Raw genomic sequence first — 144,179 nt, forward strand, 5'->3', positions numbered from 1 at the left:
GCGCAGGGTCATGGAGACAGTGCAGGATCAAGGAGACAGTGCAGGATCATGGAGACAGCGCAGGGTCATGGAGACAGCGCAGGGCCACGGAGACTGTGCAGGACCATGGAGACAGTGCAGGATCATGGAGACAGTGCTGGATCATGGAGACAGTGCAGGATCATGGAGACAGTGCAGGGTCATGGAGACAGTGCAGGGTTATTGGAGACAGTGCAGGGTCATGGAGACAGTGCAGGGTCATGGAGACAGTGTAGGGTCATGGAGACAGTGCAGGGTCATGGAGACAGTGCAGGGTCATGGAGACATTGGAGGACCCCGGAGACAGTGCTAGGCCATGGAGACAGTGCAGGGTCATGGAGACAGTGCAGGATCAAGGAGACAGCGCAGGGTCGTGGAGACAGTGCAGGGCCACGGAGACTGTGCAGGACCATGGGGACAGTGCAGGATCATGGAGACAGTGCAGGATCATGGAGAAAGTGCAGGGTTATTGGAGACAGTGCAGGGTCATTGAGACAGTGCAGGGTCATGGAGATAGTGCAGGATCATGGAGACAGTGTAGGGTCATGGAGAGAGCGCAGGGTCATGGAGACAGTGCAGGATCATGGATACAGTGCAGGATCATGGAGACAGTGCAGGGTCATGAGACAGTGCAGGGTCATGGAGACAATGCAGGGTCATGGAGACAGCGCAGGGTTATTGGAGACATTGCAGGGTCATGGAGACAGTGCAGGGTCATGGAGACAGTGCAGGATCATGGAGACAGTGTAGGGTCATGGAGACAGCGCAGGGTCATGGAGACAGAGCAGGATCATGGATACAGTGCAGGATCATGGAGACAGTGCAGGGTCATGAGACAGTGCAGGATCATGGAGACAGAGATGGGTCATGGAGACAGCGCAGGGTCATGGAGACAGTGCAGCACCACGGAGACAGCGCAGGATCATGGAGACAATGCAGGGTCATGGAGACAGCGCAGGGTCATGGAGACAGTGCAGGGCCACGGAGACAGTGCAGGTTCATGGAGACAGTGCAGGGCCATGGAGACAGTGCAGGACAACAGAGACAGCGCAGGGTCATGGAGACAGCGCAGGATCATGGAGACAGTGCAGGACCACGGAAACAGCGCAGGATCATGGAGACAGTGCAGGGTCATGGAGACAGTGCAGGGTCATGGAGACAGTGCAGTGCCACGGAGACAGCGCAGGGTCATGGAGACAGTGCAGGGTCATGGAAACAGTGCAGGCTCATGGAGACAGTGCAGGGCCACTGAGACAGCGCAGGGTCATGGCGAAAGCGCCAGGTCATGGAGACAGTGCAGGGCCACGGAGACAACGCAGGGTCATGGAGACAGCGCAGGGTCATGGAGACAGTGCAGGGTCATGGAGACAGTGCTGGGTCATGGAGACAGTGCAGGACCACGGAGACAGCGCAGGCTCATGGAGACAGTACAGGATCATGGAGACAGTGCAGTGTCATGGAGACAGTGCAGGGTCATGGAGACAGTGCAGGGCCACGGAGACAGCGCACGGTCATGGAGACAGTGCTGGGCCACGGAGACAGTGCAGGATCATGGAGACAGTGCAGGGTCATGGAGACAGCCCAGATTAATTGAGACAGTCCTGGGCCACGGAGACAGTGCAGGTTCATGGAGACAGTGCAGGGTCATGGAGACAGTGCAGGGTTATTGGAGACAGTGCAGGGTCATGGAGACAGTGTAGGGTCATGGAGACAGCGCAGGGTCATGGAGAGAGTGCAGGATCATGGATACAGTGCAGGATCATGGAGACAGCGCAGGGTCATGGAGACAGTGCAGGGTCATGGAGACAGTGCAGAGTCATGGAGACAGTGCAGGGTCATGGAGACATTGGAGGACGACGGAGACAGTGCTGGGCCATGGAGACAGTGCAGGATCATGGAGACAGTGCAGAATCAAGGAGACAGTGCAGGATCATGGAGACAGTGTAGGGTCATGGAGACAGCGCAGGGTCATGGAGACAGTGCAGGATCATGGATACAGTGCAGGATCATGGAGACAGTGCAGGGTCATGAGACATTGCAGGATCATGGAGACAGAACAGGGTCATGGAGACAGCGCAGGGTCATGGAGACAGTGCAGGACCACGGAGACAGTGCAGGATCATGGAGACAGTGCAGGGTCATGGAGACAATTCAGAAGCACGGAAACAGCGCAGGATCATGGAGACAGTGCAGGGTCATGGAGACAGTGCAGGGTCATGGAGACAGCGCAGGGTCATGGAGACAGTGCAGGACCACGGAAACAGTGCAGGATCATGGAGACAGTGCAGGGTCATGGAGACAGTGCAGGATCATGGAGACAGTGCAGGGTCATGAGACAGTGCAGGATCATGGAGACAGAGATGGGTCATGGAGACAGCGCAGGGTCATGGAGACAGTGCAGCACCACGGAGACAGCGCAGGATCATGGAGACAATGCAGGGTCATGGAGACAGCGCAGGGTCATGGAGACAGTGCAGGGCCACGGAGACAGTGCAGGTTCATGGAGACAGTGCAGGGCCATGGAGACAGTGCAGGACAACAGAGACAGCGCAGGGTCATGGAGACAGCGCAGGATCATGGAGACAGTGCAGGACCACGGAAACAGCGCAGGATCATGGAGACAGTGCAGGGTCATGGAGACAGTGCAGGGTCATGGAGACAGTGCAGTGCCACGGAGACAGCGCAGGGTCATGGAGACAGTGCAGGGTCATGGAAACAGTGCAGGCTCATGGAGACAGTGCAGGGCCACTGAGACAGCGCAGGGTCATGGAGAAAGCGCCAGGTCATGGAGACAGTGCAGGGCCACGGAGACAACGCAGGGTCATGGAGACAGCGCAGGGTCATGGAGACAGTGCAGGGTCATGGAGACAGTGCTGGGTCATGGAGACAGTGCAGGACCACGGAGACAGCGCAGGCTCATGGAGACAGTACAGTATCATGGAGACAGTGCAGTGTCATGGAGACAGTGCAGGGTCATGGAGACAGTGCAGGGCCACGGAGACAGCGCACGGTCATGGAGACAGTGCTGGGCCACGGAGACAGTGCAGGATCATGGAGACAGTGCAGGGTCATGGAGACAGCCCAGATTAATTGAGACAGTGCTGGGCCACGGAGACAGTGCAGGTTCATGGAGACAGTGCAGGGTCATGGAGACAGTGCAGGGTTATTGGAGACAGTGCAGGGTCATGGAGACAGTGCAGGGTCATGGAGACAGTGTAGGGTCATGGAGACAGCGCAGGGTCATGGAGAGAGTGCAGGATCATGGATACAGTGCAGGATCATGGAGACAGCGCAGGGTCATGGAGACAGTGCAGGGTCATGGAGACAGTGCAGAGTCATGGAGACAGTGCAGGGTCATGGAGACATTGGAGGACGACGGAGACAGTGCTCGGCCATGGAGACAGTGCAGGATCATGGAGACAGTGCAGAATCAAGGAGACAGTGCAGGATCATGGAGACAGTGTAGTGTCATGGAGACAGCGCAGGGTCATGGAGACAGTGCAGGATCATGGATACAGTGCAGGATCATGGAGACAGTGCAGGGTCATGAGACATTGCAGGATCATGGAGACAGAACAGGGTCATGGAGACAGCGCAGGGTCATGGAGACAGTGCAGGACCACGGAGACAGTGCAGGATCATGGAGACAGTGCAGGGTCATGGAGACAATTCAGAAGCACGGAAACAGCGCAGGATCATGGAGACAGTGCAGGGTCATGGAGACAGTGCAGGGTCATGGAGACAGCGCAGGGTCATGGAGACAGTGCAGGACCACGGAAACAGTGCAGGATCATGGAGACAGTGCAGGGTCATGGAGACAGTGCAGGACCACAGAGACAGTGCAGGATCATGGAGACAGTGCATTGCCATGGATACAGCGCAGGATCATGGAGACAGTGCAGGATCATGTCGACAGTGCAGGGCCACGGAAACAGCGCAGGATCATGGAGACAGTGCAGGATCATGGAGACAGTGCAGGGTCATGGAGACAGTGCAGGGCCACGGAGACAGCGCAGGGTCATGGAGACAGCGCAGGATCATGGAGACAGTGCAGGGCCACGGAGACAGCGCAGGACCATGGAGACAGCGCAGGGCCATGGAGACAGAGCAGTGTCATGGAGACAGTGCAGTGTCATGGAGACAGTGCAGGATCATGGCGACAGCGCAGGCTCATGGTGACAGTGCAGGATCATGGAGACAGTGCAGGCTCATGGAGACAGTGCAGGGCCACTGAGACAGCGCAGGGTCATGGAGACAGCGCCGGGTCATGGAGACAGTGCACGGCCACGGAGACAGAGCAGGGTCATGGAGACAGCGCAGGGTCATGGAGACAGTGCTGGGTCATGGAGACAGTGCAGGATCCTGGCGACAGCGCAGGATCATGGAGACAGTGCAGGACCATGGAAACAGCACAGGATCATGGAGACAGTGCTGTGTCATGGAGACAGTGCAGGGTCATGGAGACAGCGCAGGATCATGGAGACAGTGCAGGGCCACGGAGACAGCGCACGGTCATGGAGACAGTGCTGGGCCACGGAGACAGTACAGGATCATGGAGACAGCGCAGGGTCATTGTGACAGTGCAGGGTAATGCAGACAGTGCAGGGCCACGGAGACAGCGCAGGGTCATGGAGACAGTGCAGGGTCATGGAGACAGTGCAGAGTCATGGAAACAGTGCAGGACCATGGCGACAGCGCAGGATCATGGAGACAGCGCAGGCTCATGGAGACAGTGCAGGACCACGGAGACAGTGCAGGGTCATGGAGACAGTGCAGGGTCATGGAGACAGTGCAGGGCCATGGAGAAAGCACCGCGTCATGGAGACAGTGCCATGTCACGGAGAAAGTGCAGGGCCACGGAGACAGCGCAGGTTCATGGAGACAGTGCAGGGACATGGAGACAGTGCAGGACAACAGAGACAGCGCAGGGTCATGGAGACAGCGCAGGATCATGGAGACAGTGCAGGACCACGGAAACAGTGCAGGGTCATGGAGACAGTGCAGGGTCATGGAGACAGTGCAGGGTCATGGAGACAGTGCAGGGCCACGGAGACAGCGCAGGGTCATGGAGACAGCGCAGGGTCATGGAGACAGTGCAGGGCCACGGAGACAGCGCAGGCTCATGGAGACAGTGCAGGGTCATGGAAACAGTGCAGGCTCATGGAGACAGTGCAGGGCCAGTGAGACAGCGCAGAGTCATGGAGAAAGCGCCAGGTCATGGAGACAGTGCAGGGCCACGGAGACAGCGCAGGGTCATGGAGACAGCGCAGGATCATGGAGACAGTGCAGGGCCATGGAGACAGCGCAGGACCATGGAGACAGCGCAGGGCCATGGAGACAGAGCAGTGTCATGGAGACAGTGCAGTGTCATGGAGACAGTGCAGGATCATGGCGACAGCGCAGGCTCATGGTGACAGTGCAGGATCATGGAGACAGTGCAGGATCATGGAGACAGTGCAGGGCCACTGAGACAGCGCAGGGTCATGGAGACAGCGCCGGGTCATGGAGACAGTGCACGGCCACGGAGACAGAGCAGGGTCATGGAGACAGCGCAGGGTCATGGAGACAGTGCTGGGTCATGGAGACAGTGCAGGATCCTGGCGACAGCGCAGGATCATGGAGACAGTGAGACAGTGCAGGACCATGGAAACAGCACAGGATCATGGAGACAGTGCTGTGTCATGGAGACAGTGCAGGGTCATGGAGACAGCGCAGGATCATGGAGACAGTGCAGGGCCATGGAGACAGCGCAGGGTCATGGAGACAGTGCAGGGTCATGGAGACAGTGCAGAGTCATGGAAACAGTGCAGGACCATGGCGACAGCGCTGGATCATGGATACAGTGCAGGACCACGGAGACAGTGCAGGGTCATGGAGACAGTGCAGGGTCATGGAGACAGTGCAGGGCCACGGAGAAAGCACCGCGTCATGGAGACAGTGCAGGGTCACGGAGAAAGTGCAGGGCCATGGAGACAGCGCAGGTTCATGGAGACAGTGCAGGGCCATGGAGACAGTGCAGGACAACAGAGACAGCGCAGGGTCATGGAGACAGCGCAGGATCATGGAGACAGTGCAGGACCACGGAAACAGAGCAGGATCATGGAGACAGTGCAGGGTCATGGAGACAGTGCAGGGCCACGGAGACAGCGCAGGGTCATGGAGACAGCGCAGGGTCATGGAGACAGTGCAGGGCCACGGAGACAGCGCAGGCTCATGGAGACAGTGCAGGGTCATGGAAACAGTGCAGGCTCATGGAGACAGTGCAGGGCCACTGAGACAGCGCAGAGTCATGGAGAAAGCGCCAGGTCATGGAGACAGTGCAGGGCCACGGAGACAGCGCAGGGTCATGGAGACAGCGCAAGGTCATGGAGACAGCGAAGGGTCATGGAGACAGTGCTGGGTCATGGAGACAGTGCAGTGTCATGGAGACAGTGCAGGGTCATGGAGACAGTGCAAGGCCACGGAGACAGCGCACGGTCATGGAGACAGTGCTGGGCCACGGAGACAGTGCAGGATCATGGAGACAGTGCAGGGTCATGGAGACAGCCCAGATTAATTGAGACAGTGCTGGGCCACGGAGACAGTGCAGGTTCATGGAGACAGTGCAGGGTCATGGAGACAGTGCAGGACAACGGAGACAGCGCAGGGTCATGGTGACAGTGCTGGATCATGGAGACAGTGCAGGATCATGGAGACAGTGCAGGGTTATTGGAGACAGTGCAGGGTCATGGAGAGAGTGCAGGATCATGGAGACAGAGCAGTGTCATGGAGACAGTGCAGTGTCATGGAGACAGTGCAGGATCATGGCGACAGCGCAGGCTCATGGTGACAGTGCAGGATCATGGAGACAGCGCAGGGTCATGGAGAAAGTGCAGGCTCATGGAGACAGTGCAGGGCCACTGAGACAGCGCAGGGTCATGGAGACAGCGCCGGGTCATGGAGACAGTGCACGGCCACGGAGACAGAGCAGGGTCATGGAGACAGCGCAGGGTCATGGAGACAGTGCTGGGTCATGGAGACAGTGCAGGATCCTGGCGACAGCGCAGGATCATGGAGACAGTGCAGGACCATGGAAACAGCACAGGATCATGGAGACAGTGCTGTGTCATGGAGACAGTGCAGGGTCATGGAGACAGCGCAGGATCATGGAGACAGTGCAGGGCCACGGAGACAGTGCACGGTCATGGAGACAGTGCTGGGCCACGGAGACAGTACAGGATCATGGAGACAGCGCAGGGTCATTGTGACAGTGCAGGGTAATGCAGACAGTGCAGGGCCACGGAGACAGCGCAGGGTCATGGAGACAGTGCAGGGTCATGGAGACAGTGCAGGGTCATGGAAACAGTGCAGGACCATGGCGACAGCGCAGGATCATGGAGACAGCGCAGGACAACAGAGACAGCGCAGGGTCATGGAGACAGTGCAGGATCATGGAGACAGTGCAGGACCACGGAAACAGCGCAGGATCATGGAGACAGTGCAGGGTCATGGAGACAGTGCAGGGTCATGGAGACAGTGCAGGGCCACGGAGACAGCGCAGGGTCATGGAGACAGCGCAGGGTCATGGAGACAGTGCAGGGCCACGGAGACAGCGCAGGCTCATGGAGACAGTGCAGGGTCATGGAAACAGTGCAGGCTCATGGAGACAGTGCAGGGCCACTGAGACAGCGCAGGGTCATGGAGAAAGCGCCAGGTTATGGAGACAGTGCAGGGCCACGGAGACAGCGCAGGGCCATGGAGACAGAGCAGTGTCATGGAGAAAGTGCAGTGTCATGGAGACAGTGCAGAATCATGGCGACAGCGCAGGCTCATGGTGACAGTGCAGGATCATGGAGACAGCGCAGGCTCATGGAGACAGTGCAGGGCCACTGAGACAGCGCAGGGTCATGGAGACAGCGCCGGGTCATGGAGACAGTGCACGGCCACGGAGACAGAGCAGGGTCATGGAGACAGCGCAGGGTCATGGAGACAGTGCTGGGTCATGGAGACAGTGCAGGATCCTGGCGACAGCGCAGGATCATGGAGACAGTGCAGGACCATGGAAACAGCACAGGATCATGGAGACAGTGCTGTGACATGGAGACAGTGCAGGGTCATGGAGACAGCGCAGGATCATGGAGACAGTGCAGGGCCACGGAGACAGTGCACGGTCATGGAGACAGTGCTGGGCCACGGAGACAGTACATGGTCATTGTGACAGTGCAGGGTAATGCAGACAGTGCAGGGCCACGGAGACAGCGCAGGGTCATGGAGACAGTGCAGGGTCATGGAGACAGTGCAGGGTCATGGAAACAGTGCAGGACCATGGCGACAGCGCAGGATCATGGAGACAGCGCAGGACAACAGAGACAGCGCAGGGTCATGGAGACAGCGCAGGATCATGGAGACAGTGCAGGACCACGGAAACAGCGCAGGATCATGGAGACAGTGCAGGGTCATGGAGACAGCGCAGGGTCATGGAGACAGTGCAGGGTCATGGAAACTGTGCAGGCTCATGGAGACAGTGCAGGGCCACTGAGACAGCGCAGGGTCATGGAGAAAGCGCCAGGTTATGGAGACAGTGCAGGGCCACGGAGACAGCGCAGGGTCATGGAGACAGCGCAGGGTCATGGAGACAGTGCAGGGTCATGGAGACAGTGCTGGGTCATGGAGACAGTGCAGGACCACGGAGACAGCGCAGGCTCATGGAGACAGTACAGGATCATGGAGACAGTGCAGTGTCATGGAGACAGTGCAGGGTCATGGAGACAGTGCAGGGCCACGGAGACAACGCACGGTCATGGAGACAGTGCTGGGCCACGGAGACAGTGCAGGATCCTGGAGACAGTGCAGGGTCATGGAGACAGCCCAGATTAATTGAGACAGTGCTGGGCCACGGAGACAGTGCAGGTTCATGGAGACAGTGCAGGGTCATGGAGACAGTGCAGGACAACGGTGACAGCGCAGGGTCATGGAGACAGTGCTGGATCATGGAGACAGTGCAGGATCATGGAGACAGTGCAGGGTTATTGGAGACAGTGCAGGGTCATGGAGACAGTGCAGGGTCATGGAGACAGTGTAGGGTCATGGAGACAGCGCAGGGTCATGGAGAGAGTGCAGGATCATGGATACAGTGCAGGATCATGGAGACAGCGCAGGGTCATGGAGACAGTGCAGGGTCATGGAGACAGTGCAGAGTCATGGAGACAGTGCAGGGTCATGGAGACATTGGAGGACAACGGAGACAGTGCTGGGCCATGGAGACAGTGCAGGATCATGGAGACAGTGCAGAATCAAGGAGACAGTGCAGGATCATGGAGACAGTGTAGGGTCATGGAGACAGCGCAGGGTCATGGAGACAGCGCAGGGTCATGGAGACAGTGCAGGATCATGGATACAGTGCATGATCATGGAGACAGTGCAGGGTCATGAGACATTGCAGGATCATGGAGACAGAGCAGGGTCATGGAGACAGCGCAGGGTCATGGAGACAGTGCAGGACCACGGAGACAGTGCAGGATCATGGAGACAGTGCAGGGTCATGGAGACAATTCAGAAACACGGAAACAGCGCAGGATCATGGAGACAGTGCAGGGTCATGGAGACAGTGCAGGGTCATGGAGACAGCGCAGGGTCATGGAGACAGTGCAGGACCACAGAAACAGTGCAGGATCATGGAGACAGTGCAGGGTCATGGAGACAGTGCAGGACCACAGAGACAGTGCAGGATCATGGAGACAGTGCAGGGCCACGGATACAGCGCAGGATCATGGAGACAGTGCAGGATCATGTCGACAGTGCAGGGCCACGGAAACAGCGCAGGATCATGGAGACAGTGCAGGATCATGGAGACAGTGCAGGGTCATGGAGACAGTGCAGGGCCACGGAGACAGCGCAGGGTCATGGAGACAGCGCAGGATCATGGAGACAGTGCAAGGCCACGGAGACAGCGCAGGGCCATGGAGACAGCGCAGGGCCATGGAGACAGTGCAGGATCATGGCGACAGCGCAGGCTCATGGTGACAGTGCAGGATCATGGAGACAGCGCAGGGTCATGGAGACAGTGCAGGCTCATGGAGACAGTGCAGGGCCACTGAGACAGCGCAGGGTCATGGAGACAGCGCCGGGTCATGGAGACAGTGCACGGCCACGGAGACAGAGCAGGGTCATGGAGACAGCGCAGGGTCATGGAGACAGTGCTGGGTCATGGAGACAGTGCAGGATACTGGCGACAGCGCAGGACCATGGAAACAGCACAGGATCATGGAGACAGTGCTGTGCCATGGAGACAGTGCAGGGTCATGGAGACAGCGCAGGATCATGGAGACAGTGCAGGGCCACGGAGACAGCGCATGGTCATGGAGACAGTGCTGGGCCACGGAGACAGTACAGGATCATGGAGACAGCGCAGGGTCATTGTGACAGTGCAGGGTAATGCAGACAGTGCAGGGCCACGGAGACAGCGCAGGGTCATGGAGACAGTGCAGGGTCATGGAGACAGTGCAGGGTCATGGAAACAGTGCAGGACCATGGCGACAGCGCAGCATCATGGAGACAGCGCAGGCTCATGGAGACAGTGCAGGACCACGGAGACAGTGCAGGGTCATGGAGACAGTGCAGGGTCATGGAGACAGTGCAGGGCCACGGAGAAGGCACCGGGTCATGGAGACAGTGCACGGTCACGGAGAAAGTGCAGGGCCACGGAGACAGCGCAGGTTATGGAGATAGTGCAGTGTCACGGAGACAGTGCAGGGTCATGGAGACAGTGCAGGGTCATGGAGGCAGTGTAGGGTCATGGAGACAGTGCATGGTCATGGAGACAGTGCAGGGTCATGGAGACATGGGAGGACCCCGGAGACAGTGCTGGGCCATGGAGACAGTGCAGGGTCATGGAGACAGTGCAGGATCAAGGAGACAGCGCAGGGTCATGGAGACAGCGCAGGGCCACGGAGACTGTGCAGTACCATGGAGACAGTGCAGGATCATGGAGACAGTGCAGGATCATGGAGACAGTGCAGGGTTATTGGAGACAGTGCAGGGTCATGGAGACAGTGCAGGGTCATGGAGACAGTGCAGGATCATGGAGACAGTGTAGGGTCATGGAGACAGCGCAGGGTCATGGAGACAGTGCAGGATCATTGATACAGTGCAGGATCATGGAGACAGCCAGGGTTATTGGAGACAGTGCAGGGTCATGGAGACAGTGCAGGGTCATGGAGACAGTGCAGGATCATGGAGACAGTGTAGGGTCATGGAGACAGCGCAGGGTCATGGAGAAAGTGCAGGATCATGGATACAGTGCAGGATCATGGAGACAGTGCAGGGTCATGAGACAGTGCAGGATCATGGAGACAGAGAAGGGTCATGGAGACAGCGCAGGGTCATGGAGACAGTGCAGGACCACGGACACAGCGCAGGATCATGGAAACAATGCAGGGTCATGGAGACAGCGCAGGATCATGGAGACAGTGCAGGGCCACGGAGACAGTGCAGGTTCATGGAGACAGTGCAGGGCCATGGAGACAGTGCAGGACAACAGAGACAGCGCAGGGTCATGGAGACAGCGCAGGATCATGGAGACAGTGCAGGACCACGGAAACAGCGCAGGATCATGGAGACAGCGCAGGATCATGGAGACAGTGCAGGGTCATGGAGACAGTGCAGGGTCATGGAGACAGTGCAGGGCCACGGAGACAGCGCCAGGTCATGGAGACAGTGCAGGGCCACGGAGACAGCGCAGGGTCATGGAGACAGCGCAGGGTCATGGAGACAGTGCAGGGTCATGGAGACAGTGCTGGGTCATGGAGACAGCGCAGGGTCATGGAGACAGCGCAGGATCATGGAGACAGTGCAGGACCACGGAGACAGCGCAGGCTCATGGAGACAGTACAGGATCATGGAGACACTGCAGTGTCATGGAGACAGTGCAGGGTCATGGAGACAGTGCAGGGCCACGGAGACAGCGCACGGTCATGGAGACAGTGCTGGGCCACGGAGACAGTGCAGGATCATGGAGACAGTGCAGGGTCATGGAGACAGTGCAGGGCCACGGAGACAGCGCAGGGTCATGGAGACAGCGCAGGGTCATGGAGACTGTGCAGGGCCACGGAGACAGCGCAGGCTCATGGAGACAGTGCAGGGTCATGGAGACAGTGCAGGGTCATGAGACAGTGCAGGATCATGGAGACAGAGAAGGGCCATGGAGACAGCGCAGGGTCATGGAGACAGTGCAGGACCACGGACACAGCGCAGGATCATGGAAACAATGCAGGATCATGGAGACAGTGCAGGATCATGGAGACAGCCAGGGTTATTGGAGACAGTGCAGGGTCATGGAGACAGTGCAGGGTCATGGAGACAGTGCAGGATCATGGAGACAGTGTAGGGTCATGGAGACAGCGCAGGGTCATGGAGAAAGTGCAGGATCATGGATACAGTGCAGGATCATGGAGACAGTGCAGGATCATGAGACAGTGCAGGATCATGGAGACAGAGAAGGGTCATGGAGACAGCGCAGGGTCATGGAGACAGTGCAGGACCACGGACACAGCGCAGGATCATGGAAACAATGCAGGGTCATGGAGACAGCGCAGGATCATGGAGACAGTGCAGGGCCACGGAGACAGTGCAGGTTCATGGAGACAGTGCAGGGCCATGGAGACAGTGCAGGACAACAGAGACAGCGCAGGGTCATGGAGACAGCGCAGGATCATGGAGACAGTGCAGGACCACGGAAACAGCGCAGGATCATGGAGACAGCGCAGGATCATGGAGACAGTGCAGGGTCATGGAGACAGTGCAGGGTCATGGAGACAGTGCAGGGCCACGGAGACAGCGCCAGGTCATGGAGACAGTGCAGGGCCACGGAGACAGCGCAGGGTCATGGAGACAGCGCAGGGTCATGGAGACAGTGCAGGGTCATGGAGACAGTGCTGGGTCATGGAGACAGCGCAGGGTCATGGAGACAGCGCAGGATCATGGAGACAGTGCAGGACCACGGAGACAGCGCAGGCTCATGGAGACAGTACAGGATCATGGAGACACTGCAGTGTCATGGAGACAGTGCAGGGTCATGGAGACAGTGCAGGGCCACGGAGACAGCGCACGGTCATGGAGACAGTGCTGGGCCACGGAGACAGTGCAGGATCATGGAGACAGTGCAGGGTCATGGAGACAGTGCAGGGCCACGGAGACAGCGCAGGGTCATGGAGACAGCGCAGGGTCATGGAGACTGTGCAGGGCCACGGAGACAGCGCAGGCTCATGGAGACAGTGCAGGGTCATGGAGACAGTGCAGGGTCATGAGACAGTGCAGGATCATGGAGACAGAGAAGGGTCATGGAGACAGCGCAGGGTCATGGAGACAGTGCAGGACCACGGACACAGCGCAGGATCATGGAAACAATGCAGGATCATGGAGACAGTGTAGGGTCATGGAGACAGCGCAGGGTCATGGAGACAGTGCAGGATCATTGATACAGTGCAGGATCATGGAGACAGCCAGGGTTATTGGAGACAGTGCAGGGTCATGGAGACAGTGCAGGGTCATGGAGACAGTGCAGGATCATGGAGACAGTGTAGGGTCATGGAGACAGCGCAGGGTCATGGAGAAAGTGCAGGATCATGGATACAGTGCAGGATCATGGAGACAGTGCAGGGTCATGAGACAGTGCAGGATCATGGAGACAGAGAAGGGTCATGGAGACAGCGCAGGGTCATGGAGACAGTGCAGGACCACGGACACAGCGCAGGATCATGGAAACAATGCAGGGTCATGGAGACAGCGCAGGGTCATGGAGACAGTGCAGGGTCATGGAGACAGTGCAGGATCATGGAGACAGTGTAGGGTCATGGAGACAGCGCAGGGTCATGGAGACAGTACAGGATCATGGAGACACTGCAGTGTCATGGAGACAGTGCAGGGTCATGGAGACAGTGCAGGGCCACGGAGACAGCGCACGGTCATGGAGACAGCGCAGGATCATGGAGACAGTGCAGGACCACGGAGACAGCGCAGGCTCATGGAGACAGTACAGGATCATGGAGACACTGCAGTGTCATGGAGACAGTGCAGGGTCATGGAGACAGTGCAGGGCCACGGAGACAGCGCACGGTCATGGAGACAGTGCTGGGCCACGGAGACAGTGCAGGATCATGGAGACAGTGCAGGGTCATGGAGACAGTGCAGGGCCACGGAGACAGCGCAGGGTCATGGAGACAGCGCAGGGTCATGGAGACTGTGCAGGGCCACGGAGACAGCGCAGGCTCATGGAGACAGTGCAGGGTCATGGAGACAGTGCAGGGTCATGAGACAGTGCAGGATCATGGAGACAGAGAAGGGTCATGGAGACAGCGCAGGGTCATGGAGACAGTGCAGGACCACGGACACAGCGCAGGATCATGGAAACAATGCAGGGTCATGGAGACAGCGCAGGGTCATGGAGACAGTGCAGGGCCACGGAGACAGTGCAGGTTCATGGAGACAGTGCAGGGCCATGGAGACAGTGCAGGACAACAGAGACAGCGCAGGGTCATGGAGACAGCGCAGGATCATGGAGACAGTGCAGGACCACGGAAACAGCGCAGGATCATGGAGACAGCGCAGGATCATGGAGACAGTGCAGGGTCATGGAGACAGTGCAGGGTCATGGAGACAGTGCAGGGCCACGGAGACAGCGCAGGGTCATGGAGACAGCGCAGGGTCATGGAGACAGTGCAGGGTCATGGAGACAGCGCAGGGTCATGGAGACAGCGCAGGGTCATGGAGACAGCGCAGGATCATGGAGACAGTGCAGGACCACGGAGACAGCGCATTCTCATGGAGACAGTACAGGATCATGGAGACACTGCAGTGTCATGGAGACAGTGCAGGGTCATGGAGACAGTGCAGGGCCACGGAGACAGCGCACGGTCATGGAGACAGTGCTGGGCCACGGAGACAGTGCAGGATCATGGAGACAGTGCAGGGTCATGGAGACAGTGCAGGGCCACGGAGACAGCGCAGGGTCATGGAGACAGCGCAGGGTCATGGAGACTGTGCAGGGCCACGGAGACAGCGCAGGCTCATGGAGACAGTGCAGGGTCATGAAAACAGTGCAGGCTCATGGAGACAGTGCAAAGCCACTGAGACAGCGCAGGGTCATGGAGACAGCGCCAGGTCATGGAGACAGTGCAGGGCCACGGAGACAGCGCAGGGTCATGGAGACAGCGCAGGGTCATGGAGACAGTGCAGGGTCATGGAGACAGTGCTGGGTCATGGAGACAGCGCAGGGTCATGGAGACAGCGCAGGATCATGGAGACAGTGCAGGACCACGGAGACAGCGCAGGATCATGGAGACAGTGCAGGACCACGGAAACAGCGCAGGATCATGGAGACAGCGCAGGATCATGGAGACAGTGCAGGGTCATGGAGACAGTGCAGGGTCATGGAGACAGTGCAGGGCCACGGAGACAGCGCCAGGTCATGGAGACAGTGCAGGGCCACGGAGACAGCGCAGGGTCATGGAGACAGCGCAGGGTCATGGAGACAGTGCAGGGTCATGGAGACAGTGCTGGGTCATGGAGACAGTGCAGGGTCATGGAGACAGCGCAGGATCATGGAGACAGTGCAGGGTCATGGAGACAGTGCAGGGTCATGAGACAGTGCAGGATCATGGAGACAGAGAAGGGTCATGGAGACAGCGCAGGGTCATGGAGACAGTGCAGGACCACGGACACAGCGCAGGATCATGGAAACAATGCAGGATCATGGAGACAGTGTAGGGTCATGGAGACAGCGCAGGGTCATGGAGACAGTGCAGGATCATTGATACAGTGCAGGATCATGGAGACAGCCAGGGTTATTGGAGACAGTGCAGGGTCATGGAGACAGTGCAGGGTCATGGAGACAGTGCAGGATCATGGAGACAGTGTAGGGTCATGGAGACAGCGCAGGGTCATGGAGAAAGTGCAGGATCATGGATACAGTGCAGGATCATGGAGACAGTGCAGGGTCATGAGACAGTGCAGGATCATGGAGACAGAGAAGGGTCATGGAGACAGCGCAGGGTCATGGAGACAGTGCAGGACCACGGACACAGCGCAGGATCATGGAAACAATGCAGGGTCATGGAGACAGCGCAGGATCATGGAGACAGTGCAGGGCCACGGAGACAGTGCAGGTTCATGGAGACAGTGCAGGGCCATGGAGACAGTGCAGGACAACAGAGACAGCGCAGGGTCATGGAGACAGCGCAGGATCATGGAGACAGTGCAGGGCCACGGAGACAGCGCCAGGTCATGGAGACAGTGCAGGGCCACGGAGACAGCGCAGGGTCATGGAGACAGCGCAGGGTCATGGAGACAGTGCAGGGTCATCGAGACAGTGCTGGGTCATGGAGACAGCGCAGGGTCATGGAGACAGCGCAGGATCATGGAGACAGTGCAGGACCACGGAGACAGCGCATTCTCATGGAGACAGTACAGGATCATGGAGACACTGCAGTGTCATGGAGACAGTGCAGGGTCATGGAGACAGTGCAGGGCCACGGAGACAGCGCACGGTCATGGAGACAGTGCTGGGCCACGGAGACAGTGCAGGATCATGGAGACAGTGCAGGGTCATGGAGACAGTGCAGGGCCACGGAGACAGCGCAGGGTCATGGAGACAGCGCAGGGTCATGGAGACTGTGCAGGGCCACGGAGACAGCGCAGGCTCATGGAGACAGTGCAGGGTCATGAAAACAGTGCAGGCTCATGGAGACAGTGCAAAGCCACTGAGACAGCGCAGGGTCATGGAGACAGCGCCAGGTCATGGAGACAGTGCAGGGCCACGGAGACAGCGCAGGGTCATGGAGACAGCGCAGGGTCATGGAGACAGTGCAGGGTCATGGAGACAGTGCTGGGTCATGGAGACAGCGCAGGGTCATGGAGACAGCGCAGGATCATGGAGACAGTGCAGGACCACGGAGACAGCGCAGGCTCATGGAGACAGTACAGGATCATGGAGACACTGCAGTGTCATGGAGACAGTGCAGGGTCATGGAGACAGTGCAGGGCCACGGAGACAGCGCACGGTCATGGAGACAGTGCTGGGCCACGGAGACAGTGCAGGATCATGGAGACAGTGCAGGGTCATGGAGACAGCCCAGGTTAATGGAGACAGTGCTGGGCCACGGAAACAGCGCAGGATCATGGAGACAGCGCAGGATCATGGAGACAGTGCAGGATCATGGAGACAGCGCAGGGTCATGGAGACAGCGCAGGATCATGGAGACAGTGAAGGTTCATGGAGACAGTGCAGGACCACGGAGAAAGTGCAGGATCATGGAGACAGTGCAGGGCTACGGATACAGCGCAGGGCCACGGATACAGCGCAGGATCATGGAGACAGTGCAGGATCATGGAGACAGTGCAGGGCCACGGATACAGCGCAGGATCATGGAGACAGTGCAGGGTCATGGAGACAGTGCGGGGCCACGGAGACAGTGCAGGGTCATGGAGACAGTGCAGGACAACGGAGACAGTGCTGGGTCATGGAGACAGCGCAGGGATCATGGAGACAGTGCAGGGTCATGGAGACAGTGCAGGGTCATGGAGACAGTGCAGGGTCATGGAGACATTGGAGGATCACGGAGACAGTGCTGGGCCATGGAGACAGTGCAGGGTCATGGAGACAGTGCAGGATCAAGGAGACAGCGCAGGGCCACGGAGACTGTGCAGGACCATGGAGACAGTGCAGGATCATGGAGACAGTGCTGGATCATGGAGACAGTGCAGGATCATGGAGACAGTGCAGGGTTATTGGAGACAGTGCAGGGTCATGGAGACAGTGCAGGGTCATGGAGACAGTGTAGGGTCATGGAGACAGCGCAGGGTCATGGAGACAGTGCAGGATCATGGATACAGTGCAGGATAATGGAGACAGTGCAGGGTCATGAGACAGTTCAGGATCATGGAGACAGTGCAGGATCATGGAGACAGTGCAGGATCATGGAGACAGTGCAGGGTTATTGGAGACAGTGCAGGGTCATGGAGACAGTGCAGGGTCATGGAGACAGTGTAGGGTCATGGAGACAGCGCAGGGTCATGGAGACAGTGCAGGATCATGGATACAGTGCAGGATAATGGAGACAGTGCAGGGTCATGAGACAGTGCAGGATCATGGAGACAGCGCAGTGTCATGGAGACTGTGCAGGGTCATGGAGACAGTGCAGGGCCACGAAGACAGCGCACGGTCATGGAGAAGTGCTGTGCCACGGATACAGTGCAGGATCATGGAGACAGTGCAGGGTCATGGAGACAGCCCAGGTTAATGGAGACAGTGCTGGGCCTCGGAGACAGTGCATGTTCATGGAGACAGTGCAGGGTCATGGAGACAGTGCAGGACAACGGAAACAGCGCAGGGTCATGGATACAGCGCAGGCTCATGGAGACAGTGCAGGACCACGGAAACAGCGCAGGATCATGGAGACAGCGCAGGATCATGGAGACAGTGCAGGATCATGGAGACAGCGCAGGGTCATGGAGTCCGCACAGGATCATGGAGACAGTGCAGGTTCATGGAGACAGTGCAGGACCACGGAGAAAGTGCAGGATCATGGAGACAGTGCAGGGGTACGGATACAGCGCAGGGCCACGGATACAGCGCAGGATCATGGATACAGTGCAGGATCATGGAGACAGCGCAGGGTTATTGGAGACAGTGCAGGGTCATGGAGACAGTGCAGGGTCATGGAGACAGTGCAGGATCATGGAGACAGTGTAGGGTCATGGAGACAGCGCAGGGTCATGGAGAAAGTGCAGGATCATGGATACAGTGCAGGATCATGGAGACAGTGCAGGGTCATGAGACAGTGCAGGATCATGGAGACAGAGAAGGGTCATGGAGACAGCGCAGGGTCATGGAGACAGTGCAGGACCACGGACACAGTGCAGGATCATGGAAACAATGCAGGGTCATGGAGACAGTGCAGGGCCACGGAGACAGTGCAGGTTCATGGAGATAGTGCAGGGCCATGGAGACAGTGCAGGACAACAGAGACAGCGCAGGGTCATGGAGACAGCGCAGGATCATGGAGACAGTGCAGGACCACGGAAACAGCGCAGGATCATGGAGACAGCGCAGGATCATGGAGACAGTGCAGGGTCATGGAGACAGTGCAGGGTCATGGAGACAGTGCAGGGCCACAGAGACAGCGCAGGGTCATGGAGACAGCGCAGGGTCATGGAGACTGTGCAGGGCCACGGAGACAGCGCAGGCTCATGGAGACAGTGCAGGGTCATGAAAACAGTGCAGGCTCATGGAGACAGTGCAAAGCCACTGAGACAGCACAGGGTCATGGAGACAGCGCCAGGTCATGGAGACAGTGCAGGGCCACGGAGACAGCGCAGGGTCATGGAGACAGCGCAGGGTCATGGAGACAGTGCAGGGTCATGGAGACAGTGCTGGGTCATGGAGACAGCGCAGGGTCATGGAGACAGCGCAGGATCATGGAGACAGTGCAGGACCACGGAGACAGCGCAGGCTCATGGAGACAGTACAGGATCATGGAGACACTGCAGTGTCATGGAGACAGTGCAGGGTCATGGAGACAGTGCAGGGCCACGGAGACAGCGCACGGTCATGGAGACAGTGCTGGGCCACGGAGACAGTGCAGGATCATGGAGACAGTGCAGGGTCATGGAGACAGCCCAGGTTAATGGAGACAGTGCTGGGCCACGGAGACAGTGCAGGTTCATGGAGACAGTGCAGGGTCATGGAGACAGTGCAGGACAACGGAGACAGTGCAGGGTCATGGAGACAGTGCAGGACCACGGAAACAGCGCAGGATCATGGAGACAGCGCAGGATCATGGAGACAGTGCAGGATCATGGAGACAGCGCAGGGTCATGGAGACAGCGCAGGATCATGGAGACAGTGCAGGTTCATGGAGACAGTGCAGGACCACGGAGAAAGTGCAGGATCATGGAGACAGTGCAGGGCTACGGATACAGCGCAGGGCCACGGATACAGCGCAGGATCATGGAGACAGTGCAGGTTCATGGAGACAGTGCAGGACAACGGAGACAGTGCAGGATCATGGAGACAGTGCAGGGCCACGGATACAGCGCAGGATCATGGAGACAGTGCAGGGTCATGGAGACAGTGCGGGGCCACGGAGACAGTGCAGGGTCATGGAGACAGTGCAGGACAACGGAGACAGTGCTGGGTCATGGAGACAGCGCAGGGATCATGGAGACAGTGCAGGGTCATGGAGACAGTGCAGGGTCATGGAGACAGTGCAGGACAACGGAGACAGTGCTGGGTCATGGAGACAGCGCAGGGATCATGGAGACAGTGCAGGGTCATGGAGACAGTGCAGGGTCATGGAGACAGTGCAGGGTCATGGAGACATTGGAGGATCACGGAGACAGTGCTGGGCCATGGAGACAGTGCAGGGTCATGGAGACAGTGCAGGATCAAGGAGACAGCGCAGAGCCACGGAGACTGTGCAGGACCATGGAGACAGTGCAGGATCATGGAGACAGTGCTGGATCATGGAGACAGTGCAGGATCATGGAGACAGTGCAGGGTTATTGGAGACAGTGCAGGGTCATGGAGACAGTGCAGGGTCATGGAGACAGTGTAGGGTCATGGAGACAGCGCAGGGTCATGGAGACAGTGCAGGGTCATGGAGACAGTGCAGGGCCACAGAGACAGCGCAGGGTCATGGAGACAGCGCAGGGTCATGGAGACTGTGCAGGGCCACGGAGACAGCGCAGGCTCATGGAGACAGTGCAGGGTCATGAAAACAGTGCAGGCTCATGGAGACAGTGCAAAGCCACTGAGACAGCACAGGGTCATGGAGACAGCGCCAGGTCATGGAGACAGTGCAGGGCCACGGAGACAGCGCAGGGTCATGGAGACAGCGCAGGGTCATGGAGACAGTGCAGGGTCATGGAGACAGTGCTGGGTCATGGAGACAGCGCAGGGTCATGGAGACAGCGCAGGATCATGGAGACAGTGCAGGACCACGGAGACAGCGCAGGCTCATGGAGACAGTACAGGATCATGGAGACACTGCAGTGTCATGGAGACAGTGCAGGGTCATGGAGACAGTGCAGGGCCACGGAGACAGCGCACGGTCATGGAGACAGTGCTGGGCCACGGAGACAGTGCAGGATCATGGAGACAGTGCAGGGTCATGGAGACAGCCCAGGTTAATGGAGACAGTGCTGGGCCACGGAGACAGTGCAGGTTCATGGAGACAGTGCAGGGTCATGGAGACAGTGCAGGACAACGGAGACAGCGCAGGGTCATGGAGACAGTGCAGGACCACGGAAACAGCGCAGGATCATGGAGACAGCGCAGGATCATGGAGACAGTGCAGGATCATGGAGACAGCGCAGGGTCATGGAGACAGCGCAGGATCATGGAGACAGTGCAGGTTCATGGAGACAGTGCAGGACCACGGAGAAAGTGCAGGATCATGGAGACAGTGCAGGGCTACGGATACAGCGCAGGGCCACGGATACAGCGCAGGATCATGGAGACAGTGCAGGTTCATGGAGACAGTGCAGGACAACGGAGACAGTGCAGGATCATGGAGACAGTGCAGGGCCACGGATACAGCGCAGGATCATGGAGACAGTGCAGGGTCATGGAGACAGTGCGGGGCCACGGAGACAGTGCAGGGTCATGGAGACAGTGCAGGACAACGGAGACAGTGCTGGGTCATGGAGACAGCGCAGGGATCATGGAGACAGTGCAGGGTCATGGAGACAGTGCAGGGTCATGGAGACAGTGCAGGACAACGGAGACAGTGCTGGGTCATGGAGACAGCGCAGGGATCATGGAGACAGTGCAGGGTCATGGAGACAGTGCAGGGTCATGGAGACAGTGCAGGGTCATGGAGACATTGGAGGATCACGGAGACAGTGCTGGGCCATGGAGACAGTGCAGGGTCATGGAGACAGTGCAGGATCAAGGAGACAGCGCAGAGCCACGGAGACTGTGCAGGACCATGGAGACAGTGCAGGATCATGGAGACAGTGCTGGATCATGGAGACAGTGCAGGATCATGGAGACAGTGCAGGGTTATTGGAGACAGTGCAGGGTCATGGAGACAGTGCAGGGTCATGGAGACAGTGTAGGGTCATGGAGACAGCGCAGGTTCATGGAGACAGTGCAGGATCATGGATACAGTGCAGGATAATGGAGACAGTGCAGGGTCATGAGACAGTTCAGGATCATGGAGACAGTGCAGGATCATGGAGACAGTGCAGGATCATGGAGACAGTGCAGGGTTATTGGAGACAGTGCAGGGTCATGGAGACAGTGCAGGGTCATGGAGACAGTGTAGGGTCATGGAGACAGCGCAGGATCATGGAGACAGTGCAGGACCACGGAAACAGCGCAGGATCATGGAGACAGCGCAGGATCATGGAGACAGTGCAGGGTCATGGAGACAGTGCAGGGTCATGGAGACAGTGCGGGGCCACGGAGACAGCGCAGGGTCATGGAGACAGCGCAGGGTCATGGAGACAGTGCAGGGTCATGGAGACAGTGCTGGGTCATGGAGACAGCGCAGGGTCATGGAGACAGCGCAGGATCATGGAGACAGTGCAGGACCACGGAGACAGCGCATTCTCATGGAGACAGTACAGGATCATGGAGACACTGCAGTGTCATGGAGACAGTGCAGGGTCATGGAGACAGTGCAGGGCCAAGGAGACAGCGCACGGTCATGGAGACAGTGCTGGGCCACGGAGACAGTGCAGGATCATGGAGACAGTGCAGGGTCATGGAGACAGTGCAGGGCCACGGAGACAGCGCAGGGTCATGGAGACAGCGCAGGGTCATGGAGACTGTGCAGGGCCACGGAGACAGCGCAGGCTCATGGAGACAGTGCAGGGTCATGAAAACAGTGCAGGCTCATGGAGACAGTGCAAAGCCACTGAGACAGCGCAGGGTCATGGAGACAGCGCCAGGTCATGGAGACAGTGCAGGGCCACGGAGACAGCGCAGGGTCATGGAGACAGCGCAGGGTCATGGAGACAGTGCAGGGTCATGGAGACAGTGCTGGGTCATGGAGACAGCGCAGGGTCATGGAGACAGCGCAGGATCATGGAGACAGTGCAGGACCACGGAGACAGCGCAGGCTCATGGAGACAGTACAGGATCATGGAGACACTGCAGTGTCATGGAGACAGTGCAGGGTCATGGAGACAGTGCAGGGCCACGGAGACAGCGCACGGTCATGGAGACAGTGCTGGGCCACGGAGACAGTGCAGGATCATGGAGACAGTGCAGGGTCATGGAGACAGCCCAGGTTAATGGAGACAGTGCTGGGCCACGGAAACAGCGCAGGATCATGGAGACAGCGCAGGATCATGGAGACAGTGCAGGATCATGGAGACAGCGCAGGGTCATGGAGACAGCGCAGGATCATGGAGACAGTGAAGGTTCATGGAGACAGTGCAGGACCACCGAGAAAGTGCAGGATCATGGAGACAGTGCAGGGCTACGGATACAGCGCAGGGCCACGGATACAGCGCAGGATCATGGAGACAGTGCAGGATCATGGAGACAGTGCAGGGCCACGGATACAGCGCAGGATCATGGAGACAGTGCAGGGTCATGGAGACAGTGCGGGGACACGGAGACAGTGCAGGGTCATGGAGACAGTGCAGGACAACGGAGACAGTGCTGGGTCATGGAGACAGCGCAGGGATCATGGAGACAGTGCAGGGTCATGGAGACAGTGCAGGGTCATGGAGACAGTGCAGGGTCATGGAGACATTGGAGGATCACGGAGACAGTGCTGGGCCATGGAGACAGTGCAGGGTCATGGAGACAGTGCAGGATCAAGGAGACAGCGCAGGGCCACGGAGACTGTGCAGGACCATGGAGACAGTGCAGGATCATGGAGACAGTGCTGGATCATGGAGACAGTGCAGGATCATGGAGACAGTGCAGGGTTATTGGAGACAGTGCAGGGTCATGGAGACAGTGCAGGGTCATGGAGACAGTGTAGGGTCATGGAGACAGCGCAGGGTCATGGAGACAGTGCAGGATCATGGATACAGTGCAGGATAATGGAGACAGTGCAGGGTCATGAGACAGTTCAGGATCATGGAGACAGTGCAGGATCATGGAGACAGTGCAGGATCATGGAGACAGTGCAGGGTTATTGGAGACAGTGCAGGGTATTGGAGACAGTGCAGGGTCATGGAGACAGTGTAGGGTCATGGAGACAGCGCAGGGTCATGGAGACAGTGCAGGATCATGGATACAGTGCAGGATAATGGAGACAGTGCAGGGTCATGAGACAGTGCAGGATCATGGAGACAGCGCAGTGTCATGGAGACTGTGCAGGGTCATGGAGACAGTGCAGGGCCACGAAGACAGCGCACGGTCATGGAGAAGTGCTGTGCCACGGATACAGTGCAGGATCATGGAGACAGTGCAGGGTCATGGAGACAGCCCAGGTTAATGGAGACAGTGCTGGGCCTCGGAGACAGTGCATGTTCATGGAGACAGTGCAGGGTCATGGAGACAGTGCAGGACAACGGAAACAGCGCAGGGTCATGGATACAGCGCAGGCTCATGGAGACAGTGCAGGACCACGGAAACAGCGCAGGATCATGGAGACAGCGCAGGATCATGGAGACAGTGCAGGATCATGGAGACAGCGCAGGGTCATGGAGTCCGCACAGGATCATAGAGACAGTGCAGGTTCATGGAGACAGTGCAGGACCACGGAGAAAGTGCAGGATCATGGAGACAGTGCAGGGTCATGGAGACAGTGCAGGGCCACGGAGACAGCGCAGGGTCATGGAGACAGCGCAGGGTCATGGAGACTGTGCAGGGCCACGGAGACAGCGCAGGCTCATGGAGACAGTGCAGGGTCATGAAAACAGTGCAGGCTCATGGAGACAGTGCAAAGCCACTGAGACAGCGCAGGGTCATGGAGACAGCGCCAGGTCATGGAGACAGTGCAGGGCCACGGAGACAGCGCAGGGTCATGGAGACAGCGCAGGGTCATGGAGACAGTGCAGGGTCATGGAGACAGTGCTGGGTCATGGAGACAGCGCAGGGTCATGGAGACAGCGCAGGATCATGGAGACAGTGCAGGACCACGGAGACAGCGCAGGCTCATGGAGACAGTACAGGATCATGGAGACACTGCAGTGTCATGGAGACAGTGCAGGGTCATGGAGACAGTGCAGGGCCACGGAGACAGCGCACGGTCATGGAGACAGTGCTGGGCCACGGAGACAGTGCAGGATCATGGAGACAGTGCAGGGTCATGGAGACAGCCCAGGTTAATGGAGACAGTGCTGGGCCACGGAAACAGCGCAGGATCATGGAGACAGCGCAGGATCATGGAGACAGTGCAGGATCATGGAGACAGCGCAGGGTCATGGAGACAGCGCAGGATCATGGAGACAGTGAAGGTTCATGGAGACAGTGCAGGACCACCGAGAAAGTGCAGGATCATGGAGACAGTGCAGGGCTACGGATACAGCGCAGGGCCACGGATACAGCGCAGGATCATGGAGACAGTGCAGGATCATGGAGACAGTGCAGGGCCACGGATACAGCGCAGGATCATGGAGACAGTGCAGGGTCATGGAGACAGTGCGGGGACACGGAGACAGTGCAGGGTCATGGAGACAGTGCAGGACAACGGAGACAGTGCTGGGTCATGGAGACAGCGCAGGGATCATGGAGACAGTGCAGGGTCATGGAGACAGTGCAGGGTCATGGAGACAGTGCAGGGTCATGGAGACATTGGAGGATCACGGAGACAGTGCTGGGCCATGGAGACAGTGCAGGGTCATGGAGACAGTGCAGGATCAAGGAGACAGCGCAGGGCCACGGAGACTGTGCAGGACCATGGAGACAGTGCAGGATCATGGAGACAGTGCTGGATCATGGAGACAGTGCAGGATCATGGAGACAGTGCAGGGTTATTGGAGACAGTGCAGGGTCATGGAGACAGTGCAGGGTCATGGAGACAGTGTAGGGTCATGGAGACAGCGCAGGGTCATGGAGACAGTGCAGGATCATGGATACAGTGCAGGATAATGGAGACAGTGCAGGGTCATGAGACAGTTCAGGATCATGGAGACAGTGCAGGATCATGGAGACAGTGCAGGATCATGGAGACAGTGCAGGGTTATTGGAGACAGTGCAGGGTCATGGAGACAGTGCAGGGTCATGGAGACAGTGTAGGGTCATGGAGACAGCGCAGGGTCATGGAGACAGTGCAGGATCATGGATACAGTGCAGGATAATGGAGACAGTGCAGGGTCATGAGACAGTGCAGGATCATGGAGACAGCGCAGTGTCATGGAGACTGTGCAGGGTCATGGAGACAGTGCAGGGCCACGAAGACAGCGCACGGTCATGGAGAAGTGCTGTGCCACGGATACAGTGCAGGATCATGGAGACAGTGCAGGGTCATGGAGACAGCCCAGGTTAATGGAGACAGTGCTGGGCCTCGGAGACAGTGCATGTTCATGGAGACAGTGCAGGGTCATGGAGACAGTGCAGGACAACGGAAACAGCGCAGGGTCATGGATACAGCGCAGGCTCATGGAGACAGTGCAGGACCACGGAAACAGCGCAGGATCATGGAGACAGCGCAGGATCATGGAGACAGTGCAGGATCATGGAGACAGCGCAGGGTCATGGAGTCCGCACAGGATCATGGAGACAGTGCAGGTTCATGGAGACAGTGCAGGACCACGGAGAAAGTGCAGGATCATGGAGACAGTGCAGGGGTACGGATACAGCGCAGGGCCACGGATACAGCGCAGGATCATGGATACAGTGCAGGATCATGGAGACAGCGCAGGGTTATTGGAGACAGTGCAGGGTCATGGAGACAGTGCAGGGTCATGGAGACAGTGCAGGATCATGGAGACAGTGTAGGGTCATGGAGACAGCGCAGGGTCATGGAGAAAGTGCAGGATCATGGATACAGTGCAGGATCATGGAGACAGTGCAGGGTCATGAGACAGTGCAGGATCATGGAGACAGAGAAGGGTCATGGAGACAGCGCAGGGTCATGGAGACAGTGCAGGACCACGGACACAGCGCAGGATCATGGAAACAATGCAGGGTCATGGAGACAGCGCAGGGTCATGGAGACAGTGCAGGGCCACGGAGACAGTGCAGGTTCATGGAGACAGTGCAGGGCCATGGAGACAGTGCAGGACAACAGAGACAGCGCAGGGTCATGGAGACAGCGCAGGATCATGGAGACAGTGCAGGACCACAGAAACAGCGCAGGATCATGGAGACAGCGCAGGATCATGGAGACAGTGCAGGGTCATGGAGACAGTGCAGGGTCATGGAGACAGTGCAGGGCCACGGAGACAGCGCAGGGTCATGGAGACAGCGCAGGGTCATGGAGACTGTGCAGGGCCACGGAGACAGCGCAGGCTCATGGAGACAGTGCAGGGTCATGAAAACAGTGCAGGCTCATGGAGACAGTGCAAAGCCACTGAGACAGCGCAGGGTCATGGAGACAGCGCCAGGTCATGGAGACAGTGCAGGGCCACGGAGACAGCGCAGGGTCATGGAGACAGCGCAGGGTCATGGAGACAGTGCAGGGTCATGGAGACAGTGCTGGGTCATGGAGACAGCGCAGGGTCATGGAGACAGCGCAGGATCATGGAGACAGTGCAGGACCACGGAGACAGCGCAGGCTCATGGAGACAGTACAGGATCATGGAGACACTGCAGTGTCATGGAGACAGTGCAGGGTCATGGAGACAGTGCAGGGCCACGGAGACAGCGCACGGTCATGGAGACAGTGCTGGGCCACGGAGACAGTGCAGGATCATGGAGACAGTGCAGGGTCATGGAGACAGCCCAGGTTAATGGAGACAGTGCTGGGCCACGGAGACAGTGCAGGTTCATGGAGACAGTGCAGGGTCATGGAGACAGTGCAGGACAACGGAGACAGCGCAGGGTCATGGAGACAGTGCAGGACCACGGAAACAGCGCAGGATCATGGAGACAGCGCAGGATCATGGAGACAGTGCAGGATCATGGAGACAGCGCAGGGTCATGGAGACAGCGCAGGATCATGGAGACAGTGCAGGTTCATGGAGACAGTGCAGGACCACGGAGAAAGTGCAGGATCATGGAGACAGTGCAGGGCTACGGATACAGCGCAGGGCCACGGATACAGCGCAGGATCATGGAGACAGTGCAGGTTCATGGAGACAGTGCAGGACAACGGAGACAGTGCAGGATCATGGAGACAGTGCAGGGCCACGGATACAGCGCAGGATCATGGAGACAGTGCAGGGTCATGGAGACAGTGCGGGGCCACGGAGACAGTGCAGGGTCATGGAGACAGTGCAGGACAACGGAGACAGTGCTGGGTCATGGAGACAGCGCAGGGATCATGGAGACAGTGCAGGGTCATGGAGACAGTGCAGGGTCATGGAGACAGTGCAGGACAACGGAGACAGTGCTGGGTCATGGAGACAGCGCAGGGATCATGGAGACAGTGCAGGGTCATGGAGACAGTGCAGGGTCATGGAGACAGTGCAGGGTCATGGAGACATTGGAGGATCACGGAGACAGTGCTGGGCCATGGAGACAGTGCAGGGTCATGGAGACAGTGCAGGATCAAGGAGACAGCGCAGAGCCACGGAGACTGTGCAGGACCATGGAGACAGTGCAGGATCATGGAGACAGTGCTGGATCATGGAGACAGTGCAGGATCATGGAGACAGTGCAGGGTTATTGGAGACAGTGCAGGGTCATGGAGACAGTGCAGGGTCATGGAGACAGTGTAGGGTCATGGAGACAGCGCAGGTTCATGGAGACAGTGCAGGATCATGGATACAGTGCAGGATAATGGAGACAGTGCAGGGTCATGAGACAGTTCAGGATCATGGAGACAGTGCAGGATCATGGAGACAGTGCAGGATCATGGAGACAGTGCAGGGTTATTGGAGACAGTGCAGGGTCATGGAGACAGTGCAGGGTCATGGAGACAGTGTAGGGTCATGGAGACAGCGCAGGGTCATGGAGACAGTGCAGGATCATGGATACAGTGCAGGATAATGGAGACAGTGCAGGGTCATGAGACAGTGCAGGATCATGGAGACAGCGCAGGGTCATGGAGACTGTGCAGGGTCATGGAGACAGTGCAGGGCCACGAAGACAGCGCACGGTCATGGAGAAGTGCTGTGCCACGGATACAGTGCAGGATCATGGAGACAGTGCAGGGTCATGGAGACAGCCCAGGTTAATGGAGACAGTGCTGGGCCTCGGAGACAATGCATGTTCATGGAGACAGTGCAGGGTCATGGAGACAGTGCAGGACAACGGAAACAGCGCAGGGTCATGGAGACAGCGCAGGATCATGGAGACAGTGCAGGACCACGGAAACAGCGCAGGATCATGGAGACAGCGCAGGATCATGGAGACAGTGCAGGATCATGGAGACAGCGCAGGGTCATGGAGTGCGCACAGGATCATGGAGACAGTGCAGGTTCATGGAGACAGTGCAGGACCACGGAGAAAGTGCAGGATCATGGAGACAGTGCAGGGGTACGGATACAGCGCAGGGCCACGGATACAGCGCAGGATCATGGAGACAGTGCAGGTTCATGGAGACAGTGCAGGACCACGGAGACAGTGCAGGATCATGGAGAGAGTGCAGGGCCACGGAAACAGCGCAGGATCATGGAAACAATGCAGGGTCATGGAGACAGCGAAGGGTCATGGAGACAGTGCAGGGCCACGGAGACAGTGCAGGTTCATGGAGACAGTGCAGGGCCATGGAGACAGTGCAGGATCATGGAGACAGTGCAGGACCACGGAAACAGCGCAGGATCATGAAGACAGCGCAGGATCATGGAGACAGTGCAGGGTCATGGAGACAGTGCAGGGCCACGGAGACAGCGCAGGGTCATGAAGACAGCGCCGGATCATGGAGACAGTGCAGGGTCATGGAGACAGTGCAGGGCCACGGAGACAGCGCAGGGTCATGGAGACAGCGCAGGGTCATGGAGACAGTGCAGGGCCACGGAGACAGCGCAGGTTCATGGAGACATTGCAGGGTCATGGAGACAGTGCAGGACCACGGAAACAGCGCAGGATCATGAAGACAGCGCAGGATCATGGAGACAGTGCAGGGTCATGGAGACAGTGCAGGGCCACGGAGACAGCGCAGGGTCATGAAGACATTGCAGGGTCATGGAGACAGTGCAGGACCACGGAAACAGCGCAGGATCATGAAGACAGCGCAGGATCATGGAGACAGTGCAGGGTCATGGAGACAGTGCAGGGCCACGGAGACAGCGCAGGGTCATGAAGACAGCCCAGGTTAATGGAGACAGTGCTGGGCCTCGGAGACAGTGCATGTTCATGGAGACAGTGCAGGGTCATGGAGACAGTGCAGGACAACGGAAACAGCGCAGGGTCATGGAGACAGCGCAGGATCATGGAGACAGTGCAGGACCACGGAAACAGCGCAGGATCATGGAGACAGCGCAGGATCATGGAGACAGTGCAGGATCATGGAGACAGCGCAGGGTCATGGAGTGCGCACAGGATCATGGAGACAGTGCAGGTTCATGGAGACAGTGCAGGACCACGGAGAAAGTGCAGGATCATGGAGACAGTGCAGGGGTACAGATACAGCGCAGGGCCACGGATACAGCGCAGGATCATGGAGACAGTGCAGGTTCATGGAGACAGTGCAGGACCACGGAGACAGTGCAGGATCATGGAGACAGTGCAGGGCCATGGATACAGCGCAGGATCATGGAGACTGTGCAGGATCATGGAGAGAGTGCAGGGCCACGGAAACAGCGCAGGATCATGGAAACAATGCAGGGTCATGGAGACAGCGAAGGGTCATGGAGACAGTGCAGGGCCACGGAGACAGTGCAGGTTCATGGAGACAGTGCAGGGCCATGGAGACAGTGCAGGATCATGGAGACAGTGCAGGACCACGGAAACAGCGCAGGATCATGAAGACAGCGCAGGATCATGGAGACAGTGCAGGGTCATGGAGACAGTGCAGGGCCACGGAGACAGCGCAGGGTCATGAAGACAGCGCAGGATCATGGAGACAGTGCAGGGTCATGGAGACAGTGCAGGGCCACGGAGACAGCGCAGGGTCATGGAGACAGCGCAGGGTCATGGAGACAGTGCAGGGCCACGGAGACAGCGCAGGTTCATGGAGACATTGCAGGGTCATGGAGACAGTGCAGGGCCACGGAGACAGCGCAGGGTCATGGAGACAGCGCAGGGTCATGGAGACAGTGCAGGGTCATGGAGACAGTGCTGGGTCATGGAGACAGCGCAGTGTCATGGAGACAGCGCAGGATCATGGAGACAGTGCAGGACCACGGAGACAGCGCAGGCTCATGGAGACAGTACAGGATCATGGAGACAGTGCAGTGTCATGGAGACAGTGCAGGGTCATGGAGACAGTGCAGGGCCACAGAGACAGCGCACGGTCATGGAGACAGTGCTGGGCCACGGAGACAGTGCAGGATCATGGAGACAGTGCAGGGTCGTGGAGACAGCCCAGGTTAATGGAGACAGTGCTGGGCCACGGAGACAGTGCAGGTTCATGGAGACAGTGCAGGGTCATGGAGACAGTGCAGGACAACGGAGACAGCGCAGGGTCATGGAGACAGCGCAGGGTCATGGAGATAGTGCAGGATCATGGAGACAGTGCAGGATCACGGAGACAGCGCAGGGTCATGGAGACAGTGCAGGAGCATGGAGACAGTGCAGGTTCATGGAGACAGTGCAGGACCACGGAGAAAGTGCAGGATCATGGAGACAGTGCAGGGCTACGGATACAGCGCAGGGCCACGGATACAGCGCAGGATCATGGAGACAGTGCAGGTTCATAGAGACAGTGCAGGACCACGGAGACAGTGCAGGATCATGGAGACAGTGCAGGGCCACGGATACAGCGCAGGATCATGGAGACTGTGCAGGATCATGGAGAGAGTGCAGGGCCACGGAAACAGCGCAGGATCATGGAGACAGTGCAGGGCCACGGATACAGCGCAGGATCATGGAGACTGTGCAGGATCATGGAGAGAGTGCAGGGCCACGGAAACAGCGCAGGATCATAGAAACAATGCAGGGTCATGGAGACAGCGCAGGGTCATGGAGACAGTGCAGCGTCATGGAGACAGCGCAGGATCGTGGGGATAGCGCAGGATCATGGAGACAGCGCAGGCTCATGGAGACAGTGCAGGGTCATGGAGACAGTGCAGGGCCACGGAGACAGTGCAGGGTCATGGAGACAGTGCAGGACCACGGAGACAGTGCTGGGTCATGGAGACAGCGCAGGGATCATGGAGACAGTGCAGGGTCATGGAGACAGTGCAGGGACATGGAGACATTGGAGGACCACGGAGACAGTGCTGGGCCATGGAGGCAGTGCAGGGTCATGGAGTCAGTGCAGGATCAAGGAGACAGCGCAGGGCCACGGAGACTGTGCAGGACCATGGAGACAGTGCAGGATCATGGAGATAGTGCTGGATCATGGAGACAGTGCAGGATCATGGAGACAGTGCAGGGTTATTGGAGACAGTGCAGGGTCATGGAGACAGTGCAGGGTCATGGAGACAGTGTAGGGTCATGGAGACAGCGCAGGGCCACGGAGACTGTGCAGGACCATGGAGACAGTGCAGGATCATGGAGACAGTGCTGGATCATGAGACAGTGCAGGATCATGGAGACAGTGCAGGATCATGGAGACAGTGCAGGGTTATTGGAGACAGTGCAGGGTTATTGGAGACAGTGCAGGGTCATGGAGACAGTGCAGGGTCATGGAGACAGCGCAGGGTCATGGAGACAGTGCAGGATCATGGAGACAGTGCAGGGTCATGGAGACATTGGAGGACGACGGAGACAGTGCTGGGCCATGGAGACAGTGCAGGGTCATGGAGACAGTGCAGGATCATGGATACAGTGCAGGATCATGGAGACAGTGCAGGGTCATGAGACATTGCAGGATCATGGAGACAGAGCAGGATCATGGAGACAGCGCAGGGTCATGGAGACAGTGCTGGATCATGGAGACAGTGCAGGATCATGGAGACAGTGCAGGGTTATTGGAGACAGTGCAGGGTCATGGAGACAGTGCAGGGTCAAGGAGACAGTGTAGGGTCATGGAGACAGCGCAGGGTCATGGAGACAGTGCAGGATCATGGATACAGTGCAGGATAATGGAGACAGTGCAGGGTCATGAGACAGTGCAGGATCATGGAGACAGCGCAGGGTCATGGAGACAGTGCAGGGTCATGGAGACAGTGCAGGATCATGGAGACAGTGCAGGGTCATGGAGACATTGGAGGACGACGGAGACAGTGCTGGGCCATGGAGACAGTGCAGGGTCATGGAGACAGTGCAGGATCATGGATACAGTGCAGGATCATGGAGACAGTGCAGGGTCATGAGACATTGCAGGATCATGGAGACAGAGCAGGATCATGGAGACAGCGCAGGGTCATGGAGACAGTGCAGGAGCACGGAGACAGTGCAGGATCATGGAGACAGTGCAGGGTCATGGAGACAATTCAGAAACACGGAAACAGCGCAGGATCATGGAGACAGTGCAGGGTCATGGAGACAGTGCAGGGTCATGGAGACAGCGCAGGGTCATGGAGACAGTGCAGGACCACAAAGACAGTGCAGGATCATGGAGACAGTGCAGGGCCACAGATACAGCGCAGGATCATGGAGACAGTGCAGGATCATGTCGACAGTGCAGGGCCACGGAAACAGTGCAGGATCATAGAGACAGTGCAGGGCCACGGAGACAGCGCAGGGTCATGGAGACAGCGCAGGGTCATGGAGACAGTGCAGGGCCACGGAGACAGCGCAGGCTCATGGAGACAGTGCAGGCTCATGGAGACAGTGCAGGGCCACTGAGACAGCGCAGGGTCATGAAGACAGCGCCAGGTCATGGAGACAGTGCAGGGCCACGGAGACAGCGCAGGGTCATGGAGACAGCGCAGGGTCATGGAGACAGTGCAGGGTCATGGAGACAGTGGTGGGTCATGGAGACAGCGCAGGGTCATGGAGACAGTGCAGAATCAAGGAGACAGTGCAGGATCATGGAGACAGTGTAGGGTCACGGAGACAGCGCAGGGTCATGGAGATAGTGCAGGATCATGGATACAGTGCAGGATCATGGAGACAGTGCAGGGTCATGAGACATTGCAGAATCATGGAGACAGAGCAGGATCATGGAGACAGCGCAGGGTCATGGAGACAGTGCAGGACCACGGAGACAGTGCAGGGTCATGGAGACAATTCGGAAACACGGAAACAGCGCAGGATCATGGAGACAGTGCAGGGTCATGGAGACAGTGCAGGGTCATGGAGACAGCGCAGGGTCATGGAGACAGTGCAGGACCATGGAAACAGTGCAGGATCATGGAGACAGCGCAGGGTCATGGAGACAGCGCAGGGTCATGGAGACAGTGCAGGGTCATGGAGACAGTGCTAGGTCATGGAGACAGCGCAGGGTCATGGAGACATCGCAGGAACATGGAGACAGTGCAGGACCACGGAGACAGCGCAGGCTCATGGAGACAGTACAGGATCATGGAGACAGTGCAGTGTCATGGAGACAGTGCAGGGTCATGGAGACAGTGCAGGGCCACGGAGACAGCGCACGGTCATGGAGACAGTGCTGGGCCACGGAGACAGTGCAGGATCATGGAGACAGTGCAGGGTCATGGAGACAGCCCAGGTTAATGGAAACAGTGCTGGGCCACGGAGACAGTGCAGGTTCATGGAGACAGTGCAGGGTCATGGAGACAGTGCAAAACAACGGAGACAGCGCAGGATCATGGAGACAGTGCAGGACCACGGAAACAGCGCAGGATCATGGAGACAGCGCAGGATCATGGAGACAGTGCAGGATCATGGAGACAGCGCAGGATCATGGAGACAGTGCAGGTTCATGGAGACAGTGCAGGACAACGGAGAAAGTGCAGGATCATGGAGACAGTGCAGGGCTACGGATGCAGCGCAGGGCCACGGATACAGCGCAGGATCATGGAGACAGTGCAGGTTCATGGAGACAGTGCAGGACCACGGAGACAGTGCAGGATCATGGAGACAGTGCAGGGCCATGGATACAGCGCAGGATCATGGAGACTGTGCAGGATCATGGAGAGAGTGCAGGGCCACGGAAACAGCGCAGGATCATGGAAACAATGCAGGGTCATGGAGACAGCGCAGGATCATGGAGACAGTGCAGGGCCACGGAGACAGTGCAGGTTCATGGAGAAAGTGCAGGGCCATGGAGACAGTGCAGGACAACAGAGACAGCGCAGGGTCATGGAGACAGCGCAGGATCATGGAGACAGTGCAGGACAACAGAAACAGCGCAGGATCATGGAGACAGCGCAGGATCATGGAGACAGTGCAGGGTCATGGAGACAGTGCAGGGTCATGGAGACAGTGCAGGGCCACGGAGACAGCGCAGGGTCATGGAGACAGCGCAGGGTCATGGCGACAGTGCAGGGCCACGGAGACAGCGCAGGCTCATGGAGACAGTGCAGGTTCATGGAAACAGTGCAGGCTCAGGGAGACAGTGCAGGGCCACTGAGACAGCGCAGGGTCATGGAGACAGCGCCGGGTCATGGAGACAGTGCAGGGCCACGGAGACAGCGCAGGGTCATGGAGACAGCGCAGGGTCATGGAGACAGTGCAGGGTCATGGAGACAGTGCTGGGTCATGGAGACAGCGCAGGGTCATGGAGACAGCGCAGGATCATGGAGACAGTGCAGGACCACGGAGACAGCGCAGGCTCATGGAGACAGTACAAGATGATGGAGACAGTGCAGTGTCATGGAGACAGTGCAGGGTCATGGAGACAGTGCAGGGCCACGGAGACAGCGCACGGGCATGGAGACAGTGCTGGGCCACGGAGACAGTGCAGGATCATGGAGACAGTGCTGGATCATGAGACAGTGCAGGATCATGGAGACAGCCCAGGTTAATGGAAACAGTGCTGGGCCACGGAGACAGTGCAGGTTCATGGAGACAGTGCAGGGTCATGGAGACAGTGCAAAACAACGGAGACAGCGCAGGATCATGGAGACAGTGCAGGACCACGGAAACAGCGCAGGATCATGGAGACAGCGCAGGATCATGGAGACAGTGCAGGATCATGGAGACAGCGCAGGATCATGGAGACAGTGCAGGTTCATGGAGACAGTGCAGGACAACGGAGAAAGTGCAGGATCATGGAGACAGTGCAGGGCTACGGATGCAGCGCAGGGCCACGGATACAGCGCAGGATCATGGAGACAGTGCAGGTTCATGGAGACAGTGCAGGACCACGGAGACAGTGCAGGATCATGGAGACAGTGCAGGGCCATGGATACAGCGCAGGATCATGGAGACTGTGCAGGATCATGGAGAGAGTGCAGGGCCACGGAAACAGCGCAGGATCATGGAAACAATGCAGGGTCATGGAGACAGCGCAGGATCATGGAGACAGTGCAGGGCCACGGAGACAGTGCAGGTTCATGGAGAAAGTGCAGGGCCATGGAGACAGTGCAGGACAACAGAGACAGCGCAGGGTCATGGAGACAGCGCAGGATCATGGAGACAGTGCAGGACAACAGAAACAGCGCAGGATCATGGAGACAGCGCAGGATCATGGAGACAGTGCAGGGTCATGGAGACAGTGCAGGGTCATGGAGACAGTGCAGGGCCACGGAGACAGCGCAGGGTCATGGAGACAGCGCAGGGTCATGGCGACAGTGCAGGGCCACGGAGACAGCGCAGGCTCATGGAGACAGTGCAGGTTCATGGAAACAGTGCAGGCTCAGGGAGACAGTGCCGGGCCACTGAGACAGCGCAGGGTCATGGAGACAGCGCCGGGTCATGGAGACAGTGCAGGGCCACGGAGACAGCGCAGGGTCATGGAGACAGCGCAGGGTCATGGAGACAGTGCAGGGTCATGGAGACAGTGCTGGGTCATGGAGACAGCGCAGGGTCATGGAGACAGCGCAGGATCATGGAGACAGTGCAGGACCACGGAGACAGCGCAGGCTCATGGAGACAGTACAGGATCATGGAGACAGTGCAGTGTCATGGAGACAGTGCAGGGTCATGGAGACAGTGCAGGGCCACGGAGACAGCGCACGGGCATGGAGACAGTGCTGGGCCACGGAGACAGTGCAGGATCATGGAGACAGTGCTGGATCATGAGACAGTGCAGGATCATGGAGACAGTGCAGGATCATGGAGACAGTGCAGGATCATGGAGACAGTGCTGGATCATGGAGACAGTGCAGGGTTATTGGAGACAGTGCAGGGTCATGGAGACAGTGCAGGGTCATGGAGACAGTGTAGGGTCATGGAGACAGCGCAGGGTCATGGAGACAGTGCAGGATCATGGATACAGTGCAGGATAATGGAGACAGTGCAGGGTCATGAGACAGTGCAGGATCATGGAGACAGCGCAGGGTCATGGAGACAGTGCAGGGTCATGGAGACAGTGCAGGATCATGGAGACAGCGCAGGGTCATGGAGACAGTGCAGGGTCATGGAGACAGTGGTGGGTCATGGAGACAGCGCAGGGTCATGGAGACAGCGCAGGATCATGGAGACAGTGCAGGACCACGGAGACAGCGCAGGCTCATGGAGACAGTACAGGATCATGGAGACAGTGCACTGTCATGGAGACAGTGCAGGGTAATGGAGACAGTGCAGGGCCACGGAGACAGCGCACGGTCATGGAGACACTGCTGGGCCACGGAGACAGTGCAGGTTCATGGAGACAGCGCAGGATCATGGAGACAGTGCAGGATCATGGAGACAGCGCAGGGTCATGGAGACAGCGCAGGATCATGGAGACTGTGCAGGTTCATGGAGACAGTGCAGGACCACGGAGAAAGTGCAGGATCATGGAGACAGTGCAGAGTCATGGAGACAGTGCAGGGTAATGGAGACAGTGCAGAATCAAGGAGACAGTGCAGGATCATGGAGACAGTGCAGGGTCACGGAGACAGCGCAGGGTCATGGAGATAGTGCAGGATCATGGATACAGTGCAGGATCATGGAGACAGTGCAGGGTCATGCGACATTGCAGAATCATGGAGACAGAGCAGGATCATGGAGACAGCGCAGGGTCATGGAGACAGTGCAGGACCACGGAGACAGTGCAGGATCATGGAGACAGTGCAGGGTCATGGAGACAATTCGGAAACACGGAAACAGCGCAGGATCATGGAGACAGTGCAGGGTCATGGAGACAGTGCAGGGTCATGGAGACAGCGCAGGGTCATGGAGACAGTGCTGGATCATGAGACAGTGCAGGATCATGGAGACAGTGCAGGATCATGGAGACAGTGCAGGATCATGGAGACAGTGCCTCATCATGGAGACAGTGCAGGGTTATTGGAGACAGTGCAGGGTCATGGAGACAGTGCAGGGTCATGGAGACAGTGTAGGGTCATGGAGACAGCGCAGGGTCATGGAGACAGTGCAGGATCATGGATACAGTGCAGGATAATGGAGACAGTGCAGGGTCATGAGACAGTGCAGGATCATGGAGACAGCGCAGGGTCATGGAGACAGTGCAGGGTCATGGAGACAGTGCAGGATCATGGAGACAGTGCAGGGTCATGGAGACATTGGAGGACGACGGAGACAGTGCTGGGCCATGGAGACAGTGCAGGGTCATGGAGACAGTGCAGAATCAAGGAGACAGTGCAGGATCATGGAGACAGTGTAGGGTCACGGAGACAGCGCAGGGTCATGGAGACAGCGCAGGATCATGGAGACAGTGCAGGACCACGGAGACAGCGCAGGCTCATGGAGACAGTACAGGATCATGGAGACAGTGCAGTGTCATGGAGACAGTGCAGGGTAATGGCGACAGTGCAGGGCCACGGAGACAGCGCACGGTCATGGAGACACTGCTGGGCCACGGAGACAGTGCAGGTTCATGGAGACAGCGCAGGATCATGGAGACAGTGCAGGATCATGGAGACAGCGCAGGGTCATGGAGACAGCGCAGGATCATGGAGACTGTGCAGGTTCATGGAGACAGTGCAGGACCACGGAGAAAGTGCAGGATCATGGAGACAGTGCAGAGTCATGGAGACAGTGCAGGGTCATGGAGACATTGGAGGACGACGGAGACAGTGCAGGGCCATGGAGACAGTGCAGGGTAATGGAGACAGTGCAGAATCAAGGAGACAGTGCAGGAAAATGGAGACAGTGTAGGGTCACGGAGACAGCGCAGGGTCATGGAGATAGTGCAGGATCATGGATACAGTGCAGGATCATGGAGACAGTGCAGGGTCATGAGACATTGCAGGATCATGGAGACAGAGCAGGATCATGGAGACAGCGCAGGGTCATGGAGACAGTGCAGGACCACGGAGACAGTGCAGGATCATGGAGACAGTGCAGGGTCATGGAGACAATTCGGAAACACGGAAACAGCGCAGGATCATGGAGACAGTGCAGGGTCATGGAGACAGTGCAGGGTCATGGAGACAGTGCAGGGTCATGGAGACAGTGCAGGACCACAAAGACAGTGCAGGATCATGGAGACAGTGCAGGGCCACAGATACAGCGCAGGATCATGGAGACAGTGCAGGATCATGTCGACAGTGCAGGGCCATGGAAACAGTGCAGGATCATAGAGACAGTGCAGGGCCACGGAGACAGCGCAGGGTCATGGAGACAGCGCAGGGTCATGGAGACAGTGCAGGGCCACGGAGACAGCGCAGGCTCATGGAGACAGTGCAGGCTCATGGAGACAGTGCAGGGCCACTGAGACAGCGCAGGGTCATGGAGACAGCGCCAGGTCATGGAGACAGTGCAGGGCCACGGAGACAGCGCAGGGTCATGGAGACAGCGCAGGGTCATGGAGACAGTGCAGGGTCATGGAGACAGTGGTGGGTCATGGAGACAGCGCAGGGTCATGGAGACAGCGCAGGATCATGGAGACAGTGCAGGACCACGGAGACAGCGCAGGCTCATGGAGACAGTACAGGATCATGGAGACAGTGCAGTGTCATGGAGACAGTGCAGGGTAATGGAGACAGTGCAGGGCCACGGAGACAGTGCACGGTCATGGAGACACTGCTGGGCCACGGAGACAGTGCAGGTTCATGGAGACAGCGCAGGATCATGGAGACAGTGCAGGATCATGGAGACAGCGCAGGGTCATGGAGACAGCGCAGGATCATGGAGACTGTGCAGGTTCATGGAGACAGTGCAGGACCACGGAGAAAGTGCAGGGTCATGGAGACAGTGCAGAGTCATGGAGACAGTGCAGGGTAATGGAGACAGTGCAGAATCAAGGAGACAGTGCAGGATCATGGAGACAGTGTAGGGTCACGGAGACAGCGCAGGGTCATGGAGATAGTGCAGGATCATGGATACAGTGCAGGATCATGGAGACAGTGCAGGGTCATGAGACATTGCAGAATCATGGAGACAGAGCAGGATCATGGAGACAGCGCAGGGTCATGGAGACAGTGCAGGACCACGGAGACAGTGCAGGATCATGGAGACAGTGCAGGGTCATGGAGACAATTCGGAAACACGGAAACAGCGCAGGATCATGGAGACAGTGCAGGGTCATGGAGACAGTGCAGGGTCATGGAGACAGCGCAGGGTCATGGAGACAGTGCAGGACCACGGAAACAGTGCAGGATCATGGAGACAGCACAGGGTCATGGAGACAGCGCAGGGTCATGGAGACAGTGCAGGGTCATGGAGACAGTGCTAGGTCATGGAGACAGCGCAGGGTCATGGAGACATCGCAGGAACATGGAGACAGTGCAGGACCACGGAGACAGCGCAGGCTCATGGAGACAGTACAGGATCATGGAGACAGTGCAGTGTCATGGAGACAGTGCAGGGTCATGGAGACAGTGCAGGGCCACGGAGACAGCGCACGGTCATGGAGACAGTGCTGGGCCACGGAGACAGTGCAGGATCATGGAGACAGTGCAGGGTCATGGAGACAGCCCAGGTTAATGGAAACAGTGCTGGGCCACGGAGACAGTGCAGGTTCATGGAGACAGTGCAGGGTCATGGAGACAGTGCAAAAGAACGGAGACAGCGCAGGATCATGGAGACAGCGCAGGGTCATGGAGACAGCGCAGGATCATGGAGACAGTGCAGGACCACGGAGACAGCGCAGGCTCATGGAGACAGTACAGGATCATGGAGACAGTGCAGTGTCATGGAGACAGTGCAGGGTCATGGAGACAGTGCAGGGCCACGGAGACAGCGCACGGGCATGGAGACAGTGCTGGGCCACGGAGACAGTGCAGGATCATGGAGACAGTGCTGGATCATGAGACAGTGCAGGATCATGGAGACAGTGCAGGATCATGGAGACAGTGCAGGATCATGGAGACAGTGCTGGATCATAGAGACAGTGCAGGGTTATTGGAGACAGTGCAGGGTCATGGAGACAGTGCAGGGTCATGGAGACAGTGTAGGGTCATGGAGACAGCGCAGGGTCATGGAGACAGTGCAGGATCATGGATACAGTGCAGGATAATGGAGACAGTGCAGGGTCATGAGACAGTGCAGGATCATGGAGACAGCGCAGGGTCATGGAGACAGTGCAGGGTCATGGAGACAGTGCAGGATCATGGAGACAGCGCAGGGTCATGGAGAGAGTGCAGGGTCATGGAGACAGTGGTGGGTCATGGAGACAGCGCAGGGTCATGGAGACAGCGCAGGATCATGGAGACAGTGCAGGACCACGGAGACAGCGCAGGCTCATGGAGACAGTACAGGATCATGGAGACAGTGCAGTGTCATGGAGACAGTGCAGGGTAATGGAGACAGTGCAGGGCCACGGAGACAGCGCACGGTCATGGAGACACTGCTGGGCCACGGAGACAGTGCAGGTTCATGGAGACAGCGCAGGATCATGGAGACAGTGCAGGATCATGGAGACAGCGCAGGGTCATGGAGACAGCGCAGGATCATGGAGACTGTGCAGGTTCATGGAGACAGTGCAGGACCACGGAGAAAGTGCAGGATCATGGAGACAGTGCAGAGTCATGGAGACAGTGCAGGGTAATGGAGACAGTGCAGAATCAAGGAGACAGTGCAGGATCATGGAGACAGTGCAGGGTCACGGAGACAGCGCAGGGTCATGGAGATAGTGCAGGATCATGGATACAGTGCAGGATCATGGAGACAGTGCAGGGTCATGCGACATTGCAGAATCATGGAGACAGAGCAGGATCATGGAGACAGCGCAGGGTCATGGAGACAGTGCAGGACCACGGAGACAGTGCAGGATCATGGAGACAGTGCAGGGTCATGGAGACAATTCGGAAACACGGAAACAGCGCAGGATCATGGAGACAGTGCAGGGTCATGGAGACAGTGCAGGGTCATGGAGACAGCGCAGGGTCATGGAGACAGTGCTGGATCATGAGACAGTGCAGGATCATGGAGACAGTGCAGGATCATGGAGACAGTGCAGGATCATGGAGACAGTGCCTCATCATGGAGACAGTGCAGGGTTATTGGAGACAGTGCAGGGTCATGGAGACAGTGCAGGGTCATGGAGACAGTGTAGGGTCATGGAGACAGCGCAGGGTCATGGAGACAGTGCAGGATCATGGATACAGTGCAGGATAATGGAGACAGTGCAGGGTCATGAGACAGTGCAGGATCATGGAGACAGCGCAGGGTCATGGAGACAGTGCAGGGTCATGGAGACAGTGCAGGATCATGGAGACAGTGCAGGGTCATGGAGACATTGGAGGACGACGGAGACAGTGCTGGGCCATGGAGACAGTGCAGGGTCATGGAGACAGTGCAGAATCAAGGAGACAGTGCAGGATCATGGAGACAGTGTAGGGTCACGGAGACAGCGCAGGGTCATGGAGACAGCGCAGGATCATGGAGACAGTGCAGGACCACGGAGACAGCGCAGGCTCATGGAGACAGTACAGGATCATGGAGACAGTGCAGTGTCATGGAGACAGTGCAGGGTAATGGCGACAGTGCAGGGCCACGGAGACAGCGCACGGTCATGGAGACACTGCTGGGCCACGGAGACAGTGCAGGTTCATGGAGACAGCGCAGGATCATGGAGACAGTGCAGGATCATGGAGACAGCGCAGGGTCATGGAGACAGCGCAGGATCATGGAGACTGTGCAGGTTCATGGAGACAGTGCAGGACCACGGAGAAAGTGCAGGATCATGGAGACAGTGCAGAGTCATGGAGACAGTGCAGGGTCATGGAGACATTGGAGGACGACGGAGACAGTGCAGGGCCATGGAGACAGTGCAGGGTAATGGAGACAGTGCAGAATCAAGGAGACAGTGCAGGAAAATGGAGACAGTGTAGGGTCACGGAGACAGCGCAGGGTCATGGAGATAGTGCAGGATCATGGATACAGTGCAGGATCATGGAGACAGTGCAGGGTCATGAGACATTGCAGGATCATGGAGACAGAGCAGGATCATGGAGACAGCGCAGGGTCATGGAGACAGTGCAGGACCACGGAGACAGTGCAGGATCATGGAGACAGTGCAGGGTCATGGAGACAATTCGGAAACACGGAAACAGCGCAGGATCATGGAGACAGTGCAGGGTCATGGAGACAGTGCAGGGTCATGGAGACAGTGCAGGGTCATGGAGACAGTGCAGGACCACAAAGACAGTGCAGGATCATGGAGACAGTGCAGGGCCACAGATACAGCGCAGGATCATGGAGACAGTGCAGGATCATGTCGACAGTGCAGGGCCATGGAAACAGTGCAGGATCATAGAGACAGTGCAGGGCCACGGAGACAGCGCAGGGTCATGGAGACAGCGCAGGGTCATGGAGACAGTGCAGGGCCACGGAGACAGCGCAGGCTCATGGAGACAGTGCAGGCTCATGGAGACAGTGCAGGGCCACTGAGACAGCGCAGGGTCATGGAGACAGCGCCAGGTCATGGAGACAGTGCAGGGCCACGGAGACAGCGCAGGGTCATGGAGACAGCGCAGGGTCATGGAGACAGTGCAGGGTCATGGAGACAGTGGTGGGTCATGGAGACAGCGCAGGGTCATGGAGACAGCGCAGGATCATGGAGACAGTGCAGGACCACGGAGACAGCGCAGGCTCATGGAGACAGTACAGGATCATGGAGACAGTGCAGTGTCATGGAGACAGTGCAGGGTAATGGAGACAGTGCAGGGCCACGGAGACAGCGCACGGTCATGGAGACACTGCTGGGCCACGGAGACAGTGCAGGTTCATGGAGACAGCGCAGGATCATGGAGACAGTGCAGGATCATGGAGACAGCGCAGGGTCATGGAGACAGCGCAGGATCATGGAGACTGTGCAGGTTCATGGAGACAGTGCAGGACCACGGAGAAAGTGCAGGATCATGGAGACAGTGCAGAGTCATGGAGACAGTGCAGGGTAATGGAGACAGTGCAGAATCAAGGAGACAGTGCAGGATCATGGAGACAGTGTAGGGTCACGGAGACAGCGCAGGGTCATGGAGATAGTGCAGGATCATGGATACAGTGCAGGATCATGGAGACAGTGCAGGGTCATGAGACATTGCAGAATCATGGAGACAGAGCAGGATCATGGAGACAGCGCAGGGTCATGGAGACAGTGCAGGACCACGGAGACAGTGCAGGATCATGGAGACAGTGCAGGGTCATGGAGACAATTCGGAAACACGGAAACAGCGCAGGATCATGGAGACAGTGCAGGGTCATGGAGACAGTGCAGGGTCATGGAGACAGCGCAGGGTCATGGAGACAGTGCAGGACCACGGAAACAGTGCAGGATCATGGAGACAGCACAGGGTCATGGAGACAGCGCAGGGTCATGGAGACAGTGCAGGGTCATGGAGACAGTGCTAGGTCATGGAGACAGCGCAGGGTCATGGAGACATCGCAGGAACATGGAGACAGTGCAGGACCACGGAGACAGCGCAGGCTCATGGAGACAGTACAGGATCATGGAGACAGTGCAGTGTCATGGAGACAGTGCAGGGTCATGGAGACAGTGCAGGGCCACGGAGACAGCGCACGGTCATGGAGACAGTGCTGGGCCACGGAGACAGTGCAGGATCATGGAGACAGTGCAGGGTCATGGAGACAGCCCAGGTTAATGGAAACAGTGCTGGGCCACGGAGACAGTGCAGGTTCATGGAGACAGTGCAGGGTCATGGAGACAGTGCAAAAGAACGGAGACAGCGCAGGATCATGGAGACAGTGCAGGACCACGGAAACAGCGCAGGATCATGGAGACAGCGCAGGATCATGGAGACAGTGCAGGATCATGGAGACAGCGCAGGGTCATGGAGACAGCGCAGGATCATGGAGACAGTGCAGGTTCATGGAGACAGTGCAGGACAACGGAGTAAGTGCAGGATCATGGAGACAGTGCAGGGCTACGGATGCAGCGCAGGGCCACGGATACAGCGCAGGATCATGGAGACAGTGCAGGTTCATGGAGACAGTGCAGGACCACGGAGACAGTGCAGGATCATGGAGACAGTGCAGGGCCATGGATACAGCGCAGGATCATGGAGACTGTGCAGGATCATGGAGAGAGTGCAGGGCCACGGAAACAGCGCAGGATCATGGAAACAATGCAGGGCCACGGATACAGCGCAGGATCATGGAGACAGTGCAGGTTCATGGAGACAGTGCAGGACCACGGAGACAGTGCAGGATCATGGAGACAGTGCAGGGCCATGGATACAGCGCAGGATCATGGAGACTGTGCAGGATCATGGAGACAGTGCAGGGCCACGGAAACAGCGCAGGATCATGGAAATAATGCAGGGTCATGGAGACAGCGCAGGGTCATGGAGACAGTGCAGGGCCACGGAGACAGTGCAGGTTCATGGAGAAAGTGCAGGGCCATGGAGACAGTGCAGGACAACAGAGACAGCGCAGGGTCATGGAGACAGCGCAGGATCATGGAGACAGTGCAAGACAACAGAAACAGCGCAGGATCATGGAGACAGCGCAGGATCATGGAGACAGTGCAGGGTCATGGAGACAGTGCAGGGTCATGGAGACAGTGCAGGGCCACGGAGACAGCGCAGGGTCATGGAGACAGCGCAGGGTCATGGAGACAGTGCAGGGCCACGGAGACAGCGCAGGCTCATGGAGACAGTGCAGGTTCATGGAAACAGTGCAGGCTCATGGAGACAGTGCAGGGCCACTGAGACAGCGCAGGGTCATGGAGACAGCGCCGGGTCATGCAGACAGTGCAGGGCCACGGAGACAGCGCAGGGTCATGGAGACAGCGCAGGGTCATGGAGACAGTGCAGGGTCATGGAGACAGTGCTGGGTCATGGAGACAGCGCAGGGTCATGGAGACAGCGCAGGATCATGGAGACAGTGCAGGACCACGGAGACAGCGCAGGCTCATGGAGACAGTACAGGATCATGGAGACATTGCAGTGTCATTGAGACAGTGCAGGGTCATGGAGACAGTGCAGGGCCACGGAGACAGCGCACGGGCATGGAGACAGTGCTGGGCCACGGAGACAGTGCAGGATCATGGAGACAGTGCTGGATCATGAGACAGTGCTGGATCATGGAGACAGTGCAGGGTTATTGGAGACAGTGCAGGGTCATGGAGACAGTGCAGGGTCATGGAGACAGTGTAGGGTCATGGAGACAGCGCAGGGTCATGGAGACAGTGCAGGATCATGGATACAGTGCAGGATAATGGAGACAGTGCAGGGTCATGAGACAGTGCAGGATCATGGAGACAGCGCAGGGTCATGGAGACAGTGCAGGGTCATGGAGACAGTGCAGAGTCATGGAGACAGTGCAGGGTCATGGAGACATTGGAGGACGACGGAGACAGTGCTGGGCCATGGAGACAGTGCAGGGTCATGGAGACAGTGCAGAATCAAGGAGACAGTGCAGGATCATGGAGACAGTGTAGGGTCACGGAGACAGCGCAGGGTCATGGAGACAGCGCAGGATCATGGAGACAGTGCAGGACCACGGAGACAGCGCAGGCTCATGGAGACAGTACAGGATCATGGAGACAGTGCAGTGTCATGGAGACAGTGCAGGGTAATGGCGACAGTGCAGGGCCACGGAGACAGCGCACGGTCATGGAGACACTGCTGGGCCACGGAGACAGTGCAGGTTCATGGAGACAGCGCAGGATCATGGAGACAGTGCAGGATCATGGAGACAGCGCAGGGTCATGGAGACAGCGCAGGATCATGGAGACTGTGCAGGTTCATGGAGACAGTGCAGGACCACGGAGAAAGTGCAGGATCATGGAGACAGTGCAGAGTCATGGAGACAGTGCAGGGTCATGGAGACATTGGAGGACGACGGAGACAGTGCAGGGCCATGGAGACAGTGCAGGGTCATGGAGACAGTGCAGGGTCATGGAGACAGCGCAGGGTCATGGAGACAGTGCAGGACCACGGAAACAGTGCAGGATCATGGAGACAGCGCAGGGTCATGGAGACAGCGCAGGGTCATGGAGACAGTGCAGGGTCATGGAGACAGTGCTGGGTCATGGAGACAGCGCAGGGTCATGGAGACATCGCAGGAACATGGAGACAGTGCAGGACCACGGAGACAGCGCAGGCTCATGGAGACAGGACAGGATCATGGAGACAGTGCAGTGTCATGGAGACAGTGCAGGGTCATGGAGACAGTGCAGGGCCACGGAGACAGTGCAGGATCATGGAGACAGTGCAGGGTCATGGAGACAGCCCAGGTTAATGGAAACAGTGCTGGGCCACGGAGACAGTGCAGGTTCATGGAGACAGTGCAAGGTCATGGAGACAGTGCAAAACAACGGAGACAGCGCAGGATCATGGAGACAGTGCAGGACCACGGAAACAGCGCAGGATCATGGAGACAGCGCATGATCATGGAGACAGTGCAGGATCATGGAGACAGCGCAGGGTCATGGAGACAGCGCAGGATCATGGAGACAGTGCAGGTTCATGGAGACAGTGCAGGACAACGGAGAAAGTGCAGGATCATGGAGACAGTGCAGGGCTACGGATACAGCGCAGGGCCACGGATACAGCGCAGGATCATGGAGACAGTGCAGGTTCATGGAGACAGTGCAGGACCACGGAGACAGTGCAGGATCATGGAGACAGTGCAGGGCCATGGATACAGCGCAGGATCATGGAGACTGTGCAGGATCATGGAGACAGTGCAGGGCCACGGAAACAGCGCAGGATCATGGAAATAATGCAGGGTCATGGAGACAGCGAAGGGTCATGGAGACAGTGCAGGGCCACGGAGACAGTGCAGGTTCATGGAGAAAGTGCAGGGCCATGGAGACAGTGCAGGACAACAGAGACAGCGCAGGGTCATGGAGACAGCACAGGATCATGGAGACAGTGCAGGACAACAGAAACAGCGCAGGATCATGGAGACAGCGCAGGATCATGGAGACAGTGCAGGGTCATGGAGACAGCGCAGGGTCATGGAGACAGTGCAGGGCCACGGAGACAGCGCAGGCTCATGGAGACAGTGCAGGTTCATGGAAACAGTGCAGGCTCATGGAGACAGTGCAGGGCCACTGAGACAGCGCAGGGTCATGGAGACAGCGCCGGGTCATGGAGACAGTGCAGGGCCACGGAGACAGCGCAGGGTCATGGAGACAGCGCAGGGTCATGGAGACAGTGCAGGGTCATGGAGACAGTGCTGGGTCATGGAGACAGCGCATGGTCATGGAGACAGCGCAGGATCATGGAGACAGTGCAGGACCACGGAGACAGCGCAGGCTCATGGAGACAGTACAGGATCATGGAGACAGTGCAGTGTCATGGAGACAGTGCAGGGTCATGGAGACAGTGCAGGGCCACGGAGACAGCGCACGGGCATGGAGACAGTGCTGGGCCACGGAGACAGTGCAGGATCATGGAGACAGTGCTGGATCATGAGACAGTGCAGGATCATGGAGACAGTGCAGGATCATGGAGACAGTGCTGGATCATGGAGACAGCGCAGGGTTATTGGAGACAGTGCAGGGTCATGGAGACAGTGCAGGGTCATGGAGACAGTGTAGGGTCATGGAGACAGCGCAGGGTCATGGAGTCAGTGCAGGATCATGGATACAGTGCAGAATAATGGAGACAGTGCAGGGTCATGAGACAGTGCAGGATCATGGAGACAGCGCAGGGTCAAGGAGACAGTGCAGGGTCATGGAGACAGTGCAGGATCATGGAGACAGTGCAGGGTCATGGAGACATTGGAGGACGACGGAGACAGTGCAGGATCATGGAGACAGCGCAGGGTCATGGAGACAGCGCAGGGTCATGGAGACAGTGCAGGGTCATGGAGACAGTGCTGGGTCATGGAGACAGCGCAGGGTCATGGAGACATCGCAGGAACATGGAGACAGTGCAGGACCACGGAGACAGCGCAGGCTCATGGAGACAGGACAGGATCATGGAGACAGTGCAGTGTCATGGAGACAGTGCAGGGTCATGGAGACAGTGCAGGGCCACGGAGACAGTGCAGGATCATGGAGACAGTGCAGGGTCATGGAGACAGCCCAGGTTAATGGAAACAGTGCTGGGCCACGGAGACAGTGCAGGTTCATGGAGACAGTGCAAGGTCATGGAGACAGTGCAAAACAACGGAGACAGCGCAGGATCATGGAGACAGTGCAGGACCACGGAAACAGCGCAGGATCATGGAGACAGCGCATGATCATGGAGACAGTGCAGGATCATGGAGACAGCGCAGGGTCATGGAGACAGCGCAGGATCATGGAGACAGTGCAGGTTCATGGAGACAGTGCAGGACAACGGAGAAAGTGCAGGATCATGGAGACAGTGCAGGGCTACGGATACAGCGCAGGGCCACGGATACAGCGCAGGATCATGGAGACAGTGCAGGTTCATGGAGACAGTGCAGGACCACGGAGACAGTGCAGGATCATGGAGACAGTGCAGGGCCATGGATACAGCGCAGGATCTTGGAGACTGTGCAGGATCATGGAGACAGTGCAGGGCCACGGAAACAGCGCAGGATCATGGAAATAATGCAGGGTCATGGAGACAGCGAAGGGTCATGGAGACAGTGCAGGGCCATGGAGACAGTGCAGGTTCATGGAGAAAGTGCAGGGCCATGGAGACAGTGCAGGACAACAGAGACAGCGCAGGGTCATGGAGACAGCACAGGATCATGGAGACAGTGCAGGACAACAGAAACAGCGCAGGATCATGGAGACAGCGCAGGATCATGGAGACAGTGCAGGGTCATGGAGACAGTGCAGGGTCATGGAGACAGTGCAGGGCCACGGAGACAGCGCAGGGTCATGGAGACAGCGCAGGGTCATGGAGACAGTGCAGGGCCACGGAGACAGCGCAGGCTCATGGAGACAGTGCAGGTTCATGGAAACAGTGCAGGCTCATGGAGACAGTGCAGGGCCACTGAGACAGCGCAGGGTCATGGAGACAGCGCCGGGTCATGGAGACAGTGCAGGGCCACGGAGACAGCGCAGGGTCATGGAGACAGCGCAGGGTCATGGAGACAGTGCAGGGTCATGGAGACAGTGCTGGGTCATGGAGACAGCGCATGGTCATGGAGACAGCGCAGGATCATGGAGACAGTGCAGGACCACGGAGACAGCGCAGGCTCATGGAGACAGTACAGGATCATGGAGACAGTGCAGTGTCATGGAGACAGTGCAGGGTCATGGAGACAGTGCAGGGCCACGGAGACAGCGCACGGGCATGGAGACAGTGCTGGGCCACGGAGACAGTGCAGGATCATGGAGACAGTGCAGGATCATGGAGACAGTGCTGGATCATGGAGACAGCGCAGGGTTATTGGAGACAGTGCAGGGTCATGGAGACAGTGCAGGGTCATGGAGACAGTGTAGGGTCATGGAGACAGCGCAGGGTCATGGAGTCAGTGCAGGATCATGGATACAGTGCAGAATAATGGAGACAGTGCAGGGTCATGAGACAGTGCAGGATCATGGAGACAGCGCAGGGTCAAGGAGACAGTGCAGGGTCATGGAGACAGTGCAGGATCATGGAGACAGTGCAGGGTCATGGAGACATTGGAGGACGACGGAGACAGTGCTGGGCCATGGAGACAGTGCAGGGTCATGGAGACAGTGCAGAATCAAGGAGACAGTGCAGGGTCATGGAGACAGTGCAGAGTCATGGAGACAGTGCAGGGTCATGGAGACATTGGAGGACGACGGAGACAGTGCTGGGCCATGGAGACAGTGCAGGATCATGGAGACAGTGCAGAATCAAGGAGACAGTGCAGGATCATGGAGACAGTGTAGGGTCACGGAGACAGCGCAGGGTCATGGAGACAGCGCAGGATCATGGAGACAGTGCAGGACCACGGAGACAGCGCAGGCTCATGGAGACAGTACAGGATCATGGAGACAGTGCAGTGTCATGGAGACAGTGCAGGGTAATGGCGACAGTGCAGGGCCACGGAGACAGCGCACGGTCATGGAGACACTGCTGGGCCACGGAGACAGTGCAGGTTCATGGAGACAGCGCAGGATCATGGAGACAGTGCAGGATCATGGAGACAGCGCAGGGTCATGGAGACAGCGCAGGATCATGGAGACTGTGCAGGTTCATGGAGACAGTGCAGGACCACGGAGAAAGTGCAGGATCATGGAGACAGTGCAGAGTCATGGAGACAGTGCAGGGTCATGGAGACATTGGAGGACGACGGAGACAGTGCAGGGCCATGGAGACAGTGCAGGGTCATGGAGACAGTGCAGGGTCATGGAGACAGCGCAGGGTCATGGAGACAGTGCAGGACCACGGAAACAGTGCAGGATCATGGAGACAGCGCAGGGTCATGGAGACAGCGCAGGGTCATTGAGACAGTGCAGGGTCATGGAGACAGTGCTGGGTCATGGAGACAGCGCAGGGTCATGGAGACATCGCAGGGTCATGGAGACAGTGCAGGACCACGGAGACAGCGCAGGCTCATGGAGACAGGACAGGATCATGGAGACAGTGCAGTGTCATGGAGACAGTGCAGGGTCATGGAGACAGTGCAGGGCCACGGAGACAGTGCAGGATCATGGAGACAGTGCAGGGTCATGGAGACAGTGCAAAACAACGGAGACAGCGCAGGATCATGGAGACAGTGCAGGACCACGGAAACAGCGCAGGATCATGGAGACAGCGCATGATCATGGAGACAGTGCAGGATCATGGAGACAGCGCAGGGTCATGGAGACAGCGCAGGATCATGGAGAAAGTGCAGGATCATGGAGACAGTGCAGGGCTACGGATACAGCGCAGGATCATGGAAACAATGCAGGATCATTGAGACAGTGCAGGTTCATGGAGACAGTGCAGGACCACGGAGACAGTGCAGGATCATGGAGACAGTGCAGGGCCATGGATACAGCGCAGGATCATGGAGACTGTGCAGGATCATGGAGACAGTGCAGGGCCACGGAAACAGCGCAGGATCATGGAAATAATGCAGGGTCATGGAGACAGCGCAGGGTCATGGAGACAGTGCAGGGCCACGGAGACAGTGCAGGTTCATGGAGAAAGTGCAGGGCCATGGAGACAGTGCAGGACAACAGAGACAGCGCAGGGTCATGGAGACAGCGCAGGATCATGGAGACAGTGCAAGACAACAGAAACAGCGCAGGATCATGGAGACAGCGCAGGATCATGGAGACAGTGCAGGGTCATGGAGACAGTGCAGGGTCATGGAGACAGTGCAGGGCCACGGAGACAGCGCAGGGTCATGGAGACAGCGCAGGGTCATGGAGACAGTGCAGGGCCACGGAGACAGCGCAGGCTCATGGAGACAGTGCAGGTTCATGGAAACAGTGCAGGCTCATGGAGACAGTGCAGGGCCACGGAGACAACGCAGGCTCATGGAGACAGTACAGGATCATGGAGACAGTGCAGTGTCATGGAGACAGTGCAGGGTCATGGAGACAGTGCAGGGCCACGGAGACAGCGCACGGGCATGGAGACAGTGCTGGGCCACGGAGACAGTGCAGGATCATGGAGACAGTGCTGGATCATGAGACAGTGCAGGATCATGGAGACAGTGCAGGATCATAGAGACAGTGCTGGATCATGGAGACAGCGCAGGGTTATTGGAGACAGTGCAGGGTCATGGAGACAGTGCAGGGTCATGGAGACAGTGTAGGGTCATGGAGACAGCGCAGGGTCATGGAGTCAGTGCAGGATCATGGATACAGTGCAGAATAATGGAGACAGTGCAGGGTCATGAGACAGTGCAGGATCATGGAGACAGCGCAGGGTCAAGGAGACAGTGCAGGGTCATGGAGACAGTGCAGGATCATGGAGACAGTGCAGGGTCATGGAGACATTGGAGGACGACGGAGACAGTGCTGGGCCATGGAGACAGTGCAGGGTCATGGAGACAGTGCAGAATCAAGGAGACAGTGCAGGATCATGGAGACAGTGTAGGGTCACGGAGACAGCGCAGGGTCATGGAGACAGTGCAGGATCATGGATACAGTGCAGGATCATGGAGACAGTGCAGGGTCATGAGACATTGCAGGATCATGGAGACAGAGCAGGATCATGGAGACAGCGCAGGGTCATGGAGACAGTGCAGGAGCACGGAGACAGTGCAGGATCATGGAGACAGTGCAGGGTCATGGAGACAATTCAGAAACACGGAAACAGCGCAGGATCATGGAGACAGTGCAGGGTCATGGAGACAGTGCAGGGTCAGGGAGACAGCGCAGGGTCATGGAGACAGTGCAGGACCACGGAAACAGTGCAGGATCATGGAGACAGTGCAGGGTCATGGAGACAGTGCAGGACCACAAAGACAGTGCAGGATCATGGAGACAGTGCAGGGCCACGGATACAGCGCAGGATCATGGAGACAGTGCAGGATCATGTCGACAGTGCAGGGCCACGGAAACAGCGCAGGATCATGGAGACAGTGCAGGGTCATGGAGACAGTGCAGGCTCATGGAGACAGTGCAGGGCCACGGAGAAAGCACAGCATCATGGAGACAGCGCAGGGTCATGGAGACAGTGCAGGGCCACGGAGACAGCGCAGGCTCATGGAGACAGTGCAGGGTCATGCAAACAGTGCAGGCTCATGGAGACAGTGCAGGGCCACTGAGAAAGCGCAGGGTCATGGAGACAGCGCCAGGTCATGGAGACAGTGCAGGGCCACGGAGACAGCGCAGGGTCATGGAGACAGCGCAGGGTCATGGAGACAGTGCAGGGTCATGGAGACAGTGGTGGGTCATGGAGACAGCGCAGGGTCATGGAGACAGTGCAGGATCATGGAGACAGTGCAGGACCACGGAGACAGCGCAGGCTCATGGAGACAGTACAGGATCATGGAGACAGTGCAGTGTCATGGAGACAGTGCAGGGTAATGGAGACAGTGCAGGGCCACGAAGACAGCGCACGGTCATGGAGACACTGCTGGGCCACGGAGAAGTGCAGGATCATGGAGACAGTGCAGGGCTACGGATACAGCGCAGGGCCACGGGTACAGCGCAGGATCATGGAGACAGTGCAGTTTCATGGAGACAGTGCAGGGTCATGGAGACATTGGAGGACGACGGAGACAGTGCAGGGCCATGGAGACAGTGCAGGGTCATGGAGACAGTGCAGAATCAAGGAGACAGTGCAGGATCATGGAGACAGTGTAGGGTCACGGAGACAGCGCAGAGTCATGGAGATAGTGCAGGATCATGGAGACAGTGCAGGGTCATGAGACATTGCAGGATCATGGAGACAGAGCAGGATCATGGAGACAGTGCAGGACCACGGAGAAAGTGCAGGATCATGGAGACAGTGCAGAGTCATGGAGACAGTGCAGGGTCATGGAGACATTGGAGGACGACGGAGACAGTGCAGGGCCATGGAGACAGTGCAGGGTAATGGAGACAGTGCAGAATCAAGGAGACAGTGCAGGATCATGGAGACAGTGTAGGGTCACGGAGACAGCGCAGGGTCATGGAGATAGTGCAGGATCATGGATACAGTGCAGGATCATGGAGACAGTGCAGGGTCATGAGACATTGCAGGATCATGGAGACAGAGCAGGATCATGGAGACAGCGCAGGGTCCTGGAGACAGTGCAGGACCACGGAGACAGTGCAGGATCATGGAGACAGTGCAGGGTCATGGAGACAATTCGGAAACACGGAAACAGCGCAGGATCATGGAGACAGTGCAGGGTCATGGAGACAGTGCAGGGTCATGGAGACAGCGCAGGGTCATGGAGACAGTGCAGGACCACGGAAACAGTGCAGGATCATGGAGACAGCGCAGGGTCATGGCGACAGCGCAGGGTCATGGAGACAGTGCAGGGTCATGGAGACAGTGCTGGGTCATGGAGACAGCGCAGGGTCATGGAGACATCGCAGGAACATGGAGACAGTGCAGGACCACGGAGACAGCGCAGGCTCATGGAGACAGTGCAGGGCCACTGATACAGCGCAGGGTCATGGAGACAGCGCCGGGTCATGGAGACAGTGCAGGGCCACGGAGACAGCGCAGGGTCATGGAGACAGCGCAGGGTCATGGAGACAGTGCAGGGTCATGGAGACAGTGGTGGGTCATGGAGACAGCGCAGGGTCATGGAGACAGCGCAGGATCATGGAGACAGTGCAGGACCACGGAGACTGCGCAGGCTCATGGAGACAGTACAGGATCATGGAGACAGTGCAGGGTCATGGAGACAGTGCAGGGTCATGGAGACAGTGCAGGGTCATGGAGACATTGGAGGACCACGGAGACAGTGCTGGGCCATGGAGACAGTGCTGGGCCACGGAGACAGTGCAGGATCATGGAGACAGTGCAGGGTCATGGAGACAGCCCAGGTTAATGGAGACAGTGCTGGGCCACGGAGACAGTGCAGGTTCATGGAGACAGTGCAGGGTCATGGAGACAGTGCAGGACAACGGAGACAGCGCAGGGTCATGGAGACAGTGCAGGACCACGGAAACAGCGCAGAATCATGGAGACAGCGCAGGATCATGGAGACAGTGCAGGATCATGGAGACAGTGCAGGATCATGGAGACAGCGCAGGGTCATGGCGACAGCGCAGGATCATGGAGACAGTGCAGGTTCATGGAGACAGTGCAGGACCACGGAGAAAGTGCAGGATCATGGAGACAGTGCAGGATCACGGAGACAGTGCAGGATCATGGAGACAGTGCAGGGCCACGGAAACAGCGCAGGATCATGGAAACAATGCAGGGTCATGGAGACAGCGCAGGGTCATGGAGACAGTGCAGCGTCATGGAGACAGCGCAGGATCATGGAGACAGTGCAGGATCATGGAGATAGCGCAGGATCATGGAGACAGTGCAGGACCACGGAGACAGCGCAGGCTCATGGAGACAGCGCAGGGTCATGGAGACAGTGCAGGGCCACGGCGACAGTGCAGGGTCATGGCGACAGTGCAGGACCACGGAGACAGTGCTGGGTCATGGAGGCAGCGCAGGGATCATGGAGACAGTGCAGGGTCATGGAGACAGTGCAGGGTCATGGAGACAGTGCAGGGTCATGGAGACATTGGAGGACCACGGAGACAGTGCTGGGCCATGGAGACAGTGCAGGGTCATGGAGACAGTGCAGGATCAAGGAGACAGTGCAGGATCATGGAGACAGCGCAGGGCCACGGAGACTGTGCAGGACCATGGAGACAGTGCAGGATCATGGAGACAGTGCTGGATCATGGAGACAGTGCAGGATCATGGAGACAGTGCAGGGTCATGGAGAGAGTGCAGGGTCATGGAGACAGTGCAGGGTCATGGAGACAGTGCAGAATCAAGGAGACAGTACAGGATCATGGAGACAGCGCATGGTCATGAGACAGTGCAGGATCATGGAGACAGAGCAGGATCATGGAGACAGCGCAGGGTCATGGAGACATTGGAGGACCACGGAGACAGTGCTGGGCCATGGAGACTGTGCTGGGCCACGGAGACAGTGCAGGATCATGGAGACAGTGCAGGGTCATGGAGACAGCCCAGGTTAATGGAGACAGTGCTGGGCCACGGCGACAGTGCAGGTTCATGGAGACAGTGCAGGGTCATGGAGACAGTGCAGGACAACGGAGACAGCGCAGGGTCATGGAGACAGTGCAGGACCACGGAAACAGCGCAGAATCATGGAGACAGTGGAGGATCATGGAGACAGTGCAGGATCATGGAGACAGTGCAGGATCATGGAGACAGCGCAGGGTCATGGCGACAGCGCAGGATCATGGAGACAGTGCAGGTTCATGGAGACAGTGCAGGACCACGGAGAAAGTGCAGGATCATGGAGACAGTGCAGGATCACGGAGACAGTGCAGGATCATGGAGACAGTGCAGGGCCACGGAAACAGCGCAGGATCATGGAAACAATGCAGGGTCATGGAGACAGCGCAGGGTCATGGAGACAGTGCAGCGTCATGGAGACAGCGCAGGATCATGGAGACAGTGCAGGATCATGGAGATAGCGCAGGATCATGGAGACAGTGCAGGACCACGGAGAAAGTGCAGGATCATGGAGACAGTGCAGGGCTACGGATACAGCGCAGGGCCACGGAAACAGCGCAGGATCATGGAAACAATGCAGGGTCATGGAGACAGCGCAGGGTCATGGAGACAGTGCAGCGTCATGGAGACAGCGCAGGATCATGGAGACAGTGCAGGGTCATGGAGACAGCGCAGGGTCATGGAGACAGTGCAGGGTCATGGAGACAGTGCTGGGTCATGGAGACAGCGCAGGGTCATGGAGACATCGCAGGAACATGGAGACAGTGCAGGACCACGGAGACAGCGCAGGCTCATGGAGACAGTGCAGGGCCACTGATACAGCGCAGGGTCATGGAGACAGCGCCGGGTCATGGAGACAGTGCAGGGCCACGGAGACAGCGCAGGGTCATGGAGACAGCGCAGGGTCATGGAGACAGTGCAGGGTCATGGAGACAGTGGTGGGTCATGGAGACAGCGCAGGGTCATGGAGACAGCGCAGGATCATGGAGACAGTGCAGGACTACGGAGACTGCGCAGGCTCATGGAGACAGTACAGGATCATGGAGACAGTGCAGGGTCATGGAGACAGTGCAGGGTCATGGAGACAGTGCAGGGTCATGGAGACATTGGAGGACCACGGAGACAGTGCTGGGCCATGGAGACAGTGCTGGGCCACGGAGACAGTGCAGGATCATGGAGACAGTGCAGGGTCATGGAGACAGCCCAGGTTAATGGAGACAGTGCTGGGCCACGGAGACAGTGCAGGTTCATGGAGACAGTGCAGGGTCATGGAGACAGTGCAGGACAACGGAGACAGCGCAGGGTCATGGAGACAGTGCAGGACCACGGAAACAGCGCAGAATCATGGAGACAGCGCAGGATCATGGAGACAGTGCAGGATCATGGAGACAGTGCAGGATCATGGAGACAGCGCAGGGTCATGGCGACAGCGCAGGATCATGGAGACAGTGCAGGTTCATGGAGACAGTGCAGGACCACGGAGAAAGTGCAGGATCATGGAGACAGTGCAGGATCACGGAGACAGTGCAGGATCATGGAGACAGTGCAGGGCCACGGAAACAGCGCAGGATCATGGAAACAATGCAGGGTCATGGAGACAGCGCAGGGTCATGGAGACAGTGCAGCGTCATGGAGACAGCGCAGGATCATGGAGACAGTGCAGGATCATGGAGATAGCGCAGGATCATGGAGACAGTGCAGGACCACGGAGACAGCGCAGGCTCATGGAGACAGCGCAGGGTCATGGAGACAGTGCAGGGCCACGGCGACAGTGCAGGGTCATGGCGACAGTGCAGGACCACGGAGACAGTGCTGGGTCATGGAGGCAGCGCAGGGATCATGGAGACAGTGCAGGGTCATGGAGACAGTGCAGGGTCATGGAGACAGTGCAGGGTCATGGAGACATTGGAGGACCACGGAGACAGTGCTGGGCCATGGAGACAGTGCAGGGTCATGGAGACAGTGCAGGATCAAGGAGACAGTGCAGGATCATGGAGACAGCGCAGGGCCACGGAGACTGTGCAGGACCATGGAGACAGTGCAGGATCATGGAGACAGTGCTGGATCATGGAGACAGTGCAGGATCATGGAGACAGTGCAGGGTCATGGAGAGAGTGCAGGGTCATGGAGACAGTGCAGGGTCATGGAGACAGTGCAGAATCAAGGAGACAGTACAGGATCATGGAGACAGCGCATGGTCATGAGACAGTGCAGGATCATGGAGACAGAGCAGGATCATGGAGACAGCGCAGGGTCATGGAGACATTGGAGGACCACGGAGACAGTGCTGGGCCATGGAGACTGTGCTGGGCCACGGAGACAGTGCAGGATCATGGAGACAGTGCAGGGTCATGGAGACAGCCCAGGTTAATGGAGACAGTGCTGGGCCACGGCGACAGTGCAGGTTCATGGAGACAGTGCAGGGTCATGGAGACAGTGCAGGACAACGGAGACAGCGCAGGGTCATGGAGACAGTGCAGGACCACGGAAACAGCGCAGAATCATGGAGACAGCGCAGGATCATGGAGACAGTGCAGGATCATGGAGACAGTGCAGGATCATGGAGACAGCGCAGGGTCATGGCGACAGCGCAGGATCATGGAGACAGTGCAGGTTCATGGAGACAGTGCAGGACCACGGAGAAAGTGCAGGATCATGGAGACAGTGCAGGATCACGGAGACAGTGCAGGATCATGGAGACAGTGCAGGGCCACGGAAACAGCGCAGGATCATGGAAACAATGCAGGGTCATGGAGACAGCGCAGGGTCATGGAGACAGTGCAGCGTCATGGAGACAGCGCAGGATCATGGAGACAGTGCAGGATCATGGAGATAGCGCAGGATCATGGAGACAGTGCAGGACCACGGAGAAAGTGCAGGATCATGGAGACAGTGCAGGGCTACGGATACAGCGCAGGGCCACGGAAACAGCGCAGGATCATGGAAACAATGCAGGGTCATGGAGACAGCGCAGGGTCATGGAGACAGTGCAGCGTCATGGAGACAGCGCAGGATCATGGAGACAGTGCAGGATCATGGAGATAGCGCAGGATCATGGAGACAGTGCAGGACCACGGAGACAGTGCAGGGTCATGGAGACAGCGCAGGGTCATGGAGACAGTGCAGGGTCATGGAGACAGTGCAGGGTCATGGAGACAGTGCAGCGTCATGGAGACAGCGCAGGATCATGGAGACAGTGCAGAATCATGGAGACAGCGCAGGATCATGGAGACAGTGCAGGATCATGGAGACAGTGCAGGATCATGGAGACAGTGCAGGATCACGGAGACAGTGCAGGATCATGGAGACAGTGCAGGGCCACGGAAACAGCGCAGGATCATGGAAACAATGCAGGGCCACGGAAACAGCGCAGGATCATGGAAACAATGCAGGGTCATGGAGACAGCGCAGGGTCATGGAGACAGCCCAGGTTAATGGAGACAGTGCTGGGCCACGGCGACAGTGCAGGATCATGGAGACAGTGCAGGGCCACGGAGACAGTGCAGGGTCATGGAGACAGCGCAGGGTCATGGAGACAGTGCAGGGTCATGGAGACAGCGCAGGGTCATGGAGACAGTGCAGCGTCATGGAGACAGCGCAGGATCATGGAGACAGTGCAGAATCATGGAGACAGCGCAGGATCATGGAGACAGTGCAGGATCATGGAGACAGTGCAGGACCACGGAGAAAGTGCAGGATCATGGAGACAGTGCAGGATCACGGAGACAGTGCAGGATCATGGAGACAGTGCAGGGCCACGGAAACAGCGCAGGATCATGGAAACAATGCAGGGCCACGGAAACAGCGCAGGATCATGGAAACAATGCAGGGTCATGGAGACAGCGCAGGGTCATGGAGACAGCCCAGGTTAATGGAGACAGTGCTGGGCCACGGCGACAGTGCAGGTTCATGGAGACAGTGCAGGGTCATGGAGACAGTGCAGGACAACGGAGACAGCGCAGGGTCATGGAGACAGTGCAGGACCACGGAAACAGCGCAGAATCATGGAGACAGCGCAGGATCATGGAGACAGTGCAGGATCATGGAGACAGTGCAGGGCCACGGAGACAGCGCAGGGTCATGGAGACAGCGCAGGGTCATGGAGACAGTGCAGGGTCATGGAGACAGTGGTGGGTCATGGAGACAGCGCAGGGTCATGGAGACAGTGCAGGATCATGGAGACAGTGCAGGACCACGGAGACAGCGCAGGCTCATGGAGACAGTACAGGATCATGGAGACAGTGCAGTGTCATGGAGACAGTGCAGGGTAATGGAGACAGTGCAGGGCCACGAAGACAGCGCACGGTCATGGAGACACTGCTGGGCCACGGAGAAGTGCAGGATCATGGAGACAGTGCAGGGCTACGGATACAGCGCAGGGCCACGGGTACACCGCAGGATCATGGAGACAGTGCAGTTTCATGGAGACAGTGCAGGGTCATGGAGACATTGGAGGACGACGGAGACAGTGCAGGGCCATGGAGACAGTGCAGGGTCATGGAGACAGTGCAGAATCAAGGAGACAGTGCAGGATCATGGAGACAGTGTAGGGTCACGGAGACAGCGCAGAGTCATGGAGATAGTGCAGGATCATGGAGACAGTGCAGGGTCATGAGACATTGCAGGATCATGGAGACAGAGCAGGATCATGGAGACAGTGCAGGACCACGGAGAAAGTGCAGGATCATGGAGACAGTGCAGAGTCATGGAGACAGTGCAGGGTCATGGAGACATTGGAGGACGACGGAGACAGTGCAGGGCCATGGAGACAGTGCAGGGTAATGGAGACAGTGCAGAATCAAGGAGACAGTGCAGGATCATGGAGACAGTGTAGGGTCACGGAGACAGCGCAGGGTCATGGAGATAGTGCAGGATCATGGATACAGTGCAGGATCATGGAGACAGTGCAGGGTCATGAGACATTGCAGGATCATGGAGACAGAGCAGGATCATGGAGACAGCGCAGGGTCCTGGAGACAGTGCAGGACCACGGAGACAGTGCAGGATCATGGAGACAGTGCAGGGTCATGGAGACAATTCGGAAACACGGAAACAGCGCAGGATCATGGAGACAGTGCAGGGTCATGGAGACAGTGCAGGGTCATGGAGACAGCGCAGGGTCATGGAGACAGTGCAGGACCACGGAAACAGTGCAGGATCATGGAGACAGCGCAGGGTCATGGCGACAGCGCAGGGTCATGGAGACAGTGCAGGGTCATGGAGACAGTGCTGGGTCATGGAGACAGCGCAGGGTCATGGAGACATCGCAGGAACATGGAGACAGTGCAGGACCACGGAGACAGCGCAGGCTCATGGAGACAGTGCAGGGCCACTGATACAGCGCAGGGTCATGGAGACAGCGCCGGGTCATGGAGACAGTGCAGGGCCACGGAGACAGCGCAGGGTCATGGAGACAGCGCAGGGTCATGGAGACAGTGCAGGGTCATGGAGACAGTGGTGGGTCATGGAGACAGCGCAGGGTCATGGAGACAGCGCAGGATCATGGAGACAGTGCAGGACCACGGAGACTGCGCAGGCTCATGGAGACAGTACAGGATCATGGAGACAGTGCAGGGTCATGGAGACAGTGCAGGGTCATGGAGACAGTGCAGGGTCATGGAGACATTGGAGGACCACGGAGACAGTGCTGGGCCATGGAGACAGTGCTGGGCCACGGAGACAGTGCAGGATCATGGAGACAGTGCAGGGTCATGGAGACAGCCCAGGTTAATGGAGACAGTGCTGGGCCACGGAGACAGTGCAGGTTCATGGAGACAGTGCAGGGTCATGGAGACAGTGCAGGACAACGGAGACAGCGCAGGGTCATGGAGACAGTGCAGGACCACGGAAACAGCGCAGAATCATGGAGACAGCGCAGGATCATGGAGACAGTGCAGGATCATGGAGACAGTGCAGGATCATGGAGACAGCGCAGGGTCATGGCGACAGCGCAGGATCATGGAGACAGTGCAGGTTCATGGAGACAGTGCAGGACCACGGAGAAAGTGCAGGATCATGGAGACAGTGCAGGATCACGGAGACAGTGCAGGATCATGGAGACAGTGCAGGGCCACGGAAACAGCGCAGGATCATGGAAACAATGCAGGGTCATGGAGACAGCGCAGGGTCATGGAGACAGTGCAGCGTCATGGAGACAGCGCAGGATCATGGAGACAGTGCAGGATCATGGAGATAGCGCAGGATCATGGAGACAGTGCAGGACCACGGAGACAGCGCAGGCTCATGGAGACAGCGCAGGGTCATGGAGACAGTGCAGGGCCACGGCGACAGTGCAGGGTCATGGCGACAGTGCAGGACCACGGAGACAGTGCTGGGTCATGGAGGCAGCGCAGGGATCATGGAGACAGTGCAGGGTCATGGAGACAGTGCAGGGTCATGGAGACAGTGCAGGGTCATGGAGACATTGGAGGACCACGGAGACAGTGCTGGGCCATGGAGACAGTGCAGGGTCATGGAGACAGTGCAGGATCAAGGAGACAGTGCAGGATCATGGAGACAGCGCAGGGCCACGGAGACTGTGCAGGACCATGGAGACAGTGCAGGATCATGGAGACAGTGCTGGATCATGGAGACAGTGCAGGATCATGGAGACAGTGCAGGGTCATGGAGAGAGTGCAGGGTCATGGAGACAGTGCAGGGTCATGGAGACAGTGCAGAATCAAGGAGACAGTACAGGATCATGGAGACAGCGCATGGTCATGAGACTGTGCAGGATCATGGAGACAGAGCAGGATCATGGAGACAGCGCAGGGTCATGGAGACATTGGAGGACCACGGAGACAGTGCTGGGCCATGGAGACTGTGCTGGGCCACGGAGACAGTGCAGGATCATGGAGACAGTGCAGGGTCATGGAGACAGCCCAGGTTAATGGAGACAGTGCTGGGCCACGGCGACAGTGCAGGTTCATGGAGACAGTGCAGGGTCATGGAGACAGTGCAGGACAACGGAGACAGCGCAGGGTCATGGAGACAGTGCAGGACCACGGAAACAGCGCAGAATCATGGAGACAGCGGAGGATCATGGAGACAGTGCAGGATCATGGAGACAGTGCAGGATCATGGAGACAGCGCAGGGTCATGGCGACAGCGCAGGATCATGGAGACAGTGCAGGTTCATGGAGACAGTGCAGGACCACGGAGAAAGTGCAGGATCATGGAGACAGTGCAGGATCACGGAGACAGTGCAGGATCATGGAGACAGTGCAGGGCCACGGAAACAGCGCAGGATCATGGAAACAATGCAGGGTCATGGAGACAGCGCAGGGTCATGGAGACAGTGCAGCGTCATGGAGACAGCGCAGGATCATGGAGACAGTGCAGGATCATGGAGATAGCGCAGGATCATGGAGACAGTGCAGGACCACGGAGAAAGTGCAGGATCATGGAGACAGTGCAGGGCTACGGATACAGCGCAGGGCCACGGAAACAGCGCAGGATCATGGAAACAATGCAGGGTCATGGAGACAGCGCAGGGTCATGGAGACAGTGCAGCGTCATGGAGACAGCGCAGGATCATGGAGACAGTGCAGGATCATGGAGATAGCGCAGGATCATGGAGACAGTGCAGGACCACGGAGACAGTGCAGGGTCATGGAGACAGCGCAGGGTCATGGAGACAGTGCAGGGTCATGGAGACAGCGCAGGGTCATGGAGACAGTGCAGCGTCATGGAGACAGCGCAGGATCATGGAGACAGTGCAGAATCATGGAGACAGCGCAGGATCATGGAGACAGTGCAGGATCATGGAGACAGTGCAGGATCATGGAGACAGTGCAGGATCACGGAGACAGTGCAGGATCATGGAGACAGTGCAGGGCCACGGAAACAGCGCAGGATCATGGAAACAATGCAGGGCCACGGAAACAGCGCAGGATCATGGAAACAATGCAGGGTCATGGAGACAGCGCAGGGTCATGGAGACAGCCCAGGTTAATGGAGACAGTGCTGGGCCACGGCGACAGTGCAGGATCATGGAGACAGTGCAGGGCCACGGAGACAGTGCAGGGTCATGGAGACAGCGCAGGGTCATGGAGACAGTGCAGGGTCATGGAGACAGCGCAGGGTCATGGAGACAGTGCAGCGTCATGGAGACAGCGCAGGATCATGGAGACAGTGCAGAATCATGGAGACAGCGCAGGATCATGGAGACAGTGCAGGATCATGGAGACAGTGCAGGACCACGGAGAAAGTGCAGGATCATGGAGACAGTGCAGGATCACGGAGACAGTGCAGGATCATGGAGACAGTGCAGGGCCACGGAAACAGCGCAGGATCATGGAAACAATGCAGGGCCACGGAAACAGCGCAGGATCATGGAAACAATGCAGGGTCATGGAGACAGCGCAGGGTCATGGAGACAGCCCAGGTTAATGGAGACAGTGCTGGGCCACGGCGACAGTGCAGGTTCATGGAGACAGTGCAGGGTCATGGAGACAGTACAGGACAACGGAGACAGCGCAGGGTCATGGAGACAGTGCAGGACCACGGAAACAGCGCAGAATCATGGAGACAGCGCAGGATCATGGAGACAGTGCAGGATCATGGAGACAGTGCAGGATCATGGAGACAGCGCAGGGTCATGGCGACAGCGCAGGATCATGGAGACAGTGCAGGTTCATGGAGACAGTGCAGGACCACGGAGAACGTGCAGGATCACGGAGACAGTGCAGGATCACGGAGACAGTGCAGGATCATGGAGACAGTGCAGGGCCACGGAAACAGCGCAGGATCATGGAAACAATGCAGGGTCATGGAGACAGCGCAGGGTCATGGAGACAGTGCAGCGTCATGGAGACAGCGCAGGATCATGGAGACAGTGCAGGATCATGGAGATAGCGCAGGATCATGGAGACAGTGCAGGACCACGGAGAAAGTGCAGTATCATGGAGACAGTGCAGGGCTACGGATACAGCGCAGGGCCACGGAAACAGCGCAGGATCATGGAAACAATGCAGGGTCATGGAGACAGCGCAGGGTCATGGAGACAGTGCAGCGTCATGGAGACAGCGCAGGATCATGGAGACAGTGCAGGATCATGGAGATAGCGCAGGATCATGGAGACAGTGCAGGACCACGGAGACAGTGCAGGGTCATGGAGACAGCGCAGGGTCATGGAGACAGTGCAGGGTCATGGAGACAGCGCAGGGTCATGGAGACAGTGCAGGATCATGGAGACAGTGCAGGATCATGGAGACAGCGCAGGGTCATGGCGACAGCGCAGGATCATGGAGACAGTGCAGGTTCATGGAGACAGCGCAGGGTCATGGAGACAGTGCAGGGTCATGGAGACAGCGCAGGATCATGGAGACAGTGCAGGATCATGGAGACAGTGCAGGATCATGGAGACAGCGCAGGGTCATGGCGACAGCGCAGGATCATGGAGACAGTGCAGGTTCATGGAGACAGTGCAGGACCACGGAGAAAGTGCAGGATCATGGAGACAGTGCAGGATCACGGAGACAGTGCAGGATCATGGAGACAGTGCAGGGCCACGGAAACAGCGCAGGATCATGGAAACAATGCAGGGTCATGGAGACAGCGCAGGGTCATGGAGACAGTGCAGCGTCATGGAGACAGCGCAGGATCATGGAGACAGTGCAGGATCATGGAGATAGCGCAGGATCATGGAGACAGTGCAGGACCACGGAGACAGCGCAGGCTCATGGAGACAGCGCAGGGTCATGGAGACAGTGCAGGGCCACGGCGACAGTGCAGGGTCATGGCGACAGTGCAGGACCACGGAGACAGTGCTGGGTCATGGAGGCAGCGCAGGGATCATGGAGACAGTGCAGGGTCATGGAGACAGTGCAGGGTCATGGAGACAGTGCAGGGTCATGGAGACATTGGAGGACCACGGAGACAGTGCTGGGCCATGGAGACAGTGCAGGGTCATGGAGACAGTGCAGGATCAAGGAGACAGTGCAGGATCATGGAGACAGCGCAGGGCCACGGAGACTGTGCAGGACCATGGAGACAGTGCAGGATCATGGAGACAGTGCTGGATCATGGAGACAGTGCAGGATCATGGAGACAGTGCAGGGTCATGGAGAGAGTGCAGGGTCATGGAGACAGTGCAGGGTCATGGAGACAGTGCAGAATCAAGGAGACAGTACAGGATCATGGAGACAGCGCATGGTCATGAGACAGTGCAGGATCATGGAGACAGAGCAGGATCATGGAGACAGCGCAGGGTCATGGAGACATTGGAGGACCACGGAGACAGTGCTGGGCCATGGAGACTGTGCTGGGCCACGGAGACAGTGCAGGATCATGGAGACAGTGCAGGTTCATGGAGACAGCCCAGGTTAATGGAGACAGTGCTGGGCCACGGCGACAGTGCAGGTTCATGGAGACAGTGCAGGGTCATGGAGACAGTGCAGGACAACGGAGACAGCGCAGGGTCATGGAGACAGTGCAGGACCACGGAAACAGCGCAGAATCATGGAGACAGCGCAGGATCATGGAGACAGTGCAGGATCATGGAGACAGTGCAGGATCATGGAGACAGCGCAGGGTCATGGCGACAGCGCAGGATCATGGAGACAGTGCAGGTTCATGGAGACAGTGCAGGACCACGGAGAAAGTGCAGGATCATGGAGACAGTGCAGGATCACGGAGACAGTGCAGGATCATGGAGACAGTGCAGGGCCACGGAAACAGCGCAGGATCATGGAAACAATGCAGGGTCATGGAGACAGCGCAGGGTCATGGAGACAGTGCAGCGTCATGGAGACAGCGCAGGATCATGGAGACAGTGCAGGATCATGGAGATAGCGCAGGATCATGGAGACAGTGCAGGACCACGGAGAAAGTGCAGGATCATGGAGACAGTGCAGGGCTACGGATACAGCGCAGGGCCACGGAAACAGCGCAGGATCATGGAAACAATGCAGGGTCATGGAGACAGCGCAGGGTCATGGAGACAGTGCAGCGTCATGGAGACAGCGCAGGATCATGGAGACAGTGCAGGATCATGGAGATAGCGCAGGATCATGGAGACAGTGCAGGACCACGGAGACAGTGCAGGGTCATGGAGACAGCGCAGGGTCATGGAGACAGTGCAGGGTCATGGAGACAGCGCAGGGTCATGGAGACAGTGCAGCGTCATGGAGACAGCGCAGGATCATGGAGACAGTGCAGAATCATGGAGACAGCGCAGGATCATGGAGACAGTGCAGGATCATGGAGACAGTGCAGGACCACGGAGAAAGTGCAGGATCATGGAGACAGTGCAGGATCACGGAGACAGTGCAGGATCATGGAGACAGTGCAGGGCCACGGAAACAGCGCAGGATCATGGAAACAATGCAGGGCCACGGAAACAGCGCAGGATCATGGAAACAATGCAGGGTCATGGAGACAGCGCAGGGTCATGGAGACAGCCCAGGTTAATGGAGACAGTGCTGGGCCACGGCGACAGTGCAGGATCATGGAGACAGTGCAGGGCCACGGAGACAGTGCAGGGTCATGGAGACAGCGCAGGGTCATGGAGACAGTGCAGGGTCATGGAGACAGCGCAGGGTCATGGAGACAGTGCAGCGTCATGGAGACAGCGCAGGATCATGGAGACAGTGCAGAATCATGGAGACAGCGCAGGATCATGGAGACAGTGCAGGATCATGGAGACAGTGCAGGACCACGGAGAAAGTGCAGGATCATGGAGACAGTGCAGGATCACGGAGACAGTGCAGGATCATGGAGACAGTGCAGGGCCACGGAAACAGCGCAGGATCATGGAAACAATGCAGGGCCACGGAAACAGCGCAGGATCATGGAAACAATGCAGGGTCATGGAGACAGCGCAGGGTCATGGAGACAGCCCAGGTTAATGGAGACAGTGCTGGGCCACGGCGACAGTGCAGGTTCATGGAGACAGTGCAGGGTCATGGAGACAGTGCAGGACAACGGAGACAGCGCAGGGTCATGGAGACAGTGCAGGACCACGGAAACAGCGCAGAATCATGGAGACAGCGCAGGATCATGGAGACAGTGCAGGATCATGGAGACAGTGCAGGATCATGGAGACAGCGCAGGGTCATGGCGACAGCGCAGGATCATGGAGACAGTGCAGGTTCATGGAGACAGTGCAGGACCACGGAGAACGTGCAGGATCACGGAGACAGTGCAGGATCACGGAGACAGTGCAGGATCATGGAGACAGTGCAGGGCTACGGATACAGCGCAGGGCCACGGAAACAGCGCAGGATCATGGAAACAATGCAGGGTCATGGAGACAGCGCAGGGTCATGGAGACAGTGCAGCGTCATGGAGACAGCGCAGGATCATGGAGACAGTGCAGGATCATGGAGATAGCGCAGGATCATGGAGACAGTGCAGGACCACGGAGACAGTGCAGGGTCATGGAGACAGCGCAGGGTCATGGAGACAGTGCAGGATCATGGAGACAGCGCAGGGTCATGGCGACAGTGCAGGATCATGGAGACAGTGCAGGTTCATGGAGACAGTGCAGGACCACGGAGAAAGTGCAGGATCATGGAGACAGTGCAGGGCCACGGAAACAGCGCAGGATCATGGAAACAATGCAGGGTCATGGAGACAGCGCAGGGTCATGGAGACAGTGCAGCGTCATGGAGACAGCGCAGGATCATGGAGACAGTGCAGGATCATGGAGATAGCGCAGGATCATGGAGACAGTGCAGGACCACGGAGACAGTGCAGGGTCATGGAGACAGCGCAGGGTCATGGAGACAGTGCAGGACCACGGAAACAGTGCAGGATCATGGAGACAGTGCAGGGTCATGGAGACAGTGCAGGACCACAGAGACAGTGCAGGATCATGGAGACAGTGCAGGGCCACGGATGCAGCGCAGGATCATGGAGACAGTGCAGGATCATGTCGACAGTGCATGGCCACGGAAACAGCGCAGGATCATGGAGACAGCGCAGGGTCCTGGAGACAGTGCAGGACCACGGAGACAGTGCAGGATCATGGAGACAGTGCAGGGTCATGGAGACAATTCGGAAACACGGAAACAGCGCAGGATCATGGAGACTGTGCAGGGTCATGGAGACAGTGCAGGGTCATGGAGACAGCGCAGGGTCATGGAGACAGTGCAGGACCACGGAAACAGTGCAGGATCATGGAGACAGCGCAGGGTCATGGAGACAGCGCAGGGTCATGGAGACAGTGCAGGGTCATGGAGACAGTGCTGGGTCATGGAGACAGCGCAGGGTCATGGAGACATCGCAGGAACATGGAGACAGTGCAGGACCACGGAGACAGCGCAGGCTCATGGAGACAGTGCAGGGCCACTGATACAGCGCAGGGTCATGGAGACAGCGCCGGGTCATGGAGACAGTGCAGGGCCACGGAGACAGCGCAGGGTCATGGAGACAGCGCAGGGTCATGGAGACAGTGCAGGGTCATGGAGACAGTGGTGGGTCATGGAGACAGCGCAGGGTCATGGAGACAGCGCAGGATCATGGAGACAGTGCAGGACCACGGAGACTGCGCAGGCTCATGGAGACAGTACAGGATCATGGAGACAGTGCAGGGTCATGGAGACAGTGCAGGGTCATGGAGACAGTGCAGGGTCATGGAGACATTGGAGGACCACGGAGACAGTGCTGGGCCATGGAGACAGTGCTGGGCCACGGAGACAGTGCAGGATCATGGAGACAGTGCAGGGTCATGGAGACAGCCCAGGTTAATGGAGACAGTGCTGGGCCACGGAGACAGTGCAGGTTCATGGAGACAGTGCAGGGTCATGGAGACAGTGCAGGACAACGGAGACAGCGCAGGGTCATGGAGACAGTGCAGGACCACGGAAACAGCGCAGAATCATGGAGACAGCGCAGGATCATGGAGACAGTGCAGGATCATGGAGACAGTGCAGGATCATGGAGACAGCGCAGGGTCATGGCGACAGCGCAGGATCATGGAGACAGTGCAGGTTCATGGAGACAGTGCAGGACCACGGAGAAAGTGCAGGATCATGGAGACAGTGCAGGATCACGGAGACAGTGCAGGATCATGGAGACAGTGCAGGGCCACGGAAACAGCGCAGGATCATGGAAACAATGCAGGGTCATGGAGACAGCGCAGGGTCATGGAGACAGTGCAGCGTCATGGAGACAGCGCAGGATCATGGAGACAGTGCAGGATCATGGAGATAGCGCAGGATCATGGAGACAGTGCAGGACCACGGAGACAGCGCAGGCTCATGGAGACAGCGCAGGGTCATGGAGACAGTGCAGGGCCACGGCGACAGTGCAGGGTCATGGCGACAGTGCAGGACCACGGAGACAGTGCTGGGTCATGGAGGCAGCGCAGGGATCATGGAGACAGTGCAGGGTCATGGAGACAGTGCAGGGTCATGGAGACAGTGCAGGGTCATGGAGACATTGGAGGACCACGGAGACAGTGCTGGGCCATGGAGACAGTGCAGGGTCATGGAGACAGTGCAGGATCAAGGAGACAGTGCAGGATCATGGAGACAGCGCAGGGCCACGGAGACTGTGCAGGACCATGGAGAGAGTGCAGGATCATGGAGACAGTGCTGGATCATGGAGACAGTGCAGGATCATGGAGACAGTGCAGGGTCATGGAGAGAGTGCAGGGTCATGGAGACAGTGCAGGACAATGGAGACAGCGCAGGGTCATGGAGACAGTGCAGGACCACGGAAACAGCGCAGAATCATGGAGACAGCGCAGGATCATGGAGACAGTGCAGGATCATGGAGACAGTGCAGGGTCATGGAGACAGCGCAGGGTCATGGAGACAGTGCAGGACCACGGAAACAGTGCAGGATCATGGAGACAGTGCAGGGTCATGGAGACAGTGCAGGACCACAGAGACAGTGCAGGATCATGGAGACAGTGCAGGGCCACGGATGCAGCGCAGGATCATGGAGACAGTGCAGGATCATGTCGACAGTGCATGGCCACGGAAACAGCGCAGGATCATGGAGACAGTGCAGGGTCATGGAGACAGTGCAGGGTCATGGAGACAGTGCAGGGCCACGGAGACAGTGCAGGATCATGGAGACAGCGCAGGGTCATGTAGACAGTGCAGGGCCACGGAGACAGCGCAGGGTCATGGAGACAGCGCAGGGTCATGGAGACAGTGCAGGGCCACGGAAACAGCGCAGGCTCATGGAGACAGCGCAGGGTCCTGGAGACAGTGCAGGACCACGGAGACAGTGCTGGATCATGGAGACAGTGCAGGGTCATGGAGACAATTCGGAAACACGGAAACAGCGCAGGATCATGGAGACTGTGCAGGGTCATGGAGACAGTGCAGGGTCATGGAGACAGCGCAGGGTCATGGAGACAGTGCAGGACCACGGAAACAGTGCAGGATCATGGAGACAGTGCAGGGTCATGGAGACAGCGCAGGGTCATGGAGACAGTGCAGGGTCATGGAGACAGTGCTGGGTCATGGAGACAGCGCAGGGTCATGGAGACATCGCAGGAACATGGAGACAGTGCAGGACCACGGAGACAGCGCAGGCTCATGGAGACAGTGCAGGGCCACTGATACAGCGCAGGGTCATGGAGACAGCGCCGGGTCATGGAGACAGTGCAGGGCCACGGAGACAGCGCAGGGTCATGGAGACAGCGCAGGGTCATGGAGACAGTGCAGGGTCATGGAGACAGTGGTGGGTCATGGAGACAGCGCAGGGTCATGGAGACAGCGCAGGATCATGGAGACAGTGCAGGACCACGGAGACTGCGCAGGCTCATGGAGACAGTACAGGATCATGGAGACAGTGCAGGGTCATGGAGACAGTGCAGGGTCATGGAGACAGTGCAGGGTCATGGAGACATTGGAGGACCACGGAGACAGTGCTGGGCCATGGAGACAGTGCTGGGCCACGGAGACAGTGCAGGATCATGGAGACAGTGCAGGGTCATGGAGACAGCCCAGGTTAATGGAGACAGTGCTGGGCCACGGAGACAGTGCAGGTTCATGGAGACAGTGCAGGGTCATGGAGACAGTGCAGGACAACGGAGACAGCGCAGGGTCATGGAGACAGTGCAGGACCACGGAAACAGCGCAGAATCATGGAGACAGCGCAGGATCATGGAGACAGTGCAGGATCATGGAGACAGTGCAGGATCATGGAGACAGCGCAGGGTCATGGCGACAGCGCAGGATCATGGAGACAGTGCAGGTTCATGGAGACAGTGCAGGACCACGGAGAAAGTGCAGGATCATGGAGACAGTGCAGGATCACGGAGACAGTGCAGGATCATGGAGACAGTGCAGGGCCACGGAAACAGCGCAGGATCATGGAAACAATGCAGGGTCATGGAGACAGCGCAGGGTCATGGAGACAGTGCAGCGTCATGGAGACAGCGCAGGATCATGGAGACAGTGCAGGATCATGGAGATAGCGCAGGATCATGGAGACAGTGCAGGACCACGGAGACAGCGCAGGCTCATGGAGACAGCGCAGGGTCATGGAGACAGTGCAGGGCCACGGCGACAGTGCAGGGTCATGGCGACAGTGCAGGACCACGGAGACAGTGCTGGGTCATGGAGGCAGCGCAGGGATCATGGAGACAGTGCAGGGTCATGGAGACAGTGCAGGGTCATGGAGACAGTGCAGGGTCATGGAGACATTGGAGGACCACGGAGACAGTGCTGGGCCATGGAGACAGTGCAGGGTCATGGAGACAGTGCAGGATCAAGGAGACAGTGCAGGATCATGGAGACAGCGCAGGGCCACGGAGACTGTGCAGGACCATGGAGACAGTGCAGGATCATGGAGACAGTGCTGGATCATGGAGACAGTGCAGGATCATGGAGACAGTGCAGGGTCATGGAGAGGGTGCAGGGTCATGGAGACAGTGCAGGACAACGGAGACAGCGCAGGGTCATGGAGACAGTGCAGGACCACGGAAACAGCGCAGAATCATGGAGACAGCGCAGGATCATGGAGACAGTGCAGGATCATGGAGACAGTGCAGGATCATGGAGACAGCGCAGGGTCATGGCGACAGCGCAGGATCATGGAGACAGTGCAGGTTCATGGAGACAGTGCAGGACCACGGAGAACGTGCAGGATCACGGAGACAGTGCAGGATCACGGAGACAGTGCAGGATCATGGAGACAGTGCAGGGCCACGGAAACAGTGCAGGATCATGGAGACAGTGCAGGGTCATGGAGACAGTGCAGGACCACAGAGACAGTGCAGGATCATGGAGACAGTGCAGGGCCACGGATGCAGCGCAGGATCATGGAGACAGTGCAGGATCATGTCGACAGTGCATGGCCACGGAAACAGCGCAGGATCATGGAGACAGCGCAGGGTCCTGGAGACAGTGCAGGACCACGGAGACAGTGCAGGATCATGGAGACAGTGCAGGGTCATGGAGACAATTCGGAAACACGGAAACAGCGCAGGATCATGGAGACTGTGCAGGGTCATGGAGACAGTGCAGGGTCATGGAGACAGCGCAGGGTCATGGAGACAGTGCAGGACCACGGAAACAGTGCAGGATCATGGAGACAGCGCAGGGTCATGGAGACAGCGCAGGGTCATGGAGACAGTGCAGGGTCATGGAGACAGTGCTGGGTCATGGAGACAGCGCAGGGTCATGGAGACATCGCAGGAACATGGAGACAGTGCAGGACCACGGAGACAGCGCAGGCTCATGGAGACAGTGCAGGGCCACTGATACAGCGCAGGGTCATGGAGACAGCGCCGGGTCATGGAGACAGTGCAGGGCCACGGAGACAGCGCAGGGTCATGGAGACAGCGCAGGGTCATGGAGACAGTGCAGGGTCATGGAGACAGTGGTGGGTCATGGAGACAGCGCAGGGTCATGGAGACAGCGCAGGATCATGGAGACAGTGCAGGACCACGGAGACTGCGCAGGCTCATGGAGACAGTACAGGATCATGGAGACAGTGCAGGGTCATGGAGACAGTGCAGGGTCATGGAGACAGTGCAGGGTCATGGAGACATTGGAGGACCACGGAGACAGTGCTGGGCCATGGAGACAGTGCTGGGCCACGGAGACAGTGCAGGATCATGGAGACAGTGCAGGGTCATGGAGACAGCCCAGGTTAATGGAGACAGTGCTGGGCCACGGAGACAGTGCAGGTTCATGGAGACAGTGCAGGGTCATGGAGACAGTGCAGGATCATGGAGACAGTGCAGGATCATGGAGACAGCGCAGGGTCATGGCGACAGCGCAGGATCATGGAGACAGTGCAGGTTCATGGAGACAGTGCAGGACCACGGAGAAAGTGCAGGATCATGGAGACAGTGCAGGATCACGGAGACAGTGCAGGATCATGGAGACAGTGCAGGGCCACGGAAACAGCGCAGGATCATGGAAACAATGCAGGGTCATGGAGACAGCGCAGGGTCATGGAGACAGTGCAGCGTCATGGAGACAGCGCAGGATCATGGAGACAGTGCAGGATCATGGAGATAGCGCAGGATCATGGAGACAGTGCAGGACCACGGAGACAGCGCAGGCTCATGGAGACAGCGCAGGGTCATGGAGACAGTGCAGGGCCACGGCGACAGTGCAGGGTCATGGCGACAGTGCAGGACCACGGAGACAGTGCTGGGTCATGGAGGCAGCGCAGGGATCATGGAGACAGTGCAGGGTCATGGAGACAGTGCAGGGTCATGGAGACAGTGCAGGGTCATGGAGACATTGGAGGACCACGGAGACAGTGCTGGGCCATGGAGACAGTGCAGGGTCATGGAGACAGTGCAGGATCAAGGAGACAGTGCAGGATCATGGAGACAGCGCAGGGCCACGGAGACTGTGCAGGACCATGGAGACAGTGCAGGATCATGGAGACAGTGCTGGATCATGGAGACAGTGCAGGATCATGGAGACAGTGCAGGGTCATGGAGAGGGTGCAGGGTCATGGAGACAGTGCAGGACAACGGAGACAGCGCAGGGTCATGGAGACAGTGCAGGACCACGGAAACAGCGCAGAATCATGGAGACAGCGCAGGATCATGGAGACAGTGCAGGATCATGGAGACAGTGCAGGATCATGGAGACAGCGCAGGGTCATGGCGACAGCGCAGGATCATGGAGACAGTGCAGGTTCATGGAGACAGTGCAGGACCACGGAGAACGTGCAGGATCACGGAGACAGTGCAGGATCACGGAGACAGTGCAGGATCATGGAGACAGTGCAGGGCCACGGAAACAGTGCAGGATCATGGAGACAGTGCAGGGTCATGGAGACAGTGCAGGACCACAGAGACAGTGCAGGATCATGGAGACAGTGCAGGGCCACGGATGCAGCGCAGGATCATGGAGACAGTGCAGGATCATGTCGACAGTGCATGGCCACGGAAACAGCGCAGGATCATGGAGACAGCGCAGGGTCCTGGAGACAGTGCAGGACCACGGAGACAGTGCAGGATCATGGAGACAGTGCAGGGTCATGGAGACAATTCGGAAACACGGAAACAGCGCAGGATCATGGAGACTGTGCAGGGTCATGGAGACAGTGCAGGGTCATGGAGACAGCGCAGGGTCATGGAGACAGTGCAGGACCACGGAAACAGTGCAGGATCATGGAGACAGCGCAGGGTCATGGAGACAGCGCAGGGTCATGGAGACAGTGCAGGGTCATGGAGACAGTGCTGGGTCATGGAGACAGCGCAGGGTCATGGAGACATCGCAGGAACATGGAGACAGTGCAGGACCACGGAGACAGCGCAGGCTCATGGAGACAGTGCAGGGCCACTGATACAGCGCAGGGTCATGGAGACAGCGCCGGGTCATGGAGACAGTGCAGGGCCACGGAGACAGCGCAGGGTCATGGAGACAGCGCAGGGTCATGGAGACAGTGCAGGGTCATGGAGACAGTGGTGGGTCATGGAGACAGCGCAGGGTCATGGAGACAGCGCAGGATCATGGAGACAGTGCAGGACCACGGAGACTGCGCAGGCTCATGGAGACAGTACAGGATCATGGAGACAGTGCAGGGTCATGGAGACAGTGCAGGGTCATGGAGACAGTGCAGGGTCATGGAGACATTGGAGGACCACGGAGACAGTGCTGGGCCATGGAGACAGTGCTGGGCCACGGAGACAGTGCAGGATCATGGAGACAGTGCAGGGTCATGGAGACAGCCCAGGTTAATGGAGACAGTGCTGGGCCACGGAGACAGTGCAGGTTCATGGAGACAGTGCAGGGTCATGGAGACAGTGCAGGACAACGGAGACAGCGCAGGGTCATGGAGACAGTGCAGGACCACGGAAACAGCGCAGAATCATGGAGACAGCGCAGGATCATGGAGACAGTGCAGGATCATGGAGACAGTGCAGGATCATGGAGACAGCGCAGGGTCATGGCGACAGCGCAGGATCATGGAGACAGTGCAGGTTCATGGAGACAGTGCAGGACCACGGAGAAAGTGCAGGATCATGGAGACAGTGCAGGATCACGGAGACAGTGCAGGATCATGGAGACAGTGCAGGGCCACGGAAACAGCGCAGGATCATGGAAACAATGCAGGGTCATGGAGACAGCGCAGGGTCATGGAGACAGTGCAGCGTCATGGAGACAGCGCAGGATCATGGAGACAGTGCAGGATCATGGAGATAGCGCAGGATCATGGAGACAGTGCAGGACCACGGAGACAGCGCAGGCTCATGGAGACAGCGCAGGGTCATGGAGACAGTGCAGGGCCACGGCGACAGTGCAGGGTCATGGCGACAGTGCAGGACCACGGAGACAGTGCTGGGTCATGGAGGCAGCGCAGGGATCATGGAGACAGTGCAGGGTCATGGAGACAGTGCAGGGTCATGGAGACAGTGCAGGGTCATGGAGACATTGGAGGACCACGGAGACAGTGCTGGGCCATGGAGACAGTGCAGGGTCATGGAGACAGTGCAGGATCAAGGAGACAGTGCAGGATCATGGAGACAGCGCAGGGCCACGGAGACTGTGCAGGACCATGGAGACAGTGCAGGATCATGGAGACAGTGCTGGATCATGGAGACAGTGCAGGATCATGGAGACAGTGCAGGGTCATGGAGAGAGTGCAGGGTCATGGAGACAGTGCAGGACAACGGAGACAGCGCAGGGTCATGGAGACAGTGCAGGACCACGGAAACAGCGCAGAATCATGGAGACAGCGCAGGATCATGGAGACAGTGCAGGATCATGGAGACAGTGCAGGGTCATGGAGACAGCGCAGGGTCATGGAGACAGTGCAGGACCACGGAAACAGTGCAGGATCATGGAGACAGTGCAGGGTCATGGAGACAGTGCAGGACCACAGAGACAGTGCAGGATCATGGAGACAGTGCAGGGCCACGGATGCAGCGCAGGATCATGGAGACAGTGCAGGATCATGTCGACAGTGCATGGCCACGGAAACAGCGCAGGATCATGGAGACAGTGCAGGGTCATGGAGACAGTGCAGGGTCATGGAGACAGTGCAGGGCCACGGAGACAGTGCAGGATCATGGAGACAGCGCAGGGTCATGTAGACAGTGCAGGGCCACGGAGACAGCGCAGGGTCATGGAGACAGCGCAGGGTCCTGGAGACAGTGCAGGACCACGGAGACAGTGCTGGATCATGGAGACAGTGCAGGGTCATGGAGACAATTCGGAAACACGGAAACAGCGCAGGATCATGGAGACTGTGCAGGGTCATGGAGACAGTGCAGGGTCATGGAGACAGCGCAGGGTCATGGAGACAGTGCAGGACCACGGAAACAGTGCAGGATCATGGAGACAGTGCAGGGTCATGGAGACAGCGCAGGGTCATGGAGACAGTGCAGGGTCATGGAGACAGTGCTGGGTCATGGAGACAGCGCAGGGTCATGGAGACATCGCAGGAACATGGAGACAGTGCAGGACCACGGAGACAGCGCAGGCTCATGGAGACAGTGCAGGGCCACTGATACAGCGCAGGGTCATGGAGACAGCGCCGGGTCATGGAGACAGTGCAGGGCCACGGAGACAGCGCAGGGTCATGGAGACAGCGCAGGGTCATGGAGACAGTGCAGGGTCATGGAGACAGTGGTGGGTCATGGAGACAGCGCAGGGTCATGGAGACAGCGCAGGATCATGGAGACAGTGCAGGACCACGGAGACTGCGCAGGCTCATGGAGACAGTACAGGATCATGGAGACAGTGCAGGGTCATGGAGACAGTGCAGGGTCATGGAGACAGTGCAGGGTCATGGAGACATTGGAGGACCACGGAGACAGTGCTGGGCCATGGAGACAGTGCTGGGCCACGGAGACAGTGCAGGATCATGGAGACAGTGCAGGGTCATGGAGACAGCCCAGGTTAATGGAGACAGTGCTGGGCCACGGAGACAGTGCAGGTTCATGGAGACAGTGCAGGGTCATGGAGACAGTGCAGGACAACGGAGACAGCGCAGGGTCATGGAGACAGTGCAGGACCACGGAAACAGCGCAGAATCATGGAGACAGCGCAGGATCATGGAGACAGTGCAGGATCATGGAGACAGTGCAGGATCATGGAGACAGCGCAGGGTCATGGCGACAGCGCAGGATCATGGAGACAGTGCAGGTTCATGGAGACAGTGCAGGACCACGGAGAAAGTGCAGGATCATGGAGACAGTGCAGGATCACGGAGACAGTGCAGGATCATGGAGACAGTGCAGGGCCACGGAAACAGCGCAGGATCATGGAAACAATGCAGGGTCATGGAGACAGCGCAGGGTCATGGAGACAGTGCAGCGTCATGGAGACAGCGCAGGATCATGGAGACAGTGCAGGATCATGGAGATAGCGCAGGATCATGGAGACAGTGCAGGACCACGGAGACAGCGCAGGCTCATGGAGACAGCGCAGGGTCATGGAGACAGTGCAGGGCCACGGCGACAGTGCAGGGTCATGGCGACAGTGCAGGACCACGGAGACAGTGCTGGGTCATGGAGGCAGCGCAGGGATCATGGAGACAGTGCAGGGTCATGGAGACAGTGCAGGGTCATGGAGACAGTGCAGGGTCATGGAGACATTGGAGGACCACGGAGACAGTGCTGGGCCATGGAGACAGTGCAGGGTCCTGGAGACAGTGCAGGATCAAGGAGACAGTGCAGGATCATGGAGACAGCGCAGGGCCACGGAGACTGTGCAGGACCATGGAGACAGTGCAGGATCATGGAGACAGTGCTGGATCATGGAGACAGTGCAGGATCATGGAGACAGTGCAGGGTCATGGAGAGGGTGCAGGGTCATGGAGACAGTGCAGGACAACGGAGACAGCGCAGGGTCATGGAGACAGTGCAGGACCACGGAAACAGCGCAGAATCATGGAGACAGCGCAGGATCATGGAGACAGTGCAGGATCATGGAGACAGTGCAGGATCATGGAGACAGCGCAGGGTCATGGCGACAGCGCAGGATCATGGAGACAGTGCAGGTTCATGGAGACAGTGCAGGACCACGGGGAAAGTGCAGGATCATGGAGACAGTGCAGGATCACGGAGACAGTGCAGGATCATGGAGACAGTGCAGGGCCACGGAAACAGCGCAGGATCATGGAAACAATGCAGGGTCATGGAGACAGCGCAGGGTCATGGAGACAGTGCAGCGTCATGGAGACAGCGCTGGATCATGGAGACAGTGCAGGATCATGGAGATAGCGCAGGATCATGGAGACAGTGCAGGACCACGGAGAAAGTGCAGGATCATGGAGACAGTGCAGGGCTACGGATACAGCGCAGGGCCACGGAAACAGCGCAGGATCATGGAAACAATGCAGGGTCATGGAGACAGCGCAGGGTCATGGAGACAGTGCAGCGTCATGGAGACAGCGCAGGATCATGGAGACAGTGCAGGATCATGGAGATAGCGCAGGATCATGGAGACAGTGCAGGACCACGGAGACAGTGCAGGGTCATGGAGACAGCGCAGGGTCATGGAGACAGTGCAGGGTCATGGAGACAGCGCAGGGTCATGGAGACAGTGCAGCGTCATGGAGACAGCGCAGGATCATGGAGACAGTGCAGAATCATGGAGACAGCGCAGGATCATGGAGACAGTGCAGGATCATGGAGACAGCGCAGGGTCATGGCGACAGCGCAGGATCATGGAGACAGTGCAGGTTCATGGAGACAGTGCAGGACCACGGAGAAAGTGCAGGATCATGGAGACAGTGCAGGGCCACGGAAACAGCGCAGGATCATGGAAACAATGCAGGGTCATGGAGACAGCGCAGGGTCATGGAGACAGTGCAGCGTCATGGAGACAGCGCAGGATCATGGAGACAGTGCAGGATCATGGAGATAGCGCAGGATCATGGAGACAGTGCAGGACCACGGAGACAGTGCAGGGTCATGGAGACAGCGCAGGGTCATGGAGACAGTGCAGGACCACGGAAACAGTGCAGGATCATGGAGACAGTGCAGGGTCATGGAGACAGTGCAGGACCACAGAGACAGTGCAGGATCATGGAGACAGTGCAGGGCCACGGATGCAGCGCAGGATCATGGAGACAGTGCAGGATCATGTCGACAGTGCATGGCCACGGAAACAGCGCAGGATCATGGAGACAGTGCAGGGTCATGGAGACAGTGCAGGGTCATGGAGACAGTGCAGGGCCACGGAGACAGTGCAGGATCATGGAGACAGCGCAGGGTCATGGAGACAGTGCAGGGCCACGGAGACAGCGCAGGGTCATGGAGACAGCGCAGGGTCATGGAGACAGTGCAGGGCCACGGAGACAGCGCAGGCTCATGGAGACAGCGCAGGCTCATGGAGACAGTGCAGGGTCATGGAGACAGTGCAGGCTCATGGAGACAGTGCAGGGCCACTGATACAGCGCAGGGTCATGGAGACAGCGCCAGGTCATGGAGACAGTGCAGGGCCACGGAGACAGCGCAGGGTCATGGAGACAGCGCAGGGTCATGGAGACAGTGCAGGGTCATGGAGACAGTGGTGGGTCATGGAGACAGTGCAGGACCACGGAGACAGCGCAGGCTCATGGAGACAGTACAGGATCATAGAGACAGTGCAGTGTCATGGAGACAGCGCAGGGTCATGGAGACAGTGCAGGATCATAGAGACAGTGCAGTGTCATGGAGACAGTGCAGGGTCATGGAGACAGTGCAGGGTCACCGAGACAGCGGACGGTCATGGAGACAGTGCTGGGCCACGGAGACAGTGCAGGATCATGGAGACAGTGCAGGGTCATGGAGACAGCCCAGGTTAATGGAGACAGTGCTGGGCCACGGAGACAGTGCAGGTTCATGGAGACAGTGCAGGGTCATGGAGACAGTGCAGGACAACGGAGACAGCGCAGGGTCATGGAGACAGTGCAGGACCACGGAAACAGCGCAGAATCATGGAGACAGCGCAGGATCATGGAGACAGTGCAGGATCATGGAGACAGCGCAGGGTCATGGCGACAGCGCAGGATCATGGAGACAGTGCAGGGTCATGGAGACAGTGCAGGGGCACGGAGAAAGTGCAGGATCATGCAGACAGTGCAGGGCCACGGAAACAGCGCAGGATCATGGAAACAATGCAGGGTCATGGAGACAGCGCAGGATCATGGAGACAGTGCAGGATCATGGAGACAGTGCAGGATCATGGAGATAGCGCAGGATCATGGAGACAGTGCAGGACCACGGAGACAGTGCAGGGTCATGGAGACAGCGCAGGGTCATGGAGACAGTGCAGGACCACGGAAACAGTGCAGGATCATGGAGACAGTGCAGGGTCATGGAGACAGTGCAGGACCACAGAGACAGTGCAGGATCATGGAGACAGTGCAGGGCCACGGATGCAGCGCAGGATCATGGAGACAGTGCAGGATCATGTCGACAGTGCATGGCCACGGAAACAGCGCAGGATCATGGAGACAGTGCAGGGTCATGGAGACAGTGCAGGGTCATGGAGACAGTGCAGGGCCACGGAGACAGTGCAGGATCATGGAGACAGCGCAGGGTCATGGAGACAGTGCAGGGCCACGGAGACAGCGCAGGGTCATGGAGACAGCGCAGGGTCATGGAGACAGTGCAGGGCCACGGAGACAGCGCAGGCTCATGGAGACAGCGCAGGCTCATGGAGACAGTGCAGGGTCATGGAGACAGTGCAGGCTCATGGAGACAGTGCAGGGCCACTGATACAGCGCAGGGTCATGGAGACAGCGCCAGGTCATGGAGACAGTGCAGGGCCACGGAGACAGCGCAGGGTCATGGAGACAGCGCAGGGTCATGGAGACAGTGCAGGGTCATGGAGACAGTGGTGGGTCATGGAGACAGTGCAGGACCACGGAGACAGCGCAGGCTCATGGAGACAGTACAGGATCATAGAGACAGTGCAGTGTCATGGAGACAGCGCAGGGTCATGGAGACAGTGCAGGATCATAGAGACAGTGCAGTGTCATGGAGACAGTGCAGGGTCATGGAGACAGTGCAGGGTCACCGAGACAGCGGACGGTCATGGAGACAGTGCTGGGCCACGGAGACAGTGCAGGATCATGGAGACAGTGCAGGGTCATGGAGACAGCCCAGGTTAATGGAGACAGTGCTGGGCCACGGAGACAGTGCAGGTTCATGGAGACAGTGCAGGGTCATGGAGACAGTGCAGGACAACGGAGACAGCGCAGGGTCATGGAGACAGTGCAGGACCACGGAAACAGCGCAGAATCATGGAGACAGCGCAGGATCATGGAGACAGTGCAGGATCATGGAGACAGCGCAGGGTCATGGCGACAGCGCAGGATCATGGAGACAGTGCAGGGTCATGGAGACAGTGCAGGGGCACGGAGAAAGTGCAGGATCATGCAGACAGTGCAGGGCCACGGAAACAGCGCAGGATCATGGAAACAATGCAGGGTCATGGAGACAGCGCAGGATCATGGAGACAGTGCAGGATCATGGAGACAGTGCAGGATCATGGAGATAGCGCAGGATCATGGAGACAGTGCAGGACCACGGAGACAGTGCAGGGTCATGGAGACAGCGCAGGGTCATGGAGACAGTGCAGGGTCATGGAGACAGCGCAGGGTCATGGAGACAGTGCAGCGTCATGGAGACAGCGCAGGATCATGGAGACAGTGCAGAATCATGGAGACAGCGCAGGATCATGGAGACAGTGCAGGATCATGGAGACAGCGCAGGGTCATGGCGACAGCGCAGGATCATGGAGACAGTGCAGGTTCATGGAGACAGTGCAGGACCACGGAGAAAGTGCAGGATCATGGAGACAGTGCAGGGCCACGGAAACAGCGCAGGATCATGGAAACAATGCAGGGTCATGGAGACAGCGCAGGGTCATGGAGACAGTGCAGCGTCATGGAGACAGCGCAGGATCATGGAGACAGTGCAGGATCATGGAGATAGCGCAGGATCATGGAGACAGTGCAGGACCACGGAGACAGTGCAGGGTCATGGAGACAGCGCAGGGTCATGGAGACAGTGCAGGACCACGGAAACAGTGCAGGATCATGGAGACAGTGCAGGGTCATGGAGACAGTGCAGGACCACAGAGACAGTGCAGGATCATGGAGACAGTGCAGGGCCACGGATGCAGCGCAGGATCATGGAGACAGTGCAGGATCATGTCGACAGTGCATGGCCACGGAAACAGCGCAGGATCATGGAGACAGTGCAGGGTCATGGAGACAGTGCAGGGTCATGGAGACAGTGCAGGGCCACGGAGACAGTGCAGGATCATGGAGACAGCGCAGGGTCATGTAGACAGTGCAGGGCCACGGAGACAGCGCAGGGTCATGGAGACAGCGCAGGGTCATGGAGACAGTGCAGGGCCACGGAGACAGCGCAGGCTCATGGAGACAGCGCAGGCTCATGGAGACAGTGCAGGGTCATGGAGACAGTGCAGGCTCATGGAGACAGTGCAGGGCCACTGATACAGCGCAGGGTCATGGAGACAGCGCCAGGTCATGGAGACAGTGCAGGGCCACGGAGACAGCTCAGGGTCATGGAGACAGCGCAGGGTCATGGAGACAGTGCAGGGTCATGGAGACAGTGGTGGGTCATGGAGACAGCGCAGGGTCATGGAGACAGCGCAGGATCATGGAGACAGTGCAGGACCACGGAGACAGCGCAGGCTCATGGAGACAGTACAGGATCATAGAGACAGTGCAGTGTCATGGAGACAGTGCAGGGTCATGGAGACAGTGCAGGGTCACCGAGACAGCGGACGGTCATGGAGACAGTGCTGGGCCACGGAGACAGTGCAGGATCATGGAGACAGTGCAGGGTCATGGAGACAGCCCAGGTTAATGGAGACAGTGCTGGGCCACGGAGACAGTGCAGGTTCATGGAGACAGTGCAGGGTCATGGAGACAGTGCAGGACAACGGAGACAGCGCAGGGTCATGGAGACAGTGCAGGACCACGGAAACAGCGCAGAATCATGGAGACAGCGCAGGATCATGGAGACAGTGCAGGATCATGGAGACAGCGCAGGGTCATGGCGACATCGCAGGATCATGGAGACAGTGCAGGTTCATGGAGACAGTGCAGTACCACGGAGAAAGTGCAGGATCACGGAGACAATGCAGGATCATGGAGACAGTGCAGGGCCACGGAAACAGCGCAGGCTCATGGAGACAGCGCAGGTCATGGAGACAGCGCAGGATCATGGAGACAGTGCAGGTTCATGGACACAGTGCGGGACCACGGAGAAAGTGCAGGATCATGGAGACAGTGCAGGGCTACGGATACAGCGCAGGGCCACGGATACAGCGCAGGATCATGGAGACAGTGCAGGTTCATGGAGACAGTGCTGGACCACGGACAAAAGGGGAGGATCATGGAGACAGTGCAGAGTCATGGAGAAAGTGCAGGGTCATGGAGACATTGGAGGACGACGGAGACAGTGCTGGGCCATGGAGACAGTGCAGGGTCATGGAGACAGTGCAGAATCAAGGAGACAGTGCAGGATCATGGAGACAGTGTAGGGTTACGGAGACAGTGCAGGGTCATGGAGATAGTGCAGGATCATGGATACAATGCAGGATCATGGAGACAGTGCAGGGTCATGAGACATTGCAAGATCATGGAGACAGAGCAGGATCATGGAGACAGCGCAGGGTCATGGAGACAGTGCAGGACCACGGAGACAGTGCAGGATCATGGAGACAGTGCAGGGTCATGGAGACAATTCAGAAACACGGAAACAGCGCAGGATCATGGAGACAGTGCAGGGTCATGGAGACAGTGCAGGGTCATGGAGACAGCGCAGGGTCATGGAGACAGTGCAGGACCATGAAACAGTGCAGGATCATGGAGACAGTGCAGGGTCATGGAGACAGTGCAGGACCACAGAGACAGTGCAGGATCATGGAGACAGTGCAGGGCCACGGTTACAGCGCAGGATCATGGAGACAGTGCAGGATCATGTCGACAGTGCATGGCCACAGAAACTGCGCAGGATCATGGAGACAGTGCAGGGTCATGGAGACAGTGCAGGGTCATGGAGACAGTGCAGGGCCACGGAGACAGCGCAGGGTCATGGAGACAGCGCAGGGTCATGGAGGCAGTGCAGGGCCACGGAGACAGCGCAGGCTCATGGAGACAGCGCAGGCTCATGGAGACAGTGCAGGGTCATGGAAACAGTGCAGGCTCATGGAGACAGTGCAGGGCCACTGATACAGCGCAGGGTCATGGAGACAGCGCCGGGTCATGGAGACAGTGCAGGGCCACGGAGACAGCGCAGGGTCATGGAGACAGCGCAGGGTCATGGAGACAGTGCAGGGTCATGGAGACAGTGGTGGGTCATGGAGACAGCGCAGGGTCATGGAGACAGCGCAGGCTCATGGAGACAGTACAGGATCATGGAGACAGTGCAGGGTCATGGAGACAGTGCAGGGTCATGGAGACAGTGCAGGGTCATGGAGACATTGGTGGACAACGGAGACAGTGCTGGGCCATGGAGACAGTGCTGGGCCACGGAGACAGTGCAGGATCATGGAGACAGTGCAGGGTCATGGAGACAGCCCAGGTTAATGGAGACAGTGCTGGGCCACGGAGACAGTGCAGGTTCATGGAGACAGTGCAGGGTCATGGAGACAGTGCAGGACAACGGAGACAGCGCAGGGTCATGGAGACAGTGCAGGACCACGGAAACAGCGCAGAATCATGGAGACAGCGCAGGATCATGGAGACAGTGCAGGATCATGGAGACAGTGCAGGATCATGGAGTCAGCGCAGGGTCATGGCGACAGCGCAGGATCATGGAGACAGTGCAGGTTCATGGAGACAGTGCAGGACCACGGAGAAAGTGAAGGATCATGGAGACAGTGCAGGATCACGGAGACAGTGCAGGATCATGGAGACAGTGCAGGGCCACGGAAACAGCGCAGGATCATGGAAACAATGCAGGGTCATGGAGACAGCGCAGGGTCATGGAGACAGTGCAGGATCATGGAGACAGCGCAGGATCATGGAGACAGTGCAGGACCACGGAGACAGCGCAGGCTCATGGAGACAGCGCAGGGTCATGGAGACAGTGCAGGGCCACGGCGACAGTGCAGGGTCATGGCGACAGTGCAGGACCACGGAGATAGTGCTGGGTCATGGAGGCAGCGCAGGGATCATGGAGACAGTGCAGGGTCATGGAGACAGTGCAGGGTCATGGAGACAGTGCAGGGTCATGGAGACATTGGAGGACCACGGAGACAGTGCTGGGCCATGGAGACAGTGCAGGGTCATGGAGACAGTGCAGGATCAAGGAGACAGTGCAGGATCATGGAGACAGCGCAGGGCCACGGAGACTGTGCAGGACCATGGAGACAGTGCAGGATCATGGAGACAGTGCTGGATCATGGAGACAGTGCAGGATCATGGAGACAGTGCAGGGTCATGGAGAGAGTGCAGGGTCATGGAGACATTGGAGGACGACGGAGACAGTGCAGGGCCATGGAGACAGTGCAGGACCACGGAGACAGTGCAGGATCATGGGGACAGTGCAGGGTCATGGAGACAATTCAGAAACACGGAAACAGTGCAGGATCATGGAGACAGTGCAGGGTCATGGAGACAGTGCAGGGTCATGGAGACAGCGCAGGGTCATGGAGACAGTGCAGGACCACGGAGACAGTGCAGGATCATGGAGACAGTGCAGGGTCATGGAGACAGTGCAGGACCACAGAGACAGTGCAGGATCAGGGAGACAGTGCAGGGCCACGGATACAGCGCAGGATCATGGAGACAGTGCAGGATCATGTCGACAGTGCAGGGCCACGGAAACAGCGCAGGATCATGGTGACAGTGCAGGGTCATGGGGACAGTGCAGGGTCATGGAGACAGTGCAGGGCCACGGAGACAGCGCAGGGTCATGGAGACAGCGCAGGGTCATGGAGACAGTGCAGGTCCACAGAGACAGCGCAGGGCCATGGAGACAGCGCAGGGCTATGGAGACAGAGCAGTGTCTTGGAGACAGTGCAGCGTCATGGAGACAGTGCAGGATCATGGCGACAGCGCAGGCTCATGGAGACAGTGCAGGATCATGGAGACAGTGCAGGGTCATGGAGACAGTGCAGGCTCATGGAGACGGTGCAGGGCCACTGAGACAGCGCAGGGTCATGGAGACAGTGCAGGGTCATGGAGACAGTGCAGGGCCACGGAGACAGCGCAGGGTCATGGAGACAGCGCAGGGTCATGGAGACAGTGCAGGATCCTGGCGACAGCGCAGGATCATGGAGACAGTGCAGGATCATGGAGACAGTGCAGGAACATGGAGACAGCGCAGGAACATGGAGACAGTGCAGGACCACGGAGACAGCGTAGGCTCATGGAGACAGTACAGGATCATGGAGACAGTGCAGTGTCATGGAGACAGTGCAGGGTCATGGAGACAGTGCAGGGCCACGGAGACAGCGCACGGTCATGGAGACAGTGCTGGGCCACGGAGAGAGTGCAGGATCATGGAGACAGCGCAGGGTCATTGTGACAGTGCAGGGTAATGGAGACAGTGCAGGGCCACGGAGACAGCGCAGGGTCATGGAGACAGTGCAGGATCATGGAGACAGTGCAGGGTCATGGAAACAGTGCTGGATCATGGCGACAGCGCAGGATCATGGAGACAGCGCAGGCTCATGGAGACAGTGCAGGACCACGGAGACAGTGCAGGGTCATGGAGACAGTGCAGGGTCATGGAGACAGTGCAGGGTCACGGAGAAATCACAGGGTCATGGAGACAGGGCAGGACCACGGACAAAAGGGGAGGATCATGGAGACAGTGCAGAGTCATGGAGAAAGTGCAGGGTCATGGAGACATTGGAGGACGACGGAGACAGTGCTGGGCCATGGAGACAGTGCAGGGTCATGGAGACAGTGCAGAATCAAGGAGACAGTGCAGGATCATGGAGACAGTGTAGGGTCACGGAGACAGTGCAGGGTCATGGAGATAGTGCAGGATCATGGATACAATGCAGGATCATGGAGACAGTGCAGGGTCATGAGACATTGCAGGATCATGGAGACAGAGCAGGATCATGGAGACAGCGCAGGGTCATGGAGACAGTGCAGGACCACGGAGACAGTGCAGGATCATGGAAACAGTGCAGGGTCATGGAGACAATTCAGAAACACGGAAACAGTGCAGGATCATGGAGACAGTGCAGGGTCATGGAGACAGTGCAGGGTCATGGAGACAGCGCAGGATCATGGAGACAGTGCAGGGTCATGGAGACAGTGCAGGGTCATGGAGACAGCGCAGGGTCATGGAGACAGTGCAGGACCACGGAAACAGTGCAGGATCATGGAGACAGTGCAGGGTCATGGAGACAGTGCAGGGCCACGGATACAGCGCAGGATCATGGAGACAGTGCAGGATCATGTCGACAGTGCATGGCCACAGAAACTGCGCAGGATCATGGAGACAGTGCAGGGTCATGGAGACAGTGCAGGGTCATGGAGACAGTGCAGGGCCACGGAGACAGCGCAGGGTCATGGAAACAGCACAGGGTCATGGAGACAGTGCAGGGCCACGGAGACAGCGCAGGCTCATGGAGACAGCGCAGGCTCATGGAGACAGTGCAGGGTCATGGAAACAGTGCAGGCTCATGGAGACAGTGCAGGGCCACTGATACAGCGCAGGGTCATGGAGACAGCGCCGGGTCATGGAGACAGTGCAGGGCCACGGAGACAGCGCAGGGTCATGGAGACAGCGCAGGGTCATGGAGACAGTGCAGGGTCATGGAGACAGTGGTGGGTCATGGAGACAGCGCAGGGTCATGGAGACAGCGCAGGATCATGGAGACAGTGCAGGACCACGGAGACTGCGCAGGCTCATGGAGACAGTACAGGATCATGGAGACAGTGCAGGGTCATGGAGACAGTGCAGGGTCATGGAGACAGTGCAGGGTCATGGAGACATTGGTGGACCACGGAGACAGTGCTGGGCCATGGAGACAGTGCTGGGCCACGGAGACAGTGCAGGATCATGGAGACAGTGCAGGGTCATGGAGACAGCCCAGGTTAATGGAGACAGTGCTGGGCCACGGAGACAGTGCAGGTTCATGGAGACAGTGCAGGGTCATGGAGACAGTGCAGGACAACGGAGACAGCGCAGGGTCATGGAGACAGTGCAGGACCACGGAAACAGCGCAGAATCATGGAGACAGCGCAGGATCATGGAGACAGTGCAGGATCATGGAGACAGTGCAGGATCATGGAGACAGCGCAGGGTCATGGCGACAGCGCAGGATCATGGAGACAGTGCAGGTTCATGGAGACAGTGCAGGACCACGGAGAAAGTGAAGGATCATGGAGAAAGTGCAGGATCACGGAGACAGTGCAGGATCATGGAGACAGTGCAGGGCCACGGAAACAGCGCAGGATCATGGAAACAATGCAGGGTCACTGAGACAGCGCAGGGTCATGGAGACAGTGCAGCGTCATGGAGACAGCGCAGGATCATGGAGACAGTGCAGGACCACGGAGACAGCGCAGGCTCATGGAGACAGCGCAGGGTCATGGAGACAGTGCAGGGCCACGGCGACAGTGCAGGGTCATGGCGACAGTGCAGGACCACGGAGACTGTGCTGGGTCATGGAGGCAGCGCAGGGATCATGGAGACAGTGCAGGGTCATGGAGACAGTGCAGGGTCATGGAGACAGTGCAGGGTCATGGAGACATTGGAGGACCACGGAGACAGTGCTGGGCCATGGAGACAGTGCAGGGTCATGGAGACAGTGCAGGATCAAGAGGACAGTGCAGGATCATGGAGACAGCGCAGGGCCACGGAGACTGTGCAGGACCATGGAGACAGTGCAGGATCATGGAGACAGTGCTGGATCATGGAGACAGTGCAGGATCATGGAGACAGTGCAGGGTCATGGAGAGAGTGCAGGGTCATGGAGACATTGGAGGACGACGGAGACAGTGCAGGGCCATGGAGACAGTGCAGGACCACGGAGACAGTGCAGGATCATGGGGACAGTGCAGGGTCATGGAGACAATTCAGAAACACGGAAACAGTGCAGGATCATGGAGACAGTGCAGGGTCATGGAGACAGTGCAGGGTCATGGAGACAGCGCAGGGTCATGGAGACAGTGCAGGACCACGGAGACAGTGCAGGATCATGGAGACAGTGCAGGGTCATGGAGACGGTGCAGGACCACAGAGACAGTGCTGGGCCATGGAGACAGTGCAGGGTCATGGAGACAGTGCAGAATCAAGGAGACAGTGCAGGATCATGGAGACAGCGCAGGGTCATGGAGACAGCGCAGGGCCACGGAGACTGTGCAGGACCATGGAGACAGTGCAGGGTCATGGAGACAGTGCAGGACCACGGAGACAGCGCAGGGTCATGGAGACAGCGCAGGATCATGGAGAAAGTGCAGGGTCATGGAGACAGTGCAGGACCACGGAAACAGCGCAGGATCAAGGAGACAGTGCAGGGCCACGGAGACAGCGCAGGGTCATGGAGACAGTGCAGGATCATGGAGACAGTGTAGGGTCATGGAGACAGCGCACGGTCATGGAGACAGTGCAGGGTCATGGAGACAGTGCAGGATCACGGAGACAGCGCACGGTCATGGAGACAGTGCAGGGTCATGGAGACAGTGCAGGGCCACGGAGACAGTGCAGGATCATGGAGACAGCGCAGGGTCATGGTGACAGTGCAGGGTAATGGAGACAGTGCAGGGCCACGGAGACAGCGCAGGGTCATGGAGACAGTGCAGTGTCATGGAGACAGTGCAGGGTCATAGAGACAGTGCTGGATCATGGCGACAGCGCAGGATCATGGAGACAGCGAAGGCTCATGGAGACAGTGCAGGATCATGGAGACAGCGCAGTATCATGGAGACAGTGCAGGGTCATGGAGACAGTGCAGGGCCACGGAGACAGTGCTGGACCACGGAGACAGTGCAGGGTCATGGAGACAGTGCAGGGTCATGGAGACAGTGCAGGGCCACGGAGACAGCGCTGGGTCATGGAGACAGCGCTGGGTCATGGAGACATTGCAGGATCATGGAGACAGTGCAGGTTCATGACGACAGCTCAGTGTCATGGAGTAAGTAAAGGGCCACGGAGACAGTGCAGGACCACGGAGACACTGCAGGACCACAGAGACAGTGCAGGATCATGGAGACAGTGCAGGGTCATGGAGACAATTCAGAAACACGGAAACAGCGCAGGATCATGGAGACAGTGCAGGGCCACGGAAACAGCGCAGGATCATGGAGACAGTGCAGGGTCATGGAGACAGTGCAGGGCCACGAAGACAGCGCAGGGTCATGGAGACAGCGCAGGGTCATGGAGACAGCGTAGGGCCATGGAGACAGCGCAGGGCCATGGAGACAGAGCAGTGTCATGGAGACAGTGCAAAGTCATGGAGACAGTGCAGGATCATGGCGACAGCGCAGGCTCATGGAGACAGTGCAGGATCATGGAGGCAGTGCAGGGTCATGGAGACAGTGCAGGCTCATGGAGACAGTGCAGGATCATGGAGACAGTGCAGGACCATGGAAACAGCACCGGATCATGGAGACAGTGCTGGGTCATGGAGACAGTGCAGGGTCATGGAGACAGCGCAGGATCGTGGAGACAGTGCAGGACCCCGGAGACAGCGTAGGCTCATGGAGACAGTACAGTATCATGGAGACAGTGCAGTGTCATGGAGACAGTGCACGGACATGGAGACAGTGCCGGACCACGGGTACAGCGCAGGATCATGGAGACAGTGCAGGACCTTGGAGACAGTGCAGGGTCATGGAGACAGTGCAGGGCCACGGAGATAGTGCAGGACCACGGAGACAGTGCAGGATCATGGAGACAGTGCAGCATCTTGGAGATAGTGCAGGGCCACGGAAACAGCGCAGGATCATGGAGACAGCGCAGGGTCATGGAGACAGTGTAGGACCACGGAAACAGTGCAGGATCATGGAGACAGTGCAGGACCACGGAGACAGTGCAGGATCATGGAGACAGCGCAGGGTCATGGAGACAGTGCAGGGCCATGGAGATAGTGCAGGACCACGGAGACAGTGCAGGATCATGGAGACAGTGCAGGGGCACGGAGACAGCGCAGGGATCATGGAGACAGTGCAGGGTCATGGAGACAGTGCAGGGTCATGGAGACAGTGCAGGGTCATGGAGACATTGGAGGACCACGGAGACAGTGCTGGGCCATGGAGACAGTGCAGGGTCATGGAGACAGTGCAGGATCAAGGAGACAGTGCAGGATCATGGAGACAGCGCAGGGCCACGGAGACTGTGCAGGACCATGGAGACAGTGCAGGATCATGGAGACAGTGCTGGATCATGGAGACAGTGCAGGATCATGGAGACAGTGCAGGGTCATGGAGAGAGTGCAGGGTCATGGAGACATTGGAGGACGACGGAGACAGTGCAGGGCCATGGAGACAGTGCAGGACCACGGAGACAGTGCAGGATCATGGGGACAGTGCAGGGTCATGGAGACAATTCAGAAACACGGAAACAGTGCAGGATCATGGAGACAGTGCAGGGTCATGGAGACAGTGCAGGGTCATGGAGACAGCGCAGGGTCATGGAGACAGTGCAGGACCACGGAGACAGTGCAGGATCATGGAGACAGTGCAGGGTCATGGAGACAGTGCAGGACCACAGAGACAATGCAGGATCAGGGAGACAGTGCAGGGCCACGGATACAGCGCAGGATCATGGAGACAGTGCAGGATCATGTCGACAGTGCAGGGCCACGGAAACAGCGCAGGATCATGGTGACAGTGCAGGGTCATGGGGACAGTGCAGGGTCATGGAGACAGTGCAGGGCCACGGAGACAGCGCAGGGTCATGGAGACAGCGCAGGGTCATGGAGACAGTGCAGGTCCACAGAGACAGCGCAGGGCCATGGAGACAGCGCAGGGCTATGGAGACAGAGCAGTGTCTTGGAGACAGTGCAGCGTCATGGAGACAGTGCAGGATCATGGCGACAGCGCAGGCTCATGGAGACAGTGCAGGATCATGGAGACAGTGCAGGGTCATGGAGACAGTGCAGGCTCATGGAGACGGTGCAGGGCCACTGAGACAGCGCAGGGTCATGGAGACAGTGCAGGGTCATGGAGACAGTGCAGGGCCACGGAGACAGCGCAGGGTCATGGAGACAGCGCAGGGTCATGGAGACAGTGCAGGATCCTGGCGACAGCGCAGGATCATGGAGACAGTGCAGGATCATGGAGACAGTGCAGGAACATGGAGACAGCGCAGGATCATGGAGACAGTGCAGGACCACGGTGACAGCGTAGGCTCATGGAGACAGTACAGGATCATGGAGACAGTGCAGTGTCATGGAGACAGTGCAGGGTCATGGAGACAGTGCAGGGCCACGGAGACAGCGCACGGTCATGGAGACAGTGCTGGGCCACGGAGAGAGTGCAGGATCATGGAGACAGCGCAGGGTCATTGTGACAGTGCAGGGTAATGGAGACAGTGCAGGGCCACGGAGACAGCGCAGGGTCATGGAGACAGTGCAGGATCATGGAGACAGTGCAGGGTCATGGAAACAGTGCTGGATCATGGCGACAGCGCAGGATCATGGAGACAGCGCAGGCTCATGGAGACAGTGCAGGACCACGGAGACAGTGCAGGGTCATGGAGACAGTGCAGGGTCATGGAGACAGTGCAGGGTCACGGAGAAATCACAGGGTCATGGAGACAGGGCAGGACCACGGACAAAAGGGGAGGATCATGGAGACAGTGCAGAGTCATGGAGAAAGTGCAGGGTCATGGAGACATTGGAGGACGACGGAGACAGTGCTGGGCCATGGAGACAGTGCAGGGTCATGGAGACAGTGCAGAATCAAGGAGACAGTGCAGGATCATGGAGACAGTGTAGGGTCATGGAGACAGCGCACGGTCATGGAGACAGTGCAGGGTCATGGAGACAGTGCAGGATCACGGAGACAGCGCACGGTCATGGAGACAGTGCAGGGTCATGGAGACAGTGCAGGGCCACGGAGACAGTGCAGGATCATGGAGACAGCGCAGGGTCATGGTGACAGTGCAGGGTAATGGAGACAGTGCAGGGCCACGGAGACAGCGCAGGGTCATGGAGACAGTGCAGTGTCATGGAGACAGTGCAGGGTCATAGAGACAGTGCTGGATCATGGCGACAGCGCAGGATCATGGAGACAGCGAAGGCTCATGGAGACAGTGCAGGATCATGGAGACAGCGCAGTATCATGGAGACAGTGCAGGGTCATGGAGACAGTGCAGGGCCACGGAGACAGTGCTGGACCACGGAGACAGTGCAGGGTCATGGAGACAGTGCAGGGTCATGGAGACAGTGCAGGGCCACGGAGACAGCGCTGGGTCATGGAGACAGCGCTGGGTCATGGAGACATTGCAGGATCATGGAGACTGCGCAGGGTCATGGAGACAGTGCAGGTTCATGACGACAGCTCAGTGTCATGGAGTAAGTAAAGGGCCACGGAGACAGTGCAGGACCACGGAGACACTGCAGGACCACAGAGACAGTGCAGGATCATGGAGACAGTGCAGGGTCATGGAGACAATTCAGAAACACGGAAACAGCGCAGGATCATGGAGACAGTGCAGGGCCACGGAAACAGCGCAGGATCATGGAGACAGTGCAGGGTCATGGAGACAGTGCAGGGCCACGAAGACAGCGCAGGGTCATGGAGACAGCGCAGGGTCATGGAGACAGCGTAGGGCCATGGAGACAGCGCAGGGCCATGGAGACAGAGCAGTGTCATGGAGACAGTGCAAAGTCATGGAGACAGTGCAGGATCATGGCGACAGCGCAGGCTCATGGAGACAGTGCAGGATCATGGAGGCAGTGCAGGGTCATGGAGACAGTGCAGGCTCATGGAGACAGTGCAGGATCATGGAGACAGTGCAGGACCATGGAAACAGCACCGGATCATGGAGACAGTGCTGGGTCATGGAGACAGTGCAGGGTCATGGAGACAGCGCAGGATCGTGGAGACAGTGCAGGACCCCGGAGACAGCGTAGGCTCATGGAGACAGTACAGTATCATGGAGACAGTGCAGTGTCATGGAGACAGTGCACGGACATGGAGACAGTGCCGGACCACGGGTACAGCGCAGGATCATGGAGACAGTGCAGGACCTTGGAGACAGTGCAGGGTCATGGAGACAGTGCAGGGCCACGGAGATAGTGCAGGACCACGGAGACAGTGCAGGATCATGGAGACAGTGCAGCATCTTGGAGATAGTGCAGGGCCACGGAAACAGCGCAGGATCATGGAGACAGCGCAGGGTCATGGAGACAGTGTAGGACCACGGAAACAGTGCAGGATCATGGAGACAGTGCAGGACCACGGAGACAGTGCAGGATCATGGAGACAGCGCAGGGTCATGGAGACAGTGCAGGGCCATGGAGATAGTGCAGGACCACGGAGACAGTGCAGGATCATGGAGACAGTGCAGGGGCACGGAGACAGCGCAGGGATCATGGAGACAGTGCAGGGTCATGGAGACAGTGCAGGGTCATGGAGACAGTGCAGGGTCATGGAGACATTGGAGGACCACGGAGACAGTGCTGGGCCATGGAGACAGTGCAGGGTCATGGAGACAGTGCAGGATCAAGGAGACAGTGCAGGATCATGGAGACAGCGCAGGGCCACGGAGACTGTGCAGGACCATGGAGACAGTGCAGGATCATGGAGACAGTGCTGGATCATGGAGACAGTGCAGGATCATGGAGACAGTGCAGGGTCATGGAGAGAGTGCAGGGTCATGGAGACATTGGAGGACGACGGAGACAGTGCAGGGCCATGGAGACAGTGCCGGACCACGGGTACAGCGCAGGATCATGGAGACAGTGCAGGACCTTGGAGACAGTGCAGGGTCATGGAGACAGTGCAGGGCCACGGAGATAGTGCAGGACCACGGAGACAGTGCAGGATCATGGAGACAGTGCAGCATCTTGGAGATAGTGCAGGGCCACGGAAACAGCGCAGGATCATGGAGACAGCGCAGGGTCATGGAGACAGTGTAGGACCACGGAAACAGTGCAGGATCATGGAGACAGTGCAGGACCACGGAGACAGTGCAGGATCATGGAGACAGCGCAGGGTCATGGAGACAGTGCAGGGCCATGGAGATAGTGCAGGACCACGGAGACAGTGCAGGATCATGGAGACAGTGCAGGGGCACGGAGACAGCGCAGGGTCATGGAGACAGCGCAGGGTCATGGTGACAGTGCATGATCATGGAGACAGCGCAGGGTCATGGAGACAGTGCAGGGTCATGGAGACAGTGCAGGTTCATGGCGACAGCGCAGTGTCATGGAGAAAGTGCAGGGCCACGGAGACAGTGCAGGGCCACGGAGACAGTGCAGGACCACAGAGACAGTGCAGGGTCACGGAGACAGTGCAGGGTCACGGAGACAGCGCAGGGGCATGGAGACAGCACAGGGTCATGGAGACAGTGCAGTGTCATGGAGAGAGCGCAGGATCATGGAGACAGTGCAGGGTCATGTAGACCGTGCAGGGTCATGGAGACAGTGCAGTGTCATGGAGACAGCGCAGGATCATGGAGACAGTGCAGGGTCATATAGACCTTGCAGGATGATGGAGACAGTGCAGGATCATGGAGACAGTGCAGGGTCATGGAGACAGTGCAGGGCCACGGAGACAGCGCTGGGTCATGGAGACAGCGCTGGGTCATGGAGACATTGCAGGATCATGGAGACTGCGCAGGGTCATGGAGACAGTGCAGGTTCATGACGACAGCTCAGTGTCATGGAGAAAGTACAGGGCCACGGAGACAGTGCAGGACCACGGAGACACTGCAGGACCACGGAGACAGTGCAGGATCATGGAGACAGTGCAGGGTCATGGAGACAATTCAGAAACACGGAAACAGCGCAGGATCATGGAGACAGTGCAGGGTCATGGAGACAGTGCAGGGTCATGGAGACAGCGCAGGGTCATGGAGACAGCACAGGGTCATGCAGACAGTGCAGGACCACAGAGACAGTGCAGGATCATGGAGACAGTGCAGGGCCACGGATACAGCGCAGGATCATGGAGACAGTGCAGGATCATGTCGACAGTGCAGGGCCACGGAAACAGCGCAGGATCATGGAGACAGTGCAGGGTCATGGAGACACTGCAGGGCCACGAAGACAGCGCAGGGTCATGGAGACAGCGCAGGGTCATGGAGACAGTGCAGGGCCATGGAGACAGCGCAGGGCCATGGAGACAGCGCAGGGCCATGGAGACAGAGCAGTGTCATGGAGACAGTGCAAAGTCATGGAGACAGTGCAGGATCATGGCGACAGCGCAGGCTCATGGAGACAGTGCAGGGTCATGGAGACAGTGCAGGCTCATGGAGACAGTGCAGGATCATGGAGACAGTGCAGGACCATGGAAACAGCACAGGATCATGGAGACAGTGCTGGGTCATGGAGACAGTGCAGGGTCATGGAGACAGCGCAGGATCGTGGAGACAGTGCAGGACCACGGAGACAGCGTAGGCTCATGGAGACAGTACAGGATCATGGAGACAGTGCAGTGTCATGGAGACAGTGCAGGGTCATGGAGACAGTGCCGGACCACGGGTACAGCGCAGGATCATGGAGACAGTGCAGGACCTTGGAGACAGTGCAGGGTCATGGAGACAGTGCAGGGCCACGGAGATAGTGCAGGACCACGGAGACAGTGCAGGATCATGGAGACAGTGCAGGGCCACGGAGATAGTGCAGGACCACGGAGACAGTGCAGGATCATGGAGACAGTGCAGCATCTTGGAGACAGTGCAGGGCCACGGAAACAGCGCAGGATCATGGAGACAGCGCAGGGTCATGGAGACAGTGCAGGACCACGGAAACAGTGCAGGATCATGGAGACAGTGCAGGACCACGGAGACAGCGCAGGATCATGGAGACAGCGCAGGGTCATGGAGACAGTGCAGGGCCACGGAGATAGTGCAGGACCACGGAGACAGTGCAGGATCATGGAGACAGTGCAGGGCCACGGAGACAGCGCAGGTTCATGGAGACAGTGCAGTGTCACGGAGACAGTGCAGGGTCATGGAGACAGTGCAGGGCCACAGAGGCACTGCAGGATCATGGAGACAGTGCAGGGTCATGGAGACAGTGCAGGGTCGTGGAGACAGCGCAGGATCATGGAGACAGCGAAGGCTCATGGAGACAGTGCAGGGCCATGGAGAAAGCACAGGGTCATGGAGACAGTGCAGGGTCATGGAGAAAGTGCAGGGCCACGGAGACAGCGCAGGTTCATGGAGACAGTGCAGTGTCACGGAGACAGTGCAGGGTCATGGAGACAGTGCAGGGCCACAGAGGCACTGCAGGATCATGGAGACAGTGCAGGGTCATGGAGACAGTGCAGGCTCATGGAGACAGTGCAGGACCACGGAGACAGTGCAGGGTCATGGAGACAGTGCAGGGTCATGGAGACAGTGCAGGGCCACGGAGAAAGCACAGGGTCATGGAGACAGTGCAGGGTCATGGAGAAAGTGCAGGGCCACGGAGACAGCGCAGGTTCATGGAGACAGTGCAGTGTCATGGAGACAGTGCAGGATCATGGAGACAGTGCAGGGTCATGGAGACAGTGCAGGGTCGTGGAGACAGCGCAGGGTCATGGAGACAGTGCAGGGCCACGGAGACAGTGCAGGGTCATGGCGACAGTGCAGGACCACGGAGACAGTGCTGGGTCATGGAGACAGCGCAGGGATCATGGAGACAGTGCAGGGTCATGGAGACAGTGCAGGGTCATGGAGACAGTGCAGTGTCATGGAGACATTGGAGGACCACGGAGACAGTGCTGGGCCATAGAGACAGTGCAGGGTCATGGAGACAGTGCAGAATCAGGGAGACAGTGCAGGATCATGGAGACAGCGCAGGGTCATGGAGACAGCGCAGGGCCACGGAGACTGTGCAGGACCATGGAGACAGTGCAGGATCATGGAGACAGTGCAGGATCATGGAGACAGTGCAGGGTTATTGGAGACAGTGCAGGGTCATGGAGACAGTGCAGGGTCATGGAGACAGTGCAGACCCACGGAGACAGTGCAGGGTCATGGAGAAAGTGCAGGGTCATGGAGACAGTGCAGGACCACGGAGACAGTGCAGGATCATGGAGGCAGTGCAGGGTCATGGAGACAGTGCAGGCTCATGGAGACAGTGCAGGATCATGGAGACAGTGCAGGACCATGGAAACAGCACCGGATCATGGAGACAGTGCTGGGTCATGGAGACAGTGCAGGGTCATGGAGACAGCGCAGGATCGTGGAGACAGTGCAGGACCCCGGAGACAGCGTAGGCTCATGGAGACAGTACAGTATCATGGAGACAGTGCAGTGTCATGGAGACAGTGCACGGACATGGAGACAGTGCCGGACCACGGGTACAGCGCAGGATCATGGAGACAGTGCAGGACCTTGGAGACAGTGCAGGGTCATGGAGACAGTGCAGGGCCACGGAGATAGTGCAGGACCACGGAGACAGTGCAGGATCATGGAGACAGTGCAGCATCTTGGAGATAGTGCAGGGCCACGGAAACAGCGCAGGATCATGGAGACAGCGCAGGGTCATGGAGACAGTGTAGGACCACGGAAACAGTGCAGGATCATGGAGACAGTGCAGGACCACGGAGACAGTGCAGGATCATGGAGACAGCGCAGGGTCATGGAGACAGTGCAGGGCCATGGAGATAGTGCAGGACCACGGAGACAGTGCAGGATCATGGAGACAGTGCAGGGGCACGGAGACAGCGCAGGGTCATGGAGACAGCGCAGGGTCATGGTGACAGTGCATGATCATGGAGACAGCGCAGGGTCATGGAGACAGTGCAGGGTCATGGAGACAGTGCAGGTTCATGGCGACAGCGCAGTGTCATGGAGAAAGTGCAGGGCCACGGAGACAGTGCAGGGCCACGGAGACAGTGCAGGACCACAGAGACAGTGCAGGGTCACGGAGACAGTGCAGGGTCACGGAGACAGCGCAGGGGCATGGAGACAGCACAGGGTCATGGAGACAGTGCAGTGTCATGGAGAGAGCGCAGGATCATGGAGACAGTGCAGGGTCGTGTAGACCGTGCAGGGTCATGGAGACAGTGCAGTGTCATGGAGACAGCGCAGGATCATGGAGACAGTGCAGGGTCATATAGACCTTGCAGGATGATGGAGACAGTGCAGGATCATGGAGACAGTGCAGGGTCATGGAGACAGTGCAGGGCCACGGAGACAGCGCTGGGTCATGGAGACAGCGCTGGGTCATGGAGACATTGCAGGATCATGGAGACTGCGCAGGGTCATGGAGACAGTGCAGGTTCATGACGACAGCTCAGTGTCATGGAGAAAGTACAGGGCCACGGAGACAGTGCAGGACCACGGAGACACTGCAGGACCACGGAGACAGTGCAGGATCATGGAGACAGTGCAGGGTCATGGAGACAATTCAGAAACACGGAAACAGCGCAGGATCATGGAGACAGTGCAGGGTCATGGAGACAGTGCAGGGTCATGGAGACAGCGCAGGGTCATGGAGACAGCACAGGGTCATGCAGACAGTGCAGGACCACAGAGACAGTGCAGGATCATGGAGACAGTGCAGGGCCACGGATACAGCGCAGGATCATGGAGACAGTGCAGGATCATGTCGACAGTGCAGGGCCACGGAAACAGCGCAGGATCATGGAGACAGTGCAGGGTCATGGAGACACTGCAGGGCCACGAAGACAGCGCAGGGTCATGGAGACAGCGCAGGGTCATGGAGACAGTGCAGGGCCATGGAGACAGCGCAGGGCCATGGAGACAGCGCAGGGCCATGGAGACAGAGCAGTGTCATGGAGACAGTGCAAAGTCATGGAGACAGTGCAGGATCATGGCGACAGCGCAGGCTCATGGAGACAGTGCAGGGTCATGGAGACAGTGCAGGCTCATGGAGACAGTGCAGGATCATGGAGACAGTGCAGGACCATGGAAACAGCACAGGATCATGGAGACAGTGCTGGGTCATGGAGACAGTGCAGGGTCATGGAGACAGCGCAGGGTCATGGAGACAGTGCAGGACCACGGAGACAGTGCAGGATCATGGAGACAGTGCAGGGTCATGGAGACGGTGCAGGACCACAGAGACAGTGCTGGGCCATGGAGACAGTGCAGGGTCATGGAGACAGTGCAGAATCAAGGAGACAGTGCAGGGTCATGGAGACAGCGCAGGATCGTGGAGACAGTGCAGGACCACGGAGACAGCGTAGGCTCATGGAGACAGTACAGGATCATGGAGACAGTGCAGTGTCATGGAGACAGTGCAGGGTCATGGAGACAGTGCCGGACCACGGGTACAGCGCAGGATCATGGAGACAGTGCAGGACCTTGGAGACAGTGCAGGGTCATGGAGACAGTGCAGGGCCACGGAGATAGTGCAGGACCACGGAGACAGTGCAGGATCATGGAGACAGTGCAGGGCCACGGAGATAGTGCAGGACCACGGAGACAGTGCAGGATCATGGAGACAGTGCAGCATCTTGGAGACAGTGCAGGGCCACGGAAACAGCGCAGGATCATGGAGACAGCGCAGGGTCATGGAGACAGTGCAGGACCACGGAAACAGTGCAGGATCATGGAGACAGTGCAGGACCACGGAGACAGCGCAGGATCATGGAGACAGCGCAGGGTCATGGAGACAGTGCAGGGCCACGGAGATAGTGCAGGACCACGGAGACAGTGCAGGATCATGGAGACAGTGCAGGGCCACGGAGACAGCGCAGGTTCATGGAGACAGTGCAGTGTCACGGAGACAGTGCAGGGTCATGGAGACAGTGCAGGGCCACAGAGGCACTGCAGGATCATGGAGACAGTGCAGGGTCATGGAGACAGTGCAGGGTCGTGGAGACAGCGCAGGATCATGGAGACAGCGAAGGCTCATGGAGACAGTGCAGGGCCATGGAGAAAGCACAGGGTCATGGAGACAGTGCAGGGTCATGGAGAAAGTGCAGGGCCACGGAGACAGCGCAGGTTCATGGAGACAGTGCAGTGTCACGGAGACAGTGCAGGGTCATGGAGACAGTGCAGGGCCACAGAGGCACTGCAGGATCATGGAGACAGTGCAGGGTCATGGAGACAGTGCAGGCTCATGGAGACAGTGCAGGACCACGGAGACAGTGCAGGGTCATGGAGACAGTGCAGGGTCATGGAGACAGTGCAGGGCCACGGAGAAAGCACAGGGTCATGGAGACAGTGCAGGGTCATGAAGAAAGTGCAGGGCCACGGAGACAGCGCAGGTTCATGGAGACAGTGCAGTGTCATGGAGACAGTGCAGGGTCATGGAGACAGTGCAGGGCCACAGAGGCACTGCAGGATCATGGAGACAGTGCAGGGTCATGGAGACAGTGCAGGGTCGTGGAGACAGCGCAGGGTCATGGAGACAGTGCAGGGCCACGGAGACAGTGCAGGGTCATGGCGACAGTGCAGGACCACGGAGACAGTGCTGGGTCATGGAGACAGCGCAGGGATCATGGAGACAGTGCAGGGTCATGGAGACAGTGCAGGGTCATGGAGACAGTGCAGTGTCATGGAGACATTGGAGGACCACGGAGACAGTGCTGGGCCATGGAGACAGTGCAGGGTCATGGAGACAGTGCAGAATCAGGGAGACAGTGCAGGATCATGGAGACAGCGCAGGGTCATGGAGACAGCGCAGGGCCACGGAGACTGTGCAGGACCATGGAGACAGTGCAGGATCATGGAGACAGTGCAGGATCATGGAGACAGTGCAGGGTTATTGGAGACAGTGCAGGGTCATGGAGACAGTGCAGGGTCATGGAGACAGTGCAGACCCACGGAGACAGTGCAGGGTCATGGAGAAAGTGCAGGGTCATGGAGACAGTGCAGGACCACGGAGACAGCGCAGGGTCATGGAGACAGCGCAGGATCATGGAGAAAGTGCAGGGTCATGGAGACAGTGCAGGACCACGGAAACAGCGCAGGATCAAGGAGACAGTGCAGGGCCACGGAGACAGCGCAGGGTCATGGAGACAGTGCAGGATCATGGAGACAGTGTAGGGTCATGGAGACAGCGCACGGTCATGGAGACAGTGCAGGGTCATGGAGACAGTGCAGGATCACGGAGACAGCGCATGGTCATGGAGACAGTGCAGGGTCATGGAGACAGTGCAGGGCCACGAAGACAGCGCAGGGTCATGGAGACAGCGCAGGGTCATGGAGACAGCGTAGGGCCATGGAGACAGCGCAGGGCCATGGAGACAGAGCAGTGTCATGGAGACAGTGCAAAGTCATGGAGACAGTGCAGGATCATGGCGACAGCGCAGGCTCATGGAGACAGTGCAGGATCATGGAGGCAGTGCAGGGTCATGGAGACAGTGCAGGCTCATGGAGACAGTGCAGGATCATGGAGACAGTGCAGGACCATGGAAACAGCACCGGATCATGGAGACAGTGCTGGGTCATGGAGACAGTGCAGGGTCATGGAGACAGCGCAGGATCGTGGAGACAGTGCAGGACCCCGGAGACAGCGTAGGCTCATGGAGACAGTACAGTATCATGGAGACAGTGCAGTGTCATGGAGACAGTGCACGGACATGGAGACAGTGCCGGACCACGGGTACAGCGCAGGATCATGGAGACAGTGCAGGACCTTGGAGACAGTGCAGGGTCATGGAGACAGTGCAGGGCCACGGAGATAGTGCAGGACCACGGAGACAGTGCAGGATCATGGAGACAGTGCAGCATCTTGGAGATAGTGCAGGGCCACGGAAACAGCGCAGGATCATGGAGACAGCGCAGGGTCATGGAGACAGTGTAGGACCACGGAAACAGTGCAGGATCATGGAGACAGTGCAGGACCACGGAGACAGTGCAGGATCATGGAGACAGCGCAGGGTCATGGAGACAGTGCAGGGCCATGGAGATAGTGCAGGACCACGGAGACAGTGCAGGATCATGGAGACAGTGCAGGGGCACGGAGACAGCGCAGGGTCATGGAGACAGCGCAGGGTCATGGTGACAGTGCATGATCATGGAGACAGCGCAGGGTCATGGAGACAGTGCAGGGTCATGGAGACAGTGCAGGTTCATGGCGACAGCGCAGTGTCATGGAGAAAGTGCAGGGCCACGGAGACAGTGCAGGGCCACGGAGACAGTGCAGGACCACAGAGACAGTGCAGGGTCACGGAGACAGTGCAGGGTCACGGAGACAGCGCAGGGGCATGGAGACAGCACAGGGTCATGGAGACAGTGCAGTGTCATGGAGAGAGCGCAGGATCATGGAGACAGTGCAGGGTCATGTAGACCGTGCAGGGTCATGGAGACAGTGCAGTGTCATGGAGACAGCGCAGGATCATGGAGACAGTGCAGGGTCATATAGACCTTGCAGGATGATGGAGACAGTGCAGGATCATGGAGACAGTGCAGGGTCATGGAGACAGTGCAGGGCCACGGAGACAGCGCTGGGTCATGGAGACAGCGCTGGGTCATGGAGACATTGCAGGATCATGGAGACTGCGCAGGGTCATGGAGACAGTGCAGGTTCATGACGACAGCTCAGTGTCATGGAGAAAGTACAGGGCCACGGAGACAGTGCAGGACCACGGAGACACTGCAGGACCACGGAGACAGTGCAGGATCATGGAGACAGTGCAGGGTCATGGAGACAATTCAGAAACACGGAAACAGCGCAGGATCATGGAGACAGTGCAGGGTCATGGAGACAGTGCAGGGTCATGGAGACAGCGCAGGGTCATGGAGACAGCACAGGGTCATGCAGACAGTGCAGGACCACAGAGACAGTGCAGGATCATGGAGACAGTGCAGGGCCACGGATACAGCGCAGGATCATGGAGACAGTGCAGGATCATGTCGACAGTGCAGGGCCACGGAAACAGCGCAGGATCATGGAGACAGTGCAGGGTCATGGAGACACTGCAGGGCCACGAAGACAGCGCAGGGTCATGGAGACAGCGCAGGGTCATGGAGACAGTGCAGGGCCATGGAGACAGCGCAGGGCCATGGAGACAGCGCAGGGCCATGGAGACAGAGCAGTGTCATGGAGACAGTGCAAAGTCATGGAGACAGTGCAGGATCATGGCGACAGCGCAGGCTCATGGAGACAGTGCAGGGTCATGGAGACAGTGCAGGCTCATGGAGACAGTGCAGGATCATGGAGACAGTGCAGGACCATGGAAACAGCACAGGATCATGGAGACAGTGCTGGGTCATGGAGACAGTGCAGGGTCATGGAGACAGCGCAGGATCGTGGAGACAGTGCAGGACCACGGAGACAGCGTAGGCTCATGGAGACAGTACAGGATCATGGAGACAGTGCAGTGTCATGGAGACAGTGCAGGGTCATGGAGACAGTGCCGGACCACGGGTACAGCGCAGGATCATGGAGACAGTGCAGGACCTTGGAGACAGTGCAGGGTCATGGAGACAGTGCAGGGCCACGGAGATAGTGCAGGACCACGGAGACAGTGCAGGATCATGGAGACAGTGCAGCATCTTGGAGACAGTGCAGGGCCACGGAAACAGCGCAGGATCATGGAGACAACGCAGGGTCATGGAGACAGTGCAGGACCACGGAAACAGTGCAGGATCATGGAGACAGTGCAGGACCACGGAGACAGCGCAGGATCATGGAGACAGCGCAGGGTCATGGAGACAGTGCAGGGCCACGGAGATAGTGCAGGACCACGGAGACAGTGCAGGATCATGGAGACAGTGCAGGGCCACGGAGACAGCGCAGGTTCATGGAGACAGTGCAGTGTCACGGAGACAGTGCAGGGTCATGGAGACAGTGCAGGACCACAGAGGCACTGCAGGATCATGGAGACAGTGCAGGGTCATGGAGACAGTGCAGGGTCGTGGAGACAGCGCAGGATCATGGAGACAGCGAAGGCTCATGGAGACAGTGCAGGGCCATGGAGAAAGCACAGGGTCATGGAGACAGTGCAGGGTCATGGAGAAAGTGCAGGGCCACGGAGACAGCGCAGGTTCATGGAGACAGTGCAGTGTCACGGAGACAGTGCAGGGTCATGGAGACAGTGCAGGGCCACAGAGGCACTGCAGGATCATGGAGACAGTGCAGGGTCATGGAGAAAGTGCAGGGCCACGGAGACAGCGCAGGTTCATGGAGACAGTGCAGTGTCATGGAGACAGTGCAGGGTCATGGAGACAGTGCAGGGCCACAGAGGCACTGCAGGATCATGGAGACAGTGCAGGGTCATGGAGACAGTGCAGGGTCGTGGAGACAGCGCAGGGTCATGGAGACAGTGCAGGGCCACGGAGACAGTGCAGGGTCATGGCGACAGTGCAGGACCACGGAGACAGTGCTGGGTCATGGAGACAGCGCAGGGATCATGGAGACAGTGCAGGGTCATGGAGACAGTGCAGGGTCATGGAGACAGTGCAGTGTCATGGAGACATTGGAGGACCACGGAGACAGTGCTGGGCCATAGAGACAGTGCAGGGTCATGGAGACAGTGCAGAATCAGGGAGACAGTGCAGGATCATGGAGACAGCGCAGGGTCATGGAGACAGCGCAGGGCCACGGAGACTGTGCAGGACCATGGAGACAGTGCAGGATCATGGAGACAGTGCAGGATCATGGAGACAGTGCAGGGTTATTGGAGACAGTGCAGGGTCATGGAGACAGTGCAGGGTCATGGAGACAGTGCAGACCCACGGAGACAGTGCAGGGTCATGGAGAAAGTGCAGGGTCATGGAGACAGTGCAGGACCACGGAGACAGTGCAGGATCATGGAGGCAGTGCAGGGTCATGGAGACAGTGCAGGCTCATGGAGACAGTGCAGGATCATGGAGACAGTGCAGGACCATGGAAACAGCACCGGATCATGGAGACAGTGCTGGGTCATGGAGACAGTGCAGGGTCATGGAGACAGCGCAGGATCGTGGAGACAGTGCAGGACCCCGGAGACAGCGTAGGCTCATGGAGACAGTACAGTATCATGGAGACAGTGCAGTGTCATGGAGACAGTGCACGGACATGGAGACAGTGCCGGACCACGGGTACAGCGCAGGATCATGGAGACAGTGCAGGACCTTGGAGACAGTGCAGGGTCATGGAGACAGTGCAGGGCCACGGAGATAGTGCAGGACCACGGAGACAGTGCAGGATCATGGAGACAGTGCAGCATCTTGGAGATAGTGCAGGGCCACGGAAACAGCGCAGGATCATGGAGACAGCGCAGGGTCATGGAGACAGTGTAGGACCACGGAAACAGTGCAGGATCATGGAGACAGTGCAGGACCACGGAGACAGTGCAGGATCATGGAGACAGCGCAGGGTCATGGAGACAGTGCAGGGCCATGGAGATAGTGCAGGACCACGGAGACAGTGCAGGATCATGGAGACAGTGCAGGGGCACGGAGACAGCGCAGGGTCATGGAGACAGCGCAGGGTCATGGTGACAGTGCATGATCATGGAGACAGCGCAGGGTCATGGAGACAGTGCAGGGTCATGGAGACAGTGCAGGGTCATGGAGACAGTGCAGGTTCATGGCGACAGCGCAGTGTCATGGAGAAAGTGCAGGGCCACGGAGACAGTGCAGGGCCACGGAGACAGTGCAGGACCACAGAGACAGTGCAGGGTCACGGAGACAGTGCAGGGTCACGGAGACAGCGCAGGGGCATGGAGACAGCACAGGGTCATGGAGACAGTGCAGTGTCATGGAGAGAGCGCAGGATCATGGAGACAGTGCAGGGTCATGTAGACCGTGCAGGGTCATGGAGACAGTGCAGTGTCATGGAGACAGCGCAGGATCATGGAGACAGTGCAGGGTCATATAGACCTTGCAGGATGATGGAGACAGTGCAGGATCATGGAGACAGTGCAGGGTCATGGAGACAGTGCAGGGCCACGGAGACAGCGCTGGGTCATGGAGACAGCGCTGGGTCATGGAGACATTGCAGGATCATGGAGACTGCGCAGGGTCATGGAGACAGTGCAGGTTCATGACGACAGCTCAGTGTCATGGAGAAAGTACAGGGCCACGGAGACAGTGCAGGACCACGGAGACACTGCAGGACCACGGAGACAGTGCAGGATCATGGAGACAGTGCAGGGTCATGGAGACAATTCAGAAACACGGAAACAGCGCAGGATCATGGAGACAGTGCAGGGTCATGGAGACAGTGCAGGGTCATGGAGACAGCGCAGGGTCATGGAGACAGCACAGGGTCATGCAGACAGTGCAGGACCACAGAGACAGTGCAGGATCATGGAGACAGTGCAGGGCCACGGATACAGCGCAGGATCATGGAGACAGTGCAGGATCATGTCGACAGTGCAGGGCCACGGAAACAGCGCAGGATCATGGAGACAGTGCAGGGTCATGGAGACACTGCAGGGCCACGAAGACAGCGCAGGGTCATGGAGACAGCGCAGGGTCATGGAGACAGTGCAGGGCCATGGAGACAGCGCAGGGCCATGGAGACAGCGCAGGGCCATGGAGACAGAGCAGTGTCATGGAGACAGTGCAAAGTCATGGAGACAGTGCAGGATCATGGCGACAGCGCAGGCTCATGGAGACAGTGCAGGGTCATGGAGACAGTGCAGGCTCATGGAGACAGTGCAGGATCATGGAGACAGTGCAGGACCATGGAAACAGCACAGGATCATGGAGACAGTGCTGGGTCATGGAGACAGTGCAGGGTCATGGAGACAGCGCAGGATCGTGGAGACAGTGCAGGACCACGGAGACAGCGTAGGCTCATGGAGACAGTACAGGATCATGGAGACAGTGCAGTGTCATGGAGACAGTGCAGGGTCATGGAGACAGTGCCGGACCACGGGTACAGCGCAGGATCATGGAGACAGTGCAGGACCTTGGAGACAGTGCAGGGTCATGGAGACAGTGCAGGGCCACGGAGATAGTGCAGGACCACGGAGACAGTGCAGGATCATGGAGACAGTGCAGGGCCACGGAGATAGTGCAGGACCACGGAGACAGTGCAGGATCATGGAGACAGTGCAGCATCTTGGAGACAGTGCAGGGCCACGGAAACAGCGCAGGATCATGGAGACAGCGCAGGGTCATGGAGACAGTGCAGGACCACGGAAACAGTGCAGGATCATGGAGACAGTGCAGGACCACGGAGACAGCGCAGGATCATGGAGACAGCGCAGGGTCATGGAGACAGTGCAGGGCCACGGAGATAGTGCAGGACCACGGAGACAGTGCAGGATCATGGAGACAGTGCAGGGCCACGGAGACAGCGCAGGTTCATGGAGACAGTGCAGTGTCACGGAGACAGTGCAGGGTCATGGAGACAGTGCAGGGCCACAGAGGCACTGCAGGATCATGGAGACAGTGCAGGGTCATGGAGACAGTGCAGGGTCGTGGAGACAGCGCAGGATCATGGAGACAGCGAAGGCTCATGGAGACAGTGCAGGGCCATGGAGAAAGCACAGGGTCATGGAGACAGTGCAGGGTCATGGAGAAAGTGCAGGGCCACGGAGACAGCGCAGGTTCATGGAGACAGTGCAGTGTCACGGAGACAGTGCAGGGTCATGGAGACAGTGCAGGGCCACAGAGGCACTGCAGGATCATGGAGACAGTGCAGGGTCATGGAGACAGTGCAGGCTCATGGAGACAGTGCAGGACCACGGAGACAGTGCAGGGTCATGGAGACAGTGCAGGGTCATGGAGACAGTGCAGGGCCACGGAGAAAGCACAGGGTCATGGAGACAGTGCAGGGTCATGGAGAAAGTGCAGGGCCACGGAGACAGCGCAGGTTCATGGAGACAGTGCAGTGTCATGGAGACAGTGCAGGGTCATGGAGACAGTGCAGGGCCACAGAGGCACTGCAGGATCATGGAGACAGTGCAGGGTCATGGAGACAGTGCAGGGTCGTGGAGACAGCGCAGGGTCATGGAGACAGTGCAGGGCCACGGAGACAGTGCAGGGTCATGGCGACAGTGCAGGACCACGGAGACAGTGCTGGGTCATGGAGACAGCGCAGGGATCATGGAGACAGTGCAGGGTCATGGAGACAGTGCAGGGTCATGGAGACAGTGCAGTGTCATGGAGACATTGGAGGACCACGGAGACAGTGCTGGGCCATGGAGACAGTGCAGGGTCATGGAGACAGTGCAGAATCAGGGAGACAGTGCAGGATCATGGAGACAGCGCAGGGTCATGGAGACAGCGCAGGGCCACGGAGACTGTGCAGGACCATGGAGACAGTGCAGGATCATGGAGACAGTGCAGGATCATGGAGACAGTGCAGGGTTATTGGAGACAGTGCAGGCTCATGGAGACAGTGCAGGATCATGGAGACAGTGCAGGACCATGGAAACAGCACCGGATCATGGAGACAGTGCTGGGTCATGGAGACAGTGCAGGGTCATGGAGACAGCGCAGGATCGTGGAGACAGTGCAGGACCCCGGAGACAGCGTAGGCTCATGGAGACAGTACAGTATCATGGAGACAGTGCAGTGTCATGGAGACAGTGCACGGACATGGAGACAGTGCCGGACCACGGGTACAGCGCAGGATCATGGAGACAGTGCAGGACCTTGGAGACAGTGCAGGGTCATGGAGACAGTGCAGGGCCACGGAGATAGTGCAGGACCACGGAGACAGTGCAGGATCATGGAGACAGTGCAGCATCTTGGAGATAGTGCAGGGCCACGGAAACAGCGCAGGATCATGGAGACAGCGCAGGGTCATGGAGACAGTGTAGGACCACGGAAACAGTGCAGGATCATGGAGACAGTGCAGGACCACGGAGACAGTGCAGGATCATGGAGACAGCGCAGGGTCATGGAGACAGTGCAGGGCCATGGAGATAGTGCAGGACCACGGAGACAGTGCAGGATCATGGAGACAGTGCAGGGGCACGGAGACAGCGCAGGGTCATGGAGACAGCGCAGGGTCATGGTGACAGTGCATGATCATGGAGACAGCGCAGGGTCATGGAGACAGTGCAGGGTCATGGAGACAGTGCAGGTTCATGGCGACAGCGCAGTGTCATGGAGAAAGTGCAGGGCCACGGAGACAGTGCAGGGCCACGGAGACAGTGCAGGACCACAGAGACAGTGCAGGGTCACGGAGACAGTGCAGGGTCACGGAGACAGCGCAGGGGCATGGAGACAGCACAGGGTCATGGAGACAGTGCAGTGTCATGGAGAGAGCGCAGGATCATGGAGACAGTGCAGGGTCGTGTAGACCGTGCAGGGTCATGGAGACAGTGCAGTGTCATGGAGACAGCGCAGGATCATGGAGACAGTGCAGGGTCATATAGACCTTGCAGGATGATGGAGACAGTGCAGGATCATGGAGACAGTGCAGGGTCATGGAGACAGTGCAGGGCCACGGAGACAGCGCTGGGTCATGGAGACAGCGCTGGGTCATGGAGACATTGCAGGATCATGGAGACTGCGCAGGGTCATGGAGACAGTGCAGGTTCATGACGACAGCTCAGTGTCATGGAGAAAGTACAGGGCCACGGAGACAGTGCAGGACCACGGAGACACTGCAGGACCACGGAGACAGTGCAGGATCATGGAGACAGTGCAGGGTCATGGAGACAATTCAGAAACACGGAAACAGCGCAGGATCATGGAGACAGTGCAGGGTCATGGAGACAGTGCAGGGTCATGGAGACAGCGCAGGGTCATGGAGACAGCACAGGGTCATGCAGACAGTGCAGGACCACAGAGACAGTGCAGGATCATGGAGACAGTGCAGGGCCACGGATACAGCGCAGGATCATGGAGACAGTGCAGGATCATGTCGACAGTGCAGGGCCACGGAAACAGCGCAGGATCATGGAGACAGTGCAGGGTCATGGAGACACTGCAGGGCCACGAAGACAGCGCAGGGTCATGGAGACAGCGCAGGGTCATGGAGACAGTGCAGGGCCATGGAGACAGCGCAGGGCCATGGAGACAGCGCAGGGCCATGGAGACAGAGCAGTGTCATGGAGACAGTGCAAAGTCATGGAGACAGTGCAGGATCATGGCGACAGCGCAGGCTCATGGAGACAGTGCAGGGTCATGGAGACAGTGCAGGCTCATGGAGACAGTGCAGGATCATGGAGACAGTGCAGGACCATGGAAACAGCACAGGATCATGGAGACAGTGCTGGGTCATGGAGACAGTGCAGGGTCATGGAGACAGCGCAGGATCGTGGAGACAGTGCAGGACCACGGAGACAGCGTAGGCTCATGGAGACAGTACAGGATCATGGAGACAGTGCAGTGTCATGGAGACAGTGCAGGGTCATGGAGACAGTGCCGGACCACGGGTACAGCGCAGGATCATGGAGACAGTGCAGGACCTTGGAGACAGTGCAGGGTCATGGAGACAGTGCAGGGCCACGGAGATAGTGCAGGACCACGGAGACAGTGCAGGATCATGGAGACAGTGCAGGGCCACGGAGATAGTGCAGGACCACGGAGACAGTGCAGGATCATGGAGACAGTGCAGCATCTTGGAGACAGTGCAGGGCCACGGAAACAGCGCAGGATCATGGAGACAGCGCAGGGTCATGGAGACAGTGCAGGACCACGGAAACAGTGCAGGATCATGGAGACAGTGCAGGACCACGGAGACAGCGCAGGATCATGGAGACAGCGCAGGGTCATGGAGACAGTGCAGGGCCACGGAGATAGTGCAGGACCACGGAGACAGTGCAGGATCATGGAGACAGTGCAGGGCCACGGAGACAGCGCAGGTTCATGGAGACAGTGCAGTGTCACGGAGACAGTGCAGGGTCATGGAGACAGTGCAGGGCCACAGAGGCACTGCAGGATCATGGAGACAGTGCAGGGTCATGGAGACAGTGCAGGGTCGTGGAGACAGCGCAGGATCATGGAGACAGCGAAGGCTCATGGAGACAGTGCAGGGCCATGGAGAAAGCACAGGGTCATGGAGACAGTGCAGGGTCATGGAGAAAGTGCAGGGCCACGGAGACAGCGCAGGTTCATGGAGACAGTGCAGTGTCACGGAGACAGTGCAGGGTCATGGAGACAGTGCAGGGCCACAGAGGCACTGCAGGATCATGGAGACAGTGCAGGGTCATGGAGACAGTGCAGGCTCATGGAGACAGTGCAGGACCACGGAGACAGTGCAGGGTCATGGAGACAGTGCAGGGTCATGGAGACAGTGCAGGGCCACGGAGAAAGCACAGGGTCATGGAGACAGTGCAGGGTCATGGAGAAAGTGCAGGGCCACGGAGACAGCGCAGGTTCATGGAGACAGTGCAGTGTCATGGAGACAGTGCAGGGTCATGGAGACAGTGCAGGGCCACAGAGGCACTGCAGGATCATGGAGACAGTGCAGGGTCATGGAGACAGTGCAGGGTCGTGGAGACAGCGCAGGGTCATGGAGACAGTGCAGGGCCACGGAGACAGTGCAGGGTCATGGCGACAGTGCAGGACCACGGAGACAGTGCTGGGTCATGGAGACAGCGCAGGGATCATGGAGACAGTGCAGGGTCATGGAGACAGTGCAGGGTCATGGAGACAGTGCAGTGTCATGGAGACATTGGAGGACCACGGAGACAGTGCTGGGCCATGGAGACAGTGCAGGGTCATGGAGACAGTGCAGAATCAGGGAGACAGTGCAGGATCATGGAGACAGCGCAGGGTCATGGAGACAGCGCAGGGCCACGGAGACTGTGCAGGACCATGGAGACAGTGCAGGATCATGGAGACAGTGCAGGATCATGGAGACAGTGCAGGGTTATTGGAGACAGTGCAGGGTCATGGAGACAGTGCAGGGTCATGGAGACAGTGCAGACCCACGGAGACAGTGCAGGGTCATGGAGAAAGTGCAGGGTCATGGAGACAGTGCAGGACCATGGAGACAGCGCAGGGTCATGGAGACAGCGCAGGATCATGGAGAAAGTGCAGGGTCATGGAGACAGTGCAGGACCACGGAAACAGCGCAGGATCAAGGAGACAGTGCAGGGCCACGGAGACAGCGCAGGGTCATGGAGACAGTGCAGGATCATGGAGACAGTGTAGGGTCATGGAGACAGCGCACGGTCATGGAGACAGTGCAGGGTCATGGAGACAGTGCAGGATCACGGAGACAGCGCATGGTCATGGAGACAGTGCAGGGTCATGGAGACAGTGCAGGGCCACGGAGACAGTGCAGGATCATGGAGACAGCGCAGGGTCATGGTGACAGTGCAGGGTAATGGAGACAGTGCAGGGCCACGGAGACAGCGCAGGGTCATGGAGACAGTGCAGTGCTTTTGGAGACAGTGCAGGGTCATAGAGACAGTGCTGGATCATGGCGACAGCGCAGGATCATGGAGACAGCGAAGGCTCATGGAGACAGTGCAGGATCATGGAGACAGCGCAGTATCATGGAGACAGTGCTGGGTCATGGAGACAGTGCAGGGCCACGGAGACAGTGCTGGACCACGGAGACAGTGCAGGGTCATGGAGAAAGTGCAGGGCCACGGAGACAGCGCAGGTTCATGGAGACAGTGCAGTGTCACGGAGACAGTGCAGGGTCATGGAGACAGTGCAGGGCCACAGAGGCACTGCAGGATCATGGAGACAGTGCAGGGTCATGGAGACAGTGCAGGCTCATGGAGACAGTGCAGGACCACGGAGACAGTGCAGGGTCATGGAGACAGTGCAGGGTCATGGAGACAGTGCAGGGTCATGGAGAAAGTGCAGGGCCACGGAGACAGCGCAGGGTCATGGAGACAGCGCAGGGTCATGGAGACAGTGCAGGGTCATGGAGACAGTGCTGGGTCATGGAGACAGCGCATGGTCATGGAGACAGCGCAGGATCATGGAGACAGTGCAGGACCACGGAGACAGCGCAGGCTCATGGAGACAGTACAGGATCATGGAGACAGTGCAGTGTCATGGAGACAGTGCAGGGTCATGGAGACAGTGCAGGGCCACGGAGACAGCGCACGGGCATGGAGACAGTGCTGGGCCACGGAGACAGTGCAGGATCATGGAGACAGTGCTGGATCATGAGACAGTGCAGGATCATGGAGACAGTGCAGGATCATGGAGACAGTGCTGGATCATGGAGACAGCGCAGGGTTATTGGAGACAGTGCAGGGTCATGGAGACAGTGCAGGGTCATGGAGACAGTGTAGGGTCATGGAGACAGCGCAGGGTCATGGAGTCAGTGCAGGATCATGGATACAGTGCAGAATAATGGAGACAGTGCAGGGTCATGAGACAGTGCAGGATCATGGAGACAGCGCAGGGTCATGGAGACAGTGCAGGGTCATGGAGACAGTGCAGGATCATGGAGACAGTGCAGGGTCATGGAGACATTGGAGGACGACGGAGACAGTGCTGGGCCATGGAGACAGTGCAGGGTCATGGAGACAGTGCAGAATCAAGGAGACAGTGCAGGATCATGGAGACAGTGTAGGGTCACGGAGACAGCGCAGGGTCATGGAGACAGTGCAGGATCATGGATACAGTGCAGGATCATGGAGACAGTGCAGGGTCATGAGACATTGCAGGATCATGGAGACAGAGCAGGATCATGGAGACAGCGCAGGGTCATGGAGACAGTGCAGGAGCACGGAGACAGTGCAGGATCATGGAGACAGTGCAGGGTCATGGAGAAAGTGCAGGGCCACGGAGACAGCGCAGGTTCATGGAGACAGTGCAGTGTCATGGAGACAGTGCAGGGTCATGGAGACAGTGCAGGGCCACAGAGGCACTGCAGGATCATGGAGACAGTGCAGGGTCATGGAGACAGTGCAGGGTCGTGGAGACAGCGCAGGGTCATGGAGACAGTGCAGGGCCACGGAGACAGTGCAGGGTCATGGCGACAGTGCAGGACCACGGAGACAGTGCTGGGTCATGGAGACAGCGCAGGGATCATGGAGACAGTGCAGGGTCATGGAGACAGTGCAGGGTCATGGAGACAGTGCAGTGTCATGGAGACATTGGAGGACCACGGAGACAGTGCTGGGCCATGGAGACAGTGCAGGGTCATGGAGACAGTGCAGAATCAGGGAGACAGTGCAGGATCATGGAGACAGCGCAGGGTCATGGAGACAGCGCAGGGCCACGGAGACTGTGCAGGACCATGGAGACATTGCAGGATCATGGAGACTGCGCAGTATCATGGAGACAGTGCAGGGTCATGGAGACAGTGCAGGGCCACGGAGACAGTGCTGGACCACGGAGACAGTGCAGGGTCATGGAGACAGTGCAGGGTCATGGAGACAGTGCAGGGCCACGGAGACAGCGCTGGGTCATGGAGACAGCGCTGGGTCATGGAGACATTGCAGGATCATGGAGACTGCGCAGGGTCATGGAGACAGTGCAGGTTCATGACGACAGCTCAGTGTCATGGAGAAAGTACAGGGCCACGGAGACAGTGCAGGACCACGGAGACACTGCAGGACCACGGAGACAGTGCAGGATCATGGAGACAGCGCAGGTTTATGGAGACAGTGCAGTGTCACGGAGACAGTGCAGGGTCATGGAGACAGTGCAGGGCCACAGAGGCACTGCAGGATCATGGAGACAGTGCAGGGTCATGGAGACAGTGCAGGCTCATGGAGACAGTGCAGGACCACGGAGACAGTGCAGGGTCATGGAGACAGTGCAGGGTCATGGAGACAGTGCAGGGCCACGGAGAAAGCACAGGGTCATGGAGACAGTGCAGGGTCATGGAGAAAGTGCAGGGCCACGGAGACAGCGCAGGTTCATGGAGACAGTGCAGTGTCATGGAGACAGTGCAGGGTCATGGAGACAGTGCAGGGCCACAGAGGCACTGCAGGATCATGGAGACAGTGCAGGGTCATGGAGACAGTGCAGGGTCGTGGAGACAGCGCAGGGTCATGGAGACAGTGCAGGGCCACGGAGACAGTGCAGGGTCATGGCGACAGTGCAGGACCACGGAGACAGTGCTGGGTCATGGAGACAGCGCAGGGATCATGGAGACAGTGCAGGGTCATGGAGACAGTGCAGGGTCATGGAGACAGTGCAGGATCATGGAGACAGTGCAGGGTTATTGGAGACAGTGCAGGGTCATGGAGACAGTGCAGGGTCATGGAGACAGTGCAGACCCACGGAGACAGTGCAGGGTCATGGAGAAAGTGCAGGGTCATGGAGACAGTGCAGGACCACGGAGACAGCGCAGGGTCATGGAGACAGCGCAGGATCATGGAGAAAGTGCAGGGTCATGGAGACAGTGCAGGACCACGGAAACAGCGCAGGATCAAGGAGACAGTGCAGGGCCACGGAGACAGCGCAGGGTCATGGAGACAGTGCAGGATCATGGAGACAGTGTAGGGTCATGGAGACAGCGCACGGTCATGGAGACAGTGCAGGGTCATGGAGACAGTGCAGGATCACGGAGACAGCGCACGGTCATGGAGACAGTGCAGGGTCATGGAGACAGTGCAGGGCCACGGAGACAGTGCAGGATCATGGAGACAGCGCAGGGTCATGGTGACAGTGCAGGGTAATGGAGACAGTGCAGGGCCACGGAGACAGCGCAGGGTCATGGAGACAGTGCAGTGTCATGGAGACAGTGCAGGGTCATAGAGACAGTGCTGGATCATGGCGACAGCGCAGGATCATGGAGACAGCGAAGGCTCATGGAGACAGTGCAGGGCCATGGAGAAAGCACAGGGTCATGGAGACAGTGCAGGGTCATGGAGAAAGTGCAGGGCCACGGAGACAGCGCAGGTTCATGGAGACAGTGCAGTGTCACGGAGACAGTGCAGGGTCATGGAGACAGTGCAGGGCCACAGAGGCACTGCAGGATCATGGAGACAGTGCAGGGTCATGGAGACAGTGCAGGCTCATGGAGACAGTGCAGGGCCACGGAGAAAGCACAAGGTCATGGAGACAGTGCAGGGTCATGGAGAAAGTGCAGGGCCACGGGGACAGCGCAGGTTCATGGAGACAGTGCAGTGTCATGGAGACAGTGCAGGGTCATGGAGACAGTGCAGGGCCACAGAGGCACTGCAGGATCATGGAGACAGTGCAGGGTCATGGAAACAGTGCAGGGTCGTGGAGACAGCGCAGGGTCATGGAGACAGTGCAGGGCCACGGAGACAGTGCAGGGTCATGGCGACAGTGCAGGACCACGGAGACAGTGCTGGGTCATGGAGACAGCGCAGTGATCATGGAGACAGTGCAGGGTCATGGAGACAGTGCAGGGTCATGGAGACAGTGCAGTGTCATGGAGACATTGGAGGACCACGGAGACAGTGCTGGGCCATGGAGACAGTGCAGGGTCATGGAGACAGTGCAGAATCAAGGAGACAGTGCAGGATCATGGAGACAGCGCAGGGTCATGGAGACAGCGCAGGGCCACGGAGACTGTGCAGGACCATGGAGACAGTGCAGGGTCATGGAGACAGTGCAGGACCACGGAGACAGCGCAGGGTCATGGAGACAGCGCAGGATCATGGAGAAAGTGCAGGGTCATGGAGACAGTGCAGGACCACGGAAACAGCGCAGGATCAAGGAGACAGTGCAGGGCCACGGAGACAGCGCAGGGTCATGGAGACAGTGCAGGATCATGGAGACAGTGTAGGGTCATGGAGACAGCGCACGGTCATGGAGACAGTGCAGGGTCATGGAGACAGTGCAGGATCACGGAGACAGCGCACGGTCATGGAGACAGTGCAGGGTCATGGAGACAGTGCAGGGCCACGGAGACAGTGCAGGATCATGGAGACAGCGCAGGGTCATGGTGACAGTGCAGGGTAATGGAGACAGTGCAGGGCCACGGAGACAGCGCAGGGTCATGGAGACAGTGCAGTGTCATGGAGACAGTGCAGGGTCATAGAGACAGTGCTGGATCATGGAGACAGTGCAGGATCATGGAGACAGCGAAGGCTCATGGAGACAGTGCAGGATCATGGAGACAGCGCAGTATCATGGAGACAGTGCAGGGTCATGGAGACAGTGCAGGGCCACGGAGACAGTGCTGGACCACGGAGACAGTGCAGGGTCATGGAGACAGTGCAGGGTCATGGAGACAGTGCAGGGCCACGGAGACAGCGCTGGGTCATGGAGACAGCGCTGGGTCATAGAGACATTGCAGGATCATGGAGACTGCGCAGGGTCATGGAGACAGTGCAGGTTCATGACGACAGCTCAGTGTCATGGAGTAAGTAAAGGGCCACGGAGACAGTGCAGGACCACGGAGACACTGCAGGACCACAGAGACAGTGCAGGATCATGGAGACAGTGCAGGGTCATGGAGACAATTCAGAAACACGGAAACAGCGCAGGATCATGGAGACAGTGCAGGGCCACGGAAACAGCGCAGGATCATGGAGACAGTGCAGGGTCATGGAGACAGTGCAGGGCCACGAAGACAGCGCAGGGTCATGGAGACAGCGCAGGGTCATGGAGACAGCATAGGGCCATGGAGACAGCGCAGGGCCATGGAGACAGAGCAGTGTCATGGAGACAGTGCAAAGTCATGGAGACAGTGCAGGATCATGGCGACAGCGCAGGCTCATGGAGACAGTGCAGGATCATGGAGGCAGTGCAGGGTCATGGAGACAGTGCAGGCTCATGGAGACAGTGCAGGATCATGGAGACAGTGCAGGACCATGGAAACAGCACCGGATCATGGAGACAGTGCTGGGTCATGGAGACAGTGCAGGGTCATGGAGACAGCGCAGGATCGTGGAGACAGTGCAGGACCCCGGAGACAGCGTAGGCTCATGGAGACAGTACAGTATCATGGAGACAGTGCAGTGTCATGGAGACAGTGCAGGGTCATGGAGACAGTGCCGGACCACGGGTACAGCGCAGGATCATGGAGACAGTGCAGGACCTTGGAGACAGTGCAGGGTCATGGAGACAGTGCAGGGCCACGGAGATAGTGCAGGACCACGGAGACAGTGCAGGATCATGGAGACAGTGCAGGGCCACGGAGATAGTGCAGGACCACGGAGACAGTGCAGGATCATGGAGACAGTGCAGCATCTTGGAGACAGTGCAGGGCCACGGAAACAGCGCAGGATCATGGAGACAGCGCAGGGTCATGGAGACAGTGCAGGACCATGGAAACAGTGCAGGATCATGGAGACAGTGCAGGACCACGGAGACAGCGCAGGATCATGGAGACAGCGCAGGGTCATGGAGACAGTGCAGGGCCACGGAGATAGTGCAGGACCACGGAGACAGTGCAGGATCATGGAGACAGTGCAGGGCCACGGAGACAGCGCAGGTTCATGGAGACAGTGCAGTGTCACGGAGACAGTGCAGGGTCATGGAGACAGTGCAGGGCCACAGAGGCACTGCAGGATCATGGAGACAGTGCAGGGTCATGGAGACAGTGCAGGGTCGTGGAGACAGCGCAGGATCATGGAGACAGCGAAGGCTCATGGAGACAGTGCAGGGCCATGGAGAAAGCACAGGGTCATGGAGACAGTGCAGGGTCATGGAGAAAGTGCAGGGCCACGGAGACAGCGCAGGTTCATGGAGACAGTGCAGTGTCACGGAGACAGTGCAGGGTCATGGAGACAGTGCAGGGCCACAGAGGCACTGCAGGATCATGGAGACAGTGCAGGGTCATGGAGACAGTGCAGGCTCATGGAGACAGTGCAGGACCACGGAGACAGTGCAGGGTCATGGAGACAGTGCAGGGTCATGGAGACAGTGCAGGGCCACGGAGAAAGCACAGGGTCATGGAGACAGTGCAGGGTCATGGAGAAAGTGCAGGGCCACGGAGACAGCGCAGGTTCATGGAGACAGTGCAGTGTCATGGAGACAGTGCAGGGTCATGGAGACAGTGCAGGGCCACAGAGGCACTGCAGGATCATGGAGACAGTGCAGGGTCATGGAGACAGTGCAGGGTCGTGGAGACAGCGCAGGGTCATGGAGACAGTGCAGGGCCACGGAGACAGTGCAGGGTCATGGCGACAGTGCAGGACCACGGAGACAGTGCTGGGTCATGGAGACAGCGCAGGGATCATGGAGACAGTGCAGGGTCATGGAGACAGTGCAGGGTCATGGAGACAGTGCAGTGTCATGGAGACATTGGAGGACCACGGAGACAGTGCTGGGCCATAGAGACAGTGCAGGGTCATGGAGACAGTGCAGAATCAGGGAGACAGTGCAGGATCATGGAGACAGCGCAGGGTCATGGAGACAGCGCAGGGCCACGGAGACTGTGCAGGACCATGGAGACAGTGCAGGATCATGGAGACAGTGCAGGATCATGGAGACAGTGCAGGGTTATTGGAGACAGTGCAGGGTCATGGAGACAGTGCAGGGTCATGGAGACAGTGCAGACCCACGGAGACAGTGCAGGGTCATGGAGAAAGTGCAGGGTCATGGAGACAGTGCAGGACCACGGAGACAGTGCAGGATCATGGAGGCAGTGCAGGGTCATGGAGACAGTGCAGGCTCATGGAGACAGTGCAGGGTCATGGAGACAGTGCAGGGCCACGGAGACAGCGCTGGGTCATGGAGACAGCGCTGGGTCATGGAGACATTGCAGGATCATGGAGACTGCGCAGGGTCATGGAGACAGTGCAGGTTCATGACGACAGCTCAGTGTCATGGAGAAAGTACAGGGCCACGGAGACAGTGCAGGACCACGGAGACACTGCAGGACCACGGAGACAGTGCAGGATCATGGAGACAGTGCAGGGTCATGGAGACAATTCAGAAACACGGAAACAGCGCAGGATCATGGAGACAGTGCAGGGTCATGGAGACAGTGCAGGGTCATGGAGACAGCGCAGGGTCATGGAGACAGCACAGGGTCATGCAGACAGTGCAGGACCACAGAGACAGTGCAGGATCATGGAGACAGTGCAGGGCCACGGATACAGCGCAGGATCATGGAGACAGTGCAGGATCATGTCGACAGTGCAGGGTCATGGAAACAGCGCAGGATCATGGAGACAGCGCAGGGTCATGGAGACAGTGCAGGACCATGGAAACAGTGCAGGATCATGGAGACAGTGCAGGACCACGGAGACAGCGCAGGATCATGGAGACAGCGCAGGGTCATGGAGACAGTGCAGGGCCACGGAGATAGTGCAGGACCACGGAGACAGTGCAGGATCATGGAGACAGTGCAGGGCCACGGAGACAGCGCAGGTTCATGGAGACAGTGCAGTGTCACGGAGACAGTGCAGGGTCATGGAGACAGTGCAGGGCCACAGAGGCACTGCAGGATCATGGAGACAGTGCAGGGTCATGGAGACAGTGCAGGGTCGTGGAGACAGCGCAGGATCATGGAGACAGCGAAGGCTCATGGAGACAGTGCAGGGCCATGGAGAAAGCACAGGGTCATGGAGACAGTGCAGGGTCATGGAGAAAGTGCAGGGCCACGGAGACAGCGCAGGTTCATGGAGACAGTGCAGTGTCACGGAGACAGTGCAGGGTCATGGAGACAGTGCAGGGCCACAGAGGCACTGCAGGATCATGGAGACAGTGCAGGGTCATGGAGACAGTGCAGGCTCATGGAGACAGTGCAGGACCACGGAGACAGTGCAGGGTCATGGAGACAGTGCAGGGTCATGGAGACAGTGCAGGGCCACGGAGAAAGCACAGGGTCATGGAGACAGTGCAGGGTCATGGAGAAAGTGCAGGGCCACGGAGACAGCGCAGGTTCATGGAGACAGTGCAGTGTCATGGAGACAGTGCAGGGTCATGGAGACAGTGCAGGGCCACAGAGGCACTGCAGGATCATGGAGACAGTGCAGGGTCATGGAGACAGTGCAGGGTCGTGGAGACAGCGCAGGGTCATGGAGACAGTGCAGGGCCACGGAGACAGTGCAGGGTCATGGCGACAGTGCAGGACCACGGAGACAGTGCTGGGTCATGGAGACAGCGCAGGGATCATGGAGACAGTGCAGGGTCATGGAGACAGTGCAGGGTCATGGAGACAGTGCAGTGTCATGGAGACATTGGAGGACCACGGAGACAGTGCTGGGCCATAGAGACAGTGCAGGGTCATGGAGACAGTGCAGAATCAGGGAGACAGTGCAGGATCATGGAGACAGCGCAGGGTCATGGAGACAGCGCAGGGCCACGGAGACTGTGCAGGACCATGGAGACAGTGCAGGATCATGGAGACAGTGCAGGATCATGGAGACAGTGCAGGGTTATTGGAGACAGTGCAGGGTCATGGAGACAGTGCAGGGTCATGGAGACAGTGCAGACCCACGGAGACAGTGCAGGGTCATGGAGAAAGTGCAGGGTCATGGAGACAGTGCAGGACCACGGAGACAGTGCAGGATCATGGAGGCAGTGCAGGGTCATGGAGACAGTGCAGGCTCATGGAGACAGTGCAGGATCATGGAGACAGTGCAGGACCATGGAAACAGCACCGGATCATGGAGACAGTGCTGGGTCATGGAGACAGTGCAGGGTCATGGAGACAGCGCAGGATCGTGGAGACAGTGCAGGACCCCGGAGACAGCGTAGGCTCATGGAGACAGTACAGTATCATGGAGACAGTGCAGTGTCATGGAGACAGTGCACGGACATGGAGACAGTGCCGGACCACGGGTACAGCGCAGGATCATGGAGACAGTGCAGGACCTTGGAGACAGTGCAGGGTCATGGAGACAGTGCAGGGCCACGGAGATAGTGCAGGACCACGGAGACAGTGCAGGATCATGGAGACAGTGCAGCATCTTGGAGATAGTGCAGGGCCACGGAAACAGCGCAGGATCATGGAGACAGCGCAGGGTCATGGAGACAGTGTAGGACCACGGAAACAGTGCAGGATCATGGAGACAGTGCAGGACCACGGAGACAGTGCAGGATCATGGAGACAGCGCAGGGTCATGGAGACAGTGCAGGGCCATGGAGATAGTGCAGGACCACGGAGACAGTGCAGGATCATGGAGACAGTGCAGGGGCACGGAGACAGCGCAGGGTCATGGAGACAGCGCAGGGTCATGGTGACAGTGCATGATCATGGAGACAGCGCAGGGTCATGGAGACAGTGCAGGGTCATGGAGACAGTGCAGGTTCATGGCGACAGCGCAGTGTCATGGAGAAAGTGCAGGGCCACGGAGACAGTGCAGGGCCACGGAGACAGTGCAGGACCACAGAGACAGTGCAGGGTCACGGAGACAGTGCAGGGTCACGGAGACAGCGCAGGGGCATGGAGACAGCACAGGGTCATGGAGACAGTGCAGTGTCATGGAGAGAGCGCAGGATCATGGAGACAGTGCAGGGTCATGTAGACCGTGCAGGGTCATGGAGACAGTGCAGTGTCATGGAGACAGCGCAGGATCATGGAGACAGTGCAGGGTCATATAGACCTTGCAGGATGATGGAGACAGTGCAGGATCATGGAGACAGTGCAGGGTCATGGAGACAGTGCAGGGCCACGGAGACAGCGCTGGGTCATGGAGACAGCGCTGGGTCATGGAGACATTGCAGGATCATGGAGACTGCGCAGGGTCATGGAGACAGTGCAGGTTCATGACGACAGCTCAGTGTCATGGAGAAAGTACAGGGCCACGGAGACAGTGCAGGACCACGGAGACACTGCAGGACCACGGAGACAGTGCAGGATCATGGAGACAGTGCAGGGTCATGGAGACAATTCAGAAACACGGAAACAGCGCAGGATCATGGAGACAGTGCAGGGTCATGGAGACAGTGCAGGGTCATGGAGACAGCGCAGGGTCATGGAGACAGCACAGGGTCATGCAGACAGTGCAGGACCACAGAGACAGTGCAGGATCATGGAGACAGTGCAGGGCCACGGATACAGCGCAGGATCATGGAGACAGTGCAGGATCATGTCGACAGTGCAGGGCCACGGAAACAGCGCAGGATCATGGAGACAGTGCAGGGTCATGGAGACACTGCAGGGCCACGAAGACAGCGCAGGGTCATGGAGACAGCGCAGGGTCATGGAGACAGTGCAGGGCCATGGAGACAGCGCAGGGCCATGGAGACAGCGCAGGGCCATGGAGACAGAGCAGTGTCATGGAGACAGTGCAGAATCATGGCGACAGCGCAGGCTCATGGAGACAGTGCAGGGTCATGGAGACAGTGCAGGCTCATGGAGACAGTGCAGGATCATGGAGACAGTGCAGGACCATGGAAACAGCACAGGATCATGGAGACAGTGCTGGGTCATGGAGACAGTGCAGGGTCATGGAGACAGCGCAGGATCGTGGAGACAGTGCAGGACCACGGAGACAGCGTAGGCTCATGGAGACAGTACAGGATCATGGAGACAGTGCAGTGTCATGGAGACAGTGCAGGGTCATGGAGACAGTGCCGGACCACGGGTACAGCGCAGGATCATGGAGACAGTGCAGGACCTTGGAGACAGTGCAGGGTCATGGAGACAGTGCAGGGCCACGGAGATAGTGCAGGACCACGGAGACAGTGCAGGATCATGGAGACAGTGCAGGGCCACGGAGATAGTGCAGGACCACGGAGACAGTGCAGGATCATGGAGACAGTGCAGCATCTTGGAGACAGTGCAGGGCCACGGAAACAGCGCAGGATCATGGAGACAGCGCAGGGTCATGGAGACAGTGCAGGACCACGGAAACAGTGCAGGATCATGGAGACAGTGCAGGACCACGGAGACAGCGCAGGATCATGGAGACAGCGCAGGGTCATGGAGACAGTGCAGGGCCACGGAGATAGTGCAGGACCACGGAGACAGTGCAGGATCATGGAGACAGTGCAGGGCCACGGAGACAGCGCAGGTTCATGGAGACAGTGCAGTGTCACGGAGACAGTGCAGGGTCATGGAGACAGTGCAGGGCCACAGAGGCACTGCAGGATCATGGAGACAGTGCAGGGTCATGGAGACAGTGCTGGATCATGGAGACAGCGCAGGATCATGGAGACAGCGAAGGCTCATGGAGACAGTGCAGGGCCATGGAGAAAGCACAGGGTCATGGAGACAGTGCAGGGTCATGGAGAAAGTGCAGGGCCACGGAGACAGCGCAGGTTCATGGAGACAGTGCAGTGTCACGGAGACAGTGCAGGGTCATGGAGACAGTGCAGGGCCACAGAGGCACTGCAGGATCATGGAGACAGTGCAGGGTCATGGAGACAGTGCAGGCTCATGGAGACAGTGCAGGACCACGGAGACAGTGCAGGGTCATGGAGACAGTGCAGGGTCATGGAGACAGTGCAGGGCCACGGAGAAAGCACAGGGTCATGGAGACAGTGCAGGGTCATGGAGAAAGTGCAGGGCCACGGAGACAGCGCAGGTTCATGGAGACAGTGCAGTGTCATGGAGACAGTGCAGGGTCATGGAGACAGTGCAGGGCCACAGAGGCACTGCAGGATCATGGAGACAGTGCAGGGTCATGGAGACAGTGCAGGGTCGTGGAGACAGCGCAGGGTCATGGAGACAGTGCAGGGCCACGGAGACAGTGCAGGGTCATGGCGACAGTGCAGGACCACGGAGACAGTGCTGGGTCATGGAGACAGCGCAGGGATCATGGAGACAGTGCAGGGTCATGGAGACAGTGCAGGGTCATGGAGACAGTGCAGTGTCATGGAGACATTGGAGGACCACGGAGACAGTGCTGGGCCATGGAGACAGTGCAGGGTCATGGAGACAGTGCAGAATCAGGGAGACAGTGCAGGATCATGGAGACAGCGCAGGGTCATGGAGACAGCGCAGGGCCACGGAGACTGTGCAGGACCATGGAGACAGTGCAGGATCATGGAGACAGTGCAGGATCATGGAGACAGTGCAGGGTTATTGGAGACAGTGCAGGGTCATGGAGACAGTGCAGGGTCATGGAGACAGTGCAGACCCACGGAGACAGTGCAGGGTCATGGAGAAAGTGCAGGGTCATGGAGACAGTGCAGGACCACGGAGACAGCGCAGGGTCATGGAGACAGCGCAGGATCATGGAGAAAGTGCAGGGTCATGGAGACAGTGCAGGACCACGGAAACAGCGCAGGATCAAGGAGACAGTGCAGGGCCACGGAGACAGCGCAGGGTCATGGAGACAGTGCAGGATCATGGAGACAGTGTAGGGTCATGGAGACAGCGCACGGTCATGGAGACAGTGCAGGGTCATGGAGACAGTGCAGGATCACGGAGACAGCGCACGGTCATGGAGACAGTGCAGGGTCATGGAGACAGTGCAGGGCCACGGAGACAGTGCAGGATCATGGAGACAGTGCAGGGCCACGGAGACAGCGCAGGGTCATGGAGACAGTGCAGTGTCATGGAGACAGTGCAGGGACATCGAGACAGTGCTGGATCATGGCGACAGAGCAGGATCATGGAGACAGCGAAGGCTCATGGAGACAGTGCAGGATCATGGAGACAGCGCAGTATCATGGAGACAGTGCAGGGTCATGGAGACAGTGCAGGGCCACGGAGACAGTGCTGGACCACGGAGACAGTGCAGGGTCATGGAGAAAGTGCAGGGCCACGGAGACAGCGCAGGTTCATGGAGACAGTGCAGTGTCACGGAGACAGTGCAGGGTCATGGAGACAGTGCAGGGCCACAGAGGCACTGCAGGATCATGGAGACAGTGCAGGGTCATGGAGACAGTGCAGGCTCATGGAGACAGTGCAGGACCACGGAGACAGTGCAGGGTCATGGAGACAGTGCAGGGTCATGGAGACAGTGCAGGGTCATGGAGAAAGTGCAGGGCCACGGAGACAGCGCAGGGTCATGGAGACAGCGCAGGGTCATGGAGACAGTGCAGGGTCATGGAGACAGTGCTGGGTCATAGAGACAGCGCATGGTCATGGAGACAGCGCAGGATCATGGAGACAGTGCAGGACCACGGAGACAGCGCAGGCTCATGGAGACAGTACAGGATCATGGAGACAGTGCAGTGTCATGGAGACAGTGCAGGGTCATGGAGACAGTGCAGGGCCACGGAGACAGCGCACGGGCATGGAGACAGTGCTGGGCCACGGAGACAGTGCAGGATCATGGAGACAGTGCTGGATCATGAGACAGTGCAGGATCATGGAGACAGTGCAGGATCATGGAGACAGTGCTGGATCATGGAGACAGCGCAGGGTTATTGGAGACAGTGCAGGGTCATGGAGACAGTGCAGGGTCATGGAGACAGTGTAGGGTCATGGAGACAGCGCAGGGTCATGGAGTCAGTGCAGGATCATGGATACAGTGCAGAATAATGGAGACAGTGCAGGGTCATGAGACAGTGCAGGATCATGGAGACAGCGCAGGGTCATGGAGACAGTGCAGGGTCATGGAGACAGTGCAGGATCATGGAGACAGTGCAGGGTCATGGAGAAAGTGCAGGGTCATGGAGACAGTGCAGGACCACGGAGACAGCGCAGGGTCATGGAGACAGCGCAGGATCATGGAGAAAGTGCAGGGTCATGGAGACAGTGCAGGACCACGGAAACAGCGCAGGATCAAGGAGACAGTGCAGGGCCACGGAGACAGCGCAGGGTCATGGAGACAGTGCAGGATCATGGAGACAGTGTAGGGTCATGGAGACAGCGCACGGTCATGGAGACAGTGCAGGGTCATGGAGACAGTGCAGGATCACGGAGACAGCGCACGGTCATGGAGACAGTGCAGGGTCATGGAGACAGTGCAGGGCCACGGAGACAGTGCAGGATCATGGAGACAGTGCAGGGCCACGGAGACAGCGCAGGGTCATGGAGACAGTGCAGTGTCATGGAGACAGTGCAGGGACATCGAGACAGTGCTGGATCATGGCGACAGAGCAGGATCATGGAGACAGCGAAGGCTCATGGAGACAGTGCAGGATCATGGAGACAGCGCAGTATCATGGAGACAGTGCAGGGTCATGGAGACAGTGCAGGGCCACGGAGACAGTGCTGGACCACGGAGACAGTGCAGGGTCATGGAGAAAGTGCAGGGCCACGGAGACAGCGCAGGTTCATGGAGACAGTGCAGTGTCACGGAGACAGTGCAGGGTCATGGAGACAGTGCAGGGCCACAGAGGCACTGCAGGATCATGGAGACAGTGCAGGGTCATGGAGACAGTGCAGGCTCATGGAGACAGTGCAGGACCACGGAGACAGTGCAGGGTCATGGAGACAGTGCAGGGTCATGGAGACAGTGCAGGGTCATGGAGAAAGTGCAGGGCCACGGAGACAGCGCAGGGTCATGGAGACAGCGCAGGGTCATGGAGACAGTGCAGGGTCATGGAGACAGTGCTGGGTCATAGAGACAGCGCATGGTCATGGAGACAGCGCAGGATCATGGAGACAGTGCAGGACCACGGAGACAGCGCAGGCTCATGGAGACAGTACAGGATCATGGAGACAGTGCAGTGTCATGGAGACAGTGCAGGGTCATGGAGACAGTGCAGGGCCACGGAGACAGCGCACGGGCATGGAGACAGTGCTGGGCCACGGAGACAGTGCAGGATCATGGAGACAGTGCTGGATCATGAGACAGTGCAGGATCATGGAGACAGTGCAGGATCATGGAGACAGTGCTGGATCATGGAGACAGCGCAGGGTTATTGGAGACAGTGCAGGGTCATGGAGACAGTGCAGGGTCATGGAGACAGTGTAGGGTCATGGAGACAGCGCAGGGTCATGGAGTCAGTGCAGGATCATGGATACAGTGCAGAATAATGGAGACAGTGCAGGGTCATGAGACAGTGCAGGATCATGGAGACAGCGCAGGGTCATGGAGACAGTGCAGGGTCATGGAGACAGTGCAGGATCATGGAGACAGTGCAGGGTCATGGAGACATTGGAGGACGACGGAGACAGTGCTGGGCCATGGAGACAGTGCAGGGTCATGGAGACAGTGCAGAATCAAGGAGACAGTGCAGGATCATGGAGACAGTGTAGGGTCACGGAGACAGCGCAGGGTCATGGAGACAGTGCAGGATCATGGATACAGTGCAGGATCATGGAGACAGTGCAGGGTCATGAGACATTGCAGGATCATGGAGACAGAGCAGGATCATGGAGACAGCGCAGGGTCATGGAGACAGTGCAGGAGCACGGAGACAGTGCAGGATCATGGAGACAGTGCAGGGTCATGGAGAAAGTGCAGGACCACGGAGACAGCGCAGGTTCATGGAGACAGTGCAGTGTCATGGAGACAGTGCAGGGTCATGGAGACAGTGCAGGGCCACAGAGGCACTGCAGGATCATGGAGACAGTGCAGGGTCATGGAGACAGTGCAGGGTCGTGGAGACAGCGCAGGGTCATGGAGACAGTGCAGGGCCACGGAGACAGTGCAGGGTCATGGCGACAGTGCAGGACCACGGAGACAGTGCTGGGTCATGGAGACAGCGCAGGGATCATGGAGACAGTGCAGGGTCATGGAGACAGTGCAGGGTCATGGAGACAGTGCAGTGTCATGGAGACATTGGAGGACCACGGAGACAGTGCTGGGCCATGGAGACAGTGCAGGGTCATGGAGACAGTGCAGAATCAGGGAGACAGTGCAGGATCATGGAGACAGCGCAGGGTCATGGAGACAGCGCAGGGCCACGGAGACTGTGCAGGACCATGGAGACAGTGCAGGATCATGGAGACAGTGCAGGATCATGGAGACAGTGCAGGGTTATTGGAGACAGTGCAGGGTCATGGAGACAGTGCAGGGTCATGGAGACAGTGCAGACCCACGGAGACAGTGCAGGGTCATGGAGAAAGTGCAGGGTCATGGAGACAGTGCAGGACCACGGAGACAGCGCAGGGTCATGGAGACAGCGCAGGATCATGGAGAAAGTGCAGGGTCATGGAGACAGTGCAGGACCACGGAAACAGCGCAGGATCAAGGAGACAGTGCAGGGCCACGGAGACAGCGCAGGGTCATGGAGACAGTGCAGGATCATGGAGACAGTGTAGGGTCATGGAGACAGCGCACGGTCATGGAGACAGTGCAGGGTCATGGAGACAGTGCAGGATCACGGAGACAGCGCACGGTCATGGAGACAGTGCAGGGTCATGGAGACAGTGCAGGGCCACGGAGACAGTGCAGGATCATGGAGACAGCGCAGGGTCATGGTGGCAGTGCAGGGTAATGGAGACAGTGCAGGGCCACGGAGACAGCGCAGGGTCATGGAGACAGTGCAGTGTCATGGAGACAGTGCAGGGTCATAGAGACAGTGCTGGATCATGGCGACAGCGCAGGATCATGGAGACAGCGAAGGCTCATGGAGACAGTGCAGGATCATGGAGACAGCGCAGTATCATTGAGACAGTGCAGGGTCATGGAGACAGTGCAGGGCCACGGAGACAGTGCTGGACCACGGAGACAGTGCAGGGTCATGGAGACAGTGCAGGGTCATGGAGACAGTGCAGGGCCACGGAGACAGCGCTGGGTCATGGAGACAGCGCTGGGTCATGGAGACATTGCAGGATCATGGAGACTGCGCAGGGTCATGGAGACAGTGCAGGTTCATGACGACAGCTCAGTGTCATGGAGTAAGTACAGGGCCACGGAGACAGTGCAGGACCACGGAGACACTGCAGGACCACAGAGACAGTGCAGGATCATGGAGACAGTGCAGGGTCATGGAGACAATTCAGAAACACGGAAACAGCGCAGGATCATGGAGACAGTGCAGGGCCACGGAAACAGCGCAGGATCATGGAGACAGTGCAGGGTCATGGAGACAGTGCAGGGCCACGAAGACAGCGCAGGGTCATGGAGACAGCGCAGGGTCATGGAGACAGCGCAGGGCCATGGAGACAGCGCAGGGCCATGGAGACAGAGCAGTGTCATGGAGACAGTGCAAAGTCATGGAGACAGTGCAGGATCATGGCGACAGCGCAGGCTCATGGAGACAGTGCAGGATCATGGAGGCAGTGCAGGGTCATGGAGACAGTGCAGGCTCATGGAGACAGTGCAGGATCATGGAGACAGTGCAGGACAATGGAAACAGCACCGGATCATGGAGACAGTGCTGGGTCATGGAGACAGTGCAGGTTCATGGAGACAGCGCAGGATCGTGGAGACAGTGCAGGACCCCGGAGACAGCGTAGGCTCATGGAGACAGTACAGTATCATGGAGACAGTGCAGTGTCATGGAGACAGTGCAGGGTCATGGAGACAGTGCCGGACCACGGATACAGCGCAGGATCATGGAGACAGTGCAGGACCTTGGAGACAGTGCAGGGTCATGGAGACAGTGCAGGGCCACGGAGATTGTGCAGGACCACGGAGACAGTGCAGGATCATGGAGACAGTGCAGGGCCACGGAGATAGTGCAGGACCACGGAGACAGTGCAGGATCATGGAGACAGTGCAGCATCTTGGAGACAGTGCAGGGCCACGGAAACAGCGCAGGATCATGGAGACAGCGCAGGGTCATGGAGACAGTGCAGGACCACGGAAACAGTGCAGGATCATGGAGACAGTGCAGGACCACGGAGACAGCGCAGGATCATGGAGACAGCGCAGGGTCATGGAGACAGTGCAGGGCCACGGAGATAGTGCAGGACCACGGAGACAGTGCAGGATCATGGAGACAGTGCAGGGCCACGGAGACAGCGCAGGTTCATGGAGACAGTGCAGTGTCACGGAGACAGTGCAGGGTCATGGAGACAGTGCAGGGCCACAGAGGCACTGCAGGATCATGGAGACAGTGCAGGGTCATGGAGACAGTGCAGGGTCGTGGAGACAGCGCAGGGTCATGGAGACAGTGCAGGGCCACGGAGACAGTGCAGGGTCATGGAGACAGCGCAGGGATCATGGAGACAGTGCAGGGTCATGGAGACAGTGCAGGGTCATGGAGACAGTGCAGTGTCATGGAGACATTGGAGGATCACGGAGACAGTGCTGGGCCATGGAGACAGTGCAGGGTCATGGAGACAGTGCAGAATCAAGGAGACAGTGCAGGATCATGGAGACAGCGCAGGGGCATGGAGACAGCGCAGGGCCACGGAGACTGTGCAGGACCATGGAGACAGTGCAGGATCATGGAGACAGTGCAGGATCATGGAGACAGTGCAGGGTTATTGGAGACAGTGCAGGGTCATGGAGACAGTGCAGGGTCATGGAGACAGTGCAGACCCACGGAGACAGTGCAGGGTCATGGAGAAAGTGCAGGGTCATGGAGACAGTGCAGGACCACGGAGACAGCGCAGGGTCATGGAGACAGCGCAGGATCATGGAGAAAGTGCAGGGTCATGGAGACAGTGCAGGACCACGGAAACAGCGCAGGATCAAGGAGACAGTGCAGGGCCACGGAGACAGCGCAGGGTCATGGAGACAGTGCAGGATCATGGAGACAGTGTAGGGTCATGGAGACAGCGCACGGTCATGGAGACAGTGCAGGGTCATGGAGACAGTGCAGGACCACAGAGACAGTGCACGGTCATGGAGACAGTGCAGGGTCATGGAGACAGTGCAGGGCCACGGAGACAGTGCAGGATCATGGAGACAGCGCAGGGTCATGGTGACAGTGCAGGGTAATGGAGACAGTGCAGGGCCACGGAGACAGCGCAGGGTCATGGAGACAGTGCAGTGTCATGGAGACAGTGCAGGGTCATAGAGACAGTGCTGGATCATGGCGACAGCGCAGGATCATGGAGACAGCGAAGGCTCATGGAGACAGTGCAGGGCCATGGAGAAAGCACAGGGTCATGGAGACAGTGCAGGGTCATGGAGAAAGTGCAGGGCCACGGAGACAGCGCAGGTTCATGGAGACAGTGCAGTGTCACGGAGACAGTGCAGGGTCATGGAGACAGTGCAGGGCCACAGAGGCACTGCAGGATCATGGCGACAGTGCAGGGTCATGGAGACAGTGCAGGCTCATGGAGACAGTGCAGGACCACGGAGACAGTGCAGGGTCATGGAGACAGTGCAGGGTCATGGAGACAGTGCAGGGCCACGGAGAAAGCACAGGGTCATGGAGACAGTGCAGGGTCATGGAGAAAGTGCAGGGCCACGGAGACAGCGCAGGTTCATGGAGACAGTGCAGTGTCATGGAGACAGTGCAGGGTCATGGAGACAGTGCAGGGCCACAGAGGCACTGCAGGATCATGGAGACAGTGCAGGGTCATGGAGACAGTGCAGGGTCGTGGAGACAGCGCAGGGTCATGGAGACAGTGCAGGGCCACGGAGACAGTGCAGGGTCATGGCGACAGTGCAGGACCACGGAGACAGTGCTGGGTCATGGAGACAGCGCAGGGATCATGGAGACAGTGCAGGGTCATGGAGACAGTGCAGGGTCATGGAGACAGTGCAGTGTTATGGAGACATTGGAGGACCACGGAGACAGTGCTGGGCCATGGAGACAGTGCAGGGTCATGGAGACAGTGCAGAATCAAGGAGACAGTGCAGGATCATGGAGACAGCACAGGGTCATGGAGACAGCGCAGGGCCACGGAGACTGTGCAGGACCATGGAGACAGTGCAGGATCATGGAGACAGTGCAGGATCATGGAGACAGTGCAGGGTTATTGGAGACAGTGCAGGGTCATGGAGACAGTGCAGGGTCATGGAGACAGTGCAGACCCACGGAGACAGTGCAGGGTCATGGAGAAAGTGCAGGGTCATGGAGACAGTGCAGGACCACGGAGACAGCGCAGGGTCATGGAGACAGCGCAGGATCATGGAGAAAGTGCAGGGTCATGGAGACAGTGCAGGACCACGGAAACAGCGCAGGATCAAGGAGACAGTGCAGGGCCACGGAGACAGCGCAGGGTCATGGAGACAGTGCAGGATCATGGAGACAGTGTAGGGTCATGGAGACAGCGCACGGTCATGGAGACAGTGCAGGGTCATGGAGACAGTGCAGGATCACGGAGACAGCGCACGGTCATGGAGACAGTGCAGGGTCATGGAGACAGTGCAGGGCCACGGAGACAGTGCAGGATCATGGAGACAGCGCAGGGTCATGGTGACAGTGCAGGGTAATGGAGACAGTGCAGGGCCACGGAGACAGCGCAGGGTCATGGAGACAGTGCAGTGTCATGGAGACAGTGCAGGGTCATAGAGACAGTGCTGGATCATGGCGACAGCGCAGGATCATGGAGACAGCGAAGGCTCATGGAGACAGTGCAGGATCATGGAGACAGCGCAGTATCATGGAGACAGTGCAGGGTCATGGAGACAGTGCAGGGCCACGGAGACAGTGCTGGACCACGGAGACAGTGCAGGGTCATGGAGACAGTGCAGGGTCATGGAGACAGTGCAGGGCCACGGAGACAGCGCTGGGTCATGGAGACAGCGCTGGGTCATGGAGACATTGCAGGATCATGGAGACTGCGCAGGGTCATGGAGACAGTGCAGGTTCATGACGACAGCTCAGTGTCATGGAGAAAGTACAGGGCCACGGAGACAGTGCAGTACCACGGAGACACTGCAGGACCACAGAGACAGTGCAGGATCATGGAGACAGTGCAGGGTCATGGAGACAATTCAGAAACACGGAAACAGCGCAGGATCATGGAGACAGTGCAGGGCCACGGAAACAGCGCAGGATCATGGAGACAGTGCAGGGTCATGGAGACAGTGCAGGGCCACGAAGACAGCGCAGGGTCATGGAGACAGCGCAGGGTCATGGAGACAGCGCAGGGCCATGGAGACAGCGCAGGGCCATGGAGACAGAGCAGTGTCATGGAGACAGTGCAAAGTCATGGAGACAGTGCAGGATCATGGCGACAGCGCAGGCTCATGGAGACAGTGCAGGATCATGGAGGCAGTGCAGGGTCATGGAGACAGTGCAGGCTCATGGAGACAGTGCAGGATCATGGAGACAGTGCAGGACCATGGAAACAGCACCGGATCATGGAGACAGTGCTGGGTCATGGAGACAGTGCAGGGTCATGGAGACAGCGCAGGATCGTGGAGACAGTGCAGGACCCCGGAGACAGCGCAGGCTCATGGAGACAGTGCAGGATCATGGAGGCAGTGCAGGGTCATGGAGACAGTGCAGGCTCATGGAGACAGTGCAGGATCATGGAGACAGTGCAGGACCATGGAAACAGCACCGGATCGTGGAGACAGTGCTGGGTCATGGAGACAGTGCAGGCTCATGGAGACAGTGCAGGATCAGGGAGACAGTGCAGGACCATGGAAACAGCACCGGATCATGGAGACAGTGCTGGGTCATGGAGACAGTGCAGGGTCATGGAGACAGCACCGGATCATGGAGACAGTGCAGTGTCATGGAGACAGTGCAGGGTCATGGAGACAGTGCCGGACCACGGGTACAGCGCAGGATCATGGAGTCAGTGCAGGACCTTGGAGACAGTGCAGGGTCATGGAGACAGTGCAGGGCCACGGAGATAGTGCAGGACCACGGAGACAGTGCAGGATCATGGAGACAGTGCAGCATCTTGGAGATAGTGCAGGGCCACGGAAACAGCGCAGGATCATGGAGACAGCGCAGGGTCATGGAGACAGTGTAGGACCACGGAAACAGTGCAGGATCATGGAGACAGTGCAGGACCACGGAGACAGTGCAGGATCATGGAGACAGCGCAGGGTCATGGAGACAGTGCAGGGCCACGGAGATAGTGCAGGACCACGGAGACAGTGCAGGATCATGGAGACAGTGCAGCGGCACGGAGACAGCGCAGGATCATGGAGACAGTGCAGGGTCATGGTGACAGTGCATGATCATGGAGACAGCGCAGGGTCATGGAGACAGTGCAGGGTCATGGAGACAGTGCAGGTTCATGGCGACAGCGCAGTGTCATGGAGAAAGTGCAGGGCCACGGAGACAGTGCAGGGCCACGGAGACAGTGCAGGACCACAGAGACAGTGCAGGGTCACGGAGACAGTGCAGGGTCACGGAGACAGCGCAGGGGCATGGAGACAGCACAGGGTCATGGAGACAGTGCAGTGTCATGGAGAGAGCGCAGGATCATGGAGACAGTGCAGGGTCATGTAGACCGTGCAGGGTCATGGAGACAGTGCAGTGTCATGGAGACAGCGCAGGATCATGGAGACAGTGCAGGGTCATATAGACCTTGCAGGATGATGGAGACAGTGCAGGATCATGGAGACAGTGCAGGGTCATGGAGACAGTGCAGGGCCACGGAGACAGCGCTGGGTCATGGAGACAGCGCTGGGTCATGGAGACATTGCAGGATCATGGAGACTGCGCAGGGTCATGGAGACAGTGCAGGTTCATGACGACAGCTCAGTGTCATGGAGAAAGTACAGGGCCACGGAGACAGTGCAGGACCACGGAGACACTGCAGGACCACGGAGACAGTGCAGGATCATGGAGACAGTGCAGGGTCATGGAGACAATTCAGAAACACGGAAACAGCGCAGGATCATGGAGACAGTGCAGGGTCATGGAGACAGTGCAGGGTCATGGAGACAGCGCAGGGTCATGGAGACAGCACAGGGTCATGCAGACAGTGCAGGACCACAGAGACAGTGCAGGATCATGGAGACAGTGCAGGGCCACGGATACAGCGCAGGATCATGGAGACAGTGCAGGATCATGTCGACAGTGCAGGGCCACGGAAACAGCGCAGGATCATGGGGACAGTGCAGGGTCATGGAGACAGTGCAGGGCCACGAAGACAGCGCAGGGTCATGGAGACAGCGCAGGGTCATGGAGACAGTGCAGGGCCATGGAGACAGCGCAGGGCCATGGAGACAGCGCAGGGCCATGGAGACAGAGCAGTGTCATGGAGACAGTGCAGGCTCATGGAGACAGTGCAGGATCATGGAGACAGTGCAGGACCATGGAAACAGCACAGGATCATGGAGACAGTGCTGGGTCATGGAGACAGTGCAGGGTCATGGAGACAGCGCAGGATCGTGGAGACAGTGCAGGACCACGGAGACAGCGTAGGCTCATGGAGACAGTACAGGATCATGGAGACAGTGCAGTGTCATGGAGACAGTGCAGGGTCATGGAGACAGTGCCGGACCACGGGTACAGCGCAGGATCATGGAGACAGTGCAGGACCTTGGAGACAGTGCAGGGTCATGGAGACAGTGCAGGGCCACGGTGATAGTGCAGGACCACGGAGAAAGTGCAGGATCATGGAGACAGTGCAGGGCCACGGAGATAGTGCAGGACCACGGAGACAGTGCAGGATCATGGAGACAGTGCAGCATCTTGGAGACAGTGCAGGGCCACGGAAACAGCGCAGGATCATGGAGACAGCGCAGGGTCATGGAGACAGTGCAGGACCACGGAAACAGTGCAGGATCATGGAGACAGTGCAGGACCACGGAGACAGCGCAGGATCATGGAGACAGCGCAGGGTCATGGAGACAGTGCAGGGCCACGGAGATAGTGCAGGACCACGGAGACAGTGCAGGATCATGGAGACAGTGCAGGGGCACGGAGACAGTGCAGGGTCATGGAGACAGTGCAGGTTCATGGCGATAGCGCAGTGTCATGGAGAAAGTGCAGGGCCACGGAGACAGTGCAGGGCCACGGAGACAGTGCAGGACCACAGAGACAGTGCAGGGTCACGGAGACAGTGCAGGGTCACGGAGACTGCGCAGGGTCATGGAGACAGCACAGGGTCATGGAGACAGTGCAGTGTCATGGAGACAGCGCAGGATCATGGAGACAGTGCAGGGTCATGTAGACCGTGCAGGGTCATGGAGACAGTGCAGTGTCATGGAGACAGCGCAGGATCATGGAGACAGTGCAGGGTCATGTAGACCTTGCAGGATGATGGAGACAGTGCAGGATCATGGAGACAGTGCAGGGTCATGGAGACAGTGCAGGGTCATGGAGACAGTGCAGACCCATGGAGACAGTGCAGGGTCATGGAGAAAGTGCAGGGTCATGGAGACAGTGCAGGGTCATGGAGACAGTGCAGGACCACGGAAACAGCGCAGGATCAAGGAGACAGTGCAGGGCCACGGAGACAGCGCAGGGTCATGGAGACAGAGCAGGATCATGGAGACAGTGTAGGGTCATGGAGACAGCGCACGGTCATGGAGACAGTGCAGGGTCATGGAGACAGTGCAGGAGCACGAGGACAGCGCACGGTCATGGAGACAGTGCAGGGTCATGGAGACAGTGCAGGGCCACGGAGACAGTGCAGGATCATGGAGACAGCGCAGGGTCATGGTGACAGTGCAGGGTAATGGAGACAGTGCAGGGCCACGGAGACAGCGCAGGGTCATGGAGACAGTGCAGTGTCATGGAGACAGTGCAGGGTCATAGAGACAGTGCTGGATCATGGCGACAGCGCAGGATCATGGAGACAGCGAAGGCTCATGGAGACAGTGCAGGGCCATGGAGAAAGCACAGGGTCATGGAGACAGTGCAGGGTCATGGAGAAAGTGCAGGGCCACGGAGACAGCGCAGGTTCATGGAGACAGTGCAGTGTCACAGAGACAGTGCAGGGTCATGGAGACAGTGCAGGGCCACAGAGGCACTGCAGGATCATGGAGAGAGTGCAGGGTCATGGAGACAGTGCAGGCTCATGGAGACAGTGCAGGACCACGGAGACAGTGCAGGGTCATGGAGACAGTGCAGGGTCATGGAGACAGTGCAGGGCCACGGAGAAAGCACAGGGTCATGGAGACAGTGCAGGGTCATGGAGAAAGTGCAGGGCCACGGAGACAGCGCAGGTTCATGGAGACAGTGCAGTGTCACGGAGACAGTGCAGGGTCATGGAGACAGTGTAGGGCCACAGAGGCACTGCAGGATCATGGAGACAGTGCAGGGTCATGGAGACAGTGCAGGATCATGGAGACAGTGCAGGGCCACGGAGATAGTGCAGGACCACGGAGACAGTGCAGGATCATGGAGACAGTGCAGCATCTTGGAGACAGTGCAGGGCCACGGAAACAGCGCAGGATCATGGAGACAGCGCAGGGTCATGGAGACAGTGCAGGACCACGGAAACAGTGCAGGATCATGGAGACAGTGCAGGACCACGGAGACAGCGCAGGATCATGGAGACAGCGCAGGGTCATGGAGACAGTGCAGGGCCACGGAGATAGTGCAGGACCACGGAGACAGTGCAGGATCATGGAGACAGTGCAGGGGCACGGAGACAGCGCAGGGTCATGGAGACAGCGCAGGGTCATGGTGACAGTGCATGATCATGGAGACAGCGCAGGGTCATGGAGACAGTGCAGGGTCATGGAGACAGTGCAGGTTCATGGCGATAGCGCAGTGTCATGGAGAAAGTGCAGGGCCACGGAGACAATGCAGGGCTACGGAGACAGTGCAGGACCACAGAGACAGTGCAGGGTCACGGAGACAGTGCAGGGTCACGGAGACTGCGCAGGGTCATGGAGACAGCACAGGGTCATGGAGACAGTGCAGTGTCATGGAGACAGCGCAGGATCATGGAGACAGTGCAGGGTCATGTAGACCGTGCAGGATCATGGAGACAGTGCAGTGTCATGGAGACAGCGCAGGATCATGGAGACAGTGCAGGGTCATGTAGACCTTGCAGGATGATGGAGACAGTGCAGGATCATGGAGACAGTGCAGGGTCATGGAGACAGTGCAGGGTCATGGAGACAGTGCAGACCCATGGAGACAGTGCAGGGTCATGGAGAAAGTGCAGGGTCATGGAGACAGTGCAGGGTCATGGAGACAGTGCAGGACCACGGAAACAGCGCAGGATCAAGGAGACAGTGCAGGGCCACGGAGACAGCGCAGGGTCATGGAGACAGTGCAGGATCATGGAGACAGTGTAGGGTCATGGAGACAGCGCACGGTCATGGAGACAGTGCAGGGTCATGGAGACAGTGCAGGATCACGGAGACAGCGCACGGTCATGGAGACAGTGCAGGGTCATGGAGACAGTGCAGGGACACGGAGACAGTGCAGGATCATGGAGACAGCGCAGGGTCATGGTGACAGTGCAGGGTAATGGAGACAGTGCAGGGCCACGGAGACAGCGCAAGGTCATGGAGACAGTGCAGTGTCATGGAGACAGTGCAGGGTCATAGAGACAGTGCTGGATCATGGCGACAGCGCAGGATCATGGAGACAGCGAAGGCTCATGGAGACAGTGCAGGGCCATGGAGAAAGCACAGGGTCATGGAGACAGTGCAGGGTCATGGAGAAAGTGCAGGGCCACGGAGACAGCGCAGGTTCATGGAGACAGTGCAGTGTCACGGAGACAGTGCAGGGTCATGGAGACAGTGCAGGGCCACAGAGGCACTGCAGGATCATGGAGACAGTGCAGGGTCATGGAGACAGTGCAGGCTCATGGAGACAGTGCAGGACCACGGAGACAGTGCAGGGTCATGGAGACAGTGCAGGGTCATGGAGACAGTGCAGGGCCACGGAGAAAGCACAGGGTCATGGAGACAGTGCAGGGTCATGGAGAAAGTGCAGGGCCACGGAGACAGCGCAGGTTCATGGAGACAGTGCAGTGTCATGGAGACAGTGCAGGGTCATGGAGACAGTGCAGGGCCACAGAGGCACTGCAGGATCATGGAGACAGTGCAGGGTCATGGAGACAGTGCAGGGTCGTGGAGACAGCGCAGGGTCATGGAGACAGCGCAGGGATCATGGAGACAGTGCAGGGCCACGGAGACAGTGCAGGACCACAGAGACAGTGCAGGGTCACGGAGACAGTGCAGGGTCACGGAGACAGCGCAGGGGCATGGAGACAGCACAGGGTCATGGAGACAGTGCAGTGTCATGGAGAGAGCGCAGGATCATGGAGACAGTGCAGGGTCATGTAGACCGTGCAGGGTCATGGAGACAGTGCAGTGTCATGGAGACAGCGCAGGATCATGGAGACAGTGCAGGGTCATATAGACCTTGCAGGATGATGGAGACAGTGCAGGATCATGGAGACAGTGCAGGGTCATGGAGACAGTGCAGGGCCACGGAGACAGCGCTGGGTCATGGAGACAGCGCTGGGTCATGGAGACATTGCAGGATCATGGAGACTGCGCAGGGTCATGGAGACAGTGCAGGTTCATGACGACAGCTCAGTGTCATGGAGAAAGTACAGGGCCACGGAGACAGTGCAGGACCACGGAGACACTGCAGGACCACGGAGACAGTGCAGGATCATGGAGACAGTGCAGGGTCATGGAGACAATTCAGAAACACGGAAACAGCGCAGGATCATGGAGACAGTGCAGGGTCATGGAGACAGTGCAGGGTCATGGAGACAGCGCAGGGTCATGGAGACAGCACAGGGTCATGCAGACAGTGCAGGACCACAGAGACAGTGCAGGGTCATGGAGACAATTCAGAAACACGGAAACAGCGCAGGATCATGGAGACAGTGCAGGGTCATGGAGACAGTGCAGGGTCATGGAGACAGCGCAGGGTCATGGAGACAGCACAGGGTCATGCAGACAGTGCAGGACCACAGAGACAGTGCAGGATCATGGAGACAGTGCAGGGCCACGGATACAGCGCAGGATCATGGAGACAGTGCAGGATCATGTCGACAGTGCAGGGCCACGGAAACAGCGCAGGATCATGGAGACAGTGCAGGGTCATGGAGACAGTGCAGGGCCACGAAGACAGCGCAGGGTCATGGAGACAGCGCAGGGTCATGGAGACAGTGCAGGGCCATGGAGACAGCGCAGGGCCATGGAGACAGCGCAGGGCCATGGAGACAGAGCAGTGTCATGGAGACAGTGCAAAGTCATGGAGACAGTGCAGGATCATGGCGACAACGCAGGCTCATGGAGACAGTGCAGGGTCATGGAGACAGTGCAGGCTCATGGAGACAGTGCAGGATCATGGAGACAGTGCAGGACCATGGAAACAGCACAGGATCATGGAGACAGTGCTGGGTCATGGAGACAGTGCAGGGTCATGGAGACAGCGCAGGATCGTGGAGACAGTGCAGGACCACGGAGACAGCGTAGGCTCATGGAGACAGTACAGGATCATGGAGACAGTGCAGTGTCATGGAGACAGTGCAGGGTCATGGAGACAGTGCCGGACCACGGGTACAGCGCAGGATCATGGAGACAGTGCAGGACCTTGGAGACAGTGCAGGGTCATGGAGACAGTGCAGGGCCACGGAGATAGTGCAGGA

The sequence above is a fragment of the Heterodontus francisci genome, chromosome 3 (genome assembly GCF_036365525.1).
Source record: "Heterodontus francisci isolate sHetFra1 chromosome 3, sHetFra1.hap1, whole genome shotgun sequence".
Classification (NCBI taxonomy): Eukaryota; Metazoa; Chordata; class Chondrichthyes; order Heterodontiformes; family Heterodontidae; genus Heterodontus; species Heterodontus francisci.